Consider the following 121,896-nt stretch of genomic DNA (forward strand, 5'->3'; position numbering starts at 1 on the left):
ATGTGGGAAACAATCTTTCTGTCAGAAAAAATAGCCACTATGCAGTTATGATATGTTAAAGTAAATTGAAAGCATGAAACTGGATTTTTCTGTCTGTTGTCTTCACAGCTCATTATAGCACTTCTAGAGCTGTATGAGCAATCCGTGAAAATGTACTTGAGATGAATGGGAATGAAACAGTGAACACATCACATTCAAAACAAGACCAGATAAGAAAATGTACACAAATACTGAGTGACCCCTACTGGTCATTAATGAAAAATACATGGCAAGTACATTGTCCATCACTGGAGGTGCTTAAATCTTCTTGAAAGAATAATAACAAAAGCACTAGGCCTGTTGTACTTCACATACATATCACTTTACATGCAGTTAAGAAAGTGAAAACTACACATCTTTCCATTGGTCTTGTTCATTAATAAAAAAAATAAATAAAATATAAAACTATCCCATGGTGATGAATTAGAAAATTCACACTTTGTTTCTTGTCTTTTTCATTTCAGATTGTGTTAACTGCATCATGTGGATCAGATCTTCTCTGATCAGCTTTGGCACAAGATGGTGTCATTGCACATGAGTATGGGCAGAATACAGTGCATGTGAATTGGAAATTTAAATCTCTGATTTATCATACTCAGACCAAGAACCTTGCGTCAACAAGTACTACTGAAATGCACAATGACACAGACATCTAACCTCTAATGTAGCCCACATCAAAGTGTGGGTGCTGCAGTCTGATTCTGCACCAAGGTAGCCTACTCAGCACCAACACTGAATACAAATTCAAACTCCGCCCTCTAATGGCGTCATGTGGTACTAAGAATTATTACACTCATTATTATAAGAATTTAAACCCATCGACCCATAAATAAAACAATTTGACATTTTAACTATCCATGGTGTCAAAAAAGTCTAAATCTATTAAAGTTAATCAGAGCCATTATTCAGAAAAATATAAAAACTCTTAAAATTAATAGATCTGAAATTACCATATTTTAAAATAAAAATGACTGCTTGTCTTTTTTCCACTAAATTACCTATAACTTTTGTTTAATGGCTTTTGATCAACTGGTGTTTTGGTGATTTTACTGGAGCATGAAGAAGAATGCATTGCTATTTATTTAAAAATCTGTTTAATAGGCTATCCAGTGAAATGGAAACTTAAGGACATTTTGATGATTAGTTCATTTTAATCAAATTCTGGTGGTGATAAAACGACTTGTGTGTAAAATTCTGGATTGTTTTAAAATGAGCAAAATATGCAATGTTAGGTAATAATTAAGAAATGTGTTTAATTTTTCATATTGGCCTATATTTCTAGGAAATAGAGGCCAAATGGTTGTATATTGTCTGTGGAGTTTGTGGTGTTACCAGGAAAGATAGAAACACCACAGAAAATTGAGCACAAAGTCATAGTCTAAATAGATTTCCCCCTTTTCTTAAAGGGGTCATTTTTTTATTATTATTTTATAATGTTTCCTGAGGTGCACTTATAATGTTAATAAGATTTTAACATAAAAAAATTGTCATAATTTAGAAATAAATGGCCATTTTCTACCCTGAATTTAGCCCTCTGATATGAACAATCTGTTTGAAGGGGCGTGTCTGCTGTGAGACTTGTGAACACCAACTGTTGTGATTGGCTAACATCTTTGCATATGAAATAAGTATTACATGTGGAACCCTCTAGAATACTTTTACTACGTTTTTACTATTACAGCTGTCAAGATTAACGAATCATGAAAAGTGTTGCATTATATATAGATCTATTCCCATCCAGTGTTGGGTAAGTTACTTCAAAAAAGTAATTAATTACTAATTACATCATCAATGTTGTATTTAAAATACTTTTCTAATTACTCTGTCTGAAAAGTAATTTAATTACTCAATAAGTAACTTACTAATTACTTCTTAAAATCCCTATAAACCTTGACCGGATAGACAATAGAAAGGAAACTCTTAATAATTCAGTCAAACATGGAATAGTTTAGCCTTTTATAGCTTTTTAAAACATTTGTAACTTTATTAAAACATACACTATAATACTTTTATTTACTTTATAATACTTGCATTTTTTTTAGTAACAAATAGGGATGTCACTATACCAAAAATCTAGTAGTCGGTACTGATACCACCAAAAGTGCACAATACTCGATACCAAGATAAAAATATATAAAAATACAAATAAAACAATGATATTTTTTTCCAGGTAGGTCTAATAGTAGTAAGTAAAAATACCACAGAAATTGAATAATCAAATATAAAATAACTCTGCATAAACTGTATAAATTAAATATAGATTAATCCTTACTAAAGCTTTTCTTTTGTTGTTTGATTATCATTTAGCCTACAGGCGCTGGTCATATAATTAGAATATCAGTTGATTTATTTCACTAATTCCATTCAAAAAGTGAAACTTGTATATTATATTCATTCATTACACACAGACTGATATATTTCAAATGTTTATTTCTTTTAATTGTGATGATTATAACTGACAACTAAGGAAAATCCCAAATTCAGTATCTCAGAAAATTTGAATATTGTGAAAAGGTTCAATATTGAAGACACCTGGTGCCACACTCTAATCAGCTAATTAACTCAAAACACCTGCAAAGGCCTTTAAATGGTCTCTCAGTCTAGTTCTGTAGGCTACACAATCATGGGGAAGACTGCTGACTTGACAGTTGTCCAAAAGACGACCATTGACACCTTGCACAAGGAGGGCAAGACACAAAAGGTCATTGCAAAAGAGGCTGGCTGTTCACAGAGCTCTGTGTCCAAGCACATTAATAGAGAGGCGAAGGGAGGGAAAAGATGTGGTAGAAAAAAGTGTACAAGCAATAGGGATAACCGCACCCTGGAGAGGATTGTGAAACAAAACCCATTCAAAAATGTGGGGGAAATTCACAAAGAGTGGACTGCAGCTGGAGTCAGTGCTTCAAGAACCACTACGCACAGACGTATGCAAGACATGGGTTTCAGCTGTCGCATTCCTTGTGTCAAGCCACTCTTGAACAACAGACAGCGTCAGAAGCGTCTCGCCTGGGCTAAAGACAAAAAGGACTGGACTGCTGCTGAGTGGTCCAAAGTTATGTTCTCTGATGAAAGTAAATTTTGCATTTCCTTTGGAAGTCAGGGTCCCAGAGTCTGGAGGAAGAGAGGAGAGGCACACAATCCACGTTGCTTGAGGTCCAGTGTAAAGTTTCCACAGTCAGTGATGGTTTGGGGTGCCATGTCATCTGCTGGTGTTGGTCCACTGTGTTTTCTGAGGTCCAAGGTCAACGCAGCCGTATACCAGGAAGTTTTAGAGCACTAAGTAACTTAATTACAGTTACTTAGTAACGCGTTACACCCAACACTGTTCCCATCCCATCACATGAAAGGTTGCATCGATGAGCACTGTAGCCGATGACAGTCTGTTGATCCCGTGAATGCAGTGATCTCGTCATTTCAATGAAGTGAACAAAGGACCAAGTTCTTACTGACGTGGTCTGGAACTGCATTAAAAATAAAGTTCATCCAGTCTTTCCTAATGTTGGGATCAGAAGGAAGGCAATGTAAAAACTGTTTTTCCACAACTTGGCACTGCATAGTGTCTTGTTGTCTTTGGAGCCATCATTATCGTTTAGTTTCTGCGTAAACCTGCATTTACCTCTCTCATTATTTACCTACTACATGCGCAAATTGGTGGGCAGGGCTAAACAGGCAGTGATGTAGAAGCAGGAGTTGATCTTCTACGGAGTCGTTTTTTAGTCACTATTACATCATAAAGTGGCTCATTTCACAACCTGCCGTTTTAGCAGACTGGCTTCAATATAAGCTGATTTAGACTAACAAGAAAGTTTTGAAATTATAGGATGTTTTTATTGTACAATGACCTCTTATATGTCAAAAGATCAAGGGAATTTCGATTTCTCATCCACCTTAGTTCAGTTCTCATCCAATAGTGTCAGTGTAGTCGATTCAATAATATTGCTGAATATTAAGTGTCCCAAACTAAGCAAGCCAGAGCAAACAGTGGCAAGGAACCCAGACTCCATTGGTGAAACAATTTTGAACAATTTAATTATATTGTACAAGTTAAAAAAAAAAAATTATATTCACTGTATAACCACTTGGTAAAAAATGTATATTGTTGTGGTAAATTCGCAAGACATTGTATACAATGTATGGACAGAAAAGATGGCATCGATTTTACCATATCAATTCAAGCCTGAGTCCGACGATGAAATGACTGAAGTAGTCAATCAACCAGAAACTGATTCATTCGCAATCATGACTGGAGCAGGATGATGTTTCTCAGTGGTAAGTGTCACCTTAGTTTGCGTTATTTATAAGACAAGATAGCAGTGTCACTGTTATACTTTATGTAAGTGCATCTGTGGGAACTGTATCAGAATGCTAAGTGAAGCTGAAAACCTCTAACATAAGATAAACATTTAGGCCAGATGTGTACAGACTTTTTCGCCATAACTATTAAAGTAAAAAATGGCTATATCATTGTTTGACATTACAATGGGTGTACTTCAACTAGTTAGCGCGGACTATCATGGACAGTGTGTGCATCTTAACATCCTATTACAATACAGCTAGAGCTCCATACTACTGTAATAAATAAAAACACAGAGGAAAAAAACAGTTTGTTTTAAAGTTATCTGCAGCTGGAGCTGCAACATCTGAATAGCAGAACTACAGAAACGTGAGTTACCCGGTTAGCACGAGACTGACTAGGGTGTACATTACAAAACATAACATACAAAACTATGAATTTTGAGCAATCACTAGAAAATATAAACATCAATTATTAATCATACTTACAGGGTGAGATTCAGAGGAGCAAGCTGGTCCAAATAAACTGGGCAATGATCCATATTTTAAGACCAAGCGTTTTGTGAATTCTGCGTTAAATTCCCCGAGGTTTGAGAAGCAGTCGTAAGTAAAATGACGGGAACACAACAAAAGATTGTACTGCTGTGGTATTGTTGAAAAAATTAATTTTCCCTGAGGATGAATTCTAATGTTTCGTCTTGGCGTCACAACGAAATGGCTTGGGATTTGTTTTACAAACGATTCATTTAATTGACTTAGAGTTGACTCTTACTTTTGAGAGACAATAACTTTATATACGGTGCACTTTCAGATTTAAAACTTTGCAGGATGTTTTCATTCACTTAGAGCTATGTTACAAACTACATGAAAGGTAATTTTCAAAAATCCACAATAGGGGCACTTTAGTTCACCCAAAAATGAAAATAATGTAATTTATTACTCACCTTCATGCCGTTCCACACTCGTAAGACCTTCGTTAATCTTCGGAATACAACTTAAGATATTTTTATTGAAATATGAATGAATCTTTTGTGTCGAATCATGATTCGGATCGCATGTCAAACCGCCAAACTGCTGAAATCACGTGACTTTGGCGCTCCGAACCTCTGATTCGACACAAAAGATTCATAACGCTCCGAAGCTTCATGAAGCCGTGTTTTGAAATCGGCCATCACTATACAAGTCGTTTTTTTTTTTTTTTTGGCGCACCACAATGACTCCACTAATATAAAGACTGTAACTATTTGTAAAATAATAGAGACCCTGTTTATTGCCACTTGCATAGTTATTCTTACATTTTTGTTCAAAAAATTGCAAAAACTATTTATCCCAAACTGAACCAATAAACTATACAGTATGTCTGTGTTATTTAACCTGTAGTTAGACTAACCTGATTTACTCAAGTAGGAAATATTCCTGAATTAGTGGGGGATTTTGAATCTTCCCTGTGACTCAATTATTTTGAATCCAGAGAACAGATTTATTAACTGATACGTCCCTTTGTAATCAATTGTTGACAAGATTGTTGCTCCAGGACCAACAAAGCAATGATCCAGAAACGTGTCTTACGTCAGTAAATCACGTTGCAAAGACTTTGTGGGACTTCGGGGAATGCCTTAAGAAAATCAGCTGACAATGTGTTGGCATTTTGCATCTAGCAAGTGCTATATGTCTGTTGCTATATTAGTCATTATTCTTCACTTATGAAGTCTCTTATGTAAGTATATAAGTCACCCACAGCACAGTGGGCTATACTTGTTGATTCTGCATGTAGCATGCCTGCCTTTTCAATTGGTCTAAACAAGAACACGTGAGAGATATAACTGCAGTTAAGATGAGATAAGTTCTGTCAAAAAGAGACAATTCACACAAAAATCTTTGTTTCCACACCAGTGTACAGGCAAAGGAAGAATGTTTTTCTTGACCATGTGGTGCTATTTTTACCCGTCATGTTTTGTCTCTCCGTTCTGTCTTTAGCTGAGATATATGTCATTAATGAGGTGATGACAAAAGAAGTGTCATGCATAGCTAAAGTCAACGTTTGCTCATATGACAGGTCTTTACACTCCCAATCACAAGGCCTCACAGTCCAATCTGAGATAGGAACATGCAGTCTCAGCTCTTCTAGAGTAAACGGGGTCAGGGGCGGTTCTACACTGTTTTTAGGGGGGCTGTTGTCTCTAAAACTATAATCACCTCTCTCAAAGATCGGGCCAGTAAGTGTTATAAAGTCTTATCTGTTTAAACATTTAAGTGATTTTAAGCTATTCAAGCGCAAGACGCATGAAACTAACTTTATTCGTTACTCGCACATTGTGTGGTAGATTGTTTCTGTGTGCACAGAAAGCCACCTCTCAGAGAGCATGCGAGTACACACAAATTCATCAAAAATTATCAAAATGCCTGTCTTGATGACTATTCACATAAACACAATCGGTTGTGTCTTAAGCGAACAAAACAGTTAGGTCTTAAAGTGAAAGCAGCCTCATACACCTTCTGTTTCCTATGTTAATAATGTTAATCAAACAACAACAAAAAAGAGAGAATCACTCACTGCACTTAACTAAATAACTTCTGTATCTGTATATATTTACTTCATACAGTAATACCTTTTCACAAACACTGTAAAGTACCTGTTTATTTAATTTGTATCTTTGTTCTCTTGTATTTATTTGTGCTATTGCTTGTAATTTGTTTATTTGTTATTACTTTATTATTGACTTTAATGTTTGAACTTTATATTAGTTAGGCTAGTATTAGTTTTTTCTGTGATCTGACCAGGGCAGAAGAAAAAATCTTTAGTGTTGAGCCCATTGAGTGTTGAGTCCATTTTTTTTTTATCTAGTTAACAGTAATACTTGTTAATAATAATGATATAACAATTTTTTGTTAGTCAGACAGCCTAAACATGTACCAATTTGAACTGTACTGCAGAAAGACTGGTATATAATTAAAGTTTTGTATCAAGTTGGTACCAATTTAAGTACCAGTAGGGTACTTTTGACTTACTATAGTAGTGCCAATTTACAAAGAGGCACCACTTAGCGAATGGTCTCTTGCTACACGTTCTCACTGAGGGCTCAGCTTCTCTGAAGATCAAATCCTAGAACCGTCCCTGAACAGGGTTAATATCAGTCATGGACAGTTGCAGTCATAAAGGGATAGTCATTTACTCAAACCATTTACTCAAATGATGATAGTTTGAAGACTGTTTGAATGAACTCAACTTGAATGTCCATACAATGAGGACCAGGGTCAGAAATTAGCATGTGACAAAAAAGCAACTAAAATGAACTAAATGCCCCCCAAATTCAAGATAAGAGGCAAAAATGCCCCTGGAAAGCCAAGCATTCACATAATGCATCTCATAACCTTATACTCCAGTTAGATCAGATGCACATGATTATCTTTTGCTTGAAATGTTATGAACAGCAGCTATGCTAATTATTCTCCATTTCTGTTTCTATTACATTACAGTATTACATTATTTACAAACCAGTTATTTAGGAGTTCACAGTGGTTCATAAGATCATTTAGAAAGTGTAAGTAAATGATTAATAAACTATTTAAATGTACATTTATACATCTTATTATTTAGACATATAGTAATAGTTACTCAGTGTGTTAATAAATGCTTTATTAGCTTATTATGATCTTATGAACCACTGACAACTCCTAATTAGCTGGTTTGTAAATAATGTAATACTTAATTTAGAAATGATAAACTGATCATTAGTAAAGAATAAAAATAAAATTATTAAACACATTATAGATATGCTTATAAATCAAGAATTAAGCATTTACAGCTTATAAACTGCTTACTAATGTCTATTAATGCTTTATAAATGATGAATTAACTATTTACTAATGCTTAACTAATGATTCAAAATGTGAGTTATTATAAAGTGTTACCAACTATAAGTATGATGTTATGTTCACTTAAAGAAAACTTACAAGTATACTTGCAGTATAAAACTACTAAAGTAGTAGTTTACTGAAGTTCACTTGTAGTATGGATGCAGTACAAATGAGAAACGTAGTAGAACTAGCTGTGCACTCACTTAAAGTTCACTACTGTTACACCTATAGTACACTTAAACATATACTTTTATATACTAAAAAGTGGGCCAATTTAGTCCCAAGCAGTATTGAAATAGTACACTTACAAGTTTACTACTAGTACATTGATTATACTTCATAAAGTATACTTAAAAATATACTTCAAAATTACAACTACATTATACAACCCGAATTCCGGAAAAGTTGGGACATTTTTTAAATTTGAATAAAATGAAAACTAAAAGACTTTCAAATCACATGAGCCAATATATTATTCACAATAGAACATAGATAACATAACAAATGTTTAAACAGAGAAATGTTACAATTTTATGCAAAAAATGAGCTCATTTCAAATTTGATGCTTGCTACAGGTCTCAAAAAAGTTGGCACGGGAGCATGTTTACCATGGTGTAGCATCTCCTCTTCTTTTCAAAACAGTTTGAAGACGTCTGGGTATTGAGGTTACGAGTTTCTAGAGTTTTGGTGTTGAAATTTGGTCCCATTCTTGCCTGATATAGGTTTCCAGCTACGTCTTTGACGTATTTTTCTCTATAGGTGAAAGATCTGGACTGCAGACAGGCCAATTCAGCACCCGGACTCTTCTACAACGAAGCCATGCTATTGTAATAGCTGCAGTATGTGGTTTTGCATCGTACTGCTGAAATACACAAGGCCTTTTCTGAAATTGACGTCATCTGGAGGGGAGCATATGTTGCTCTAAAACCTTTATATACCTTTCAGTATTCATAGTGCCTTCCAAAACATGCAAGCTGCCCATACAGTATGCACTTATGCACCCCCATACCATCAGAGATGCTGGCTTTTGAACTGAATGCTGAACTGAAGGTCTCCCTCCTCTTTAGCACGGAGGACATGGCGTCCGTGATTTCCAAGAAGAATGTCAAATTTGGACTCGTCTGACCATAGAACACTTTTCCACTTTGAAACAGACCATTTTAAGTGAGCCTTGGCCCACAGGACACGACGGCACTTCTGGATGTTCACATATGGCACTTCTGGATGTTCACATATGGCTCCCTTTTTGCATGATAGAGTTTTAGTTGGCATCTGCAGATGGCACGGCGGATTGTGTTTACCGACAGTAGTTTCTGGACGTATTCCTGGGCCCATTTAGTAATGTCATTGACACAATCATGCCGATGAGTGATGCAGTGTCGTCTGAGGGCCCGAAGACCACAGGCATCCAATAAAGGTCTTCTGCCTTGTCCCTTACGCACAGAGATTTCTCCAGTTTCTCTGAATCTTTTGATGATGTTATACACTGTAGATGATAAGATATGCAAAGCCTTTGCAATTTGATGTTGAGAAACATTGTTTTTAAAATATTCACAATCTTTTTACGCACTCTTTCACATCTCTGCCCATCTTTTCTTCTGAGAGACTCTGCCTCTCTTAGACATAGCAAATCATGTTACAGACCTGATATCAGTAAACTTAATTAGTTGCTAGATGTTCTCCCAGCTGAATCTTTTCAAAATTTCTTGCTTTTTCAGCCATTTGTTGCCCCCGTGCCAACTTTTTTGAGACCTGTAGCAAGCATCAAATTTGAAATGAGCTCATTTAGTGGATAAAAGTGTAAAATTTCTCAGTTTAAACATCTGTCATGTTATCTATGCTTTATTGTGAATAAAATATTGGATCATGTGATTTGAAAGTCTTTCAGTTTTCATTTTATTCAAATTTAGAAAATGTCTCAACTTTTCCAGAATTCGGGTTGTATTTCATAAAATGAACTTGAAGTATACTTCTTTTTCATAAGGGCACTAACAGACAATAATGCTTTTTGTCATAATAGTGCAGCCCAACCCTCTAAAGTGCTCCTAGTTTTTATTTTAGAATTTATATAGGCTTATTTCATATAGGCTGAGATAAAGTACAAGTACATATCTCATAACATTATGATATTGATCTATCCCACCTTTGAGCAACACTAAGCAGTCTGTGTGAACATGTCATGTCAGACACAGCGACTACAGTATGTCATCTTTGCAATGTAAAGATGACTTTTGTTGATGTTGATAAAAAATTTTTGGTAATAGCCTATAGTATTCTTTCTGACTGGCTGAAGTAAAGCTGCAGTCTGTAACTTTTTTTGTTTTAAAAATTATCCAAAACAAATTTTTGAGCAAGTACTTAACCATCCAGTGTTCAAAACGATCTCTTTACCTTAGCCTGATACAAAATGGTAAGCTTGTAATAATGTTTTATAATTTGGGTGGTACTGGTGGGTTTTCAGTGGGAAATTCGAGCATGTCGCCGTTTGTCTTTGCGTCATTACGTCTGTTTACATAAAGAAGGAGTCTCAGCTAGTAGGCTATATAGCATGTGGAGGATGCTGCTGGCGGCGGATCATTTATAGCCTTTTCTCACAGCAGCTGCAATAGTTAAACTTATCATTTTGATGGTGGATTGTAATCCAGAAAGGTCCAAATGACAATCAATAATGACAACTGGAGATTCAACTGTAGTCAAAAGCAAAAGACTTCGGACTGTGGAGTGGCTACAGAAATTGAAATCTTACAGGTAATGCTAATACACACCAAATACACAGTCACGCAATGCTGATGTTATTAACATTAACAATTTGAGAACAAAGTATAACAATAATAATAATTTGCATGGTTTGACGTGATCCGATTTAATCACCATTGGCAGCAATATTTATTGTAATGCTTTTTTTTCCTCAGTTGGTCAGAACAAAAGTGGCATGTGACATGTTACTTACTTGTTCAGATGACATTTTCCAGTGAAAATTCTTATTTTGGTCATACTTCCAAGACATAGAATCTGTGATTCCGAAGTACAGTATCCACACCGATGTGGTGACTGACAGCAAACATTCATCCACGCAGAGGAGCCGTGCCGATGCACAACCCATGTAAAGATGTTAATTCCGCAAATAACTGCAATTGCAGGTTTCAAACAGAGATGGCGACAAAGAGGCAAAACTTACAGACTGCAACTTTAATTAAATAAATACAAGTATTAGACATAAAGACAACACAGATACATTTAATAAGATAATTACAAAAATTGTCTTTACAAAGGTTAAAAAATGCCCCTGCAATCAATTTCAGGGGGCAAATGTTGCCCCTTAATGAAAAAGTAAATGTTTGACCCTGACCCTTTTTTTCAAAATATCTTTTTTTCTGTTCTGCAGAACAAAGAAATTCATAAAGCTTTTGGCACATCATGGTAGTGAAAAGGATAATAAATGATGATTGAATTTTCATTTTGGTGTCAACTAATCTTTTCATATTCAACTAAGACCTGGAGACAACCAGTGCTTTACACTTTACAGCGCAAGTGGAAGAATTGTGAAGAACTGGGAGAGAACATGAAATGAGACATGATGGCAAGAGAGAGAAGGGAATACTGTGACTCATGATGTTTACGGTGGCCTGCGGTTGTCGCACTCTCTGGAGGATTTTCTCTGCTAAGCTGTGGTGAGATGCTAATATACAGACAAGCTATTCTGAATACCTGAGTTCTCTCAAACTCACTGCTGTTATAAGCCACTGTTATCCATTCACCTGAAGTTTATTTGCATATTTGCTGGTCTTAGCTGGTTTAGCTGGTCTCCCAAACAACTATGAACACACCAAAACAGAACAGCCTAACCCACATGGGAAGGCTGGGAAACCAGCTAACAACAGCTAAACTATATCAAATCAGGTTCATCTCAGTAATATTATAATATTAATTCTTTTTTGTTAAATATCAATAGATTTGAACTTAAAGTTGAACTGTTGATATCACAACAAGGATATTTTTCATAAATGAACAGCAGGGGCAAGCTGATTTTGAATGTTAAACAGTTTTTAAAATGTTTTACATTTATACAGTTTATTAATTACAACATTGTTTGGCCAAATGGGTAGATATTTTGTATGTTACCTTTTACAAGAACGGTTTTGTGTACATTTTGCTAAAACTCTATAATAGGCTGTTTAATGGCAGGTGACAACTAACTCCATATATATATACGATCAGGCATTTTGTTTACTTCCACAATTGGAATTGAGGAAATGGAAAAAGTCATTGCCAAAACAGTTCAGAATTGTGCACAACCTTACTATACACACAATCCCAATGTCATAGTTTATTTCTCAAACACACATAACCTTCACCCCATGTGACATGGTGTTTCTTGCCCTGCTCCAACCTGACAGCAGTGATGTCTGACAGCTTTCTGCCAGCAGCGCTCATCCATCTTTGACTCACACACACACACACTTTAAAAATTAAACAGCATTTTTCCATTTAGAGGTGTTAGTGTGTGAATGAGACCTCGGGCAGTTTGCCCGCTTGCAGCTGAAAAGCGCAGTTTTGATGCTATGTGTGAACAAAGCTGCATGTGAACAAAGTCTTCTGATTTAGCTAGGCTAGCTACACTGTGTAAAAATTTAATTAAGTTAAATCAAATTAAAAAATAAGAAAAGAGTCCAGGGCTGCCAAACTCTAAAAATAGCACAAAAAAAAAAAAAAAAAAAAAATGCATGGTGCATACAATTTATTTACTGAATGGCTTCTTACAGTAAGTCATACAAACAGACCAAAATTTGTCATTATTCATTGAAAATCTTCTCCTGAGCTGTTAACTTGAGAATTGCTGCAGATAATTTATTAAGAGAGTTCAACTCGATAACTGAATTTTGTTCTTTTGAGCCAGTTCTTTTAAATAAACCAGGCGAATCATTCACAAATTGTTGATCCAAAATCCAGTCCCAACGATTCTCAAATATCCTCTTAAATTTCTGTCCCTTAATCAAAGTTATGATATGATTTCAAACCAAGCGTGCCTCACAAGCAGGGTTGCCAGGTTTTGACAACAAAACCCACCCAATTGCTCCTCAAAATTAGCCCAAAACTAGCCCAATCGCATTTCAGGGGGGTCCCACAGTAAAAATCACGTTCCGGGGGGTAAAATCCCCCGTTTTTTGGCGGGGATCCCCTGGTAAAATTCGCATTCCAGGGGCTAAATATCACATTATTTGGGGTTGATTCAACCCGCGGACATGACGGCAACTCACGGCAACAGTGTAAAAGTAGCCCAATTCCGTGGGAAAACCGCGGACTTGGCAACATTGCTCACGAGTCCTGAAATGTGAAGCCAAAGCGTCTCGATCGCTCCCAGGTGGCTGGATGCAGTATACGTCATAAACCCCGCCCTCTCCATGTAATGTATTGGGACATGAGACAAACTAAACAGTAAAATTACACGTCAAATAATTTTTTCTAAAGATTACTGTCAATTTAGGCAGTTATCATGTTGATTTTAAAGTGCTCGTTCTTTAAATAAGTTTGTTTTTAGTTAGTTATTTGATGCTATAAAAACGTGGATTTTGACGTCATGATTGACAGCTGAGATTGACAGCTTCTCTGAGCGAAGTAGTCACTGAAGCACCAACAGACTTTTTTCTGGATGTTCAGGAGATTTAAATTTAATTTCTACATTTCCAGAACTGTTTATTTCACACCGACATAATATGTTGTTCTGCTTTATTAAAAAATTCTGTGTGAGTGGGACCTTGATATCACGACTCTACTTCGCGCTCACTACTGCGCAGACTCGGGACTCAAGATGTCATCGCCATAATGGCACACTGGCGGCTTCACTTACTACAATGGGAGAGAGTGAAGCTGCATCATCCGTCTTTTTTTACAGTCTATGTTTCAAACACAGAACTGTATTTTAGATGCTTTTTGGTGTTTTTTTTTTTTTTTTTTTTTTTTTTTGACAGCTCTAAAGTGGTCAAATTAACCATCTTTGTATGAAAAAGAACTGCAAGAAGATTCTAAACCCAAAAGTTGGGTTTAGAATGATATGAGAATGAGTAAAAAGGAACAGTATTAAAAAATTTTGTCAAGAACTATCCTTTTAAAGCAATATAACAAGAAAAAGGCATCCATACAACTAAATCACTTTATAAGTTTATAAGCACTTTATTTGTAATTTGTGTATTTATATTAAAAACCCTCTATGCCGTCCTTCCATGTACTGTTGATGTACTGTATTGAATCACCATAACGTGGAGTCTTCCTCTGTCAATGTGTGTGAGAAGCATCTGTAGGTACTTGAGGGCAAACACAGTTTTAGCTCTATCCATCTACACTCACTCATTATGTAATGTGCTTTCAATATAGGTCAGGTCTGAAGCAGAGGAATGCAGAGCTGCTAGCTATAGTTTTAGCACTTTTTTGTAATCGTTCACTGTTGCCCATGCAGTTTGCGAGCATGTTTAACTGCAACTATTTAACTATTTATGCAGTTTATAGTATGAACTGAATATTGTGCACAGTATACAAATTTCCAAAATGAAAGCAAGGGGTCAAGGTTTGATTGGTTAGCATGGTAGCCTTTGGTATATGTCAGAATTACACCATTGTGGTGAAAAAAAAGACATTTTGTTTTTGTATTTTGATGAATTCAGCATATACGTTATAAATATTTGGTTGTATTAAAGTTTGCCAGTGAGTTATTGCTTTAAAAGCCTCTTAAAAGCATCAACTGCATGACGTCCTTGTCCTGTTGATCCAGAATTAGTCAAATGCCAATTACATGAATCTCGTTTGTCTCCAAACATCATATTACATATTTTTATATTGTGGTACATTTAAACTTTTTTTCCACATTTGCATTATTAGTTGCATTTTCTCAATTTGACACTGGACATCCCATAAAGCTATGTATATTAGGGCTGTTGATTTAACGTGTTAATTTAATTAATTAGTTATTGGGAAAAAATGCGATTAAAATGATGTAACACATTTAAAAGATTAGTTCACTTTAAAATGAAAATTACCCCAAGCTTTACTCACCCTCAAGCCATCCTAGGTTTATATGACTTTCTTCTTTCAGACATATACAATCGGAGTTATAGTAATAATCACCCTGATGCTCCCAAACTTTATAATGGCAGTGAACGCAAACCACCTGTTTGAAGCTCAAAAAAGTGCATCTATCCATCATAAACGTACACTACACGGCTCCAGGGGGTTAAGAAAGGCCTTCTGAAGCACAACAATGCCTTTGTGTAAGAAAAATATCCATATTTAACAAGTTTTAAAGTAAAATAACTAGCTTCCGGCCAAACGGATTCTACTTACGTCTAAAGGGTAACTTACGCGAAGTACAGGTGCTGGTCATATATTTAGAATATCATCAAAAAGTTGATTTATTTCACTAATTCCATTCAAAAAGTGAAACTTGTATATTATATTCATTCATTACACACAGACTGATATATTTCAAATGTTTATTTCTTTTAATTTTGATGATTATAACTGACAACTAAGGAAAATCAGTATCTCAGAAAATTAGAATATTGTGAAAAGGTTCAATATTGAAGACACCTGGTGCCACACTCTAATCAGCTAATTAACTCAAAACACCTGCAAAGGCCTTTAAATGGTCTCTCAGTCTAGTTCTCTAGGCTACACAATCATGGGGAAGACTGCTGACTTGACAGTTGTCCAAAAGACGACCATTGACACCTTGCACAAGGAGGGCAAGACACAAAAGGTCATTGCAAAAGAGGCTGGCTGTTCACAGAGCTCTGTGTCCAAGCACATTAATAGAGAGGCGAAGGGAAGGAAAAGATGTGGTAGAAAAAAAGTGTACAAGCAATAGGGATTACCGCACCCTGGAGAGGATTGTGAAACAAAACCCATTCAAAAATGTGGGGGAGATTCACAAAGAGTGGACTGCAGCTGGAGTCAGTGCTTCAAGAACCACTACGCACAGACTTATGCAAGACATGGGTTTCAGCTCTCGCATTCCTTGTGTCACGCCACTCTTGAACAACAGACAGCGTCAGAAGCGTCTCGCCTGGGCTAAAGACAAAAAGGACTGGACTACTGCTGAGTGGTCCCAAGTTATGTTCTCTGATGAAAGTAAATTTTGCATTTCCTTTGGAAATCAGGGTCCCAGAGTCTGGAGGAAGAGAGGAGAGGCACACAATCCACGTTGCTTGAGGTCCAGTGTAAAGTTTAGACAGTCAGTGATGGTTTGGGGTGCCATGTCATCTGCTGGTGTTGGTCCACTGTGTTTTCTGAGGTCCAAGGTCAACGCAGCCATATACCAGGAAGTTTTAGAGCACTTCATGCTTCCTGCTGCTGACCAACTTTATGGAGATGCAGATTTCATTGTCCAACAGGACTTGGCACCTGCACACAGTGCCAAAGCTACCAGTACCTGGTTTAAGTACCATGATATCCCGGTTCTTAATTGGCGGGCAAACTCGCCTGACCTTAACCCCATAGATTTTGTGAAGAGGAAGATGCGATATGCCAGACCCAACAATGCAGAAGAGCTGAAGGCCACTATCAGAGCAACCTGGGCTCTTATAACACCTGAGCAGTGCCACAGACTGATCGACTCCATGCCACGCCGCATTGCTGCAGTAATTCAGGCAAAAGGAGCCCCAACTAAGTATTGAGTGCTGTGCATGCTCATACTTTTCATGTTCATACTTTTCAATTGGCCAAGATTTCTAAAAATCCTTTCTTTGTATTGGTCTTAAATAATATTCTAATTTTCTGAGATACTGAATTTGGATTTTCCTTAGTTGTCAGTTATAATCGTCAAAATTAAAAGAAATAAACATTTGAAATATATCAGTCTGTGTGTAATGAATGAATATAATATACAAGTTTCACTTTTTGAATGGAATTAGTGAAATAAATCAACTTTTTGATGATATTCTAATTATATGACCAGCACCTGTATAAAGTAGGAAGTCACGTAGTATGTTATGGCGTAGCGTAATACCAGTAGTACATTATGTAAATTACGTAAGTTTAGATGTAAATAGAATCTGTATGGTCGTTTGATTATCTTCACTGCATGTATAGTATTTATCACAAAACGAAATGTAAAACACAACCCTGCCTCTTTTCGTTTACATTTGTGCATACTCTGATTATCTCCACTGTATGAATGTAAAATGAAATATAATTTAAAACACAATCCTGTCTCTTTTTGTTAAATGTCAGTTTTAATGATCAATAATAGCCATTAGAAGAGTATAAGTAAAAGGTATAAGAAGCTATACAATAAGAAATAAAGCAAACAATTCAGTCAAACATACAAAGTCAGCGCTCTAGTACAACGGTAAAGTTAAAGAGCATAAATGTATAAAGTTTTTAAAATTCACTTTGCCCTTAGCCAAAACAATTTGCCTGGGAACAAATTATAGATTCATGAGACAAAAGATATCTCATGTTAAACCACTCCAGAGACATCAGAGCCAGCGGCAAATGTCAGAAGGAGCAGCTGAGATATGGCTGTTCTCGGCTGGGTACATGAGCGCTGAGCGCCCGGTGATCACCTGGATCTCACAACTCCGAAAACGTCAGATCACATTTTCAAATAGGCGCTATCTTTATTGATAATCCACAGATTTGAACTTTAAACCAGTACATTCTCGCCTGAAAAACTCTTAAAACTACATATCATGACATAGTACTTTGTGGTCGAAATGCACCCTCGATGCGCACATTTGCCAAGCCCACACTGAAGCGAGCTTCGCAGCAGACTTCTTCCCAACAGTCAAAGCGGCATTACGTCCCGAAAGTGTGGACTCATAAGAAGGCCGCGAGTATTTAGGCCACCATTTGGGACAAGGCCATTTACTTAATTCCTGAATGAATCAGCCATTTGAATGAATCAACTGAATATATGACTCAATGACTTATTCATTTAGACATTAACTGCCACCTACTGGCAGTTTTAGTTTCTTTTTTAGTTTATAATTTTATTGATAAAATTCTGTTTATTTAGGCTATATTTACTCACCCTAATGTCGTTTCAAATCTGTATGACCTGTATGTCTTTCTTTTGTGGAACATAAAAGAAGATATTTTGAAGAATGTTGGTAGCCAAACTGTTTTGGTCTGTAAGTATACATGTATCTAAATAACAATTCAGATGCAGCTTATGAAATATTTTTTCTAAAGCTACTTTTTGTAATGTCTATTTGATGCTTTTCTCATTTAGTACAATAATGAGGTGGGGTGATAATGATTTGGGGGTAATTTGTCAGCTAAATTTGATGTGTGATTAATTTGTGATTAATTAGATTAAATTAATTAGATTAAAAGGTTTAATCACTTGACAGCCCTAATATATAGAAATAATACAAAAAAATAACAAAAATTGCTAACAATAATATAAATGTTCAAACCAATATTTTGAATACATTTACTTTATTTCCTTTATTTATCATTTGTATTTATGTTGTGATATTTTTCAGATATATATTTTTAAATATTTAACAATATAAAACTTGAACTAAAAATATCTCTAATATTGATCTTAGATTTTAATATGTGTGTAAAAGATAGATAGATAGATAAATAGATAGATAGATAGATAGATAGATAGATAGATAGATAGATAGTGAGCTTATCAAAACACTATATGGGACTAAAAATAACACCAAGGTTTTTGACACTGTCATGCACATTAGAAGAGAGGGGACCAAGCTGATTGACAATGCCAGTAGTCAGAATTGATGGGCCAAAGGCGATTACTTCAGTTATATTGCTACAGAGCATCCGGAAAGTATTCACAGTGCTTCACTTTTTCCACATTTTGTTATGTTATAGCCGTATTCCAAAATGGATTAAATTCATTATTTTCCTCAAAATTCTACAAACAATACCCCATAATGACAATGTGAAAGAAGTTTGAAATCTTTGCAAATTTATTAAAAAAAAAAAATGAAAAAAAAAAAAAAAAATCACAAATCACAAACTGAGCAATCGGGGGAGAAGGGCCTTAGTCAGGGAGGTGACCAAGAACCCGATGGTCACTCTGACAGAGCTCCAGCATTTCTCTGTGGAGAGAGGAGAACCTTCCAGAAGAACAACCATCTCTGCAGCACTCCACCAATCAGGCCTGTATGGTAGAGTGGCCAGACGGAAGCCACTCTTCAGTAAAAGGCACATGACAGCCCAGCTGGAGTTTGCCAAAAGGCACCTGGAGGACTCTCAGACCATGAGAAACAAAATTCTCTGGTCTGATGAAACAAAGATTGAACTCTTTGGCCTGAATAGCAAGCGTCATGTCTGAAGGAAACCAGGCACCGCTCATCACCTGGCCAATACCATCTCTACAGTGAAGCATGGTGGTGGCAGCATCATGCTGTGGGGATGTTTTTCAGCAGCAGGAACTGGGAGACCAGTCAGGATCGAGGGAAAGATGAATTCAGCAATGTACAGAGACATCCTTGATGAAAACCTGCTCCAGAGTGCTCTGGACCTCAGACTGGGGCGAAGGTTCATCTTCCAACAGGACAACGACCCTATACACACAGCCAAGATAACAAAGGAGTGGCTATGGGACAACTCTGTGAATGTCCTTGAGTGGCCCAGCCAGAGCCCAGACTTGAACCAGATTGAACATCTCTGGAGAGATCTGAAAATGGCTGTGCACCGACGCTCCACATCCAACCTGATGGAGCTTGAGAGGTCCTGCAAAGAAGAATGGGAGAAACTGCCCAAAAATAGATGTGCCAAGCTTGTAGCATCATACTCAAAAAGACTTGAGGCTGTAATTGGTGCCAAAGGTGCTTCAACAAAGTATTAAGCAAAGGCTGTGAATACTTATGTACATGTGATTTTTTTTTTTTTTTCCGTTTTTTATTTTTAATAAATTTGCAAAGACTTCAAACAAACTTCTTTCACGTTGTCATTATGAGGTATTGTTTGTAGAATTTTGAGGAAAATAATGAATTTAATCCATTTTTGACTAAGGCTGTAACATAACAAAATGTGGAAAAAGTGAAGTGCTGTGAATACCTTCCAGATGCACTGTATTTAGCTGTAAAAAATTCATTTTTCGGAATTGGGCTACTTTTACACTGTTGCCGCGGGTTGTTTTTCATGTCTGCAGGTTGAAACGAACCCGAATAACATGATATTTAGCCCCTGAATGGTGAATTTTACCAGAGGAACCCCACCAGAAACGTGGATTTTACCCCCTGGAACTTGATTTTCACCGGGGGACCCCCCGAAACGCCATTGGGCTAGTTTTGGGCTAGTTTCTGAGTAGCAATTGGGCGGGTTTTGTTGTGAAAACCTGGCAACCCTGTCCACCATTTTATGTCATGAAGACATTCAAACAGATTAGACAGAACGTAAAGCTGAGTGTCATCTGCATAGAAATGATATGATATGTAGTGTTTCTGAATAATATGACATAGGGGAGGCATATTTAAAGCAAAAAGGAGAGGACCCAAAATGGAACCCTGTGGAACACCGTAAGAGATTTGAACACGAGATGAGAATCATTTCCCTACTACACTTCAGCACAGGTCCCTGAAACCCAGCTACATAATCAAGTCTTTGTAAAAGGATCTACTGTGTCAAATGCTGCTAGTTAGTCATTCATTTATGTGTAAGAATCATCTGCATTCAACCCAGAGAGGCTGACAATACAGAACTACTGCTCTGAAGAAAGTGACTGCTCAAATCATAAATCCTTTCCTATTATCTCAATAGATGTATGATGACGTTCTGTAACAGTATATAGCTATTCAAATATAAGGTGACTTCCATGTTTTAAACAAGCTAACTAGGCTGATGAGCCAGCTTGACGGTTAAAGTTACCCAAAGCATATCTACAATATAAAGTCTCATGTGTACAGCTTCCTTTGTGAGCACTGGCTCATGTGAGGTCATTTGTGTTGTTGGCCTCTATCTAAACACTTTCATGTGGCCTTCCCACCAGGCTAAAGTTACATCAGTAATTAGTCTCATCTCCTCTACCTGCCTTCAACAAACAGCTCAGTTTCACTTCCAGCAGGTCACGCACAAGTTTGACCTCTGTGTGTGCGAGTACAAGGGCCGCATGCCACTGATCAAAAAGATACAAGTCCCTGTTCACTCTCCATTTAGGTTTCAATTAAAGACATTGGAAGCCATTTGAACATGTAATGAAAGTACAGGTTTGAGAGCGAAAGGGCCTAAGTTTGTTTAAACTGTGATCAAGACTAGACTGCAATGGATGCTGCTATGGATAAAAACTAATGCATCTAGTGGCTGCTAGTCTTTATCATTATGTTCAATTTTGCTTCTAGAAACTGAGTTTATCATCCATATGCAGTGAGTTATTGATATAAAGGTCAGATTCAATGATGCAGTTTGCACAAGGTATATACACAGGGAGCTCATAAGCTAACAAGACAAACCTGGGAACAATGAAGACTAATCAACAAGAAAAGCTACAAAGAACTACATACATACATGGCATTCGGGACAGGAAGCAACATAAAAGTCCAAACACAACACAGGGAATATGTAACAGACTACCAAGGTGGAGCCGGCAGAGTTGGAGACCACCACGGTGGAGTCCCTTGCGGACCAACACAGGAAAGTTGAGTTCTGAATGGCTCATTGTTGAGTCCAGTACGATAAAACATAAAGTGTGAATTGTTTGGAAAGTGGGTTTAAAATGCTAAGTACAAAAACTCACGGGTGTGGTTCTCAAAGGAACCTTCGGAGAAGGATGAACTGAACCCCTGCTAGACTCATTTGCGGTCAGTAGATCAACAAAGCAAAAACTATCAAACAAACAAATAATGGAACTAGCTCACAACACTTTACGATGGGTCCACAAATAGTAATACGATAGTAAAAAATAGTTGTGTGATAAAAAAATATGTTGTGTGAATTACAGCAAGACCACAACAACCATACACTGTTAAATTAAGCAATCTATTACTATTTTAGAAGTCATGTAATTATTTTTTAGTCTTATTCACATTTATTGTGAGACTATCTATAGACAGATTCCTGGGGATAAAACAAGTCTGTCACACCTATATAACAAGCATGACCATCTGCCTGATACCATCCAAGACTAAGATACAACATCCGAATGGAGAAATGCTTGTAGACTGGAAATGTTCCTATGGTGTGTATATCTTATCTTCTCCCAAATACAATTTTCATGGACATTTGAGTGCTCGGAAGAGGTCAAAAAGTCAGAAAACTGAAGGCTTTGAGCCTTGTAGGACAGTTCAATTGCTCTCTGAAAGAATATGAATATTTTATTACCTGATGAATCCAAGTGGAAACAGGACACCAGCTTCACACATCTTCACATGGCTTAGCTAGCAAATGTAAAAGAAAAAAAGTATTGTAATCTCTTAAACACTTTCCCCCGGTTTCATAGACAAGGCTTAAGCTAGTCATAAAAACTAAAGACTAAAATGCATGTTTGAGTTGTTTTAACTGAAATCAACTTGTATTGAAATATCAAGTGCCATTGTTTCGTCTCAAGATGCACCAGTAATGTTTTTTTTTTTTCCAGGGTACGTTTATAAAAGCTACTTAAATGTCCTAATTGAACTAAGGCCTAATCATGGCTTAATCTAAGCCAGGGGTGTCCAAACTAATCCTGGAGTTTAGCTCCATACCCAATTAAACACACCTGATCCAGCTAATCAAGGTCTATTTAGGCATACTAGAAACTTCCAGGCAGGTGTGTTGAAGCAGGTTGGAGCTAAACTCTGCAGGACAGTGGCCCTCCAGGACCGAGTATGGAGACCCCTGATCTAAGCTATGTCTGTGAAACCGAGCCTTTATATATTACACAAAGCTGTATCCTTATTTATTGTATCCAATATCCTTATTCAAAACTTTATAAAGTAAAATAACGAGCTTCCGGCGCGACAGCCATTCAACTTATGTCCAAAAAGTGTTCCACGAAGTACAGTAGTACACAATGCCATGACGTTAAATAAGTATATTTGTCTTACACAAACACATAGATTCGCTTCAGAAGGCCTTTATTAACCCTCCGGAGCCATGTGGAGTACGTTTTATGATTGATGGATGCAGCTTTTTGGACTTCAAAAACTCCCATTATAGTAAAAGTCCCATTATAAAGCTTGGACGAGCCAGGATATTTTTAATATAACTCTGATTGTGTTTGGCTGAAAGAAGAAAGTCATATACACCTAGGATGGCTTGAGGGTGAGTAAATTATGGGGTAATTTTCATTTTTGGGTGAACTAGCCCTTTAAGTTAATGGTGCTTACATCTTGGATAAGATTTCTAAAAGTTTTGCACCTACCGCACACATTACAGACATTGATGCACAAACGTGGATATGTTCTACATGTCTAAAGTATATATTTCTTATAAAGTCCTCGATTTCGCACAATAAACTATAGCAAAATTTATTTACATCTCTCGAAAGAAAGGTTTTTGCAGGTTTTAATAAAATGTTATTTAATAACAATAGTCATAATAAGCATAGTTCCAGTACGTTCCGTTTTTGAGTCATCAGTAATCCTCTGCAAACTTTGACAGTTGGCTGAACTGGCTCATTCAGTTCTTTTTGAGTTGGACGTGCTACTTCCACTTGTGCATCTATGCATTATCAACCTGGAACTGAAGTCCGATTAATTCCAATCAGTGAACCGGCTTGACTGGTTACTTCCTGAGAACCGCCTTACTTTAGACCTCTATGACATACTTGAAGTGTTCATGCTACTTCTGACACAAAGAACAAATGGATTTGCAAAGGTCGCTTTGTCGCGTCCAGTGTAGACCGACATGGTGTAAGGTTACATGAAAATAGTTTTTACCATTATAAAAACAAATTTGTGAGCATCAACTGAGCTGAATGTGTCAGAAAACACACGTGATCATTGTCATCGTGAATATGTCCAATTACGAAACAGCTGTGTCGTCATCAGAGCTTGTGCGGCCAATTTGCATTGCGTTTGTCAGGCACTGACTGGTCTGCGCTGTCGCATTAAGTCGAACTCACCTTTTGTCCTTGCTCATGTCTTTGTTTGTAAAGCTTCAATGACACAAAAGGACTACAAAGGGACCACAAACTATCACAGGAAACTGAAAATACAAGTTACAACATAAAAGTCCAAATAAACAGAGAACATGTAACAAAGTCACAGTGTGAGATATAAATTCAGATTTACTAAAAATAAATTTGAGATTGTGAGATGTGAAATAACAATTGTGAGAACTAAAGTCAAGAATTACAAGAAATAAAATTGCAATTTCTAAAAATTAAAGTCGCAATTGTGATATATAATTGTGATTACAAGAAATAGTTCATTAGTTTTATGTTTTGTAGTTTCAATTCTGAAAAATAAAACTGAAAATTCCCCCTAAAAAAACTCAGAAATGAGATATGAAGTCAGAGATATGAAGTCACATTTACAAGAAAAAGTGTTTTTGATAAATAAAGACATAATTGTGCATGTGAAATAAAATCACAATTCCCTGAAATGAGTTCACAATTATGAGATACAATTCTGATTATGAGAAGCAGCATTTACAAGAAAGTTAACCACAGTTAAGATATAAAATCACAATTACAATTTATTTATTTATTTATTTATTTTTTTACTCTGTGGTGGAAAGAAATTGGATGGAATAAATGTGCATGAGAAGTAATTCTGAGCCCATCTAACTGATCCATGTACAGCAACCATTCTCACAAACCATTGTTGATGTCAGAAATGGCAGACCTACTAACTTTGTGGAACTCTCCAGATCTCCACTCTTCTTCAGGTGACATGAGAATAAGTGTGCTAGTACTCACAGCCTGTCCCTCAGCAGATCCAGCATGATAACATGAGCGTGGACCATGGAAAATGAAACCTGAGGAGTTATTGAAGACTATCCTGTAGAAACAAATCCAGCATTGCTGGTCACCAGGTATGTTTTGTATGCTGGGACCAACATGGGTTGCTGGTTGCTGGTTTGCAGGTGGGAGTGCTGATGGACCGGCTACACCAGCTCAGTTTTGCTTGAGAACAGCATGACTATGCTGGTCCATCAGCTAGACTATACCAACTCTATCTGCAGTTTCCCTCTGTGTAGAGGTCTTTTTGGTGGACTTTATAATTGTCCATGGATTTTATCTGCGCTTAAAGGATTAGTTCACTTCTGAATAAAAATTTCCTGATAATTTACTCACCCCCTTTCCGTATTCTTCAAAAAGCTTACGCTGTATGTCCTACGTCTTCCCTATTCTACTTACGGAAAAAACGGAATTGGCGCCGCGTTCGTTCCATAAGTTGAATAGGGAAGGCGTAGGACATACAGCGTAAGCTTTTTGAAGAATACAGAAAGCGGAAGCACTTGCAGGGCGATCATTTGTGTTTATAAAGCATATACATTTGTATTTTTTTTAGAAAATGACTGATTGTTTCGCTAGATAAGACCCTTATTCCTCATCTGGTATTGTTTAAAGCCCTTTGAAGCTGCACTGAAACTGTAATTCTGACCTTCAACCATTTGGAGACCATTGAAGTCACTATAAGGAGAATAATCCTGGAATGTTTTCATCAAAAACCTTATTTCTTTTCGACTGAAGAAAGAAAGACAAACATCTTGGATGACATGAGGGTGAGTAAATTATCAGGAAAATTTTATTTGAAAGTGGACTAATCCTTTAAAAGTTGTGATTGGAACCATGTGTAAAAACAATGTTTAATGTAATGTTTTATCTTACAAGGTTGTGAACTAACATGTTCATTGTCTGGCCCAGGTGAGCTCTGATAAAAGTATTTGGATACTGTAGGTTGAGACTAGTAGAGTTCTGCTGCTTGAATCAAAGGCACCCCATTGGATCGATCAGTCAATCAATCCAGCAGTAGTTGTCAGGTTAGATTAGGCGAGGGGGAAGCTTGGGGGACAAAGCCCATTCACAAGGGTTTGGTTTCACAAAGATCAGCTCACTGATTTCCACCCGAACAATGGAGAAATGGAAGAGCTCTCAATAATTGAACAGACTGGTAGTGTTACGCAACAGGCCTTACGAGTGGGCTGCCAGAGGGAAGGGCAGCGAAGCGAAAGAGAGGCTGATCCAGGGGATGGGTGCCTGGGAATGTGTGGGAAGAAGGTCTGTGGAAAGATTTCAAATAAAAGTGTAAAATGCTGCTATATGGACACATCATGTCACCAAGGTCATTGTGGTGCTTTCTGTAACCCTGTGATTTCACAAGTGAAGACATCCGTGAATGTGCTCTCCTCCTGCTGTGCTTCCCCATGTGCGAACATATGTCGGCATAAAAGATGCTGTATTTTTAGTCCAGTCTACAATAACTCCCAGAATGCCTGTGGTAACGAGCATGACGGCTTTTAGTCACTGCATTCACGTTAGGTTGTGCATCTCCGGTCGCTCGTTCTCCCCTGTAGGCGTGCAGGCCCCAGTTTCATCGTTCTGTGGCTGAATCACTAGCTCTTCACTCCCTCTCCTCTTTTCTGCCTACCTCTCCTTCTTTTTTCCGCTCTCATTTCTATTCTCTCTCTCTCTCACCCCCTCTCTTCAGGTCTGTATATTTTCCCTGCTTCTCTCCTCCCACGCCAACCTCGCATACACTGAGCTCAAGGCTCTGCCAAACTGTCCTGCTTCTTAAACCATGTACATGCATACACACCTCAATGGAAAATACACACCAGATCGCTTTTGAATACACTATCGGTAGTAAAAAATAATAATAACTTTTGCCCTTTTCATATGATGCTCTGATGTAATGAATAACTATATTATGGTATGATAATGCCAAATATCTGATTGCAGTAAGGTGAAGTAAGGTCTTACAGTATTTTTGTGGACGATTGATCAATCGATCAATCAATCAATCAATCAATCAATCAATATTTGTTGAAAAGTGTAATATACCTGTATTGTGATGTAGAAACATGAAAAGGTGAGTTCATCCAATATCTTCTTCAAAATTAGAGCATTTTTCACATTTTTGTTCCAAACCTCACTTGTTCACCAACTAATATTTCACCATTGACACATTTCTTCAAAGCACTTTAGCACAGCATTTTCAAAAATAAATGTTTACCAATGGGCAATTATGCATAAATTAGATTGAATGTTTTTATGTCTGTTACGTCAGAATTGTAAAGATCTAGATCAAACAATCAAGAAAATCACAAATTTTTGAAAATACAGCATAAGCCATTCATAAGTAATCTGTGTAACTGTGTTCGAAAATGAGACATTGAAGGACATATCATCAAATAATCTAAGAGGGCAGAAGACTTCAAGATGCCTTTCTGGATGGAACTCCAAAAATCCCTGAGACAGCATGGGAAATTCATGGGAAGTTCCTTTCTTGCATTATTTTTCTTTGGGTTGTGGCATTCCTGTATAAATGATATTGGAAACAACAAATATACAACTCATTCCCTCATGATTAATATTTGAATTCCATTATATGAACCAATAACTTGTATGTCTGTCTAATTACAATTTTTTTTTTTTCAGCAGTGAAACGCTTCCTTAATAAAAGTCTCTTTCATGATTTAGGGATGTATGTACGTATTTATGTATGTGGACAGTGGCGTAGCGCAAACTATTATACATTTTTTAATAATTTACTTGATTTTATTATCACAGGAAATGATGTGTGCAAAATGTGAATGTTATCCATAACTTTGTGAGCAATTGTTGATGAAAACAAAAAATGTCACTTTGCAATAGTGGAAATATTTCCATTTTAAGCCATGAAGGCAAGCCAGTGGATACCACACAAGCAATGCGCAAACTTAGTGCTAGAGTTATGAAGAAGTGAAGAAGTCTCAAACCCCAGTCAATTATTCACTGCAGAAATTGACTGAGCTTTTGACATCTGACGCTGCATTAACGGTGCATATTCTTTCAGCGACGATGAGATCTGAATCAGCTTCATTTGAAAACGGTAGGTATATAACTGTCTTAATTTATTTTCATAATATTTCTCTTGTGACGCATATGTAGCCTAGTGAAAAAATGAGAAGTATTTCATATTAAACAAGTTGTTTTTGAAATGAGGAGTAAACTAATCTAACATATTTTATTATCCTCGCAGGGCAGTGATGAAATTATTGCGGGGCAAATTAACTGTAATATTAATTTAATAATAAAAGTAGCCTAATATGAGTAATAATAATAACAACAACAACAGTAATTTAATACATTATTTGGAAATGCCATATCTTGATATGGCCAATATGCTTTTGACAATATCTCTGGCTATCATCAATACAAGAGATCATTGTCTATCGGCGCATTGCGACCCTAAATCCCGCCCTACATTTTTCTCATTCTAGAATCCATTTCACTCAGGTCCCGTTTACACTAGTGCGTTTTCGTTTTAGAACGCCGTTTTAAAATGAAAACAGTCCTCGTCTACGCTGGCATTTCCACAGCGTTTCAGAAACGATCTCCGTCTACCCCTGACAGCAACATAGTGTCGGCCCAGATCCGGCCCACATCTGGTCCGCGTGTAATCCACATGTACCAGATGTGGGCCGGATCTGGGCCACACCATATTGCTGTCTGGGACACTACATAGCCGAAAATGCATGTCGCATGACCGTTCATGCACACTGGGCATGCGCGTACAAGTGTAAACAGTTGCGTCTTGCGCACGTAGGTAGCTGCAGTCTTAAAAAAAATGCTGAGTTTAACTGCACAATGGCTGCTAAAAATGACAACAAAGCCAGCAAAGATTGCAGTTCAGTCTCCATGTTATTGTTTACACGGTCGTCAAGGATACACAGAGCTAACGTAGGCAGCCATGCCATCAAGTCTCCGTTTTGGTCTGTTTATAATGAAATACAACCCGGCGTTTTTAAACTAAAACGGGTTCTGCAGCGTTTTTTAAAGTCTCCGTTTTCGAGTTTCGAAAACGCCGGCGTAGTATAAACGACAGGCGTACTGTAACTGTAGCAAAACTTATGCATTTTAAAACGAAAACGCACTAGTGTAAACATCCACAACATCCATTTCATGCTGTCTTTAAACTTTTGAAATGAAACAGAAATAACAAGTCCTTGTTGAGGCATGATGAGGATTTTAATCATTTTTATTTATCAAAGTGAATCATTGAAGCTTCTCATTTATCCTAAAGTTTGAGTTGAAATGAATTTAGAAAAACATTCTTTAAAAACTGTAAAAAAAAAAAAATAATAAAAAAAAGTGACTTAAAATGGTCATAGTGTCATGTTATAGAATACACCTTATCAGCACATAAATAGTCAAAGTATGCCAATCACCAAAAAACAATGAAATGATCTGATTATTTTATAATAATAAAAAAGACAGAAAGAAAAAGCTTTTCCCAGCATTTGCATGATTCATGTCAGAGCAACGTAAGCCCAGAGCTGCCTGCATGCATAATATCAAAGTGCTTTAGTTTCATTTATGGCATAACACTCATAGGACAAGCTCAACATGGAAACCAGGCCCTGTTTTTAAAAAGAAGCCATTTAATGCAGAAATGCTTTTGAATTCACTCATTTATCTCTGCTGAAAAATAGAAAGTCTCATTGGTCAACAGCGTAATAAAATTTTTGCAATAATAACCAGCTGCAGCACCATCACAGCAGTCTGAGAACAGCAGCGCCAGGCCAAGGGTAGGTTTAGCAGTTGGGTGGGGTTTGCATTCATTAAGGTAGAGCTTATAGTTATACTGAAGTGTAGGGTTCGTGGTTGGGGCGGGATACACGATCGTCAGCACCACCCTAACTTCTGGTCTGATGCTGATGTCCTCAGACTGCTGTTTCGTGTGGTTCTGCAACTGATAGCAACATAGTTTCGGCCCAGATCCGGCCCTCATCTGGTCCGCGTATAATCTACATGTACCAGATGTGGGCCGGATCTGGGCCACACTATGTTGCTGTCTGGGTTGTACCAGCTAGACCAACTCTAACCATCATAAACCAGCCTGGATCAGCATGGAAATCATGCTGGTTTATGCTCTATTTTTCAGCAGGGATATCAAATCCTTCCATCTTAAAAAGAAATCAAAATGATGCTGACAAAGTTGAAAGCCTGGATGATTATGTAAATACACATGATAAAGATTGAGAACCGTGGTTATCTTGTTCCTATTTTTTATCCATTCTGTCTCACATATGGTAAATTAGAATTTGATTTACTGTAACATAATGTATTGACAACTTTCAATCATTGCCATTTTTGTTTCCATATTCATAATCTACATAAATTACATGAAAAACCTTTTTTTGGTCCACTGTTTTGTATTATATTTTATTCTTTAACGTTTCATATAAAAGTGAGTGTTTCTCAAACTGCAGACATCTATATTCACAATAAATAAACCTCACTCTGGCATGTATTTCTTTTATACAGACTTGTATAAACACATCGTCTTTGTAAAAATATAGCTTTCATCGCAGCTATTTAACTTGCTGGCAAAGCATCACAGTTGTGATGTTTAGTATTTAAGTGACTATAATAAATGCCCCAAAGAACGAATTAAAGGGTTGTAAAACACCTATGCTGGTTAAGATGCCTAACACACATCCTTAACGTGGACAAATCAACACATCGTCTTTAGATTCTTTATTTTACCTTTCGTACTTTTATGTCATTCTCGTTACGAAACCATATAAATACATGAATTCTCATTAAAGTGCATTAGATTTTAAAAGACAACATGTACACTCAAATTAAAGGTATTCTTTTTAGACTGCAACTCACATTGATACAGATATTGGCAGTTTCTACCAATTACAGTCCCTGATGCAGACCTGTGCGTATTATACAGCACTATTAGCGCTTGTGCTTAGCATCACTCGGAATCGTCTAATTTCTATTAACAACAACTGTGTACTATTTCTAAACTTTGTTTGTAGCTATAGTTTTATGGAGTCTTATTTTAAATTGAAGTGTTTCACTTCTATTGCATACTCAACTCTCTAAACCCACAGGACAGGATCATTTGACTGGATATGAAGTGCATTCACAAGCTTACTATGCATGGTCACACTGAGGTAGATCCAAAGAAACCAATGAGCAAAACACAGCCGTTACAAAAGAATACATGAAGATGAAAAACACAACATGTTTCACACTTCTTTGAAAAGCAATGCCTGATCCAGCGAGATGTAGCTAATTCTATTTTATGTACAAGGATGTTGAGGGACCATGTCCTGAAATTCAATCCCAGCAGCTCTGGAATATCCCTCGACACATCATGTATGCTTAAGATTTGCAAATGTTTTACAGTAACTATTGCATGTAGAGACACTCTATATGACTGAAGGCACTATTAAATTATTTATTTAAATAATAATTATTAAATATGCAATCATAATGTATTAAATATAATATATATTCAATATAATAATTACAATTATTTAATATAGATAAATATATTGAATGATTAATTAAGTATAGTATTGAATATGTACATTTAAAAAGCTTTAACAAATGAAGTCATACTTTTAAAAATGTAATACTGCCTGGAACAGATTTGAAATAGTTAAATAGTTGTTAAAGATGTTCAAGGAAGTTATGCTTTTAATGGGCAGTGGTTGTAATTTAAGAGAGTCGTACTGTCGACTTGGCTATATGTGATGAAGTTCATGTATTAATTAAAGCAAGATACATAGTACCATATCAAACAGACCTCAACGTTTCAAAAAACATGCCATGATCTGCATAATTAATCAACATTCAGTTTGTAAATGGATTAAAGTAGCCTTAATGAGCAAATAAACAAGTAAATAAATACATGATGAACATATGGTACAAAAAAGTAATTGTTCTACATGCAAATCTAATTTTTGTCACTGAATAACTTATAATATTTTGGGATAAGGTGCATCGTAAAATGTAAAGTCATTTATATATCCAAGTACTCTAACCATCCGATGAATAGTTAAGGCCTGTTCACAGCAAGAACGATAACTATAGCGATAACTATATTTGCGTTCACACCAACGAACGATAACGCTCAGTTTATTCTAAGCTCAGGCGCTGCGGTTTCAAAGTGTGTACGACATGTTATTGCTGTTCTTGTTGCATTTACACTGCTTTAACCAGCAGATGTCCTCAGCATGCTATGTTTCGAGTGAACAGCTAGTGTAATCGATCTAATCTAGCAGTGAATTTAGCTGGCGAAGTCAATATAGTGGAATAAAAACAGCGGCTAGTTTTTTTTACTGCAACTTCAAAGGAAGCAAGTGTTGTCGAAACTAGCACTGGATACCTGAGGTAATTTTATTTTACACTGTTTACTAGCCTGGAATATTTCGTTAATGCTATTCGTCACTATTTATTCCGAGGATATGACCGATTGTTTTCCATATATACATTTTCTTTAAAGTATCCTTGAAAAGGGGGTTTCTGGAACTCAGCGATTAACTTCTCCGCAATGTCCTCTGCCATTTTAAATATGCGAGTCCATAAATTAGAATGGATTCTGATTGGCTGTCAGTGTTTTATCGTTCAACAACTGAAAAAAAAAATTGTTCTGAAAGTGATCACAGCAATATCGTTTCTCTATATCATTATTGTTATAGCTGTGGTTTGGACAGTGCTATTCTTTTATATTTTAGAACGATTTTTAGAACTATATCTTTATCATTATCTTTATAGTTATCATTCTTAGTGTGAACAGGCCTTTATTCTGTCTTTTACTCATATAAAATTTGGTGTCCATAGGCATATTTTAGACTACCAATCTTCAAACAGAATCAACTCTTGTGGACTTAAGATCAAACATATGCAATGAAATAATACATTATCAGAGGTCCAGTTTAAGCATTCTGATATATGACTAGACTACACTATGTACAGTCTTGTAATGGCCTAGAATGACACTGGAAATCTATACATCTGTGAGACGCTTCCCTTTATTTACACAGTTTTGATTTGCAACTGTGCAGTTCCCAGTTCGCAAGTTCGCCTCTCGAAAATTATCAATGCTGTTATTGAGGTCATCGTCAATCTCCATGTATTCTGACTTGCTGACGACCGACGAGCTGCGACGACTGGAGTTGGAGTCTGACGCGATGTTCGGATTGCTCACTGTGAGGAGCTGTGCCTGTTCATCACCTTCGGTTTCTCTGTGATAGAAATAGTTAAAGTTGGACACAATCACAGGCACTGGAAGCGCGATTGTTAGCACTCCAGCAATGGCACATAGAGAGCCTACTATCTTGCCCCCAATCGTAACAGGGTACATGTCTCCATACCCCACGGTTGTCATCGAAACCACCGCCCACCAGAAGGCTTCTGGGATACTTGTGAAGAAGGAATCCTTCTCTTCGGCCTCGGCAAAATACACCGCGCTGGAAAACAAGATGACGCCAATGAAAAGAAAAAAGATGAGGAGTCCTAGCTCTCGCATGCTGGCTTTCAAAGTCTGGCCCAAGATCTGAAGCCCCTTGGAGTGTCTGGACAGCTTAAATATCCGAAACACCCGAACCAAGCGGATAACCCTGAGAATGGCAAGAGACGTGGCCTGCTCTCCTCCACCCTTCACCTCCTTTCCACCCTCAGGGTCCTCTGCCATCTCCGTTCCGAGCGTTATGAAATATGGAATGATGGACACTATGTCAATTGTGTTCATCATGTTTTTGAAGAAGGCAGGTTTACTTGGGCAAGCGAAAAAACGGACAATCAACTCAAAAGAAAACCAGATGATGCAGAGTGTCTCCACAACAAAGAAGGGGTCGGTAAAAATATTTGGTTTGTAGTAGAACGTGCTGTTGCCTATCACCTGGAGCCGTCCATGTGGATCCTCTTTCAACTCTGGTAAAGTCTCCAAACAAAATATGACGATAGAAATGAGAATAACCATGACGGAGACAATCGCGATCCCTCTGGCGGGGCCTGAGCTCTCGGGATGCTCAAAAAGCAGCCAAATCTGTCTCTGAAACTCATTCTCCGGCAGGGGGCGCTCTTCCTCACGAATAAAGCCCTCATCCTCTCTAAATTTTTCCATAGCTTCTTCTCCAAGCTCATAAAACTTAATTTCCTCCGAGAACATATCCAAGGGTACATTGACGGGTCTTCTTAACCTTCCCCCTGACTGATAGTAGTAGAGGATTGCATCAAAGCTGGGACGGTTTCTGTCAAAGAAGTACTCGTTCCTTAAAGGGTCAAAGTAGCGCATCCTTTTTTTGGGGTTGCCTAGTAGAGTGTCGGGGAACTGGGCAAGCGTCTTGAGTTGTGTCTCAAAGCGCAGCCCTGAGATGTTGATGACCACCCGCTCGCAGCACTCGGGGGAATACTGCGAGTCCTGCGGTTGCCCCTGCAGAGTGGAGGACGTCTCGTCTATATTATCTCCAGCAACCACCACAGTCATCCTGGAGATCAAACTCGCAGTACTGGATGGCAGTGGATGTTCAGGTGGGTTGAGTACGCATCCAACGCCCTGCAGTTTGAATAGTCAGTGACCCAACAGGACATCCAGCATCATGTTCCACCAAATGTCGACCATCTCCATGTCCCATGGACCACTGCACCTACTTCATGTCTTCACCTAGTCAGCCAGAAAATTAAGGGGAGTAATGAGATACCTCAGATACCATGACAGAATAGACATATGTCCTATACCTAGATAGAAAATTCACAGGGATGCGATAAGAAATTTCTACTGGAACCAATCTTGAAGGATCTCTAATGTATATTTTGAATCATATTCCTTTTGGAATTCAAACATAAAACCAAGGGTCTTTCAGAACACAAAGTCCCCAACAGGACCATCACGATTTGCCAGTATAAGATAAAAAAAAATATGTCTGTGAATTTCTTCAGTCCGCTAGCAAGATATTCCAGTACAATGCACGTAGCGTTCTGGTAAGACTGCACAATGATATCTAATACGATTCTAAGGATCTGATCTGAATGGGTGAAATGAATTTGAAATGGACTTGCTTGTCAAATAGATTTCCAAGTGTACTGAAAGCAAGTTTAACCCTACAGAACAGTTAGAACATATCTTCTTGTGAGACAGATTTGTCTAGTGAACATATGCTCTTGGTGTCTGTTAAAACATAAATGTCACTGATTGAGGTTTCAATGTTTCTATATATATATATATATATATATATATATATATACACACACACACACACACATTATTTATATATATATATATATATGCTCAAAACATGCAATATGGTTCTTAGGTACTAAACATTATAATTAATAATATATTTATTTTTTACTAGCTCTCAGCAAATATCAGGACACTATTTGCCAATATGAACATTATGCATGTATAATGCAGATTGATGCAGAGAGTGATACCAAATGATGGCAATGGGATGTTATAAAATGACTGTCTTTGTACTTACGTGGGCAGTCAGATTGAGGAACAGTGCAGGAAAGATCTGCGCAAAACCTCCTATGTGTTATTAAAAATAGATCTCACATTACAGCCTCACATTCATACAGCAAGAATATTATACATCCACAATACACATCCTACTGCCGTCAGACAACAGCAAACTTGCAGTGCTCCTCAAACCCGTGCAGCAGAACAGTGGAGACACAAACAGAGAGAGAGAGAGAGAGAAAGAGAGAGAGAGGGAGGGAGGGTGAGAGAGCGAGAGTGAGTGGGTGAGTGAGTGAGTGGATGTGTAATGCGCAATGCAGACAGACTCCAGCATGTTGCCAAATGTCCTTTTCCACACATCTGATGGGACACACTACAGCTGAAGGAGAAATTCCTGTTAAAATGGTATTTGTTTCTATCATTAGTGTGTCTTTTTGTTCACAAATTGCCATAAAAACAGATTAACAAGTATCTACTAATAAATACAAATTTGCATGCAACCTTGAACCAGAATGTTATTCATTTAGAGTAAAAATGTTTTTTTTTGGATCATTTTTTTTTGGAGCACTGAGCAGACTTGTATTTGAAGCATAAAATGTGCTACATGTGGTAACATCTAAATTGAAAAAAAAAAAAAAAAAAAAAAAGATTAAATCAAAATTATTATTTAATATGATTCAAGCAATCTGATGTCATTTGCATTCACCAACAAAGGTACATTTTAAAGGTTGGATGAAGTAAAAACAACTGCATTTCCATTTTCAAACCTGTGACCTTGGCTTTGCTAGCAGCATGATCTACTTATTTTGCTCATACAAATTGATACTTAATACTTAAATCAGACTGCAAATAATACTCCTGAGAGTTTGTGGTGGTTGATTATGTTAGTGTTTTTATGTATTCGATTACATTTAGATGCCTTTTCGTGTGAAAATGGAAAGCATTATCTGTTTGGTCAAAGCATCACTTAGATGTACAATGTGAAGACTGCAGCTCTGTGAATATCATCCAGTCCTCAGCAGACAGCACAATTGCTCTCAGTACGAGAGATCAACACAATTCTCCATGGCAACCAGGAGTTAGTAAAAGAGTGAGGAGAGGAGGAGGGAAAACAGGTTTACACACCACTACAGCACAAACAACAAACCTCACACTCATATACGGCGTAAAATGTTTTGTTCATCATTACTTCCTCTTTTTTTCATGTTTATATCTCACTCTTCATCTTTAAAGTGTACATTAAATAATGTCAAAGTAGAAATCAACAGAAGTAAACAATTTTAAGTAATAAGAAATTTCAATTCAGTTTCAATAGTTGAGTGAGTATAAGAGCAGTTATGTCACATTAAAATCTATAGACATTATTCAGAGCAGCGGCATGACTGGTATGAAAGCGAGGTTGTGAGGAATAGACTTACCGTGTTTTTGTGTATGGTCAATTAAATTATATAGAGAAAAAAATAATAATTACAAAAGAAAAATAATAAAATCTTCAGATGAAAAAGAAATCTCTGTTGGACCACAGTATAGACCTTATTCACAGCAGCACCATCTTTGATTTTTAATGGAATCAATGAAAGCGAGGCTGTGAGGGATAGCATACATATCTTCAGTGGCTTGCACTGTTATTTAATGTGTTTTTGGATTGTCCTGCTGATGAAACACTTTAAAAATATCTTTCCAAGAAACTTCAGTAGACATAAATCTCCAGACAACATGAGCTGTGGAAAATGATACGTGATCTAGGAGCTTTATACATGAAAACTACAATGATTGAAAACTACAATGATTTATAGTACAGTTTAAAGCCTTTAAATGTAAATCTTTTTTTCTTTTTTTTTCAGGAAAATCAATGTAAAATATTTTGTTCAATATTTTTTTATTATTATTATTTAGAACTTTTAGGGGATTTTATGATACCAAGCAATATTTCAAAAATTTTATGAGCAATTTTTCCAATATTTTAAAAAAAATTATTTTTCAATAAATGATTATATATATATATATATATATATATATATATATAGTGTCATAAAATCCCCTCAAAATTCTAAATAAAAAAATTGGACAAAAAGATATTGAACAAAATATATTACACACACACACACACACACACATATATATATGCATGTATGTATGTATCATTATTGAATTTAGGGTTAAAGGGGGGGGATGTGCGTTTTGAAGCCAAAAATAATGCATCCATCCATAAAAAAAAAGTAATTCATATGACTCCAGAGGGTTAATAAAGGCCTTCTGAAGCGAAGCAATGCGTTTTTGTAAGAAAATTATCCATATTTACAACTTTATAAATTCAAGAAACTAGCTTCTGGCAGATGACCGTACACATACTGTGCAAGTCGACTTGCACCACATGAGTAATCCTCTGACGCAATGTATGACGCAGGATGTAGGAGTATTGTAAGTTTAGACGCCTCTCGTGGTTCAAACAAGTAGGGCTGTGCAACAAATTTAAGCTCCTCTTCTCTTATATCGAAATCCTCTGACATTTCTCTTTAAAAATTATCATTTTAGACTCATAATCCGTGACCGGTGATTTGTTTTGCTCCATCCTCTGCGCCTCCGCGTTGTCATTATGTTGTGCGTCAGGTCAAAGGATATTCTTCTGCTGCAAATCGACTTGTGCATTCTGCGTATGGTCATCCGCCGGAACCTAGTTATTTGAATTTATAAAGTTTTAAATATGGATATTTTTCTCACAAAATTGCATTGCTTCACTTCAGAAGACCTTTATTAAAGGGTTAGTTCACCCAAAAATGAAAATAATGTTATTAATTACTCACCCTCATGTCGTTCCACACCCGTAAGACCTTCGTTAATCTTCGGAACACAAATTAAGATATTTTTGTTGAAATCCGATGGCTCAGTGAGGCCTGCATAGGCAGCAATGATATTTCCTCTCTCAAGATCCATAAAGGTACTAAAAACATATTTAAATCAGTTGATGTCAGTACAGTGGTTCAATATTAATATTATAAAGCGACGAGAATATTTTTGGTGCACCAAAAAAAACAAAATAACGACTTATATACTGATGGCCGATTTCAAAACACTGCTTCATTAAGCTTCAGAGTGTTATGAATCAGCGTGTCGAATCATGATTCAGATCACGTGTCAAACCGGCAAACTGCTGAAATCACGAGACTTTGGCGCTCCGAACTGCTGATTCGACACGCTGATTCATAACGCTCCGAAGCTTCCTGAAACAGTGTTTTGAAATCGGCCATCACTATATATGTCGTTTTGTTTTTTTGGCGCACCAAAAATATTCTCGTCGCTTTATAATATTAATATTGAACCACTGTACACTGTACACTGTACATATGTTTTTAGTACATTAATGGATCTTGAGAGAGGAAATGTCATTGCTGGCTATGAAGGCCTCACTGAGCCATCGGATTTCAACAAAAATATCTTTATTTGTGCTCTGAAGATGAAGAAGGACTTACGGGTGTGGAACAGCATCAGGGTGAGTAATAGATGACTTTTTTTTTATTTTTGGGTGAACTAACCCTTTAACCCTCTGGAGTCGTATGGATTACTTTTTTTTTCATGGATGGATGCATTATTTTTGGCTTCAAAATGCGGCCCCCCATTCACAACCATTATAAACCTTGGAGGACTAAGGATATTTTAAAATATATCTCAGATTGTGTTCGTCTGAAAGAAGATAGTCATATACACCTAGGATGGCTTGAGGGTGAGTAAATCATTGGATAATTTTTATTTTTGGGTGAACTATCCCTTTAAATTTGACCTGGTCATGTTCTTGCTGTTGCTTTGGAGCAGTTTGTATTGTGAAAAGCACTACAGAAAAAAGTGCCTTGGATTTAATTCAAGGTCAGACTGCATTAAAGAGCTCCTCACCACAAATCTCATTCCTCTGTTCTCTGGCCATGATGTGCTTTCTTCAAGAATCCCCCCTCCCCCCAAAAAAGAGCAATTACTCCTGCTGCAGCTTTATGTAAAAACCAATGGAACGTAATTAAATGTAGAATCAGGAATACTCTCACGATCGAGTGTTAGCCTGTATGAAACAAATTCCTCTGAGTATTTCTCGTGTGGAAACCTGCTGATGTGGACTCTCTGCTTTTTGCCTAGCAACAGTCACTAGTGTACTACACGTCTCTGACAACCTCGTTCCTCATTTCATTTTAAGGATCCTCCGCAGAGCTCATTTCATTTTCAAAGGGTGATCACATTTACGTGAACGCTCTTGAGGAATCGCGATTATGGGTCCAGTTTGTTAATGCCCACAGATCCCCTCACATGAATAAGATCTGCGAGCAGCATTTAGCTTCTCCGCGTTCATTTCAGCAGAAGGACAGCTGAGGAGAGGTGCAGTCTTACAGTATGAATGTAGCACCCCTCCTCCACTCTCATTCATGAATGCACCGGACCGTTATATAACACTTGTGCTCTATTTAAAAGAGCCGTAGCAATGAAGATGGGCAGGAGACTCACGCGGTGCCCTTCAAGACGAACGCCGGAGCCCTAGGGGCTGTTGGGTCAGACCGTTAGGTGCTATTATTAGCTGCGTGTCACACCACAACCAATGGAAATGGAGTAGAACTGACAGATGTATGTGTGTGTGTTTGTGCATTCATTGGTAATGTGCATTTGTGTGTGTGCGTGTGTGTGTGTGTGTGTGTGATGATTGCATCATGAAGCGCACATCGGCCAGATTTACTGCACTGCACCATTCTGCATTAAACACACAAGACATCATTTATCTCGTTTTCTATAACATATTCAAAATAGTTTGTGTCCCAGAGACTGCTCAGCTGAGCGTACACATTTGACTTTACAAGAGAATGTCATTATGTCGTCATTTGGTTTATTTTTAGTTCCCATGTCTGCTGGGTTCCCATGGGAGTCCTGTTAACACAAAAAAAATCTGTAAAATGTAAATGTAAAATTATCACATTTGATCAGATTTCTTTCTTTTCACATTTTCTTTATTTTATTTTCTCTCTCTCTCTCTCTCTCTCTCTCTCTCTCTCTCTTTTTTTTTTTTTTGAGTAATAAATAGGGGCTTTTGCACCAGAGGAACCTTTTCATAGTTTCTAGAACTATTGGCTGAAGTACCCGGATTTTGCCGTGTTCGCACCGCAGGAACTAGGAACGATTTTAGTTCTAGGAACTCCTTTTGGGGGAACTAAATTAGCTCCTATGTCAGATTAGGGTCTAAATCAGCACTATAGGAACTATCAGTGACGTGAGTGTACGTTGATTGGTCAAGCGCATGTCAAACACCGGCACCCAGCATTTTTAAAAAGCCCTGTAAACATATTTACTTCACAAACATGGAAAACAGTGATAACGGCATTTACCTGTTGTCTGCAGGGTTGTGTTCTTTTCTCCGCCTCGATGATATGTAATACTGAAAGTTGTCATAGGAGATTTCGTCTCTTAGCCCCACTTTTTGCTCTTTCAGTCACGTAAATTATGTGTTTACATTCCATCTCCGTTATCACGAAACCCACGACACACAACAAACACAGCTCTGATCACGGCATCCTCCATCCACCGCTTTTTAGCGTTTGTAAATGCCGCGCTTAAAGACGCTGCTGTCGGCCGCTTCAGAGTTCCTATTCCCGGTGCGAATGCAACCAGGAACATGGCCTGGGGGAGAAATTAGTTCTCGGGGAACTATCCTATTGGCTACTTCCCAGAACTATTCGGTGCGAAAGCCTCTTATGTTTGTTAAATAATACTGACCAGCTGGACATAGTAACTGGCTCAACAATGGCATCAATATGGGGCGAGATTATCTGTTTTTCAACAAATGGCAGATGGGGAGTGATCAGGAAACCTGTTTAAAAACAGTCATTATTGGTTTTGCAGTTCCATTTGGTGATGAAAGTTTCCTTTTTTCTTTTTTTCTTTCAGGAACTGTAGCATTTGTAGGATTCATATAATTCTGGATCCAAGAATTAGAGCACCTTGTGCACCCCTGTGGACCCCTATGCTGCCTTCTGGGTTTCTTCATTGTCATTCTCAAGTGGGAAGGACATTTAAAGTAGATGTTAAAATGTAACAAATATAATCTATAGCCGCGTTTCCACCACAAGAACTCTTCCCAGGAACTAAGAACTTTGGGGTGGTACTCGGTGTGTTTCGACCGCAGGAACCAGGATCTAAATGAAGTTCCGGGTAAAAAAATCCCCCTCGGAAAGTACCTGCTTGCTAGGTAGTACTTTTTCAAAGTTCCGGAACATTTGAGGGTGGGACTTGAACGCTGAACATGCTGATTGGTTGAGTTCACGCAGCATTTTGATTGGTTGACTCCACACAGCATTTTATTTCAACCATTGTCTGTTGCGGTGTGTGCAGTAAGAGTTTGCTATTCGAATCAACAATAAATTTTAAAAAATACGACCGATGGACTGACAACGAGGTTTAGGCTTTATTAAGCTTATATGCGGAAGACGAAATTCAGTGTGAGCTGGAAAGTCAAGCACAGTCCTACGTCACTGGACTATCTTCACGGTACTTTAGACTGTTATGGAAACGCAGCTAGCAATAGGTCTGGGGAGAAAAAAAGTTCCTGGGACAATTTTTCTGGGTAATTTCGGTGGAAACGTGGCTTATCACAGCAAAAATCCAAGCATTTGATTTGTGATCAGCAATGGAGTCATCAAACACCCAAGTGTCAATGAAAGAGTTCTAGAGGAAGCATATTGGTAAAAATATTAGTAATGTTTTTATTGTCAGTAGCTGTGTTTACATGGACCCTAATAAAAGACTCAAATGTTAGAATCACACAAAGATTCTGTATTTGAGTTTCTATCAATCAATTAATCGAATGTATCAAGTCTTTTATAGTCAGTAATTCATGTTGACAGTAACTCTGGGTCTATATTTTGCTGAGTCTGCCGCAACAACCACATTGTGTCCAATTATCAAGATGGATGCATGTTGGAATCTGAAACAAACATTCTACATAATCTAATCAGTATTCATATTTGTACATAAATATCATATTTGTCCAGATCACTAGTAGTTCCTGCAGAGTGACTAGGTAATAAGTAATTAGTTAGTAATTAGTTAGTAATAATTGCGGTAACACTTTAATAAGTATACAGTAATAAAGTACTTACTTAAATAATTTGCAAACTATTAGTTTATAGTTAATTTATAGTTTACATATTGTAGTCTCTACATTGTTAATATATTAATAGGCTATATACAAATAGTGAGTTCTTCATTTATTGTCACTGTAATTAACAAATTATTATTGTTTAATTACCTAGAAATAAATAAGGTTCTAGAATTTTGAATAAACAAGTGAACAAACCAGCAATTAGTCTACATACAGTAGTGGCCAAAAGTGATGTCCAGAGGGGATTTATGTTTTAATGACCCTTGATTAAACCTTCAAAATATAAGGAAAATATTTTAGGCCTATATTTTTTTTGAACATATTTTAAATATGACAGAAAAACAAAACACTTGTCACAGATCTAATAACGCTATAAAGACCGAACAAAGACTAACAGAAAACAGGCTTAATATATACAAACAAAATCCAATGAATGAAACAAGTGACAGGTGCAGCGCATTATCACATGACCTACAGAATCAGTTACTTCACCACCATTCACAAATCCTCTCCCGTGACCTCATGGGATAATAAAGTGTCCATCATATGCACACATCAGAATCTCAGAGAAAGTAGTAGGTCGTCCGGCTACTTTTTGCCTACTCTTTTACACTGTAAAAAGTAATACGCTCTATCGACTCAATAAAATTGTGGCAACAGATTACAAGCAATACTATTAATTACATTCAACATATAAGAATTGAGTTAGAATTAATCAAATGAATTCCTTAAAAGTCAACCATTTAAAATGTGTAAAATTAACACCTTTACAAAAACCACAAACTGACATAAAAAGCAAATAATCAAACTGCCCAACTAAATGAAACACTGATAACCATAATGGTGACCAAACATTTTCAATAAAATCAACATCAACATCTAAACCTCTGTTAATTCTTGTGTTTCTCTTTCCTTCAGTGATTCTGCTTGCTGTCTGATTCTTCAATGCTGTCTGTTATTCAGATATTTTTGTTTAAATTTTACTTAAATTTTACTAGTTTTAAACGGTTGACATTTAAGTAATTAATTTGATTAATTCCAACTCAATTCTATTTGTTAAATTTAATTAATGATATTGCTTGTAATCTGTTGCCAAAATTTTATGTAGTAACATATTACTTTTTACAGTGTATGAGTACTGTGAATTCGGACATACTTCTTGTCACATACTGTTTTTCGCCTACTCTATAGTAGGGAAGTATGCGATTTTTCGGATGCAGCCAAAACACTAACACAGGCAAAACAGCAAAGCAGGAAAGAGGAGGAAACAGTGCAAAATAAATTCAAAGTCCAACTCAAACTAAACTCAAACACAATCCAAAAATGATAACACTAAACTTAGGTAAAGTATTTATCTGACAAAATTATTTGCCAAAAAAAGAATTATTTTACTATACAAATAAATAAATAAGTTTACAGGAAATAGCATACATTGACTACAATATAATAATTTATTCATATTTCGTTGGCCCTTTCTTGTTTTTTGCATATGTTTATAATTTCTTTGTATGACAGCCTGGCAAAAAATTATTTCCGCACAATTTGGCATGTTTCATTGGATTATCACAAATAAAACAACTGACTCCAAGCACAACTACATAACATGCTTTCAAAATCTTTAACAAATTTTTAACACTTGAATAAAGGGTAAAGATGTCAATTTTCATAAGTCAGACATCACTTTTGCCTCCACTGTACATACATACTTACATATATACACAAATCAAAGAAATGTTATGGCATAAACTAAATACGTAAAATTGAATAATTTGAATAATTAGTGGCAAAAAGCATGTGAATATCTAATAAATTCATATTTTTTTAAAATATTTCTCTACAATTGTCACCTACTGCAAAAAGAAGCCATTTAAGTAGTTATTCTTATATTTTATATGCCGTAAGAATTTTTTGTACATGTTTTTGTAATGACAAATTCAAGTCTTAAATGTAGGAGATCAGACAGAAATAGTATTCAAAGGGATTTATTGCATACATTCTGTACGTTTATGATTCAAATATATATATGCTGTATATATATATATATATATATATATATATATATATATATAAAACCTCAGGTATACAACATACTCTCTATAACAACATCTTTAGCAAAATTACTGTATACCATACATTTACATTAACTAGACATTTAATTCATCACCCTGCTGGGTAAGAAGACTAGACAGAAGACACTACTGGACATTTAGCAGACTCCTGATTGAAACTAACTTAAGGTCTCTGATGTATTTTACATGATAAAAAGCCTAATGATTCATTACAGAAGCAGGAAGAACATGACAGCAGACAATAGTTAGTACAGGAACTACTCATACACATCATACTGGACATATCAGCCACATTTGTACAGTGTTAACAGAGTGCTAAGTCTCTTAAGATGGACACAAACACACATGCAGTATGAAAACACACAGGAGTGGATGATCTTTGAAGATTGAAACTCAACATTGTGTCCTAACCAGATGTGACATATCATACATTTGTTATGCATCATGCAGGGAAGCCCCGCCCACAGTGAAATCTCATTGGTTTAAAATCCTGCTTTCACATAAGCATCAACTATGTTCTGATTGGATACGACTGTCGCATCGTGCAGCATTGTTGCTTTCAGAAAATATGAGAACTGAAAATATATTAAGTTGTGACTGGTTTGTTTATCGGGCTTTAATTGAAATAGATCTATTTATTGTCATTTGGGTTTATGCTAATGCATTTCTGTTGCCATTTTAGATTCTAAGCTCCTGAAAACTAAATATACGTCATCAAGTTTATCGATTTAAAGGAAAATTCTGAGTTCAATACAAGAATTTGTGGCATGAAAAAATACACTTGTCCCAAAAATCTAGGTTACATGAGATATTTATAGTGGATGTGAATGGGAACAACTGTTGGAGGATTTATAATAGTAATCAACATTACGCCAACATTAAGCGCTGTCGATTGAGTATAACTTGCACCGAACCCGGAAAATGTCTTTAACTGCAAAAAGAATGAGTTCGTGAAGTCTTTGTACTGGCATTGCTGAAAAGTTGAAACATGGGAATCAATTCTAGAAACACAGGATGTTACATGAGCGTATATGAAGAATATTACAATCCCAGGAAGACTTTGAGTGCAATACATTCATATTACAGAAGGAATCAATGACATCATCTTCTCAATATACATGGTTAGAAATTTCAGTTTTAATCACTGATGATATGATACATGATATAAGGCACTAGTAAAGAAAGATACTTACTTAAACAACCACATAACATCATGTGCAAAGCAACAATATCAGTCATTGTTTCATACGATTTATCATGCATTATTGCTTTCTATGAACAAATAACAGACGAATATGGTACTAAACTGTGCAACACTTTGCCCATATAATTATTTCTCACAATATATATTCAGCTTATGTAATGGAGTGCTAATATGTTTCCCTGCTTTGCATATATACCACTTCATATAGGATGTCGTATAGAAATAAGGTGGTATTAAAGGAACATGTCAGAAATGCATTTCTTGCTTTGCACACTTAATTAGGCAACATGTGTGAGTACATGCAGTCGACAGTCAGCAGAGATATGACGGAACATCTATGTACATCAGTAGCATAGAAATCACATGTGTGGATATCAGAGATGTGTAGGGAATGATGTGAGCTTTATGAACGGAGTGTCACGTTTGAAGAATCATGGCGTGAAGTGATGTGCTGAAGTTTACTAAACCCTGCAGCCTGTGTAAATATGTGACGCTCTGCAAAACTGACAAAACATCAACGTCAACAGCATCCATAACCACAGGATAGAAGACACCGGGGTAATTGTGATATTTTTTACGCTTTCCTTCTGAAAACCACGGCAAATCTGCCTGCTATTTTTTGAGATAAGAAATATCTGATTTAGCACAAGATGTCCATGTTACAGGCAGAAGACATTAAATGGTTACTTCATCCAAAAATGAAAATCCTGTCATTAATTACTCCCCCTCATGTCGTTCCACACCCGTAAGACCTTCATTCATCTTCAGAACACAAATTAAGATATTTTTTATGAAATCCGAGAGCTGTCTGACTCCTCAATAGACAGCAATTTAACCACCACTTTCAAGGTCCAGAAATCTACTAAAGACGTCATTAAAATAGTCCACGTGACTACAGTGGTTCATGTTATGAAGCGACAAGAATACTTTTTGTGTGCAAGAATATCTTCAACAATATCTTCTCTTCTGTGTCATTTCTGTCTGTTTATGTTCAGCGCTTCCAGGTTCTACATCAGAACGCCAAGTCATTATAGAGGATATGCACGTGACGTCACCGCCGACCGTTACGACTGCGGTTACGCCCACCGAGTGGCAAAAGACTGAGTGGCAGCATTGGTTTTCAGCGTGAATGCCGCGAAAAACACACAAAACACATCCAAAACGGGTAAAAGCTTTGCGACTGACTGTACAAATAGCTTTGACACAAAATCTGAGGTATATTTTCACAGACTGCTGAAAGCTACAGAAAAAAAGAATCAAATCGGTCACTGCAATTCACAGAAACAGCTGGACTCCAGACTCCAAGAAACATGTTTTGCAGTTATCATTTTGTGTCAAAATGTTGGATTTTGGGGTAAAATCATACCCTATATATTGTATTGTTATATATTGTGTTGACAACTCATCAATTAAATATTTACCATCTTATATTCTGCATAATTGGGTGTTTTTAAATAAACACTGACAAAAACTATACAAGTTTTAGGGCTGGACGATATGACGAAATATATAACACTGATATAAGTGATCACTTCGATTTAGACCTACCCATATTGTATTTATATAAAGCGTTCACAGGCCGATTTGCTTTGTGTTTCCCCAGCATCGAAATCAGGCACATATAAATGTCAGGAAACATGATTCCTGGCTGCATGTCAATATGGATTAGGTTTCTTTGACATGTTATGAGGAACACTTTCGAGCCCAACCTTTATTGTAACCGTTTGTTTTACTCGCGTTTTCGCATTTTCCCCTATTAAATCCAGTCATGCAGCAGGTTCTTTTGCCACTCAGTCCAGCTGAGGGAGCGCGTTCAGGTGGGAAAGTGACGTCTATGCATACCCTCTGTTGGCCGGCTCCTGCGTTAGCATCACACGCATGCGTCATGCTGCTCACGTGATCAGCATCCGCCAATAATGAGCCGGCAATCTGACGTAGAACCTGGAAGCACTGAACGTAAACAGCGTACATTTTTGTTTTGTTTTTGCGTACAAAAAGTATTCTCGTCGCTTCATAATATTAAGGTTGAACCACTGCAGTCAGGTCGACTATTTTAACAATGTCTTTAGTACCTTTCTGGACCTTGAAAGTGGTGGTTAAATCGCTATCTATGGAGGAGTCAGACAGCTCTTGAATTTCATCAAAAATATCTTAATTTGAGTTCCGAAAATGAACAAAGGTCTGACAGGTTTGAAACGACATGAGGGTGAGTAATTAATGACAGAAATTTCATTTTTGGGCGAACTAACCCTTTAACCCACTTAACCTCACAAGAGAACTCGCTTCAAAAAGTTATCTTTTATTTTATCCACTTTATTTTTCAACGCAGAAGCTATTTCCTGTGAATGTCCAAGACTTACGATTCATTGGCCACAATAGAGTGCTGCAGGGATGATGTATTTTTGTAGGCCAAAACCCAGAAAAGAGTTTTCTGAACTTTAGCATTTTAGCACTTTTGCTTCCATCGTCTTGAAGTCGTTGGGTTTTGCCAAAACATAATATAGTTACGAATTTGTACTAAACTCATCTAAACACAAGCCTCAGTGTGTTTATAATTGCACTCTTGCAAACTATTCTAATCCAAACTTTCAGGGAAAATATTTTTAAATAAAGACTAAAAGAGTTGTTGGAAGTCATGTGACTGTGGTGCAGTTCGTTTATAGCCTACATTTAGTTTTTTTTCCTATTGGCAATTGTATTTAGACTTGTTAATTTGTGAAGATTATCATGATGAGCAAATCATGTAAGAATCATAAACTTTTGTTGGTCACAGGGCGTATTTTCTGCAGTAATCCAAAAGCTAATGAAAAAATCCTATTGAGTTTGTGTCAAGGAAACCAGGCTGATGCTAAAGTACGGGTTGGCCTACAAAAATACGTCATCACTGCAGCGCTCTACAGATAAACCCTAACCCTAACTAGTAGAATAATAAAGTACAGTAAATGGTAAAATCATTTCAGAAACAAACCAGTGTGTTTATGATAACAATGATTAAAATAATATGGTAACAAATACCAGTTTGCAATATCAATCTACCGCTAAAATAACTGAAAGCGACTGACCCTGGAAGCCTCGACACATTCAAGTTAAAAATGGCCGTGCCTGCTCTTATGTTAAAAATAAGGTGGATACTAATTCTGTTATTTGAAAATGAGTTAAATAAATTTTACTAAACAGTATTTATTAGCTGATGTGTTCAAAACTAGTCAACTAGATAATACTGCATGTCCAATACCATTCCATCATTAATAAATATCTCTCTCTCTCTCATTACCGTTTCAGTCATATCCAACTCTTAGTGATTCTATGACTATCTCTCACCATACGCGATAGACTGTCCATGAATTTTCTTGGCAATGTTTTTTCCGGGGTAGGTTGCCAGGTCTTTCCCCAACCCTTCCTATTACATGGCTTGTGACTCACACACACGCATTCACACCTACGGCCAATTTGGCATGTTCAATCCAACTAACTTGCATGTCTTTGGACTGTGTGTGGGAAACCACACTGATACGGGGAGAACTTCACACTGAAAGGACTCCTGGCTTAGACGGGACTCGAATAGGGGACCTTCTTGCTGTGAGGCGACAGTGCTACCCACTGAGCCACTGTGTAATAGTAGTTACTAGAATGTATTGTATATGTATATGTATTCATTAATGACGGAACAGTATTTTAAAATGTTACCGAAATCAGTTAAACAGGCCTACCTCAAAATCTTTTATTTTTTTTCTTACAATGATCGCAGCAGAGAGAGAATGATCCTTTTTTGAGAGAGTATAGAATTAATATCACAGTTGTTTTCTGGTGTCCTCTACCCTGGGGTCTCTTATCATATAGATCATTACAGTAATGATAAAATGAATGTGTTAGTAAGTAAATGTTTGTATCACAGCTCAATATCAGGTCTAGTCACTGGGCGGCAGCCAACATGAGAACCAGCATGTTTAAAACACACGAATAAAGCTGTTTTGCGCATTTTATATCGATATGATTATGTCAATATCAATAGGACCAAACATAATATTGATTTATAATTCACAAATGAATTGCTCAAATTTGGTCAAATTAATTCACAAAGGGGAAAAACTTTTAGTAAAATTATGTGTTGGTGATTTGTTGACACAATTTATGTAATTGAAAATTGCTGTATTGTAAAAATTTATATAAAATGTATTGTACTACAAACATGAAATTCTGAGAACCATTTTGAGTGATTAAATTCATTAAAATAAACTGTTAACAAAAATGAATCAATTCCGGTCATTACTGCTCTGTCCTATTTTTATCCAACAGTAATGCCTAATTTAGATGCAGAGAACAGATGATACATGTTTATTAAAACTAGCTTGTAAATGAAATGAAAGAGTGAAAATAATGGCAGTGTAAAGAAATCATTATGAAGCATCCTGAAGCTTCCACATGGAAATGATGTCCTGGATGCTGGACATTCATTTGACATGATGCAGACATTCATACTGTATGTATGTGAAGTCAGCATTTCAGGAGTTAAAATGGATGCAGTACATTTGTGTTTGTGAACAGACGTGAGTTAAATAATTATTCATTTAAATAGGGACATTATGTTTATATACATTTCGCCTAGGGAAATATAATGTCATACAATCAGTATCATCATCAGCATATACATGTCACATTGCAACTTCCCATATTTTACCTAATAAAATTTATCCAGAGTCCAACTTCATAGTCCTACACATCACTATTATCAGAAAACAGGCTTAATACATTTCAATCACTTAATTCTGTTGTGGGGCATGAATTTTTACTTGCCATCTTTACACTATTATTCAGTGTCATATTTCTACTTGACTTCTAGCATTGAGTAATTGTATAAAATCAGGATGGACAAAGCCAGAAAAACACACCAACAGTAATAAGGGGAAATACAACATACTGTTTGCTCGAGTTGTTTCAAGAAATAAGGCTTGTGATCTGCTTGACGTAACTCAACACAGCGAGGTAAACGCACAGTAAAACAGCCAATCAGGACAGTGAGGTAGATGCTTTCAGTGATGGGTGATTCTGAAACTATATCATTAATCATAAAAGAAATAAAGACACAAACCCTTAGCAATTGTGCTTCAGTGTTTGTACTGCATAAAACACTTGGAGGAGGAAAGGTGCCATAATCATGACAGAATTTCTACATGTCTACACATTTCCTTTTCACTTTTTAATTAAACCGAGTGAAAAAAGAAAGAAAACTGAAAATGATTTAGCAAAATTTTAAAAAGCTAGAAAAATAACCTGTCACCAGTTTAACCGATTCCATTTTTATATAAAACCTATAATACTTTAAAAAAATAGATATTTAACAATGTTAACCTCAACAGTCAAGTAATTTGTTGTCATTTATAGTTGTTCCCACTGACTACTGAGTTTGTTGACCAAAAAAAAAAAAAAAATAAAATAAAATATAAATTAACAAAATAATCAAGATTTATTCCATGCCCAACTTTCTATGCATGCCATAAAATGTTTTGGTATAGCACATGATCTGCGATGTTTAAACATGACATACTGCTGGTCTGAAGACATATATGTATACATGTTCACGTGTACACACTCACACACACCTGTCCCAGTAGCATGTTGTTGTTTCGGGGGCGAATAAACATCAGGAAGCATCTCACAAATTGTTTGTGCATGTAATCTGTGATTTCAAGTAAATCATTTCTACCTCAATGCGCTTCAAAGTATCTTCTTTATCTTCACCACGATATCACGTTTTCCATGTTTCCTCATGGTTAATTTCCACATTACACAACATGATTCCTTTTGAGGCATTGTACATAATTCCTTAGATAGGAACAAATGAATGCTGTTTAAATGCAAACATGTGAAGTTTGTGTTGTCCCATATAGTGCTGCTCTGGTGAAGGTTCATATTGTCTTTGATGATATTGTGCTGCTTATATATGCAGATCTGTAGGATGGAGAGTCCAAATTCATGACTGTACCTGTAAATCAAAAGAGAACAGAACTCTTATCCATAATACAGTATATTGACAGAACCACATTTATTTTACATTTACTAAAGGAATCCATTATTTTATTGTCTTTATGACAGTTGTTTAGGGGGCAAAGTTTAGCTCCCACAGGTCAACCAGCAGTTTATTATTATTATTCTTTTTTTTAAATTAATATAATTATTTAAGTACTATTCTTACATTTAAAAGCTTTTAAAAGATGTTACTTTATTTCAGCATGACTGGGACACCAAGAAGCCAGGACCAGAACTATCAATTTTAGAATAAATTATATAGAAAGTGCTCTTGCGCCATATTGTAGAAGAAAATTAAAACAGTTAATACATTAAGACTGGGTTTTACACGTAGTGTAAAAATACAGGTAACACTTTATTGATTGCGATTGTCGAAATAAAAATGAAACTCATCAATCCTACATTAAATCTAGTTTTATATTATTTGATCTTTTTTATAATTTCATTTAGGATTCACATGAAATAATTGAAATAAAAAAACTAGGCAGTTAAATGGGAAGCAGTAACACTACAGACAGTCATGTCATGACAGTAACATCACACTCAGCAATGGCAGCATTGACAATAAAAACCACTGACAGTAACAGCACCAATAGTAACACCATAAGAGTAATAACACCTACAGTAAAACCTTCAATAGCAACATTACTACTGACTGCAATACCCTTAAGAGTATCACCACCATTAACAGAAATATCACCATCACTAATGGCATCGACAGTAGCCACTGACAGTAACACTATTGACAGTAAAACTACTGACAATAACATTGACAGTAAAACCACAGACAGTACCACCCCACTGACAGTAACATCATCAACAGTAAAAAACCACTGACAGTAACACCACTAACAGTACGACCACTGACAGTAACACCATTGACAGTAAAAACCACTTACAGTAACACCATTGATGGTAAAAACCACTGACAGTAACACCATCAACAGTAAAAACCACTGACAGTAACAGCATTGACAGTACAACAGCTGACAGTAATACCACAGATAGTACCACCACTTACAGTAACACCACTGACAGTAAAACCACTTGCAGTAATATGGAATCCCAAACCTGCCAATATTTAAAAAAAAATAAATAAATAAATACATACATAAATAAATATACAAAGAAATGTAAAAAAGCAAAAATAAATATATAAATATAAATAAATATACACAGAAAAGCAATTAATAAATAAATAATTATTTATACATTTATTTCCTTATTTATGTATATATTTATTTTTTTCCACATTTTTTTTTATTTACACATTTATTCATTTCAATTTTTTTTCCACATTTATTTATGTATTTATTTCCATATTTGTTCATTTCCACATTTATTCATTTCTACATTTCTTTATTTCTACATTTCTTTATTTTTACATTTCTTTGTCCGTAGGGCATAGCAATCGAGCTCAGAGTAGGCGAGGGCGAAGCGTTGAGGCCACAGTGGCACCTTGTGGTGTGGCCGAAATACACGAAGTATAGCCTACTGACAAGCCTGCGATACTGGGATGAATGACTTTGGATGGGCAATATGGCCAAAATCTTATATCACAGGTTAAGTCATATAATATCACTGTAACTGTACTGTGTGACATGGATAGGCTACTCTTTATTCCGGACATGGCCGTAGAACATCGTCTGGTCTGGACTTGTAAAATGTCCTGGGCTGGCAAACATGAACAGCAACATCTTCAACAGATCTGATAACAGGGACTCTAATAATGGAAAATAACAAGCGCTTCCATTTCAATCATTTGAATGAATGGGCTTGCATTTGATTGAGATTCGGACACCGTCAGAGCACGGAAAGGAACCAGCGCACATTTAGGCTACAGCAGGGTTGGGGAGTAAAGGAATACATGTAACATGTAACAACATGTAATCAGGATACAAAAATCCAGTAAATAATTCATTACAGTTACATCAAAAAACATAGTAATAAGATTACAGTTACATTTTGAAAAAAGGGGGAATACTATCAGGTTTAAAATGGTTTCATTTAAAACTAAATAACACTATATAGAGCCATAATAACACTATATTAAGCGCTGCTTGATTTTACAGTATTTCTTGGTTCTGTTGCCAGTGATGACTCACGCGAGCCACCTGCTGGAGCATGCACAAATAACACCCATGTACAATCTCCTCAGATGCATTTTGAATCACTGCTGCTTGCAACGATGCTTCCCGCGGGGAAAACGCTTTCAATTCATGGAAATTTCGCTGATATTTTGTTTTCAGAGAAGAAAATGCAAACAACATGGTTGTACAGTGCAAACTCCGCCTTCTAGCGACGAAAACACTTTCTTTATCTAAAAAATAATCTGTAATACCATACTGTAGCCACTAGATGTCATATAGCCCTTTACATATATATATATATATATATATATATATATATATATATATTCAGGGCTGTGTATTCCCAAGCTGTGGAAATGAGACATGACTGCTTAGTTTTTTTATTATGCAAACAGACAATTACAATATTTACAGAAAAGAAATTAAATGCAAAATACAAATACAAAGACCAACAAAACATACATAACAGCTAGTATGATTTGGGTATGTGTGTGTGTGTGTGTGTGTGTGTGTGTGTGTGTGTGTGTATAACTAAGTGTAACTGGGTGTGGGAGTGGAAATATATGAATAAAGGAGCATGTAGGAAAGTACAACAGACATAACCAGAGTTAAGAAAAAATATATATCAAAGAGGAGGAAAAAAAAAATAATAATAATAAAAATAAAATAAAATAAACAAATAAAAAAAAAATAAATAAATAAAAAAATTGACAATAATAATGATGAAGATAATAATAGTATCACACGCAAAAAATGAGGAAGGTGACAATAGCAACAGTATTAATAAATAATAATAATAATAATAATAATAATAATAATGATAAATCCAATTAATAAGAAATGACAAATAGTAATAATAGTATTAGCAGTAGTAGTAATGATAAATATTAAGAAATATACTCATTTCATCCGGAATGAGGGGGAGGTTAAAGGATCAGGAAGAGGAAAAATAAAGATAACAGTAATAGCAATAATGATAATAATATTAATAATGGTAATATTGATACAGCCATTAATAGTAATGATAATAGTAGTAGTTGCAATGGCAGTGATAATAATAATAATAATAGTATTAATAATGGTAATATTGATACAGCTATTAATAATAAGATATTATAAAGCTGCCTCTATTCCCCTCATGGCCATGGCATAGGATAGACCCCCGTCAGTGTCATGTTGCAACGAGCTATCAAGGTGCGGTGCTGCGGGGCCGAGGGTCCCAAAATCCATCCCCATCCCCAGCCGTCCCACACATGCCACGCTTACCCTGTCTGTGTGTTTTTTTTTTTTTTTAATAAATATGGCTGCTTTCATTGTTATACTCATGATATGTTTATGTCAACTAGTGTATAATGCATTAAAAAAGCATGGCGTGCAGCATGGAACCAGCCCAGTGCAAAGCCCAGGCCGCCACGCCCACGCCACACTTACCCTATGTGTGTGCATTTTTTTTTTTTTTTTTCCCTTCTCTCTCTTTTTTTTTCCTTTTCCCTTTCCTGCTTTAAACTTATTTTATGCTCCAAATGAATGTGTGTGTGCACCTCATCTAATATGTGAAGCATTAAAACAGCGAGACAAGTGCTGAGCCAGCCAGAGACAAGAAATCCCAGGTGAAAGTACAAGCTGGAGGGCGAAAGCCCAAGGCCCCCGGTCCCACATCACACCCACCCACACCTAATCAAAACCGCACATGTCAGGGACTAGTATGCCACAGCCAACCAGGGTCCAGAAACAGCAAAAAAAAAAAAAAAAAAAAAAAGGAGAGAGAGAGAGAGAGAGAGATTTAAATATAACCTTATAAGTATTTTATTTATATTTGATATTAGTCGGTTTCGCTACCTCTTTCTGACCCCCCTCCCCCCAATCATGTGTGAATATTGATGGTGTACCATTGAAGATGGCTTCAGACAAAGAAGGTCAGTGGATTCATGACTGTAGGAAGTTAAAGAGAGATGACCAAGAAGGGTGTAATTCTGATGTATTATTTTGAGTGGAGGTAGACAAGTTTTCCATGGAGATGTACTCTATTAGTAAATTTTTCCAAGTTGTAATGTGTATGGTGTTCCTTGATTTCCAGTTCATGAGGATAGTTTTCTTGGCGATAGTTAGAGCCACTAGGAGTAATTGACTGTTTGTACTGTTTAAATTGATTATGGATATGTCACCTAATATACAGAGGGAGGGAGACAGCGGGATGTGACATCCCATAAGGTTGGATAGTGAGTCAGTAACGTTTTCCCAGAATTTTTTAACTGAGGTGCAATCCCAAATAGCGTGTAAATAGGTGTCTGGAGTGTTTTGTGTGCAATGTGAGCATGTTTCTGAAGAAAAACACATTTTAAATAATTTCCGTCCAGTTACGTGAAATCTATGAAGTACTTTATACTGTATAAGTTGTAAGTTGGCGTTTTTTGTCATGAAGTAGATATTTTTTACAGATTTGTGTCCAGAAAGCTGCATTGGGAGCAATGGATAAGTCTGATTCCCATTTTGCACTGGGTAGGCTTAATGTATTGTCTGATTTGGATATTATTTTATATATTTTGGAGAGTAGTTTTTTTGGGGAGGTTATATTAATTAGCTCTGAGATTGGAGGGGGAAGGTCTAGATTAATTGTCTGAGTGTCGATTTTTGATTGAATAGATGATTTGATTTGTAAATATTCCAAAAAACAATTACTCCCAATGCCGTATTTCTGGACCAAGTGGGAAAATGGTGCCAAGTTGTTATTAAGCAGGATGTGTTGAAGTTCTGTGATGCCCTTATCTACCCATATGCGTAAGTTGAGTGGCTTCTTGTTAACCATAAAATCTGGGTTATTCCAGATTGGGGTGTATTTAGATGGTGCAAGAGGGGTGTTCGTGATTTGATGAAATTTCCACCAGGCTGTCAGAGCTGCGGCTATTGTCTGTGTTTTAAAACAGTGATGCTTTTTGATTGTCTGATTATAGAAAGGTAATTCTGAAATGTTAATGTCTTTACAAATTGACTGTTCAACATCTTGCCATGTGCTTTCTGATGGGTTTGGGTGAATCCATTTGTATATATTTTGGAGCTGATTGGCCAAAAAGTAGTGGTAGAAATGTGGTGCTTCCAGTCCTCCTTGTGTTTTTGGTTTCTGTAGTGTAGTTAATTTAATTCTTGGGGTCTTATTTTTCCAATAGAATTTAGTGACGATTGAATCTAGTGATTTAAACCAGGTGAGGGTGGGTAGTGCTGGAGTCATTGTAAATAAATAGTTTAATTTAGGGAGTATAGTCATTTTAATTACTGATATTCTGCCCATAATGGATAGTGGTAAATTCATCCAGCGATGAAGGTCATCATTTATTGTTTTAAGTAATGGAGTAAAGTTGAGTCCAAATAGCTCTGACAGCCTGGGGGAAACATTAATACCTAAGTATGTGATATAGTTGGTGCACAAAGGAATAGGTGGTGTCTGGGATGTCACATCCAAGCTGTTGGAATGTAATGAGAGTATGGCAGATTTACTCTTTATTTGGTTTAAGAAGGAGTGAAATTGTGGCTGTGTTCATATTATCTGGGAGTTGACTGCTTAGTTTTAATAGGTTTTAAAAGTAACCAAAATGCTAAACATTAAAATTAAAGCAGAACAAACATGAACAGAAATGTTTGATCCGAGCTTGTTCAGTTTGGTTATGATCTGATGTCACTTTTATATTTTTAAGCTATAAACAACAACGATAATAATATTGCAAGAGATAATTTATTCATGCATGGCATGTGTGTTTCTCTAGCTCCGTTTCCATAGGCACATTTTGATTTATCTAATTCTGGATATTTCCAGTTGATAACTTAGCCTAAGACGTGTGATTAATAATAAGACCACACCAAGAGAACCCATTATAATCAATGATGCTGTGACTGTCCACACGGAAAGAGATGCGACAATTTTCTACTGTAACCGACGCCTCGTTCTATTTTGGATCTTTGAAATATGTGTTGTATTTTAAGCGTTTATCACATTTTGCGCATGTAAAAGTAGGAAATATGAATGTGAAGTGAATTTGTGGTCTCGTTTCAAATGCATTGATCAATATGCTTGCGTCGACTTCACTGTAGCCTATAAGTGCGCTGGTTCCTTTCCGTGTTCTGACAGTGTCTGAATCTCAATCAAATGCAATCCCATTCATTCAAATGATTAATAATGGAAAATAATAAGCTCTTCCATTTCAGAGTCCCTGTTATCAGATCTGTTGAAGATGTTGCTGTTCATGTTTGCCAGCCCAGGACATTTTACAAATCCAGACCAGACGATGTTCTACAGCCATGTCCGGAATAAAGAGTAGCCTATCCATGTCACACAGTACAGTTACAGTGATATTATATGACTTAACCTGTGATATAAGATTTTGGCCATATTGCCCATCCAAGTAATTCATCCCAGTATCGCAGGCTCGTCAGTAGGCTATACTTCTTGTATTTCGGCCACACCACAAGGTGTCACTGTGGCCTCAACGCTTCGCCCTCGCCTACTCTGAGCTCGATTGCTTTATCTGAGGTAAACCACACCCTCCTCATTACCCTATGGACAAAAAAAAGTAAAAATACATAAATGTAAAAATAAAGAAATGTAGAAATGAGTAAATGTGGAATGTGAAAATAAATAATAATCGAAATGAATAAATGAAAAAAATAAATAATTGTGGAAAAAAATTAATATATACATAAGGAAATAAATGTACAAATAATTGTTTATTATTATTATTTTTTTTAGTTTTATTTTTTTGCTTTTCTATGTATATTTATTTATATATTTATTTATTTATTTTTGCTTTTTTACATTTCTTTGTATATTTATTTATGTATTTATTTATTTTTAATATTGGCAGGTTTGGGATTCCATACAGTAACACCATCAACTGTAAAACCACTAACAGTTGAACCATAGACAGTAAAAACCACTGACAGTAACACCATTGACGGTAAAAACCACTGACAGTAACACCATCGACAATAAAACCACTAACAGTTGAACCATAGACAGTAAAAACCACTGACAGTAACACCATTGACGGTAAAAACCACTGACAGTAACACCATCGACAATAAAACCACTGACAGTAATACCATCGACAGTAAAAACCACTGACAGTAACACTATTGACAGTAAAATCCACTGACAGTAACACCATCGACAGTAAAAACCACTGACAGTAACACCATCGACAGTAAAAACCATTGACATTAACACCATCGACAGTAAAACCAATGACAGTAACACCATCGACAGTAAAAACCACTGACAGTAACACCATTGACAGTAAAACCAATGACAGTAACACCATCGACAGTAAAAAACACTGACAGTAACACCATCGACAGTAAAACCAATGACAGTAAAACCAATGACAGTAACACTACCGACAGTAAAAAACACTGACAGTAACACCATCGACAGTAAAAACCACTGACAGTAAAACCACTGACAGTAACACCATCGACAATAAAACCACTGACAGTAACACCATCGACAGTAAAAACCAGACAGTAACACCATCGACAGTAAAACCAATGACAGTAACACCATCGACAGTAAAAACCACTGACAGTAACACCATCGACAGTAAAACCACTGACAGTAACACCATCGACAGTAAAAACCACTGACAGTAACACCATCGACAGTAAAACCAATGACAGTAACACCATCGACTGTAAAACCAATGACAGTAACACCATCGACAGTAAAAACCACTGACAGTAACACCATCGACAGTAAAAACCACTGACAGTAACACCATCGACAGTAAAACCAATGACAGTAACACCATCGACAGTAAAAACCACTGACAGTAACACCATCGACAGTAAAACCAATGACAGTAACACCATCGACTGTAAAACCAATGACAGTAACACCATCGACAGTAAAAACCACTGACAGTAACACCATCGACAGTAAAAACCACTGACAGTAACACCATCGACAGTAAAAACCACTGACAGTAACACCATCGACAGTAAAACCAATGACAGTAACACCATCGACAGTAAAAACCACTGACAGTAACACCATCGACAGTAAAACCAATGACAGTAACACCATCGACTGTAAAACCAATGACAGTAACACCATCGACAGTAAAACCACTGACAGTAACACCATCGACAGTAAAACCACTGACAGTAACACCACTGTCAGTAAATCTCACTGACAGTAACACCATCGACAGTAAAAACCACTGACAGTAACACCATCGACAGTAACACTACTGACAGTAAAACCACTGACAGTAACACTACCGACAGTAAAAACCACTGACAGTAACACCATCGACAGTAAAAACCACTGACAGTAACACCATCGACAGTAAATCTCACTGACAGTAACACCATCGACAGTAAAAACCACTGACAGTAACACCATCGACAGTAACACTACTGACAGTAAAACCACTGACAGTAACACCATCGACAGTAAAACCACTGACAGTAACACCACTGTCAGTAAAAACCACTGACAGTAACACTACCGACAGTAAAAACCACTGACAGTAACACCATCGACAGTAAATCTCACTGACAGTAACACCATCGACAGTAAAAACCACTGACAGTAACACCATCGACAGTAACACTACCGACAGTAAAAACCACTGACAGTAACACCATCGACAGTAAAACTCACTGACAGTAACACCATCGACAGTAAAACCACTGACAGTAACACTACCGACAGTAAAAACCACTGACAGTAACACCATCGACAGTAAAAACCACTGACAGTAACACCATCGACAGTAAATCTCACTGACAGTAACACCATCGACAGTAAAAACCACTGACAATAACACCATCGACAGTAACACTACCGACAGTAAAACCACTGACAGTAACACCATCGACAGTAAAACCACTGACAGTAACACCACTGTCAGTAAAAAACACTGACAGTAACACTACCGACAGTAAAAACCACTGACAGTAACACCATCAACAGTAAATCTCACTGACAGTAACACCATCGACAGTAAAAACCACTGACAGTAACACCATCGACAGTAAAAACCACTGACAGTAACACCATCGACAGTAAATCTCACTGACAGTAACACCATCGACAGTAAAAACCACTGACAGTAACACCACCGACAGTAAATCTCACTGACAGTAACACCATTGACAGTAAAAACCACTGACAGTAACACTACCGACAGTAAAAAACACTGACAGTAACACCATCGACAGTAAAACCACTGACAGTAACACCATTGACAGTAAAACCACTGACAGTAACACTACCGACAGTAAACTCACTGACAGTAACACCATCGACAGTAAAAACCACTGACAGTAACACCATCGACAGTAAAACTCACTGACAGTAAGACCACTGACAGTAAAACCAATGACAGTAACACCATCGACAGTAAAAACCACTGACAGTAACACCATCGGCAGTAAAACCACTGACAGTAACACCATCGACAGTAACACCACTGACAGTAAAACCAATGATAGTAACACTACCGACAGTAAAAACCAGACAGTAACACCATCGACAGTAAAACCAATGACAGTAACACCATCGACAGTAAAAAACACTGACAGTAACACCATTGACAGTAAAACCACTGACAGTAACACTACCGACAGTAAACTCACTGACAGTAACACCATCGACAGTAAAAACCACTGACAGTAACACCATCGACAGTAAAACTCACTGACAGTAAGACCACTGACAGTAAAACCAATGACAGTAACATCATCGACAGTAAAAACCACTGACAGTAACACCATCGGCAGTAAAACCACTGACAGTAACACCATCGACAGTAACACCACTGACAGTAAAACCAATGATAGTAACACTACCGACAGTAAAAACCAGACAGTAACACCATCGACAGTAAAACCAATGACAGTAACACCATCGACAGTAAAAAACACTGACAGTAACACCATCGACAGTAAAAACCACTGACAGTAACACCACTGACAGTAAAACCAATGACAGTAACACCATCGACAGTAAAAACCACTGACAGTAACACCACTGACAGTAAAACCAATGACAGTAACACCATCGACAATAAAACCACTGACTGTAACACTACCGACAGTAAAAACCAGACAGTAACACCATCAACATTAAAACCAATGACAGTAACACCATCGACAGTAAAACTCACTGACAGTAACACCATCGACAGTAAAACCACTGACAGTAACACTACCGACAGTAAAAACCACTTACAGTAACATCATCGACAGTAAAACCACTGACAGTAACACCATTGACAGTAAAAACCACAGACAGTAACACCATCGAGAGTAAAACCACTGACAGTAACACCATCGACAGTAAAAACCAGACAGTAACACCATCGACAGTAAAACCAATGACAGTAACACCATCGACAGTAAAAACCACTGACAGTAACACCACTGACAGTAAAACCAATGATAGTAACACTACCGACAGTAAAAACCAGACAGTAACACCATCGACAGTAAAACCAATGACAGTAACACCATCGACAGTAAAAACCACTGACAGTAACACCATCGACAGAAAAACCACTGACAGTAACACCATCGACAGTAAAAACCACTGACAGTAACACCACTGACAGTAAAACCAATGACAGTAACACTACCGACAGTAAAAACCAGACAGTAACACCATCAACAGTAAAACCAATGACAGTAACACCATCGACAGTAAAACTCACTGACAGTAACACCATCGACAGTAAAATCACTGACAGTAACACTACCGACAGTAAAAACCACTGACAGTAACACCATCGACAGTAAAAACCAGAGAGTAACACCATCGACAGTAAAAACCATTGACAGTAAAACTATTGACAGTAACACCATTTACAGTAAAAACCACTTACAGTAACACTGACAATAAAACCATTGGCAGTACAACCACTTACGGTATCAACAGTAAAACCACTGGCAGTAACACCACTGACAGTAAAACCAACAACAGTAATGGCACTGACAGTCCCACTACCACTGCACACTTACCAACAACACCATTCAAAATGGCCATTTAAAAAAATCTAATATTTAAGACCAAAATGTAACATGTAGATGTTACTCAGTGTTTGGTCAGTATCTACCAAAGAGGTCTATAATACCTGAAGAAAGCTACCCACTAGCATTCTCATTCATCTTAACGGCAAGTCTTTTGTGACTAATTGTGACTTGTGGGCGTTAAGTTATGGCTTTTTTAAGCAAATTACCTAAGCCATTAATGCTATGTGGCTAATGGCTCTGAGCCACAGAAATGTCATGACACTGATTGGCTGATGGCATCAAAAGAACATGCAGTCTTAATCATTTCCATCCTTTTGGTGCTTTTATATTGCAATAACATTATTGAATAATTTCTGGCAAAGATACTACATTATATAACAGATCTTTTGGCTATATTTATTGCTTTATTAACTGTGAAAATGTCTGATTATATAGCACTGACATATTTTCATTCTCCTAGAGAATTAAATATTTAAAAGAATATCTATATTATTAAATATTAAATATGTATAGAAATTATTAAATATTAGCATTATTAAATATTCATTATAAGATCATACATATCATAGTCATAATTATTTGTCATAATTAAAAAGTCTTATAAAAAATGTTTTAGCAATTGTACAATGATCCAGCTATATTAGCCTTTCTTCCATGTTCTGTATAAAATCACATGTATCACAAATCTTTCTTAACCTGAGTATCTAGATGGGAAACTCTCAAATACTAGAGTATAGCAGAGTGTTGAGTTTGATAGTGTGTCCTTTCTCATGCCCTTGAGAGTGCAAATCTGAACCCATATGTTCTCTCATCATTTTTGTATCTCAACTCCTGTATCACTAAATTTCTCTCTTATTTTCTTCTTTGATTTCATCAACATACCCATGAGAAATGTACATCTTCTGGAATGTTTTTTTTTTTTTTTATAATGTCCTGTCCACAATAATGGTTCTCAGGAACATCTAATTGTATATTTTCCAAAATGTGACTATTTGAAATGTATGATTAATACAAAAAAAAAAAAAAAAAAAAAATATATATATATATATATATATTATTTTATGTTAAACCGAAGCAAGAAAGTCATATAGGTTTGGAATGACATGAGGGTGAGTAAATGATGACAACATTTTTATTTTTGGGTGAACTAACCCTTTCAGCGTTCAATCGGGAATAGCTTAAGAACTTAGGCCCGGTTTCACAGACAAGGCTTAGATTAAGCCAGTGGCAGGTTGCATAAACTGCTTAGACTAGTCCTACAAGTTAGTCATGTTATTTTTTTCTTCAAAATGGGTCATAATTTTTTAAAGTCAGTTACATAAAATGGCAGATTGGTCTAATTTGAATCCTAAAAGTAACTAATTAGCTCTAATAGCCCTGCTAGTTGGTCAGACTAGTTTTTAAGACACAGGCTGTGTCCGAAATCACCCCTATATCCCTTAAATAGGGCACTATTTGAGGGGACAGCCATTTGAGTGGTGTCTGAAATCATATTGGATGTTATCGAGTGCACTTATTCAATCCCACAATGCATCGCAATAACGAGTATACAACTGATGTATGCTCAATATCAATTGTATACCCATACAATACATCAGTTGAATACCCATAATGCACTGTGAGAGTCAGGTGCCAAATGAATTCCTGTGACTGATCAGAAGATGGCGCCCGCAAGTTGAATCATCCATCCATCCATTTTCCAAACCACTGGTTCAATATGGGTACAGTGTAATATCATACACATACATTCCTTTTTAATTGATTATTAAATTGTTTAATTACGGTTTATACATGCTAGTTTCCATGACAGAGCTCAAGATGAATCTTTTCATCTTACTAGTGGTTAAGTAGCTTTTATAAATGTGCCTTAGAAAAAAACATTACCGACTGTAATCCGAATCACTTGTTCAAAACAAAAGACTCGAAAAGCTCTGAAGCAGTGTTTTGAAATCGGCCATCACTAGATATTGTTGAAAAGTCGTTATTTTGTTATTTTGGCGCACAAAAGTATTCTCGTCACTTTATAATATTAAGGTAGAACCACTGAACTCACATGAACTGTTTTAAATATGTTTTGAGTAGCTTTCTGGATCTTGAGAAGTTCGGTGACATTGCTGGCAATAGAAGCCTCACTAAGCCATCGGATTTCATCCGTGCTCTTTGTGCTCCAAAGATGAACGAAGGTCTTAGGGACTTAGGGAAGATCTTAGAACGAAATGAGGGTGAGTAATAAATTACATTATTTTCATTTTTGGGTGAAATAACCCTTTAACTATGACTTTTCCCTCAATAAACTCCTAATTTTCTGCTTATTAGTTAGTAAGATAGTTGTTAAGTTTAGGTATTGGGTAGGATTAAGAATGTGGAATATGGTCATGCAGAATAAGGCATTAATATGTGCTTAATAAGTACTAATAAATAGCCAATATTTTAGTAATATGCATGCTCATAAGCAACTAGTTAAAAGACCCTTAAAAAAGTGTTACCAAAATATCTAGCTTCCAGCAGACTGCCTTCTGTATTCAAGTTACAAAAAAAAAAGGAACTGGTGTCGCGTCAGTTAAGCTTTTTCCGTAAGTTGAATAGGGAAGGCGTAGGACGTAGCATAAGCTTTTTGAACTGCGAGAGGCGTTGAGCTTTCTTCCCAAGTTGAATACGGAAGGCGGTCTGGCAAAAGCTAGATATTTTACTTCATAACTTGTTAAATATGGATTTTTTTTTTTTTTTTTTTTTTTACACAAATGCATCGCTTTATTAACCTTTATTAACCCCCCGAAGCTGTGTGAAGTATGTTTATGATGGATGGATGTGGATGGAGACACTTTCTTCAGCTCATACTCGTTGGTATCGCTCACTGCCATTATAAAGCTCGGATGCATCAGGATATTTATTAATATATCTCAGATTGTGTTCATCAGAAAGAAGAAAGTCATACACACCTAGGATGGCTTGAGGGTGAGTAAAGCTTGGGGTAATTTTCATTTGAAAGTGAACTAATCCTTTAAGCCTTGTCTGTGAAACTGGGCATAAAAGTTTGAGTTAGAGGTTCAGAGGAAACCCTAACTATAGGCTGTCTTAGAAATATCAACACTGTGCTGCTGTGCAACCATATAAATCTCAGCCGGAGCTAAAGCCATGCTGTTTCATTTGCACTGCAACAACAACTGCAGTGAGCCACAAAGTCACGCTGACCTATTCAACACCTGTGAGCTGTAACACAAGCCAATAGCACAAGTGCCACACATGACAACAGCATTACACAGTCGTTCTTATTGTGTCTTGCTCACCATATTTTCCAGCAGAAAAAAAACCTGTTCCTGTCAGTGTGTATTCAGATCCTTAGAATATTAAGCAGCTGTGCCTCGTCTGTAAGGGCAGGTAATATTCATCCAAAACAAAGACCTCTATATAAACTGAATCAATAATAAATTGTAAATCGTAAGGTGAGCAGGATATATTATATAATTTAGCACACGGCTTCGGCAGGCATGTATAATGATACTAAGAGGGGCAGTGGGTGCCTGTGTCCTCCCTAGCTCTACAGCAGCCCAAAATTTTCCAATGTAAATCCGAGGTGAAAAATGGAACTGCAGCGCTCTAATTGAAAGCCACCCGGGCAGATTTCAGACTAAACCCGCATATTTTAACGTTACCTTACAGTACGTAAACCTCACTCCAGACCAAGATGATATCAGTCCGCTTCAGCTATGTGTATATTAGTCTGCATCAGGTCAGTAACTAGTTGGCATATCTGTTCTTCATATGTGGAGTAACATATCAAATCAATGAAAGTATAAATCCTTTAATTGAATTTAATTGATGTTTGTTTCTTTTTCTCACTGGAATTCTTCCACAACTTATAATACTCTAAAACAACATTCGGTGGCAATAAATACTACATTAAGGCAATTCTAAGATAGCATTCTGTGTCATGTGTACTTGTCAATCAACATTAGAGCGCCACCCTCAGGCTGAATAAAGCGACCTCTGCCAAAAGTGTTTCTGCATGTTCAGCCATTAGAATATAAAGCTTACAAAAAGTTAACCACTAAGACCCAGAATCTACCCTACCTAAATTTACAGTCAGGAGCTACTACTGGTATTAAGGTCCAATATTCCTTGACCACGAGGATGTAAATGAGAGTCACATGATGGCCACTGATCAACTGTAAGTGCCAAAGGTTCCTGGATTATGAAAGTATCCACAGCTTGAAATAACATGACCTTTGCTGAAGTGAATGTGACAGTCAAGAGTGTTTGTGTGTGTAAAATCTATAAGCAGAACACACAATACAAGATGACATGGTGGGTTTCTCTACGTCACTCTTATTTCTGTCTTATTTCCATGCGAGCAGACCAGCATTCCGTCATAAAACATTAAACACATATGAAGAATGCAACACAGCAATGTTAAAGTGGGTCAGGAAATACCCCCACTCTCTCCTCATGTAACCTGACACAGCCGGTTCAACAGCTGCGGTGGAATGACATTACGTTCTTAAAAATATATATATTTTTAAAAAGGTCTATTTTCATTCTGCAAAGGAATTCAAGCACACGTAATCAACATTATTTATGCATTGCATTTCTCTCAGTAACTAAATAATATCTCCATTTAATTTAAAAATGAATTTGCATGTTTAGGAGAAAGACATACAAACTCTTTCACAATATCTGTCTATGAAACTAGTTTTTGAGGGAGTTGGATTGATACATGAGAACACATTTGGTTTTTCCCCAATTAATTTTATCCATGATAACTAGATGCCATATTATGCTTATGTATCAGAAAGATTACAGACGTTTACGCAATATTAGACCTAATATTATATTATAGTAGTTAGAATTTATAGATAATTTTGAAAACATAACTAAAATCCAAAATCCTCCCTGAAATCATTAGACTTTATTGTACACTGACTGTATTGTTTATTTTGGTTTTATTTTTTATATGAGATTATATAAAATATAAACTCTAGCTTCACCAGCAAACACTAAATATCGAATCGTTCCTTGAACTGTATGCTTTAGTTTAAGGTCAATTATTACACAAAAGATATTGACAAAAGATACAAAAACAAGCACATACCGCCCCCAAGTGTGGGCAAAGAACATATACAGAAAGTCTGCAAAATCATTTGTTTTGTAGTTATAGATCTAGAATGAAAAATCTAGCTTTGTAATCTGCACACTGTAAGCCTTTTTTGACAACTAGGCTATATTTATCGACCTGTGTCATATTGATGTGTAATTTGAGTCATATGCTTCTTGCTTCTTACATGAAAACAGGAAATAATAGTTTAGGATGTAATTTTATAGCGTATAATAGTACATAGGTTGTTTTTCTTAATACATAAAATAAAATAAAAAAGACGTCTTTCAGAACTACCCTGCAAACTATTACATGAAAAAGTTTAAAAATAAGTTTTTTTGGTAACACTTTACAATAAGGTCTATTAGTTAACATTAGTTAACTACATTAGTTAACATGCACTAATAATGAACTGCACTTATACAGCATTTATTAATCTTTGTTAATGTTAATTTCAACATTTACTAATACATGATTAAAATCTTGTTAACATTAGTTAATGCACTGTGAACTAACATGAACAATGAACAACTGTATTTTCATTAACTAATGTTAACGAAAATTAGTAAATACAGTAACAAATGTATTACGCATATAGTTAGTTCATGTTTGTTAATACATTAACTAATGTTTAACTAATGAACTTTATTGTTATTAAGTGTTACCAGTTTTTTTTAAGTTGCTTTTTTGCCAAATTCACATTTACACACTGCAAAAAAATGCTTTTCTTACTTAGAGTTTTTGTCTTGTTTCTAGTCCAAATATCTAAAAATTCATATATCATTAGCATTTTCTAGACAAGTAAAAATGATTGTCTTGTTTTCAGAAAAAAAATAAGTCAAAATTAAAGGGATGGTTTTTTATAATTAAGTGAGTTTTTCCTTAAAACAAGCTAAATAATCTTGTTTTCGGTTTGAAATAAGATTATTTTTCTTACCCCATTGGCAGATTATTTTGCTTGTTTTAAGGAAAAACTCACTTAAAAGGAATAGTTTTCCCAAAAATGAAAATTCTGTCATCATTTACTCACCCTAAGGTTGTTCCAAACTGGTATAAATTTCTTTGTACTGCCGAACGCAAAGAAAGTTATTTGCTGAACGCAAAGAAAGTTTGTAACCAGGCTGCTTTGGGCCACCATTGACTTCCATAGTAGGAAAAAAATTACTATAGAAGTCAATGGTGGCCCAAAGCAGCCAGCATACAAAATATCTTCCGTTGTTTTCAACAGAACAAAGAAATTTATACCAGTTTGGAACAACCTTAGGGTGAGTAAATGATGACAGAACTTTCATTTTTGACTTATTTTTCTGAAAACAAGACAATAATTTTTACTTGTCTAGAAAATGCTAATGATATAACAATTTTTAGATATTTGGACTAGAGACAAGACAAAAACTCTAAGTAAGAAAAGCATTTTTTGCAGTGCAGATCCAAATATTCCAATTCTAGACCTCTCTTTATTATGAAAGAAACTGAGCAATATCTCATACTGTATCAATTACATTGTCTAAAAACAAATATTATTTGTTTGCAGTTCTTTTTTTGTTTGTTTTTAGTGACATGTAATTCTCAAAACCTATTAATATTTCCAGTTTATATCATTTATAATCCCCCGTTGCAGGGTTGGTTAAATAATAACAATCGTATATAAGCCTAAAAGTATTGCATTCATATTTATTAGAAATATTATACACTATTATAAATATTTCTCAGAAAAGGCTAATTCTAATATGGACACATACACAAAGTTATGTTTTGATGGATGTGCAGTGTTACATACCTCATCCTGTCTGAACTCTTCTTGTTAATGTAAAAATCCAACTTCACGTGGTGTGTGCGGAAATCTGTGCAGTTATTTCCATTTTCAGTTAGTCCATTATTGACATTGCAAGAGTTGATAATCCAGCCAATAGGCGGACGAGTTTTTCTTCCTCACAGTGACGTCATAATGAATCCCTTTTTGTGCTGAATTCGTGATCCCCTCTTGATGCTGTTGCAGAGCAGAAATGTAGACGTTTCTCCATTTTGTGTGATGTGGTCTATCGGTGTATATTGTTACACTGTATTCACATGATACATTGGATGAGCCTCGTTTCGTCTAACTAGGCCTAATAAGAAGGTAAACTGCCTATCTGAGGGTTGATAATTGATTGAATTAATGATAGAATGTTCCTTTTTTATATATAATAAAAGCACCAGAAACCATCTTTCACGTGAGCAAATTAAGGAAACAATAATAGCACGATAATGTCTCCAGAACCGTCTGGAAAGTTGCTATGGAAACACATTTAGGCTCTTAAAGCCTGCAGTTACCATCTCTGCCCACTAGATAACGCTATTGTATTGTAAAAAAAGAAAAAAAGACCTCGTGTCCAGAATTGAGCGCACATTGTTTGAAATCGAGCTTCTGCTCATTCATTCTATACGCATCTGTTGATAATATGAAGAAATAAAGAAGCTTAAATCAAATGTTGCTAATCATTAGAAATCTATCCCTGCAGTGCTTCTACATAGTGCGAATAAAGTTATCAAGTAATTTTAAGATGCCATAACCTTTCAATGCTAATGAAATATGGCACTGATATTATTATGACACCACCTGAAAAAATGCAGTATGCTCCTTAAAATGCTTAATAATCTCAGATCTGGTTTGCTCTTCTACTGATCATTCTCAATAAAATCACGGAGATATGTATTTCTCAGATTTCAAAATTACGTTACACATTACACAGCAAGTAAAAAAAAAAAAAGTAAAAAATAATAACAATAACAACAGTTGCCATTATTAAATGAGCTGGGGTAAGTCGTTTTCCAAATGACCTTGCAGTTGAACTGTCCTCGTTAGGAAAATAAAATAACAAGATATATATTTTGGTCCTACTGTTTCTCTCCAAATAAGCAAACTGTAGCCTATATGTAAACTTCTTTACTGTCTGTCAGCGAATTTGTTTTGAAAAACTAACCGATCACGCACCAACGAATTTGTGGACTAAGAGTATACTAATAAAGTGCTACACATTTAATTGGGCTTGCTTATATATAATAGCATACGTTATGTATTTTTTATCTATTTATTTATTTTTTAATTTTGCGTCTATAGCTAGCCTACGTCTCGCGCGCGCTTCGATGATCGACGATCACAACAATGGAAGACAGTTTAGAAAACAATCGCACATCACGTCATAGTAAAATCCACTGTCGTAGTTTCCAAATGAAGTGTTCCTCGCAGATTATTAGACATCTACTCAAGCCAGCGCGAGGGATGAGGATGTACTCGCAGAGAAAGGTGCGCTTCTTTGGGTGAATAATTGCTGGCTTTCTACATTCATACATCAGTAAGCTTCCCTGTGTATGCTTTATGGGGGCTGCAGTTGGTGTACTTGACCGAATCTCCATCCTCTGAATCCAAATAGTCTGATTTGGAAAGGGACGCTTTGCTTTCACTCCTTTTAAATTCACCAAACGAGGGTTGCTGTTGGCCACACGTTACGTGCGTGTACTGCATCTGCTCCTCGTGCTCGGTCTCCCTGTGGTAGAAGTAATTGAAATTGGACACGATGACGGGCACTGGAAGAGCAATGGTGAGCACACCAGCAATGGCACACAAAGAGCCCACTATTTTGCCACCAATTGTGACTGGGCACATGTCCCCGTAGCCTACAGTTGTCATGGAAACCACTGCCCACCAGAAGGCATCGGGGATGCTGCTGAACCCCGAGTCGGGGTCGTCCGTCTCGGCGAAATACACGGCGCTGGAGAACAGTATAACTCCAATGAAAAGGAAGAATATGAGGAGACCCAGTTCCCGCATGCTCGCTTGAAGGGTCTTGCCCAGAATCTGAAGCCCCTTTGAGTGTCTGGAAAGCTTGAATATGCGGAACACCCGCACCAAGCGAATGACCCTCAGGATGGCCAGAGACATCGCCTGCTGGCCGTTGCCCTGATGCTCGGCCAACTCCAGACCCAAGGTGATGAAGTAGGGAATAATGGCCACGATGTCGATTGTGTTCATGATATTCTTAAAGAAAGCGGGCTTGCTTGGGCACGCGAGAAACCTCACGAGCAGTTCAAAGGAGAACCATATTATACAAAGGGTCTCCACAATAAAAAATGGGTCTGTGAAGGGATTGGGCTTCTTTAAACTAGCAGTTCCATTGAATGTGAGGTGCTCCTCATACATTTTCCCGTCCTCCCTAAACTCAGGTAAAGTCTCCAAGCAAAATATGACAATGGATATCAAAATGACGAGCACTGAGACTATTGCGATGCCCCTTGCGGGTCCAGAGCTCTCGGGGTACTCGAACAGCAGCCAGACCTGCCTCTGGAACTCGTTTTCTGGCAAAGGTCGCTCTTCCTCCTTGATGAAGCCCTCGTCCTCTTTAAAATTCTCAATGACTTCTTCTCCCAACTCGTAGAATTTGATCTCCTCCATAAAGATGTCCACAGGAACATTGACTGGTCTCCTCAGCCTGCCTCCAGACTGATAGTAGTAGAGGATGGCATCAAAACTCGGTCGGTTCCTGTCAAAAAAGTACTCATTCCTCAGAGGGTCGAAGAAGCGCATTCTTTTCCTGGGGTCACCGAGTAAGGTGGCAGGGAATTGCGCAAGGGTTTTCAATTGGGTTTCGAAGCGCAGTCCGGAGATGTTAATAACCACCCTCTCGCAGCACTCCTGGTCTGCCCTTTCGGGGTCGTAAACATCTTGGGACAGGGCTGCCAATGCCACAGTCTCTTCGAGGTTCTCCCCGGGCACCACAGTCATGTTTGTCCCCTCAAAAGGGCGAGTCGTTTTCGCGCCCCGGTCCTCGCGCTGTTGGTGGAAAACGGTCAGAGCACTTGTAGAGCGGCGCGTGTCGTGTCACTTCGCGCGCATTTTCCTCACAGAGGTTTTTCCTCATTCCCTCCCCAAGCGGAGACTGGCAGTCTGGACGATTGGCTGTCACATTCACAGCATTTTAAGCAGCAATGCCCTCCCTCACTCCCTTGCTCGCTCCGAGCTCTATGGCAAGCCGTAGTAGCATTTATTCCTTTAAACAAATTAGTATACAATGTTACATGTGCTTGCTTTTCATTAGTTTAGTAAGGAGTCCAATAGAGACAACGATAGGCTATGCCAATTTCACTATAGTAACTATTCAAGATGTGTATTAATGAATATTTGTTTGCAATATTTCTACCTGAGTATACCTGTAAATGTTTCTTGACTTTTACTTCACTAAATTAATACTTTAAATTGTTTTGACGAATCTTCCAAACCCTATTGTTACTTTTGCAACTGCATAAGCTGTACACTGGGAAAAAAGTTTGTATTTTTTATAAAATACTGTAAAAATGCCAAAGTAAAAACATGTTAATTGGTATTGGTTAATGTAATTTACCTTACCATATGTGGTGAAAAACTGTAAATTTAACACCACATTATATGTATATAGTCTTACTGCAAAATAATGTTACATTTATGTTTTTGCAAGTAAAAACTATGAATTACCATATAATTTATGGTGAAAAAAACGCAGTAAAAGGACATTCCCAGAAGTCCCTGATTACATTTTTTTATAAATATTTTTGTTTCTTCTTATTTTTGTTATCAGTAATGTACATTGGTGTGTTTTGTGTTACATTTTCTGTTATTTAGGTAATATTTATTGCATTATTTTAGGGCCCTGATGGTGTTTTGTCTTTGTATGTATGACCCTGTGCACGGGTATTGACCATGTTTTCTGAACAGGCCGTTTATGATGAACTCTGATTAATCATGTGGCTTTCTATTGTGCCACCTGTATTATTGTGATAGTTATCAGTACATTTTAAGGTTAAAAGGCAGGTTTTGGTAGCCTATAGTTAAAGTATTAACATTATATCACTTAATGAAATATATGGTTATAAGTTGTAAAATATACAGGCATTCTGTAAAACTAGAAACACTCTCTCTTCATATGTATTTTTACTTAAAGTGTGGTTCTACCACATTTACATTTACTTACATTTGCATAGACAATGAAATGTACAATATTGACTTATGACAGCATCTAAAGCATAAATTATTTACATATGAACAACTTTACAGATGTACAAATGTGTATGAATCCTTATTTATGAAAATTAAAAATGTGGCATTAATATATTTCATTCTGTTGTATTCAATTGTCGTATCAATGACGTTATGTTGCAGTCGCATTTATTAAACGCAGAGTTTATTCATTTATTTTATGAAATTATAACATTTCACTCTGTTCTGTGCGACTTCTCGTTTTGAAGGATTACATAATGTTAGACAATACTACACTACACTTTAAAACCTAACATTTATGTAATATTTTAACCATTATTTATCATGTAATATTTATTTTGTTTGCCGTGGGTCACATAGGCGATTTCTCAGTATATTCCTATGTTGTGTAGGACTGACAATAGAACCATAAAATACACCAAAAATGCAACATAAATTCACAAAAGTAATTAATTTTATTCATGTGCTCAACCTCAAGAAGCTTTATGACACGTTTTACGGCAGTGATATCAAACGCTCATTAGCTCTTGCCTGCTTCATTGCAGATTGCGACATGCCATGTTTTGGGTGATGTGCATTTTGAGTGAGAAATGTGTGCCTTCACAGACTGGATCGGGATGAGATCCACGTTGTAGTCAAAGGCTACGTCCAAATCAGATTCAGAAAGATTATCAAAACATAGAGTAGATAGAGCCCATCAAAGCTTACACAGTCTTATACCTCTTCCTCGGTCGACATTTCATTTTGTAACTTTAGGCAGTTTTGATTTATATGCTGTTAAATATTTTATTATTGTGTTAGCTTATATGTGCGCAAGCAATGCTTTAATTGCGTGTTTCTGCTTGTTTTTGGATCCAGAGATTCTGTATTATTTCAGAAGATGCTGCTTTGTAGCACCCCCTACCATATATCAATGAAGACATGGATAGCCTGAAAATGTCAAATTCTGTCAATGGCGGGGAAACGTTGTGTCATAATTTACAAAAACAATTGAAGGTGGGTAAGTTTCATAATTAAAAAAAAAAAAAATCTAGTTTTTTCAAAGACTACGACGTACATAAGCAATGCTTTTATCGTTTTTATCTGCTCCTTTTTTGTTTGTGTTTTGTGTTCATTAATCAGTTCATAAAGTGCTTGAAATGATTGATTTTGTGAAATGTGTATTCTGAATCTGCATCTAAGTCACAAAAGAGTTGCCTGGCTAATTTTTTTTTTTTTTTTTTTTTTTTTTAAAGGTCATATAAGGTTTGTTCACAGAAGTCAAAGAGTCTTGGAAAACTGTGTTTTGAAGTCTTTTGAAATCACCCATCACTAGATATTGTTGAAAAGTTTGTTTTTTTGGCCCACAAAAAGTATTCTCGTCGCTTCATAACATTAAAGTTGAACCACTGCGGTCACATTAACTGTTTTAAATATGTTTTTAGTACCTTTCGGGACATCTGAAAGTGTTAATTATCTTGCTGTCAATGGAGGCCTCACTGAGCCATCAGATTTTATCAAAAATATCTTAATTTGTGTTCCGAAGATGAATGAAGGTCTTACGGGTGTGGAATGTCAAAGAGTCCTGGAAAACTATATCATATTTTATATATAATGTATCAATAACTTTAGGTACTATGTAAACTTTATGTACTAATATGTATCTTTAAAAAGTTAGTTCAACCAAAATTATTTACTCCCCCTCAAGTTGTTCCAAACCTGTATAAAAAAAAAAAAAATACCATGGAAGTCAATGGAGCCCATCAACTGTCTGGTTACTGACATTCTTCAAAATATCTTCTTTTTTGTTCAGCAGAAGAAAGAAATTCATACAGGTTTGGAACAACTTGAGGGGGAGTAAATGATGACAAAATTTCCATTTTTGGGTGAACTAGCCCTTTAAGCTACTAATATGTACCCTTTAGGGTTAAATTAGTATACAAATATGTACCTTTTGAAAGGTCACTGCCCAAGTGACAGCTTTTGTACCAGTTTTTGTACCAGTTTTTGAAAGTGTATCATTTATATCATTTATCAAAGGTGCAATGTCTTTCTTCTTATTTTTTTTTTACAAGCTGTCAATCAATAATGACAAGATTGTCACATGAAAATAATCTAATAACAGCTGCAACTGAACAGCAGTATGTTTACAGTATGTCTCTTTGGTAAACACAGATATCGTTATTATAAATCAGGTAAATAACCATTTAAAGGGTTAGTTCACCCAAAAATGAAAATTCTGTCATTAATTACTCACCCTCATGTTGTTCCACACCCTTAAGACCTTCGTTCATCTTCAGAACACAAATTAAGATTTTTTTGATAAAATCCGGTGGCTCAGTGAGGCCTGCATTGACAGCAAGTTAATTTACACTTTCAGATGCCCAGAAAGCTACTAAAGACATATTTAAAACAGTTCATGTGACTACAGTGGTTCAACCTTAATGTTATGAAGTGAAAAGAATACTTTTTGTGCACCAAAAAAATAAAATAACGACTTTATTCAACAATATCTAGTGATGGGCGATTTTAAAACACTGTGTCATGAAGCTTTGAAGCTTTACGAATCTTTTGTTTCGAATCAGTGGTTCGGAGCGTGAATCAAACTGCCAAAGTCATGTGATTTCAGTAAAAGAGGCTTTGTTACGTCTTAAGTGTTTCGAAATTTCAATGGTTCACCACTGGGGGCGTGACTTTGGCAGTTTGATACACGCTCCGAACCACTGATTCAAAACAAAAGATTCGTAAAGCTTCGAAGCTTCATTAAGCAGTGTTTTGAAATCGCCCATCACTAGATATTGTTGAAAAGTTGTTATTTTGTTTTTTTGGCCCACAAAAAGTATTCTCGTCGCTTTATAATATTAAAATTAAACCACTGTAGTCACATGAACTGTTTTAAATACGTCTTTAGTACCTTTCTGGGCATCTGAAAGTGTTAATTATCTTGCTGTCAATGGAGGCCTCACTTAGCCATCGGATTTTATCAAAAATATCTTAATTTGTATTCCGAAGATGAATGAAGGTCTTACGGGTGTGGAACGACATGAGGGTGAGTAATTAATGACAGAATTTTCATTTTTAGGTGAACTAACCCTTTAACCAAGAATTTTGATGCAAACACATTATGTACAGAATCACAATGAAACAAAGCAATTTTTGTATTATCTAAAGAAAATGTAAATTGTGCTTGACAATACATGTATATATTAAACTAATGAGATACTGTTAATCAAAAAGTAAAAATAGATAGATTTCATTTTAAGGACTAAATGCAAAGTTGGCTTGCCATAGAGGACTGTCTATGAATGTACACATTTAGAATTAATATGAGAATGCACATCCAAATCCAGCTGATGTTTAGAAATAATATTGTTTGCAACTTCAACAGACGATCCATAATCTTTGGTGCCAACATAAAGTTGGTTTGAAGCTGGTTGTAATTTTATTGGTGTTTTATTGTTACATATATACATTAGTTAATGGAGCACAAATCACAATGTTTCATTGCATCTTAAATTCTTCTCATTCCTAGTTTGTGCTTCATTTTAAATGGTATTTATACCACTCATCTTATGATGTCATTGTTTAAATACTCCAAACTATAAAAATGCTTACAGCTATTATGCAAGTATCAGAAAAGCTCTAAAATGCTTCAACATAACATTCACTGGTGGGTGGAGTTGTGGGCCAAGTTAAAAAGAATGACGTGAAGACCCAAAATAGAAATAGATTTCTTTTCCCATGGAGTAAATCCGGCAGCAGTACAGGGGGAGAAAAAACTACACAAGGGTCATACCCTTTGTTAAAAAGATATTTGCATAGTTCATAGATTTTCAAGACACTTGTGTGGTATACTGTACACAGGTTTATGGTTAAGTGACACTGCAGGTTAACTGGAATTATTTAAAAACAGACAGAAATTGTATTATAAATTATATTTGATCAACTTTTCCATTTTGACATTTTAGGAAAAGGTCAAACTGAAAGAGAATAAAATTGTCCCTCATTTCTCCCTTTCCACATACACAACAGTGTTTCGTCCCCATTCTTGACCTTGTATTATGCTTTCTAATATGTGCTTGGTAAACGGTTTGCTTTACTGCAGATTCCTCCATTTAATCCATGACCTAATGTTTAATTAGACTTATCAAGTGTGTTAATGACCTTCACACTTTTGACTAGTTGATTGGTAATTCACCCTAGAAATATGTTAATAGCTTATAGCATCATTGCGTTCACGTCCTATCCTGAGAAACATCTGCATGTGACGTCTATAAGCTGTTTTCAGTCTATTTATTTTTTTCTTCATTTTTCATAGTTGGAGACTGAAAGATCAGAGGAATGGCAATTCTGTGGTTTAATTGACCCTTTGATATTTTTTGCATATTTTCCCCACCTGTTTTGTTATTTAATGAAATCATTTCCCAGCATATTTATCACCCTGCTGTGAGTCCCGGCAATTATTCCTCAAGAAACACACAGCTCAGGTTTCCAGCATCCTGCGGACTCTATCAAGGTGACTTCCGCTCCATCAGAGAGCAACCGCCGCAGTGATTCATGCGTCTTTGAGAGGACGTGTTTTTGTGCTGCTCTGGAACAGATCAGAAGAAGGTTTTCCTATAGATGCTCTGTCATTTTGTCCAGGGATGCATTAAGGAATTGCACAGGTCACTGCCGGTGTCCTGGAGGAAGATTAAATTTACAGACTCCGCCTACATAACATGAGAGCTGCTGATTGGCTGAAAAATGAGGAAGGGTGTCACTCATTGTGAGTGTGTGGGGAACAAATACAGTATCACTCTATGGCATTCATTATATCTTTATGTGGTTACACTTTATTTTGATGGTCCCCTTTAGACTTTCTTTTGACTATAAGTAATTTTGCACCTACATGTCAACTAACTCTCATTAGAGTATTAGTAGAGTATTAGTAGACTGGTGGGTTAGGGTTTGGGTTAGTGGAATAAGTTGACATAGTTGCAAAGTTAATTATAATCAGTAAAATGTCTGTTGGGGAGCATCACAATAATGTGTTAGTATATATTAAGCAGACAGTCTACTAATACTCTACTGATACTCTAATAAGAGTTATTAGACATGTAGGTGCAATGTTACTTACAGTTAGTACAATGTCTAAATGGGACCATCAAAATAAAATGTTACCCTTTTTATGTTTAGAAACACGGTAAATACCAAATGTAAGTAGATACTTGACAAATTGACATGAAAGAGATTTAAAATGCATTTTCATTGAATTATCTTTTTGCCTTTCGATTATTTTTTTACAGTCTATGGTTTCAGCACCTCAGTTCCAACCACGTCCCGCCTCTTTGCCCATTTTCAGTAATTCGGGAGTGACATGCGGTGACGCGCAGCTGAAATGGCAGCGGCCTCATTTTCGCTTCAAAAATGCTCTTCAGAAATCAACGGGTGACGTCACGGACACTACGTCCATATTTTTTTACAGTCTATGGATGTAACCCATTACATTCACCGTAATAAGAGTCACATGTGCAACAGATCTATACATGACCATCCATATACAGTATGTACAAGACAAGCAATCTGCATTACGGTAGCCTACGTGTCCACTTATTGGCTTTGGAGAAATATACTTAATAGCAGTGAGGTTGTTGTCAGTGATTGCTGTCAGTACACATTCATATACTGTATATGCACAGTCAAATATATTGGTTGGAAAAAATGCTAACTTTATTTCCAAATACCCAAAGTATGCATACAGTGTCAGTGTAATACGCTTTTGTTCATCCAGCAATAGTCTAGCCAAAATACAAAAGCATTTGAAATCTAAGGTTGGAATACACTACATGACTTTTGCCCAGATTTGCAGTCTAGAGGAGTTGTTGCAGAACGTCAGAGCCAGCCTGCAGATTTTGGGCAGTCGGATTTCACAGAAAATTGTGTAGCATATAATGGGCACCGACTCTGATTTTTTATCTTCAGACTATGATTCCATCGAGTCAAAGGATATCAAGCATGTTTAATATTTTGCGCCAAGTTTAGAACACATAGGCCCGGTTTCACAGACAGGGCTTACATTAAGCCAGGATTAGGCCTTAGTCTAGCCAAGTCTTAGTCTAGTTTGTGATCCTCATTCAGAGCATTTAAGTAGCTTTTATAAACGTGCCTTAGAAAAAACATTACTGATGTGCATCTTGAGACAAAACAATGACACTGACATATTTTAAGATATACCAGTGCAAGTTACTTTCAGGTAAAACATGCATTTTAGTCTAGGACTAGCTTAAGCCTTGTCTATGAAACCGGGGGATATTGCTTTCATTTGTCGAGGTGCATGTTTCTGTGTGGGTTTGTTGTGTTTGGAACGACTTGTATGTCTCGTAGTTTGTGATCCTCAGTCGTTTAGTGTACAATGCCCAGTTTTTCTCTGTAACCATTTACAAGTGTATGATGCAGTCTTTTAAAATTTGTTCCGATTTTAAAAGTTGTGTAGTGAATTCCAGCTTTAATTAAAATGTAGTAGGTCTAATATTTAAGCACTAGATACACCAGAATCACTATTGATATATTGTGAAATGCTCATGATAGCTATCACTGTCTGCACCTCCAAGTCACCGGCTGCTGTCTAGTGTTTTTCGGTGCACATTTGCATAAAGTTCAGCATTTCTCAACATTTTGACACATGCTCTGCAGTCAATCTACTTTTCCACATTCCTCTTTTTGCAAATATGATTATTTGACCTAATGAGCTGCTCGTAGCCTCTCTTAATGACTTCCATCCACTCAAAAGTCATTTAATTAGTGTGCAATTATCTTTTGCTACCTCACAGGAATTCGAACGCAACTAACTTTGTCAGCAGTTTGAAGGGTTCTACTTGCTCTGTGGTGAAAGGGACATTTATGGAAAGGCCAAATGAACTTTCTCTGTCTTGTCACTTTTTGATCTGTTTTCCACATCATAAAGAGAAATCCGTACCACTAGCAGTTTAGTTTTGGCAAGATTCGACAAGACTTGGAATCTTTTTCTTTCTTTTTTTTTTCTTTTCTTTTTTTTTTTTGAATATTACATTTTAGGATTCTGTGGAAGTCTATTTCTACATCAGTGAAAAACAATTAGACAGTATTTGCATTGTAGCATTGTTGTCACACTCATTCAGTTGTGTTTACTGTTAGTTTCATTTTCATGGACTTTCAGTTTGTTTTCATCAGTCACGTGTTCCTTTGTTTGAGTTTACCGCCACTCATCAGTTTCCATGGACACTAATCTTCATTACAGCTGTTCATCATTTAGTTAATCACCATGTGTTTTTAAGTTCCTCACTTTCACTCAGTATTTATCCGGTCTTGTTTATGTTAGCATTTGCTTGTATTCATGCCTGTTGGAATGTCATTAAACACTGCATTAGAACTGATCTTCATCATCTGTCTGTCTGAACCTTGCTAACAGAAGACCAGACCAATATGGATTATGCAGCTCTATTTTCTGCTGTGTCATCTTGCCATCACCTGCTCCTACGACGACGAGGCCCTCAAATCGCTGTTCTGGATTGGGGCCAACTACCACCACCCTGTAGACCTCCCAGACACCTCAGGACTTGACTGGAGGGAAGCCATCATCAGGTGCCTGGAGAGCATCTGTCCCCAATCCAGGACACAGTCTGACAGGTGGTGGACAGAGCCCAGCCCACCACCACCTTCGACTGCAGAGAATTCGCGTGAGCCCCCCGCTTAGGCCAGAGCCCGAGGAGAAGAGGACAGAGCTGACCCTCGCCCCCGGAAGTGGAGCTCCATCATGAGTCTGACTAGGGGTATGAGCCCACGACACCAGCGGTACGACACTAGTGAGTATGGACAATGAGGACTGGCTGATAAACTTCAGTGAGGAGCTAGCGACTCCCACCCTATCCCACCCGGTACCTTCATCATCGCTGTGTCTAGACAGCACCATGAACTCTGACTTATTTTCATCGACCTGCATGGACTGTGTAATATTTACCGTTATTCTGTCAAGATTTCTGTTGCCGCAGTCACTCCTAAGCTCAGCCAGTCCTCCAGCCCCGCCGAATGTTTACAGCCCTGTGCTGTTTCCATGGTCGTGTTACCACCAGCAGCGTCAATGCAAGAGGATCCTGCGGCTCCACCTCCGGCCTCGGATCTCTTCGGTCCATCTTGGCCTGTTGACCTGTCGGCTGCGCCTTGGCTCCTCCCACCTTTGGCTCCTCCCACCTTTGGCTCCTCCCACCTTTGGCTCCACCGGAGACCCTCGGACTTGCGGCTCCACCGGGTTCCCTCGTCCTGCCGGCTCCTCCTTGGTCAGTCGTCACACCACTTTTGCCACGGACTAGCGGGCCGTCTGTTGCACTCTGTCCCTCCACACCTATGGCTGCAGCAGGTTCCTCCTTCCCGTCACTCTTGCCTCTGTCCTCCATCCCACCGGCTTTACCTAATCCCTCGGGTACTCTGGCTCCACCTTCGACGGTCGTCGCCACGACATCGCCTTGGTCTCCAGTACCAGTGATGTGGCTCATTTCCATCAGCTCTCTGTCTTTCTATGGACACATTGCCCTATGGATACATTGTGGTCATCTCCCAGCTGTCGTCAGCCTCTGAACCACCTTGGCTCCTCCCTCCTTCGACTCCACCATGGGCTGTTGTCACTGTGCTCTGGGTCTGTGCCAGTGGACATCATCCATCTTCGCCGCCGGGGATTCGTCGTCCTCCTGTCACCATCCCTCTGCCGCCAACTACCACCATCCCTTCACCTGCTCCTGTCACCATCCCTTCATCTGCCTCCTAAGCCTCCTCCTTCTCCTCCCCACTCCATGAGGTCACACCATCCAAGAGGGGGGCGTTCTGTCACACTCGATCAGTTGTGTTTATTCTTAGTTTCATTTCATGGCCTTTCAGTTTGTTGTCATCAGTCGAACACTAATCTTCATCACAGCTGTTCGTCATTTAGTTAATCACCATGTGCATTTAAGTTCCTCACTTTCACTCAGTGTTTGTCTCAACAACGTACTGGTTTACGTTAGCACTTGTTTGTATTCATGCCTGTTAGATTGTCATTAAACGCTGCATTAGAACTTATACTGATCTTTATCATCTGTCTGTCTGAACCTTGCTAACAATTGTAAGATATTATGTCGCAATTATAAGATATAAAGTCACATTGACAGTCACAGTCACAAGAAACAAAATTGTTGGTTTTTTTTTTTTTTTTTTTTACTCTGAGGCAGAAACGGGCCTCCTCAGTGTACTTTTATGAATTTTTTTTTTTTTTTTTTTTTTTTTTTTGTGTGTCCAAAAGAACTATTCTAAAAACTATAAAGATGACAGCGCATATGTTCTTTATTGAAAAATCTGCTGTCTAAAGGTATTGCTAATGCTATGTAATGCTAACTTCTTCAGTTACTGATTTCCACCTGCATTCACTGCAGTGCTATTGTTTACTATTAACCCTCTTGTAGCATGCTTACATCTATTTTAACAACAGACAACGCTTTCAGTCTTTACAAAGCATCACTTGATATTTACTGTGTTCATAGAATTCTGAGCTCTATTTCATGATGCTAGCTCTGGCTCTCAGCGGTGGGTGAGTCCGTAATGCTAAAGCAAACAGTGTCGTGAAAGAGGCACTCATATTTTTAGTGTGTGACTGCCTTTACATAACTCCGAATAATAATAGCGCCATTGATCGTGTCTCTACCACAACAGAATAGACTGGGAGTGCTGGGGAACATAGCATTTTGGAATGAGATTAATTGTTTGCCTTTCACTGTGTAGAAATGCTATCAAACATTTAAATCTAGCTTTACAAGCATTGCATATGACTCAAATAATGGATATTTTGATCTGACTAAAAGGAGTGGTGTAGAGATTGAATATATACATGTTGTAAGAATAATACATAAGAAAAAAGCTTTTCTTGCATATTTTTAGGAAGTTAAAAACACTAATTTCCTTTGGTGACATGCTTGTGGCTTTTTTATGTTCTTAGCAGACACTCTATGCATAAGCATAAGTTTAAATATGTGAATTGGATTGGTTTAAATAATCAGCACTTTGGGAATCTATAGTTATTAACCCATGACCTGATGGCTGATAGAAGGATACATTGTGTCATACATCCGTGTTTTAAGCTTGTCTCCAACCATTCTTTTATGTCCAAAATCTTGGAGAAATTAGTGTCTCACCAACTACAGAGCTTTCTGAATGAAAACAAGTTTTCCAATCAGGTTTTAGAAAATACCACTCCACGGAAACAGCACTGGTTAAAGTTCTAAACGATATAGCCTACTATTGACTGACTGTCGATTCCGGCAAGTCTACTGTGCTAGTGCTGTTAGGTTTGAGTGCAGCATTTGACACAATTGACCACGCTGTTCTCATTTCACGTTTGAAGCACTGTGTGGGCATTCAGGGAGATGCTCTTAAATGGTTTCTATCTTATTTTAATAATAGAAGCTTTTCTGTCAGTATTGGTGAATTCACTTCAGGTGTAGCTTCTCTTACTTGTGGTGTTCCTCAAGGCTCTGTTCTTGCTCTGATTTTATTCTCCTTGTATTTGCTTCCTTTGGGGTAGATTTTTTAAGAAACACGGTACTCTTTTCATTGTTATGCTGACGATACCCAAATCTATCTGCCCTTGGGATCTAACAAGAGGGGTTTGAATACTCTGTTAGCTTGTCTGATGTAGCAGCCTTAATGTCCTTAAATTTACTTCACCTCAAAGAAGGCAAAACTGAAATTATAATTTTTGAATCTTCAGAAGCTGTTAGCGCACCTTGTTTAAACTTTGGCCATTTGTCTCCATTTGTTAAACCATTAGTGAAGAATTTGGGTGTGTGTTTTTTTTTTTTTTTTTTGGATAGCGCTCTTAAATTTGACAAACAGATTAGTTCTGTGTTCAAAATCAGTTTTTTTTCCCCCTTTTGAGTCCTGGCTAAAGTAAAATCATTTTCTTTTAAGGACTGATGCATGCTTTCATTTCGACAAGACTTGATTATTGTAATTCCTTTATATGCGTATTAACCAAGCATCTCTTGCCCGTCTGCAAATGGTACAGAATGCAGCTGCTAGGTGTGTTAAAACGAGAGCACATTACTTTTTGCATTGGTTTCCAGTTTGCTAAAGAATTGAGTGTTGTTTCTGGTTTTTACATCCTCAAACGGATTAGTACCTGCATATATTTCTGATTTACTTTCTGTTCACAATCCAGTAATAACTTCATCTAACCAGAGACTGCTAAAAGTTCCTCGGCTTAAGCTGAAATCGAGAGGTGATCATGTTTTTGCTGTTGCTGCACCGAAACTTTGGAACAGCCTACCTGTTTTTTTTTAAATTGCCCCTACACTACACGATTTTAAAGTAAAACTCAAAACATATCTATTTTCTCTGGCTTTTAATCATAGCGGATTTGTGTAGTTTCTGGTCTTGCTTGTGTTATGTTGTACATGGTTTTCATTTCGATGGTCTTTTGATATATTGTACATTTGCAGGGTACTGCCCCAGTGATACACTGTTGTGCCCGTAAAGGTACGAGTTTTGCACATTGTTTCTGACAGTGTAATGAACGAGGATTCACATGAGCATACCTCCAAAACCACTTACATACAAAACTCTGCCTGTAACCTTGGTAACAGTACTGGTTCCTGTCTCTAAGCATTGAGGTGATTGTCCTGTCAGATTTGATTCAAAAATGAATATTGTGATGAATGTTTTTTGATTTGTGATGACTTCAGTCCAATAAAAGGAATATTTCTCCCAAAATTTAAATCCTGTTATCATTTACTGTCATTCAAAACTTGTTTTTTTTGTTTTGTTTTGTTTTTTTTCTGTGCAGTGCAGCACATGTGACCATGACTGCCAAGCTCTACAGCTGTCAAAGAACAAAAAAGAAAAAAAGTAGTAGCTTTTTCTGTTCATCATTTTGGCATCAATTACTGCTGATGCTACTCGCTAACATGCCATCATTTTTTTCAGTGAATATCAACTTACAACCCAAATTCCGGAAATGTTGGGACGTTTTTTAAATTTGAATAAAATGAAAACTAAAAGACTTTCAAATCACATGAGCCAATATTTTATTCACAATAGAACATAGATAACATAACAAATGTTTTAAAGGGAGAAATTTTACACTTTTATCCACTAAATGAGCTCATTTCAAATTTGATGCCTGCTACAGGTCTCAAAAAAGTTGGCACGGGGGCAACAAATGGCTGAAAAAGCAAGAAATTTTGAAAAGATTCAGCTGGGAGAACGTCTAGCAATTAAGTTAATTGATATCAGGTCTGTAACATGATTAGCTATAAAAGAGATGTCTTAGAGAGGCAGAGTCTCTCAGAAGTAAAGATGGGCAGAGCTGTGAAAGAGTGCGTAAAAAGATTGTGGAATATTTTAAAAACAATGTTCCTCAATGTCAAACTGCGAAGGCTTTGCAAATCTCATCATCTACAGTGCATAACATCATCAAAAGATTCAGAGAAACTGGAGAAATCTCTGTGCGTAAGGGACAAGGCTGAAGACCTTTATTGGATGCCCGTGGTCTTCGGGCCCTCATGATTGTGTCAATGACATTACTAAATGGGGCCCAGGAATACTTCCAGAAACCACTGTCAGTAAACACAATCCGCCGTGCCATCTGCAGATGCCAACTAAAGCTCTATCATGCAAAAAGGAAGCCATATGTGAACATGGTCCAGAAGCGCCATCGTGTCCTGTGGGCCAAGGCTCATTTAAAATGGACTGTTTGAAAGTAGAAAAGTGTTCTATGGTCAGACGAGTCCAAATTTGACATTCTTGTTGGAAATCACGGACGCCGTGTCCTCTGGGCTAAAGAGGAGGGAGACCTTCCAGCTTGTTATCAGCGTTCAGTTCAAAAGCCAGCATCTCTGATGGTATGGGGGTGCATAAGTGCATATGGTATGGGCAGCTTGCATGTTTTGGAAGGCACTATGAATGCTGAAAGGTATATAAAGGTTTTAGAGCAACATATGCTCCCCTCCAGACGACGTCTATTTCAAGGCCTTTTGTATTTCAGCAGGACATGCAAAACCACATACTGCAGCTATTACAACAGCACGTCGTAGAAGAGTCCGGGTGCTGAATTGGCCTACCTGCAGTCCAGATCTTTCACCTATAGAGAAAAATACGTCAAAGACAACCACAAACTCTTCAGCAGCTGGAAACCTATATCAGGCAATAATGGGACCAAATTTCAACACCAAAACTCCAGAAACTCATAACCTCGATGCCCAGACGTTTTGAAAAGAAGAGGAGATGCTTATATGTACTAATAAACAGCCAATATTCTAGTAATATGCATACTAATAAGCAACTAGTTAAAAGACCCTAAAATAAAGTGTTGCCTTATATTTTTATATTTTTTGTTTTCTTTCTTTGTCCATGGTCACTAAAAAATGTCTTTGTATAGAAAATAGCTGCATTAATTATACTTCAAAACAAACTAATAATGACAGACATTTAATTTTTGAGTGAACTATCCCTTTAAATAAAGGAAAACAAGAGCATACAGGACACTGAAGAAATAAAGATCTTATGAAAGTTCTGAGGTAAACAAGGAGTTCCCTGACTTCCTTCCTTCAGTCTATTTTATGATCAACAGATCAGATTGAGGACAGAGCAAAGGTTGAAACATGAGACTGTAGGATCTTTGCGCTAGCATCTTGGGTGTTCAACGCATGCGCACTTCTGCGCACTTCTGTGCAGAGGAGCTGTGGAGCAAATCTACATTAGCCAGACTACATACTGTACCTCACTGTGTAGTCAGCCTTCATGTTCAGAGGAGAGCTAACATATGTTCTATTCAAAGATGCTAATAATACGAACAGTACATTTATAGGTCTCAATGAGACATTCAGTAGTACTTCTTATTATGTTTGTTTGTCAGAAGCAATATAACAAATTTAACATGGAAGCTACACCCTAAAGCAATGCTTTGACTGTACCTTAACTTTAAACAAGCCAACGTAGGAGGAAGCTACACTGTTTGAACATCAGTATGTTCGTCTTCACCTTGCTGCTATGTGTTTATCTGGATGAAGTTAGTTATTCATAAGGCCATTTGAAAACCAGAGTATTGTTCATCATTTATCTTATCTAATTTTATTCGCAAATTTCTTATCAGTAGACCAGGATGTTTCAGGCGTTTGTTCTGTGTAAAGATATTTATTGCTCTGAAGTCATTAAAACCACCTTCATGTTCAGGGGACAGCTAACAAAAATCCTAATTATACGAACCTTGAATAACCTTGCAGGACATATAAAGAAAACGGGGTTAATCTGTTCAGTTAGAGACTTAATTACCCCTGGAAGTCAGAAGAATACATATACACCATATGAACTAGCATTCAGATAATCAATTGAAAATATTATGGCAAATAAATATAAGCTCAGTTTGAGAAGACAAGAATGCATTTCATTCTTCTATGGAACACAAACGAAAAGATGTTCTGAAAAATTTCTCTTTTTTTCTATACAATGAAAGTCCAGTGTTTGGACACCAATATCCCAAATATCTTCTTTTGTGTTCCTCAGAAAAAATAAAATCATACAGGTTTGAAACAATGAATGTGAGTAAATGATGACTGGATTTTTATTTTTTGGTAAACTATCACTAAAAGATGGCAAATTTCGACTTACATTCCACCATTGTTGGGTGTAATGCAGTACCAAGTAATTAATTATTGTAATTTAAAACGTAAAGTAAGGGATTACTTTTATTTTTTCTGTAATGTAATTACAGTTACTTCTGATGTAATCGCATTCAATACTGCATAGACTATAAAACAATAGTGGATTTGACATCAAATTTTTATGTCTAATGTACTTTTGTCAGTTCAAGAATAATTTATGCAATGTTATATTATTTATTAAAAATAAATAAAAGAGCAGTTTCATGTCTATCCTTGCATTGTTCAGTTGGTCAAGGCTGAGATGAGATTTAGGGTATGTTTACACAACAACGATATGCTTAAAACGGAGAAGTTTTTCCTTTGAGTTTTCCGTGTACAGACGACACCATTGTCAAAACAATCCCCATTTATACGAATCCGTGAAAACGACTAAAAACGCTGTATTCTGCTGCCAGGCCATTAGATGGCGATGAAACACTATAGACCAGGGTGGCCAGGTTTTCACAACAAAACCTGCCCAATTGCTCCTCAAAACTAGCCCAAAACTAGCCCACTTGCATTTCAGGGGGGTCCCACGGTAAAAATCGCATTCCGGGGGGTAAAATTTGCGTTTTTGGAGTGGCTCCCCTGTTAAAATTCGCATTCCAGACACTAAATATCACATTATTTTGAGTTGATTCAACCCGCAGACATGAAAAACCACCCGCGGCAACTGTGTAAAAGTAGCCCAGTTCCGCGGGAAAACCGTGGACTTGGCAACACTGCTATAGACTGAGCATGTAATATGCTTGTGCATGACGTCATTGTTATCACAGATACGCGTTTTTGTTGTTTACACGGAGACCGTTTTCAAAAACTGGCACTTTGACACAACACCATTTTCAACTAAAAACGGAAAACCTTTTATTTTTGTTTTATTTTTGTTGGCCGTTCATTTACACGACAACGCCGTTTTGGCGGCCTGAAAACGCAAACTTTTGAAAACGGGTTTCAAAGTGCAAGTTTTGAAAGCGGTCTCCGTGTAAACAAAAAAAATGTGTATCTGTGAAAACAATGACGTCATGCACATGCGTATTACATGTTCAGTCTATAGTGTTTCATCGCCATCTAATGGCCTGGCAGCAGAATACAACGTTTTTAGTCGTTTTCGTGAATCCGTGTGAATGGGGATCATTTTGACAGGTCTTGTCTGTACGCCGAAAACTCAAAGGAAAAACTTCTCCATTTTAAGCATATTGTTGTCGAGTAAACGTACCCTAACAAAATAATTAGTAATAAGTAATGCAATACATTTTAGAGAGAGTAATTACTACACTAATTTAATTACACTGTTGAAGATGTAAATAATAGCTAGTAATTAATTACTTTTTTTCAAGTAATTTACCAAACACTGCACTCAACTTACTAATTTGGCCAACAACATTAAGATCTTAATTGATAAATTCAAGACCTTTAACTTCGTTGTTTTCATAAAATAAGATGAGGTCAACGTAAAACATACAAAACAAAAATTATGAACACTTACTATACTAATTATATTTGTCCAAAGACATCAAAAAATCACAGAAAAAATACATGTGTCAAAGTTTCTTTATTCTTTTTATTTCATTATTGGAGAAAGTTTTGTTTCAGAAATCTGATTTTTACAACCAAACGCAATACTAATATTGTTTATTGTTAATAAGTAAACAATGTTCTTAAATCAAATCAATCATTTGAAATGTATTCATAAATTGTTTATTTATATGTATTACTGTAGTGGTGCCTCTCAGCGCCTCTCATGAGTGTCTGTCAGCTGTGTATTCATGTCCTGCTGTCACAGCAGCAGCTTTCACTGGCCTCATAAAGCATTCATTGAGCTGGTGACATGGGGTCAAGGGTCACACTTTCCCTGCTATCGCTGTATGTATTAAAAGCATCCTCATTCAGGCTAATACATCCCTGTGAACTGATGCTACTGTGTGACGGTTGGTATTGATGAATTTGGGATCCTATAGATGCTATAATAAACACAACATCTATAATCAGAACATTCTAAAAATGTGAATCGGTTTATATTTCTGTCATTCTAAAGAATACAATCTCCGCTACAAGGCTATTAGATGCTTTTCAGAGTATGTATTATATGTCTTGGAGGTTCAGTCTAAAATCTTGAGCAATTCGGTGTTTAGCTGTATGTTTGACTGATTGATTGTTTGTTTTTAAAGAAGTGAACATCACGTTTTTGAGGATGAGGGCATGTTGCACAACCTGTCAATGTTAGCATCTGTCTAGTTTAGCCTCTTCTGAATTTGTGGCAAAATATCATCTTGATTGGAAACAACCTTTGACATCAACAATGACAGAAAAAAGACGTTTTCTCAATCTTGAAAAGCAAAAATATATGGTAAATTACAACAGTTGGGAACTGTTCTTATGCATAAATGGTTCTAATTTTTTAAATGCTCCATTAATGGTTCTTAAAAGTGCATATATGAATTTGCATCTGAATGGCACACAACTCAGCTACAACATTGTGTACTGCTACTACAGTGTACCAGTTACCATACAAATAACTTGTTCAAACCCGTTCTTTTTAGTGAATGAAAAACGTACAGCATGACCTGTGTAGTCTAGTTATCAAACAAATGACTCATATGAACTGGCCTCTTTAGTTAATCAAAAACACTTAAAGGATTAGTTGACTTTCAAATGAAAATTACCCCAAGCTTTACTCACCCTCCAGCCATCCTAGGTGTATATGACTTTCTTCTTTCTGATGAACACAATCAGAGATATTTTAATAAATATCCTGACGCATCCGAGCTTTATAATGCCAGTGAACAGTGGTCACAAGTATGTGCTGAATAAAGTGCATCCATCCATCATAAACATGTCTTCCACATGGCTCCGGGGGGTTATTAAAGGTCTTCTGAAGCGAAGCAATGCCTTTGTGTAAAAAAAAAATATATATATATATATAACAAGTTATGAAGTAAAATATCTAGCTTACACCAGACCGTCTTCCGTATTCAACGTACGAAGAATAAAGAAAGAAACAGTAACAAAAAAGTCATATACACCTAGGATGGCTTGAGGGTGAGTAAAGCTTGGGATAATTTTTATTTGAAAGTGAACTAATCCTTAAACATCTATTTACCTGTTAATATGAATGATATTAAAGTTTTAAACATGCAATACAGACAGATTTAACTGTGACATACAAGATGTCTTTATCTTAAAATTAAATAAAACCACTGCTCATAAAAAAACAAGAACATGGTCTTTTCAATAAATGATATATGCATTCTTCCTAACAACTTCCTAACTTTGTGTACATATGTATATATTAAATATACATTAATCCTTTTGAAAGTTATTCAGTCAAGAACACTGAGTGATTTTCTCTTTGTCTTTTGTTGTTTGATTAACATTAATGACGGACATCAGCAGGTTCATTAGACTCACTTTATGGCCGAATGCGAGTATCCAATACACTAATACACATCCGATATTCTCCCAACTGTTTACTTTCACTTAAGACATAACTGACTGTGTTTACATGAACACTCACCAAAATGGACATTTTGACATAATTTTGTGTGTATTTGTCCGTTCAAGCGTGAAAATTCCCAGGCAGTAACATAGTGTGGCCCAGATCCGGCCCACATCTGCTACATGTGAATTACACGCGGACCAGATGTGGGCCGGATCTGGGCCGACACTATATTGCTGTCAGGGAACACACAAAAGAGAGCTCAGTTCAGTACTCATGCACTGACACCTGAGAGGTGGCTTTCTGTGTGTGCACAGAAAACTGGTGTCATGACAAATTGGGACTGAATTGAGCTCTCTTTTGCGTCGTCACGCTTTTCCAGATTTATCCATATGTCTACTCTTCTCTTTCTCTCAGACGTTTAAATTTTTTAATGTTTTATGAGACATGCAGCAAGTGTATGTCAAATTATGTCCCACCGGGAAGATCACTTAGCATGTTACAATTCAAATGTGAGCATCTACCATGCAGAAGTCAGGACATCAGTTCTGACTGGATCTCTTCCCAAATTGTCCCTCCCTAACATTTTTGTCTCATTTTTATTCATTGGTGAAAATACATTTTCGTCATAGTTTTTGTCATTCAAAACTGGTTTTTATTTTTAGTTAGTTATCTCATTTCGTCAGTAAAAAAATGTCATTGATGAAAATTATTCGTCAATGAAATTACCTACCATACACATGTACATTGTATGCTTACTTTTTCCCCAAGGCTGTTTGCATAAACCATCTTCTAAAAGTTAATATTTGTATATACTCTCAATATACCTACTTGTTTTGCTGCTTCAGAAGTCCTATTGTCATTTAACATCCCCTGTAAATGCTTTCCATGTTGTCTTGTGAGCGATTCTTTGTGACTGATGCATTATCAATTCTATCATTCTACCGTTCCTTGCCTCTGACAACATGGAGACATGGAGTGGAGACACTCTCAAGCTGAAGCAACATCAAGAGAAATAAATAAAAGGACAAAAAAAATCTGAAAAATGACTGGGGAAAAAAAAAAACGTGTTGGTAATGCAGCCACATGGGGTTGGATTCAAGAGACAGGGTAATAATAAACTACTTTTTTTTCTTTAAGACCACACCACTGGCTAAGAGAAATCAAAAACAAGATTTTTACAATTCCTTATAATTCCAACTCTATTAGTTTCTTTATATTGTTTCTTCTCTGGTGTCCATGACCCCAACAGAACAGAGCAGAAGACAGAAGTCTCCACAAAGACTCTTCGTTAACTAAGTCAAATGAACGGGTGATTATTAACCCAAGGAACACGGATGTTTTTGCTAGTGCAAACTTTGTGGGACTGCTTCAAAAGACGGTCATTGTTTTATGGCTTAGTTTGACTTCCTGGACAACACAGCTAGGGACCTTGATCTTCACAAATATTTCCACACCTCTTTGAATTTATGGTGGAAATGGAAATTACATTGGCCTTTAAGTCTTTGACAGGATATGTGCAGGACTTTGCCAGTCAGACTGAGGTGAACATTGACAAGTCTTGATTACAGAATATCGACTGAAGCTCAGCGTGGGCAAAAGATAATGCGATAATTTGAGTCTGTCTCTGCTGCACACAGGTGCCTGTAGAGGAGACATCTCCTTTGGCTTTTATCTCTCACTTTGGTTCTCCTCGGTTTTCGCTTGTCCTTGGTTTGTCATCTCCATCAGGATGCTAACTGAAACTTGAACCCACTTTCCTAGCCACAGAGAGAGAAAGTTTGTCACAGGATATCTAATATTTGTGTGTTGGCAGGTCGGTAAGTGGGTCTTTATTAGCGCTGATATTATTACTTGTGTTTCTGTATAAAGGAGATTATGACAGTAGTGTTAATATGCAGTACTTACATGGCAAGACACTAGTATTGGGTGATATTGTGATCCTTTCTTTGGTGCAAGTGTTAACATATTTAATGTATCAATTGGACAAACCAACAATAATGGCCAACAACGGTCAATCAACATCCAGCGTAATCCCTTACCCAGGTCCTACTCACCCCGCTTTGCACAGGCCTCAAACCCGGGTCTCTGGCATGGGAGTCGGACGCTCTAACAAGGAGGCTAAAGGCTGCAACCTCTAACGTCAGTCGCTAGAGCATCTCTTGCTCGCAAGGCGACTACTAGCTGGCCTCCGTTACACCAGCACCCAATAAATTCATTTGTAAATCTCTGCAGCAAGACCTGGCCAAAAGATTGTGCTTGTAGTGAATGAATTTACACTTTTGCTTATATTTTTTTTTTCATGAAATCAGACATCCCAAGAGTATTCATGCATCAAAAGTGAAATTGATATAGAGTGTGATAAAATAAGAGGGGAGGGTCTCAACAAAATCCGAACAGTGGTCAAAGGAGATACCAGGTGTAAATGGTAATACGTCTTGTCTGGCCACTTGTGATTGGATCACCGAAAACACATCTCCATTTATGGGTTATTGTTTATAATTTGAGAGCATCAGGGAGCCCCTATCAATAATGAAGGAGACTCCCAGAACTTATGGGAGAGGTGGGATATCTGTGAGATTGTTTTGGCTATTGCTAACTCCAAAATAGTGATGGTTGTTTGTATGATTTGCATAAAATTTATTTGAAATGTCATCGACAGATTAAAAGATATTCCATTTGTTAAATCATTTGGATGATATAAGCCATATGTTTTTGGGGCATGGCCTGTAATAATCAATTGGTCTGTATTTTCTAAGGGCATTACCAAAATTGGGTACACTTGGATGGAAAATAAACAAAACAAAACAATTTTATCAATTTAAATTGATAAATGCAGTAGGGAGCTGTAACTCAAGAAATAACTGTTTCTTTTTTGATGTGAAAAACAGTGTGGAAAACATGCCTTGATAACAATTTTACTGTATTTTATTTTTGGCTTTAATTGTTTCGAATCTCCTTGGCAAAATGGCTGTTTGATGGATTCTCATGTTAAAACTAAAATCATAAGCCATTTCAGAGCAAATACACATTTCTCATTTTGGATGGCAGCTAATTTAAGTGAATTTTGGACTGTCTAATGGCTGACGTCTCTTGCCTTTGTCTCAGAGTTTGTCACTGGTTGCCCTTCACTTCTCTCTTTTAGGCAAGCTGCCATTCCCTTCATTAGCTTGAGTAACCCAGTCGCACTGCTGAAGCCTCTACCTATTTATCCTTGATGCCTATTACAAACACATATCTGCAAGTTTAGGCACGATTGTGTCCATAAGGCCAGATACACTAATGTATAGGTCCTTCTGCCATAATCATATTTTACATCCATGAGCATTGAGCCATTTTACCTTAACTTTAAACAGAGAGTGAAAATGATGGCTATGAGGGAAAACCAGTAAGTGAGTAAAGCCACTGCTCACTGCATACTGCCTTCTAGTTTTTAATAGTGTATGAAATAGTATACAAAACAAATAATGTTTCAGAGTAGTGTGCTTTTTTCATATGACAAACGTTGATGTGCTAACCATTCTTTTTTATGTGGAAACTTGAGTGAAAATGTCATAACTTGCACCTGCCTTCACCTAACCCATAAAAATTCTGTTTGTTGGTGTAAAGTCAAGTTGACTCAGTTAAATTAAATAATGTTTTTCACTTAAAATCAGATGATTAGGTTTTATTTTGCTAGACAAAAAAAGTACACTGAAAAAATGTTGACATAAAATGTGATCAAGGGCAAAAAACAAATAGGTTGTTTAGTACAAAAAGTATTTTGTGAGGTTTGTAAGGTTTTATTTTGATTACTTTTTTTGTGTTTTTGTATTAAAATATATATATTGTTTTATTTAAAATCTTTAAATTATTGTCACAACATATCTTTGGTTATCATTGACAAAATCAACAAAACATTTTCATCAGAAATTTTGTAGACTACACTTTAGAATACTTTTTAGCATTCTAAAGATTTTTATTGTGCTTCATGTGATTTCCTTAAAGTATTAGTTCACTTCAGAATAAATTAAGCATTCCAGGATTTTTCTCCATATAGTGGATTTCACCAGGATACAATGGGTTGAAGGTCCAAATTGCTGTTTCAATGCAGCTTGAAAGGGCTCTACACGATCCCAGCCGAGGAATAAGGGTCTTGTCTAGCAAAATGATCGGTCATTTTCTAAAAAATAAATTTTAAATTTTAACCACAAATGCTAATCTTGAACTGCTCTGCGATGTGCCACGCATTACGTAATCACGTTGGAAAGGTCATGTGTGACGTAGGCAGAAGTATTGCGGTAGGGTGAAAAACATCTAATTTTCTCCTCCAGCTTCAAAATCGTCCGACATCATTGTTTTACCTTTTTTTTTTTTTGTAAAGGGCCTTTGACTTAGTCTTTGAATGTTTGCTTTGTAGACACTGGATCGGTACTTCTGCCTACGTCACACGTGACCTTTCCAACATGATTACACAATGCATGGCGCATCGCAGAGCAGTGCAAGATGAGCATTTGTGGTTAAAAAGTATATAATTTTTTTTTTTTTTTTTTAGATGATGACAGATCGTTTTGCTAGATAAGACCCTCAACCCTCGGCTGGGATCGTGTAGAGCCCTTTGAAGCTGCATTGAAACTGCAATTTGGACCTTCAACCCATTGTACCCTGTTGAAGTCCACTATATGGAGAAAAATCATGGAATGTTTTCCTCAAAAACCTTAATTTCTTTTCAACTGAAGAAAGAAAGACATAAACATCTCGGATGACATGGGGGTGAGTATTCTGAAGTGAATTAATCCTTTAAGTGTGTTTCTGGATTGCTGGTCTTGGAACAACATTCCTATAGACCAGGGGTGTCCAAACTCGGTCCTGGAAGGCCACTGTCCTGCAGAGTTTAGCTCCAACTTGCCTCAACACACCTGCCAGGAAGTTTCTAGTATGCCAAGTAAGACCTTAATTAGCTGGTTCAGGTGTGTTTAATTGCAACTGGAGCTAAATTTTGCAGGACAATGGCCTTCCAGGAGCAGGATTGGACAACCCTGCTATAAACCAATCACTGTCTTCCAATTGTAAGGTAAGTGTTTTGGCTAAGATTGGTAAATAGGAATGGGATGGCGACCCAGGAACATTTTATTATAAATAGGCTGGAGTGATGTATTTTCATTGGTTTCTATGAAGATTTCACCACCTCCCATTGTACACCATGAATCAAAAGTCCAAACATACCAAATGAACATTCAAGTAACATTTAAGGTCATGTCTGGTTACTTTCGGGTCTTCACTCCATTTGCTGACATGTTTCCACTTTACATTCTCTTTACCTATTTCTCCACACTAAGCAAGAGGGACAAGCTATGTACACTGTGCATACTTATGCATAGGGGTGCCATTATCCATTACAGTCTCACTTTAAACAAGATTTGTTGCCCCATGAATCAACAGAAAGCTCCCAGCAGCCGCCTCAGAGGTTTGCAGTTGCAGTTTAGCTGGAGAGATGCATGTGTTGACAGTGCAGTGACAGGTGCACATGCAGTCACTCTTCTAAGTATAGCTGGTGGCGTACTAGCATTCTGCATACGCCTTCTTCTGTGTGGGATTAAAATACAAAGCCGTTTGAGTGACTGACTCTCATGAGCTGTTGCATGCTGTGGTGCCCAATTCTCAGACAACAAAACAAAAGCACTGGAAGGATTAGAAAAGTTTAAAATGAAATGAAGGTTAAGAGAACTGCCTGTAGAGCTCAGAGACGGGATTGTGTTAAGACAAAGATCTGGGGACAAACAAGATTCTCTGATCTGACGAATCTCAGTTCCAAGCATCATGTATGGAGGACCCCATCCCAACAGTAAAGTGTGGTGGTAGCAGCATCATGCTGTGGGAGTGTTTTTCAGTGGCAGGGACTGGTGGATTGGTCAGGGTAGAAGAAAAGCTCAATGCAGCAAAATATAGAGATAGCCTTAATGAAAATCTGATCCAGAGCATTCAGAACCTCGGACTGGGCAGAAGGTTCACCTTCCAATAGGACAATGACCCTAAGCACACAGCTACAATGCAAGAGTCGCTTACGGACAACTCTGTGAATGTCATTGAGTGGCCCAGCCAGAGCCTAGGCTTGAACCCAATCGAACATCTCTGGAGAAACCTGAAAATGTCTGTCCACCGACGGTCCCCATCCAACCTGACAGAGCTTGAGAGGATCTGAGGAGAAGAATGGCAGAAAATCTCCAAATGCAGATGTGCAAAGCTTGTCGCATCATACCCAAAAAGACTTGAGGCTCTAAAGATGATTCAACTAAGTACTGAATTAAAGGGTTAGTTCACCCCAAAATGAAAATTCTGTCATTGATTACTCACCCTCATGTCGTTCCACACCCGTAAGACTTTTGTTCATCTTCAGAACACAAATGAAGATCTTTTTGACGACAGAATGCTGTCAGATTTCCTTCCATTGACTGCCTTTGCAACTACCACTTTGATGCTTCAAAAACTTCATAAAGAGATCAGAAAACTAATCCAAATAAATCGAGTGGTTTAGTCCAAATTTTCTAAAGAGAATCAATCGCTTGTTATGATGAACAGATTTAATTTATGCTTTTACTCACATGTAAACATTGATCAGCGAACATAAGCAGATGCTCAACCCAACTTGAATAACGCACAAAAACAAACCTCTTGTGAAAGCTCAAACGTGCTGCGTAACCATGAACAAGTGATTGATTCTCTTCAGAAAATTTTGACTAACCACCTCAATTCATATGGATTAGTTTTCCGATCTCTTTATGGAGTTTTTGAAGCGTCAAAGTGGTAGTTGCCAAGGCAATCAATGGAAGGAAATCTGACAGCATTCTGTCATCAAAAAGATCTTCATTTTTGTTCTGAAGATGAACGAAAGTCTTACGGGTTTGGAACGACATGAGGGTGAGTAATTAATGACAGAATTTTCATTTTGGGGTAAACTAACCCTTTAGTAGTACAAATACTTATGCAATGTTATTATTTCAGCGTTTCCTTTTTAAGTTATAATATCTGTTTTTGCTTTGTCATTGTGGGGTGAGGAGTGTAGACTGATGTGAAAAAAGGTCATTTAAAGCCGCTTAGCATAAGACTGCAACCAAACAAAATGTGAAAAAATTAAATACTTTTGCAAGGCACTGTATAATAAATACAAGCTTTAGAATATATTCATTCATTTGTTGATCCTGATACGACCTTCTAGGGTCATAGGGTTGGAGCCTATCCCAGTTTCTTAGGCCAGAGGCAGGGGAAAGCACCCTGGACAGATGGCCAGTCCATCACAGCGCTCTCCCACACAAACCAAACCTGCATGTCTTTGGACTGTGGGGGAAACCCATGTTAAAATGCAAACTCCACATAGAAAGGACTTCTGCTCAGCTGGGGTGCTTCTTGCTGTAAGGCAACAGTGCTAACCACTGGGCCACCGTGCAGCACCTTAGAATATAAAAAGCTTTTAACAAAGGTTTTCTTTTAATCTCTTTGTGAATTATTATTAATTATAAAACGATTTGTTCAAGTCCTTGATTCTGATTGGTCAGTAGCTGTGTTTTATTCACGATAAAGCACAACTACGACCGTTTCACCCAACGGTTCTGTGTATCACTGTGCAACACCATTAGCAACATAAACATTTATTTGTTCTTATTTGAAGAAAAACTTAAGAATTTGTAGCAAGGTTAGTTGTTCAGGGAAGAAGGAGATTCAAAGATTTTAATCATATAAACTAAACAAAGACAAAACGAAAGTAAAAGCGGCAGCCCCTCACAGACGACTGCTGCATACACATAAACAAAACACAACAAAACATAAATCCTTCATCCTTCACTGTCGTCGCTCCTCTTTTTATCTTTCCGAGCACCTCGGTGAGATACGAGACCGGTGTGGCGTGCAGGTGACACTTACTAACACTTGCGCCACCAGCCTCGCCCCGCTCTCATGGCTCAACCTCGTCCTACCCGCCACAGAATAAAAATGCTAAAATGTTTAAAGTAAATTAGCAAGTAGCTAGTATCATACGCTGAATTTGAAACCATACTAGTATACTACTTACTATTTTTAGCATAACTTTCTATAGCAGAAATAGTATGTGTAGTATGCTACTATGCGGTTCCGCATACAGCAATAGTGTTGTGATTTTGCCAGCTGTTGTGAGGAACACTAGACTGACAAGCCCTCAGAAATGAGACTACATAGTTCCAGCCCTACCACTCAACCCAGTGGCTCATAACAGTGACTGTCCTAGACCTCTGTTTGTTCACAGCCATGGCAACCTGAAGCTATAGCCTCTAGTATATACTTCCACAGCTGTCCCTTCAACATTCAATACCTCCACTGCTGTACATAGAGCAGTGCTTAGAGATTAGTCAAGCATTTCATCTGGTCTCTGGATCCACAGATGACGCCACTGACCATGAGTTGTACACCCTTACAAAAAATATACAAAAAGTACACTTCAAGTTCATTTTATTAAGTATACTTAAGTAAAGTTCAAGTATATTTTAAAGTATACTTTATGTAGTAAGTACAGTAATATCAGTGGAATAGTAGTATACATGTAAGTGGCCCACTTTTTAGTGTTTAAAAGCATACTTTTAAGTAACAGTAGTAAACTTTGAGTACACAAATAGTTAACAACTATGTTTTTCATTTGTACTGCAACTATACTACAAGTGAACTTGTGATAGTTTACTAGTTAAATACTTGTAGCACTTTTTTTAGTTTATGAAGTACACTTTGAAGTATACTCTCAGTAAACTACTTTAGTATTTTATACTGCAAGTATACTTATAAGTTTACTTTGTTTACTTGAAATATACCTTTACCTGTACTTTAAGTTTGAAGTAAGTACTTAAAGTATTTAAAGTTTGAAGTAAAGACCTATGTACACTACCAGTAGACTGCACAAAAATTCACATACTTAGAATTAGGAACATATCTGTTTTCTTTATGAATCAATATTTTTGCTTCAGTATCTGTAACTCGCTGTTTTTTTTTTTGAGCTAGAGTGCTCAAACTTTTATACAAAGTAACCACATTTGTTTACTACAAAAGGCACCAATTCAAGCCTCTACAAGAATATCACAGCCCTTATGAGTTGATATCACATACATGGTGTGCATTTGTTACAATCCACCCCACTACAGAGGTAGGTTATAACACATGCTGGGGTAAGTTGTAATAATTATACAAAAGAAAAAAACAGGAGCCACACCATGCAATATGCTTCAAAAACTGGTTTATTGAAACAATCCAAAAGAACAATACAAAACAATGTCTCTCTTTCTGTGACTGACCATAACTCAAATCCACTTTCTGTTTGACTCAGGAGTGTGTGTAAATTAGTCTACTAGAACAAACTTCCTTAATGGTATATATGTTTAATGAACACGCAACTCCAGTGTACCAGTGTAAAGAACATGTAGGTCTAACAAGAAACACTGTCAATGTGTGTGAGTTTGTGTTATTGTGTGAATATAGAGTTACAATGGTGACAAATGAATGTTGTTAACCATGACAACAATGGTGTGCCCAGAGACTGCATAGGGCACTGAGTTGCCAAATAGCTCCATACAGACAAGACAACATAAAAGTTTTCATTGTCTGAGGTCTCAGAATCCTAACCACTGACTTTCAGCATTTTTTTCGCAACTGATCTGACTGACCTGCCCTTCTTTGAAACCTCATTAGTACCTTTAAAAAATAAAAAAAAATAAAAAAAAATACTGGCAGGCATAACTTTATCTATCTTTATTTTCCGCTGTCTAGGCATTTTGTAAAAATATTAAAAAGAAACTATAGCTGTATGTAAGGGGATGGTTGTAACATTTTTTAAAGATGTGTTACAACCGTACCCACCCCTGTCAGCCATTGTTTAGCTAGCCATATTAGCATAATAGTTTGAAATCGGCAGGTTAAAAATGCATCGCATTTTGCCTGAGAAACTACAATTTAATCTAATATAAGTTAAATAATTTTATCAGCAAAAGTTTAATTACTAAACAAAATATTTTGGACAAAAAAATTATTAAAATATGCATGTGTCTATCGCCAGCCTTGACATCCATTCATATGGGATCTGAGAGAAAGTGAGTAAAAACTGAAATGATCATATGACTCCTTGCCACTGATTGGTGGAGTTGGTGGTGTTGCAACTCTTCCCATGTTACAACCATACCCAGTCCCACATTTCTGAGTATGTCCCGTAAAGTCAATTAAACTGTATCACTCAAACCTGGGCAAACTAAGTGCCAGCACAGAGCCGGTCACAATTAACAAAACTTATTGCTGTAAAACTCCTCTATAAGACTGACTTCCAAGTAATTGATTTTCATAGTAATTTTTTTCTATACTATAGAAGTCAGTGGGGCCCATCAACTGTTTGGTTACTTATATTCTTCAAAATATCTTCTTTTGTGTTCAGCAGAAGAAAGAAATTCATACAAGTTTGGAACAACTTGAGGGTGAGTAAATGATGACAGAATTTTCATTTTTACACTTTAAAAAATTATTTTCATGATTTGTTATCACAACATTTTTTTCTTTTGTCAAATCAACTTCAATAATTAATGTGGTTCAGATAACATAATTTGAGATTCTGTTGATTAAACCAATCACCTTCATTGTATTAACTCAAATTTTTAATTTCAGTGAACTCAAAATTTTAAGGTAACTTACTTTTTTTAAGTTAAACCAACAATTCTTTATTTACAGTGTGGGTGAACTAACTCTTTAAGCTCCTCTCTGTTCTTCACATAAAGTATTCGTATTGCTTCAGAAGACTTGGAATGCAACATAAGTTGTTTGTAAAACGTTTTTGCAATAAATACCAATGGCAGTACATTTATTTGCTAGTTACGTGTTTTACATTGTTGAGAAGGGGTTAGGTTTAGGGTGGGGGTGGGGGTGGGGTTAGGTGCTCTAAAATATCTATGAAAGTATAAATATTTATGAAATCATTCCTACTTTTACAAGTGCATGCAAAGAATTAAATGTCTTGATCTGACATGCAACCTGTATGTCGAAAAATTACGCTAAAGGGGTACCCTGTGCTTCAAAAGGTAACGCCAAGGGGTCCTTACCAAGCGTCCATATGAGACTAGTTTGGAGTGAGAATGTATTGCATTAAATATTAGAACTTTGCAGGTATGCATTTAATTATAGTGAAGTTCAGTCCTGGAACTGGTGTGATTGGTGTGGTATTGACGCTGGGCAGGTTTGTCTTGAGTTCAGGCATGTTGCTGATGGAATAATGGCTCTGTAACATTCCCTCCACCATAAGTCTCTGATCTATCATCAGACTCAAACTCAACTATTAATAAAGATTTAGTTCTTGTTGTTGTGGTTGAGAGTCTTTAGCATTAGCGGCATGCCACAGGATGCCAGCTGCCTGGATGTTGGCTTCTTCACCTCATTCATTTATTAACGCTAGTCACACTACAAAACCCTTATTGTCAATCAAATACTGATTGATAACCCAGATTTAATTGCCCAGAGGTTGCTCTTTCATCGCGTAGAAGACTTCATGGAGATCTAATCTGATCTAATTTTTCATTCAACTACAGTATCAACAATGTTTTGGACCAAGTTTCTCCTAAAATTCCCTGAAAAACAGACACAAATGAGTCAATAGTTGACATATAGTAAGAGTATAGAGCAGAGGTGGCGAACGTCGGTCCTGGAGAGCCACAGTCCTGCAGAGATTTGCTCTAACCCTGATTAAAATTCGTCTGCCTGTAGCTTTCTAGCAACCCTTCAGACCTTGATTAGCTTGTGCAGGTGTGTTTGATGAGGATGGAGCAAAACTCTGCAGGACTGTGGCTCTCCAGGACTGAAATTTGCCACGCCCCTGGTATAGAGCTTTAAAATGAATGTGGATAACAGCTCAGACCATTTGAGCTTACAAGAAACAAGGATTTGATGAGAAATGTTTAAGTTCATATTGAGATAACTTTCCATTACAAATTTTGGTATCTCAATGAGTCTGGGCAAGTTTGAGACTGTCAGCGAGTGATTGCAAATGAAACAAAATAAAGAGCTGGTAACCAAATGCATACAGTAAATTATGACAAAATTTTCATTTTTTGAGTGAACTCAAAAATGTGTGTCAAAAATGTGTGTTTAATGTGTGAGGTGCCATAAAACCTTGAAGTTGAGTTAATGGACAACTTCACTTTGCTTTATATCACATTGTGAACTGCACTATGTGTGAGACGCCTTTGATCTTCATGACTCAAAATTTTAATTTGGATATAAACTAGCAGTAAAGTTTTACCCCTTTTCTCAATCTTTATTATGGTCGTTTCCCACATGTTAGAATAATAGTGAAGACACAAATAACAAAATGATGAAGTGACGAAATGTCACGAGGTCAAGCGTGTGGGACACCTGATGATGCTTTTCCTTCACTATCCGCTCCAACTCAAACATCAAAAAACAAAAAAACAAAATGGTAACACTTTAGTATGGGGAACACATATTCACAATTAATTATGACTTTTCCCTCAATAAACTCCTTATTTACTGCTACTGCTTACTGATGTTTTTAACATAATGAGAAAAATAAATTCAGTCAAGTGTGGACAATCTTTTGAATGGTAGTGTATATCTTTTTTATTATTATTTGCTCAGTGTACCCAAACACTCAGATGAACCTGATGAAATAACTAGCGGTATGGGCACTATATTCTCTAGTACATTAGAAACTGTTGCACCCATCAGATTAAAAAAGGTTAGAGAGAAAAATACTCTGCCATGGTACAACAGTATTACTCACGCTCTCAAGAGAGAAACTCATAACCTAGTGCGCAAATGGAAACAAACTCATTTAGAGGTCTTTAGAATCACGTGGAAAGACAGTTTGTCCCGCTATAAAAAGGCTCTAAAAGCAGGGGGCCGAGCATCTCCGCAAACTCCAAAACAATCCAAGGTTTTTATTTAGTACAGTGGCTAGATTAACAAATAAACAGACATCACCTAAAACTGAATATTCCATTACTGTTTAGTAGTAATGACTTTATAAATTTCTTCACTGAGATCGAAATCGAAAGCATCAGAAACACAATTGTAAATGTACAACCTTTGACAGCATTTTATGATTTTCATTTATCGCTCCTCAAGCACAACTTCAGTGCTTTACAAATATATGACAGGAAGAGTTAAATAAACTTATCATTACATTTAAACCAACAAACATGTTTATTAGATCCAATAACCACTAAATTACTGAAAGAGTTGTTACCTGTAGCTCTTCTCAATATTATTAACTCATCTCAGTCTCTAGATCATGTACCAAGACTGTTCAAGCTTGCAGTTATTAGGCCTCTCATTAAGGAACCACAACTAGATCCAAATGAATTGGCAAATTACAGAGCTATTTCAAATTTTCCATTTATGTCTAAAATACTTGAAAAGGCTGTTTTCTCTCACTGAGGTATTACCTTTTGGACCAAAAACCTGTAAACAGAATCTCTTAGAATACAATTTGCATCTAGAAGGACTTAATCCTCTACAGATGAAGATCTGGGTGTTATATTAGACAGCAACTTGTCCTTCAAAAATCATATTACATTACAAAAACAGCCTTCTTCCACCTCAGAAACATCGCTAAGCTATGGAACATGTTATCTGTTTCTGATGCAGAAGAGTCAGTTCATGCATTCATGACCACTAGACTGGATTACTCTAATCCATTACTAGGTGGTTGTCCTGCATCCTCAATAAACAAGCTACAGTTAGTCCAAAATGCAGCTGCTAAGTTCTTACCAGGACAAGAAAATATGAACATATAGTAACACTAATTTTATGGTTACCTATTAAGTTCTGTATCGATTACAAAGTATTGGTAATGACTAGGGATGCACCAATACCATTTTTTAAGGACCGAGCACGAGTACCGATACTTTTTTTCTAGTACTCGCCGATACCGATACCGATGCCTATACATTTATTAATCTCTCTCTCTTTTTTATTTTTTATTTTTGGTGATGTTGCAGTTTTCCAAGCACAACACAGTGAGTCTAATGAATGTAGAACAGCTTCTTTATTATTACTCTAATGAAAAAAGTAATAATTTTTATGTGCTTGTCACAAACTTAAAGAACAAATATTTCACAGTGTCCAATAACCTTCAAAGGGCATAAATATGATGTGCATCCCTAGTAATGACCTACATATAAGGCCCTAAATGGTTTAGCTCCTGTATATTTAACCAATCTTCAATTGCCCTACAATCCATCATGCTCTTTAAGGATAAAAACTCTTTCGGACTTTTGGTAATACCTAGGATATCAAAGTCCACTAAAGGAGGGAGAGCATTTTCACATTTGGCTCCTAAACTCTCAAATAGCCTTCCTGATAATGTTCAGGACTCAAGACACACTGTTTAAATCTAGATAAAAAGCATATTACTTTAGCCAAGCATTCACATAATACATCTAATAACCTTGCACTTCAGATATATCAGATGAAATTATCTTTTGCTACAGCAGCTATCCTAATTATTTTCCATTGGCTTTTCTGTTTTCTAGCTCAGGATGCCCGTTCCATGGTAACTAAAGAATACGCCAGCTCCAGTTTGGATCCAGCCTCTTAGGAAGACTTCAGATGCCCCAACACCTGTGAAGAGATGACTCCTAACTTCTGCGAGGACTTCAGATGACGCAAAATCTAAATCAACATGCACCACTACCAAAATTTCTATGTATTGTAATCATTATGATCACAACTTGTAATAAATGCTTTAATGAAATCATTGTTTCTGCCTAAATTAATACATAAAAGTGAGAAAGATACATGTTTCAGCCACATGCTAGATAATGCAGTTTATTAGAGTTGAGATGATTAGGAAAGAAATATAGCATGCTAATTTATCTCATTTCCATGTGATCAAAGTAAAAAAGGAAGAAATGACCAATAGTTATCTAAAGCCAGAAACTGAACTTCGGGGTGAATGATTGATTATTTCCTACTTAACCTTTAACATGTCAATACCAATAAACATTGTTGCGATGATGGGGCCATGCCACATTTTGCTTAAAGTTGTAAAGAATTTATTGAGGAAGTAACCCTTAATACTGCTGCCATGTCAATTGGGAAAAAGCAATCTAATCAACATAGTGGTGCAGGTCATGGCTGTAAAAACAGTGGGGTCAGAGACCATCAGTCAAGGTCAGAGACCAACAATGCATTAATGAAGCCTCCAAACAAAGGTACCACTCAAAAGTAACAAAGTAAATCCTGATTTAAAAAAATACTCTAAATTACTTGACAATGCTTTATGATTTTGTTAAGGAGACCTCTGTGAGCTTGACCCATGGAAATTTCCATGAGACTGAGACCAAAATATATTGCGTCTCAGTATCTGGAGTCTACACAGAAATCTAGACCTCTGAGACAGACTCTCATGAAATGTTCCAGTCTGTATGCACATCTAACACCGCATGCAGTGACATATCCTGTTTTGTGTCCAGACAGCCACCAGGGTTGTTGTTAGATTTTTGGATGTGTACTACTTTCTAATCTTTCACTTATGTGGCCTTACAGCATGTTGATTTTTCATCACATCCACTTGAGCTATTGCATTTCTAAATCACTTTATTTAGCCGGCATAGATGGTGATGATATGAACCTTCCCATCTGAAGATCAACATGGGTGACATCTGAGGCTAAACCTATTCAGCGTGTAATGGGGGGAGGGTTGTGGAGAAGAGGCGAAGAGCCAGTGGCACATGGGAAGAGCAATATTACCAGACAGCTGAACTGGCAACATTTGAAAATGCTAAATGTCAGAGGCAGACTCATTTGAGATGAGGAGGGTGGGGGTGGACAGAGGGAATATTTTGATTACTATGTCTTGTTCGCTTAGATTCATGATCATCCTGGTTCAGAAACATGAGGAAAGCAGTAATGGCTACTGACCAAAACAAACAGGGTTGGATTGCTGTCTAAAATGATTCTTAACCTCTCTGAAAGAGATCCCTGTGGACTTTCTTTGTCTGTGGCTTGACTATTAATGGATCGACTGTTTACCAGCAGTTTTATGTTTTTGATTTTATTTGTAAACTAAATTAATCAGCTCTCTGTCGGTTTCTTTATTATAAACCCGCTAAGAGCACTTCCACACTATGAAGCAGTCACGGAAGCGTTTGAATGAAAGATATGTGTTTTGAAATTCTGGAAAGAGTAATTCTCATTGGTCAATAGATGCCTAGATCAGATAGTATGGCAAGTTAAAATTTTATATTAAGTAACATGACAACGCATGGTCTTTAGTGTGTAGGAACTTTAATGCTGGTGTAGCCCCTCTACACGCATAGCTTTTACCGGCCTACGTCCGTTACACTCACCCCACCTAAACCTCATAGGCACCAGTGTAACCCCTCCTGTTCAAACCACCCTTTCTAAGCGGGACTTGAACCCTGGTACGCCGGCATGGGAGTCGGGCACTCTAACAAGGAGGCTAAAGACTGCAGTCTCTAGTGTCAGTCGCTAGAGCGCCTCTTGAGATCAGGGGAGTGAGGTTTACACGTACCAGCCTGGTCTCATTGTTAATACGTAGGTATTAATACGTAACTTTCAAAGACACAAAACGTACATTTTTGTATGTTTAGAAAGGTGCTGAAACATACAATATTGACGTATTTATAGCACTAAAACGAAACGTTTTTTCAGCGAAAAAGCGTAAAATATTTACGAATCTTTCATGTCATAAAGATATATGTATAATTTCCCTTTTATTGTTTTGTAGATAAATGTAAGATCCCTAAACCCCATCTCGAACCTAAACATGCCCATTTTATACAGAATATTAAAAGAATAAAACATAATGGACAGAAATGTGTAGGAAAATGACAATGTTAGTAAAAATATGACATTAAAACAATATTTTGAGCCGATAATCCTACACTTACCCCTAAACCTACCCATAACCATTTCTTAAAACTACGTACTGTTATAAACAAAAGAATAACAGATAAACAAGCGTAATCACAATAATTTATTTATTGCGAAAATGTCAAAAGTAGTTCAAATGATGAGTTGCAGTCGCAGTCCTCTCTGGCGGTAATAGTTTTTATAGGGTACAGAGCAGAATTTATGCTATTAATCCATGAAAATATGAATCCGGCTTCTCTCCGTGAAGGCGCGACACTCATTTCAAATGTCAATCCACTAAAACACGTTTAGCGAATTAGCTCAAAAGAAATATGAATAATTAATCGTAACTCATTATAATTAATTATAAATATTTAAATCAGTTAATCAAATTAACTTAATGTAGCTGAATTAATATTACAATCAATTAATCTGTTCGGCCAGCGAACACTCAGTATTGATCATCTATAAACTTTTCAAAAAGGATATTTTTCCATGGCCACAGAAAAATATCGATTTCTTAGCATGTAGCTGTGATTGTAATCATTATCAGGGACATTGGTTTTATAAGCAGATCGGAATCAACTCGCAAGAGTCTGCACACAAGTTTTATTTAACTAAATCACATAACTAAACAGTCCCACTTTATATTAAGTGGCCTTAACTACTATGTACTTACATTTAAATTAATCATTTGATACAATGCACTTATTGTGTACATACATGTTATTACATTGTACTTATATTTTAAAAACACCTGCATGTAATTACATCTGTAATTACATTCATAATTACACTGTTGACCCATCCCTTATACCATACCCCTACCTTTAAACCACCAAAGCTTTCCCTAACCTTACCCATATCCCACCTCAATAGCAGCAAAAGTGTTTTGCAATTCAATATGAACCCAATAAGTACATTGTACTTATTTTTTGATGTAAGTACATAGCAGTGGGACCAACTAAACTAACAAACACAAACATACAATTCACGCAAACATAGGAAATAAGAGAGTGAAAATGAATTTGAGCCATATCACAACAGGGGAATGAAGTATTGTGTGTATTGTCAGTCGCTGCATAGGAGAAAACGACTTCTGTGTCGCACAGCAAACAAACTAAATATTACAAAATGGTTAAACAATTACAGAAATGTTATTCATTTTAAGGTTTCAAAGTGTAGTCTTAACATTATGTAATCCTCCAAAACGAGTTTGCAGCACAAGTATGTTAATTCATAATAAGTAGATGAGTAAACTGCATTCAATAAATTCGACTAAAAACATGTATTGATATGACAATTGAATACAACAGATTTAAAACATTAATGCCACGATTTTAATATTAATACATGGGAATTCATACATATTCACACTTGGAGATGTAAATGATTTACATTTTTACATTTTAGTGCTATAAATACGTCAATATTGTACGTTTTTGTGTGTATGAAAACGTAAGTAAATGTGCATATGGTAGAACCACACTTTATGTAAAAATACACACGTATTCTCATGAGATCACGTTGCATGCGCAGCTCTTACCGGCCTACATCCGTTACACTGGAGCTTCTGGGTTATTATGAATTGGCCGTGAAGTTTTAACAAGTTTGACAAGTTATCTGTGTAAAAAATGTGTGATTATTTGATCAGCAGATAATTCAGAAAAGACTGCAGCGATGCAAAAGGAATGGGTCCAGTACAGAGCCTTGGGGAACTCACATTATATTCAGAATGCACTGTAACACATGAGAAGCCACACATATTGCAGCCTCTAGATTAGATACATTTGAAAATAAAATGTCAAATGTGCTGCCCGCCATTTACTGGATATCTCAGCATTGGGACCTGTATGGTTTTTAAAGAAGAACACTCCTGTTACTCTATACTCTTAAAAATAAAGGTTCTTGGCTATATAAAGCTCTTGGGTTAGTATATGTTTCTTTGAAGACTGAAAACATTATTAATGGTATATTATAGTTTCATCAATCAGAGAATTGTTTTCTGGGGTCTTTACAGCACCGGAATATAGACTATAAGACCATTTTGGTATTCATTGTAACCCTAAGAGTGTGTTCACTACCATTGAAAAGTTTGGAGTCAGTAAGGTTTTTTTGTAAGAAATTAGCATAGTAGTTATTAGTAGTTATTAGCATGCATATTACTAGGATATTTGCTGTTTATTAGTACTTAAAAAGCACATATTAATACCTTATTCTGCATGACCATATTCTACAACCCTTAATCCTACCCAATACATAAACTACCTTACTAACTATTAATAAGCATTAATTAAGAGTTTATTGAGGCAAAAGTTGTAGTTAATAGTTAATTGTGAGAATTTGATCCTCATCTAAAGTGTGACTAAGATTTCAACATTGATAATAATGAGATGTTTCTTAATCAACAAATCAGCATATTAGAATGATTTCTGAAAGATCATTTGACAGGGAAGATTAGAATGACGACAAATTTCTGAACTGTAGCGTACCCTCAATATATTTTTCTTCTGCACTCTAACATCCATTTTCTTACTGTGGCCAACCTTAACCTCACTGACTCTCGGCGACATTCAGCATTCACTGCATTTGCTTATCGCTTATCTTATTGACATTTTGAATGCAAAGGCCAAAAATTGATGTTGAAAATGATTCAGACAAGCACTTGCCCTACTCATAGTCTTATCTCTCCAGTTTGGTTCTGGTTCCTGGTTCCGTTTCTTATCACTGTAGTTCCAAACACATTATCATTTAATCATGTGATTTACACTAAAAGAGCCACTCCTTAAGCCAATATATCTGCACCCATCACTGGATGGTCAGCCTGGTATTAAGATTACTGTTTATGAACAAAGACCAATAAAATCAGCATTAGGATAATGAGTTACTCATGTCGCGTTCCAGGCAACCAGTAACCCGTGCTTTTCCAACCTTCTACCCGTGAAAGTGCACTGGAACGGCAGTCAAACCCGTGACTTCCCACCCGTGAACTCGTACTAGATCGATGTACTCCCAGTTCCGCGGTCTGACGTCACATAGCCCGCGAAAGAACAATGGCAGCCCCTACGGATGCGGTGTTTATGCAAGTGCACGGTAAAATAACGTAAAATAAAAGGTATAACAGCTTCTCTTGCCTAATGCGCCATTTTTCCTCCTCCATTTCCCTCAAATAAGCAAGGAGTAAGCACCTTTGTCGATAGAAATAATTGTAAATGAGCATAAGCCCCGTATGGTCCGCCATGCTGGTTTGTTTAAACTCAGGCAGTTTGACGTGACTTGCCTGGAACGCTACAAAGTCACTGCAGTTGTACACCATCGTATTACTCTATTCTTTATCATAACTCCAAGTAATCACAAAGACAAAAATTTGAACACATTTATAGACAATTGCAAGCAAACACATATTGCTGTTAGCTGGTTAGCGTACACAACACACGCAACTAAATACGTATTGTGCATGCTACAGAGAACATAACAGCAACAATTATTAATCATACTTACAGGCTGTAATTCGGAGGAGGAAGAAGCTGGTCCAAATAAACTGGGTACTGACCTATCCTTCAATAACAACCGGCTTGCGAATCCCTCGTTGAACGCATTTAGGTTGAAGAAGCAGTCGTCATTAAAATGACGGGAACACGGCACAAGGATCAGGCTATACTGCTGTAGTATCATTGCAGAGATGAACTTTAACCACTGATTCTTCGCGTATTGGCAGTGTTTGAGAGGTTTCAAGTTTTCCCTGGCGTCTGCGCGCACAATAAGTGGGCGGGCAATATGCTAATGTTTCGTTTTGACATCACAACGAAACGGCTTAAGATTCGTTTTACAAATCACTCATTTAATTGACTCAGAGTTGACTCTTACTTTTGAGAGACAATAACTTTATATACGGTGCACTTTCAGATTTAAAACGTTGCAGGATTTTTCTATTCACTTAGAGCTATGTTAGACACTACATGAAAGGTAATTTTCAAAAATCCATAATTGGGGCAATTTAATAGTAGTTGCTCTAATGTTAATATTGCCTTACTCATTTGTTCATGTTGGTTATTCATTAATGACGGCATAAACACATTTTGGTATGCTTTGAAATGTTGCCTTGTGAAAGTGAACCAAACCAAGAAGAAAATGCAATATTGTAACAAATTTAGTCCCTGTTTCGGAACAAAACAAACGATCCATCGGTGTGAAAATGCCTCATCAGTGTTTCTGGTCTTCATAATTTGCTTTTTGGCCACTTAGCCTCCTTTTTTCTAGGGTACTGCCACAATGTTTAAAAAAAAAAAAAAAAAGTATTATAAAAGTACATTACTACAGTTACATTCTCAGAAATAAATTGTATACAAATTGTACCTTTAGTGGTACAACAGTTTATCACTGGGGCAGTATTATTTGGGACATCTTCGTACCTTATTTACCTATAAAGGTTCATAACAGTACCTTAAAGGGTTAGTTCACCCAAAAATGAAAATAATGTCATTAATTACTCACCCTCATGTCGTTCCACCCCCGTAAGGCCTTCATTCATCTTCTGAACACAAATTAAGATATTTTGATTAAATCCAATTGCTCAGTGAGGCCTGCATTCACAGCAATGACATTTCCTCTCTCAAGATCCATAAAGGTACTAAAAACATATTTAAAACAGTTCATGCAAGTTCAGTAGTTCTACCTTAATATTATAAAGCGACGAGAATATTTTTGTGCCCCAAAAAAACAAAATAATGACTTTTCACCAATATCTATATGGACCGATTTCAAAACACTGCTTCGGAGCTTTGCGAATCTAATCAGTGACTCGGAGCGCCAAAGTCACGTGATTTCAGCAGTTTAGTCATTTGATAGGAGATCCGAGTCACTGATTCGATTCCTAAAGCTCCGAAGCAGTGTTTTGAAATCGGCCCATCACTATATTGTTGAAAAGTCGTTATTTTGTTTTTTGGGAGCACAAAAAGCATTCTTGTCGCTTTATAATATTAAGGTAGAACTACAGAACTCGTATGAACTGTTTTAAATATGTTTTTAGTACCTTTATGGATCTTGAGAGAGGAAGTGTCATTGTGTCAGAGGAAGTGTCATTGCTTTGAATGCAGGCCTCAAATTAAGATATTTAATCAAAATATCTTAATTTGTGTTCAGAAGATGAATGAAGGTCTTACGGGTGTGGAACGACATGAGGGTGAGTAATAAATGACATTATTTTCATTTTTGGGTGAACTAACCCTTTAAGGCTACTACTAAAATTAACCTTTTAGGGGTAGATAAGGTACAAAGTTGTCATTTTTAGGGTGCTTCCCCAATGACAAGCTGTTGTACCACTAAAGGTCAATTTTTTTTTCTGACAGTGTATAACACATTTTAGATATTTTTCAAAGTGATCATATTTCAAAGTATATGAGGGCCTCTCTTACTTACAAAAGTCTCTTACTTACCTCTCTTATTTTTTTTTTTCTTAGTGAAAGCTTTAAGTTAATCTCAAGTAAAATAATAAAATGATTCATTATGGGTCATTATATCCTTTCATGCTGTTTGACAATAAGGATCTAATGAGCCTGGGTCCGTCCACCACCTAAACTGTACTGAGATATATAGCTCTTATCCACCTTCATGAAACAAACAGTATAAAGTAACACATGGTTAATGTATAGGCTACACACAATATAGGCTACAGTTCCATTCAGTTTCATTGATTGTTTTGGTTATCAGTGCTGGCCATATAGGAATTCCTGAATGTGATGTCACCCATGAATGACCTTGCAGTTTTATTCCTGTCCCACGGCGATCAGTTTTATTGAATGTGTTGTCCCGCGTGCACTGGCGATGGTGTAACCGTTCGGTTTCCCAGCACACATCACTGTCAGTACAGCATAGCTGAGGGGTGGCATTAGAAATGGATTCACTTGTGCAAAGAAACCTATTTATATCATGGAATCTCTCATGAGCAGTAAAACTGCTGTGTGGGAAACACACATTAAGCAGAGCACCCACACAACTTAAAACTCATTTTGATGGTCCCCGCTTCCATCATATTTGAGGTGTTTAATGGGCACTATCATCCTGCAAAAAGACAGACAAAATGCATTAGACTCTGTAGCTGAAGTAAAATTGATATATTTGTGTTGAGTAATTTTATAAAAGAGTTTATCAGACTCTCAAAAATCATATTTTTTTATATCTTTTGAAATAAGGATATGATAAAACCTGGTAATTTGATCAAACAGGATGCATGCTTTAGATAGATAAAAACTAATACCACAACAAACAAACAAAAAAATCAAAATTTGTCAAAAAAAATCTTATCTAATACTTCTGTGCTGTTGATTTCCCTTCAAAATTATATCATTTTCTTAGTAGATTGAATCAGTGACATTTCAAAAAGGAAAAAAAATAGGGTTTCTAGATTTTATTGCTTGATCACTGTATTTAGCTGGCCAACTTCTTCACTCTCAGATCTGACCTGCATTTAGCTTGGATGTCATTTGAGGTGGGTGGAACGTTCATTAGCATGAAAGAGTAACTCAAGCCTGCTGGTTTCCGGAAAACACGTCTCCCAAGTAATATATAGAATGCCTGTCCAGCCTGCAGTCCTTTTTTATGTCTCAAGACTAACAAGCATTTAATGACAGTTACAAATTGACTCATACAAATTCAAAGTGCACATGTGCTTCTCTTTAAAATGGCAGAGGAATATTTATTTATTTGAAATATATTTTGAAAGGAAATCAAATAAGAATGGTGTAGTTACAGTTTGGTAACTGGGCCATGCTGGGCTATCCAACCACAACAACCAAGAAGTCAGAGACTTTTCTGTTTATTCCGAGGTTTACCGTAGTCAGCCGGATCCGGGCCATATCCAGGACCTGCGCCTTGACACGACCACAACACAGCCCTGAAGTGTCAGCAGAGAATGAGTCAACTAGATCATCCACTGTGAAGGCCCCATCGACACGACAGCCAGTGGCACAGTTCCTCAACAAACCGTCCATACCGGCATGATGAATACGATCCTCAACTGGATGGAACTGGAATAAATACTTTGACTGTTGCGATCCCATCGGACTTATGATAGCTGCCTGAATCATAATAAAGTTATTCCATTGTTATTTGAATGGCTGGTTTGGCTTCCTGGTTCTATGATACCACTCCCTCCGAAATACGCAATAGGCTCAGATTGGTTAGCGGGCCCATTGTATTGTGATTCACTGAAGCGTCCGGAAACGCCACTCCGCTTACCATTATATGTTACATGTGCTTCAGTGGAAATGCAAATAATGGCGTCTATGTTGCCGTATCAAATTGAGCCCGAATCAGACCCAAATAGCAGTAATGATGAAGAGGGTCAAGCAGATCCTCTACAAGCACTGCTTTTAAAGGACATTCATGAATGGTAAGTATTTCCGTTTGTATTTGTGTCAAAGTGTTTAGATATGCTGTCACTTGTAAATGTTACTGCTCTTTGTTAGATTTCAATATACGGTTTTATCCTGATTAAAGCTTTACTGTAGCCGAATACATTACTGAGTAGTAGTATTTTTGTAAAGGTATCATTTAATTTATTGCATGAACAACTGTTTGTCTATGAACATAGAAGTTTGTTGGCGTTTGTTGGAGAAGTATGCGATAGAATTTAGCTAACTGGCTAGCGAAGCGAAACCTAGCGAAATGTGTTGGTCTTTGTTTACGTCCTTGATGCAACCAAAAAATAGCAACATAATACATTTAAAAGACATGTACAAACAATAAAACATACTTACAGTTAGGGGCCCATAAACAGCAGCTTCTGCTTTTAAAGTGGAACTGCTTCATCTTTCAGTAATAGCCTTTGTGCAAATCCAGCATTAAACTTGTGTAGATTCTGGAAGGTGTCTTCTGCACTGCATCCAGTGTAGACAATATCACTGATTATGACGGGTTCTATTATCCATTGACGCGTCGCGCGCGTCCGGTGTAGACAACTCTTCTACTTCCATAATGCCGCGCGACATGGCCTCGCCCACTTTGTTGCGTGTTCCTGTGGGCAGGACTTATGTTAATTGCAGGGTTTATGATGTCATCAACCCGGGAAGAAGCTCGTTGTAGTCCAAACCGGTCGTTTTTGTAGGGGGACTACAACAAGCTTCTTTCCCGGATTAGTGACATCACTAACCCTAAAATTTACATAAACTCTGCACCCAGGAACACACAACAAATGGGGTAAGGCCATGTAGGGCTGCTTTAGAGAAGAGGAAGAGTTGTTGTAGTAGAGTGTTGTTGCCATGCCGTCATTTTACGCCGGACATTTTCACAAACGAGGCTCAATTCAACGCTGAATTTGCACAAAGGATTAACATGACGTCACGTAGTCGATGAATTGAATCAACTCCACAGCAACTACATAAATTTATCCACTAACCATTCAGAAATGTCCAGCTGCATTCTAAAAGTTGTAACTTCTTTCTGAGTCTCTCCATCAGTGTCCGACTCCGGTTTGAACAATGTAAGGCTGAACACCATTACTGACAATCGTCATTTTGGCTGCGTGAGATTCTCCAGCTTTGTTGTTGTTGAGCAACCGAAGCGCTGTGACACTGTCACATAAAAGACATGTTTTACCGCTCTATTTATTACTATGATTTATGTATAATAGAGTTTTAATTGGCTTACATGTTTTTTAGTCCATTTTATTCCTCTTAACATTTTAAGTGTGTATGTCTTTAATAAATGAATGGTTGGCCTGTCATGTGACCAGTCACATGACAGGAAGAAGGAAATACATCTGTATAAAGAGAGCAGCATGGCAAACAAACGAGGACTCACTAACAGTCAACAACTTACCTGAATTGTGGAGTTTCCATTTTGCGGACTTACCTCTCCAGTCACAACCTTACAAACCTTTGGATTATCACTACTGTGGACATTTGTACATACACTGGTGGATACTCACATTGGGACTTTATCAGCACACTAGGATTCTTGGACTGTTTTAGGGTATGGTACTTTGGACTGTATGCTTTTAACAGACTGAGTTTTCCTGGTTTTATTGTGTTGTTTTAAAGTTTCCTGTGAATATTGTAAATACACAATTCTTATTTAAACTTATCACTGTTTTATGTCTCATTCTTTTAACCACTAACAAACTCACACAGTAAAATCTGACCCCATTTTAAATCTTGTGACTCAACCGATTTGGCTGATCGTTACAGCGTGAGCTGTTAAAGCTCCGCCCTCTTCTGGAAAGGGGGCTGGGAGCAGCAGCTCATTTGCATTTAAAGGGACACACACAAAAACGCGTGTTTTTGGTCACACCCAAATAGGGGCAAATTTGACAAGCTATAATAAATGATCTGCGGGGTATTCTGAGCTGAAACTTCACAGACACATTCTGGGGACACCAGAGACTTATATTACATCTTGTAAAAAGGGCATTATAGGTCCCCTTTAAGGTGTTTGAAGGCCAAAACAAACAAAAAAAAACTGGATAACAATAGCTTTAAAACCATGTCAGTGAGCAGTAGATTATTTGTCAATACCTGCTCTATCCTCATCTCCATCACTCTTTCTCTCAGTCTCCTTATCTTGCCATGTCTCTTCCCTTCCTAAAGCTGAGCTTTGACTGATAGTCTTTTCATTTTCATCTGTGTCAGTGAAGAAAGTATACATAGGGTCAACTGATGTGTTTTATGAATAATTTCCTTAGAAGTTAATTTACTGAAGGCTTCCAGGAAATATATTAAATTCATTCACAATATGTAAACATTTGTTATTAATCTTATGCCTAATATGATGAAAATGGTTTCATTAATGTTTCTTGTCCCCTCACATTGACAGTTATATAATTATTATAATTATGATACTATAATTATTACATTACATGAATCACTTAAATTATATTGGCCTATTTTCAATTCAAAAAGTTTGTTAGTTTGCCTGATTATTTTTGTCAGTCTTTTAACATTTCTATCCTAAAACATTTAAACCCCTTAATGTTTAGTTTAGCTATACATCTTATCTCACACAAAGTGCCTCTAACAAAAATCTTGATTTGGTGCCACTAACTTGGCACGTTTCTAAATCCAGTGACCAGTTCCTCCTCATATGTGCTGAGTTTGGTCAGCATTGTGCATCATATGGTCTGTGAACGGACTGTGGGCGGTCTGTAGGTGTGCCATCTGATGCTGAGACTATGAAAAGAGTAATGAGTGTGGAGGATAGCTCTAAATTACAGGCATTAAGATGAACTCAGCTGACTCAAGAGGAATCCATCTGATAAACTCTCACAAGGCCAAATGTGTTTGTTGAGATGACTAATGTACATGATTAGATGGAAATTACAAATGCATTTCTGTGTTTGGAAGAAGAAATGACTGCAAACTGAACTCTATGACCTGTGAAAAATTTTACTTCTTCAAGTGAGGGACAAAACTGTTTCTCATGAAGTGGTGAAAGCTCAAATTTGAGTCTGAATTTGTTTTTGTTTAACAGTTATGGTCCACTGCGCCTGTCATGGTTTGGCTTTATGCTTTGTGAATACATATAAAACACTGTCTTCAGGAAATATTACTATATTTACCCATTAGATGCCACATTACAGCCTGAGTGAATGAAATTAAACCTGACTACCAGTGTGTCGCTCTGAAGTCGAAACATTTTTTTTTTTTTTTTTTTGTGAATAAAACCCAGAGGCATATCAATATACATCATACTATGATATGACACCCCAACAAGCACAAATCAATACGGTGATGGATACGTCTGAAATGAAATGAAACCCATACGCCTGTTGATACAGCCTGAATACTTTTAGAGAAAGCTCACCAAAATCTCTATTAACAATAAATAAAATTTAACTTCAAAGCAAGAAGTTTCACAGGGTTCTTTTTAAAAAGATCTATTAACTGTTGTTTATTCAGACTCTTGGGATATCTGCATTTTGCACCTGATTTACAGAGGAAGAAAGGGATGGGTATTCAGGATATCTGCGAATAAGGTTTATGATGTGCTTATTTGACACAGAAATGGGACTTTCCATGAAATAGGGTACAGAATAGGCCATGAAATGCATTTTGCTTTCTTTTTGAGGAATTTTTCAGGAGCTGTTTAGTTTATTTGATGAGGTTTGATGACTTTTTTTTCATCCCTGTTAACAAAATACATAATGCGGGACTTAATACAGTCTGTTTTAGTATTTTTTCTTACAAACTTGGTAAGATGGTTGAATGTTTGAGCTTGATAAATTCAGTCAACACTACAATTTGTGTAAAAATTTAGAAAATAAGTTTATTTACTTTCCTTCTCATCATGCTTTGTGTAACTGTGAAATTATGTGGTAACAGGCGTGTGCCCAAAATGTGGGATGTAGCTAAATATCACAGTCACACAAACAAGGACTTGCTAACAAAAGATCAAATACTCACTGAAATTCAGCTATGAACAGAATTACAGAAAAATAGCATATTTACAGAACAAAACAAACTAAAATATTAATGCAAATACGACGTATGTACAGCACAGAGAGGAAATGTGCGAGAGGTATGTGTCTTTACAGGTAGTTTAAATATGAAAAACATGAATATACAAATTAAATAAGATATGAAAAATAGTGGATTGAATATTGTACACATCGGGTTGTAAAGGTATAAATATGAATTTACATATTGTACAGAAGTTTTATTTTGCACTGCAGTATAACCTGGCTGCTCTGGCCGGAGGGAAAAAGTTCATAGAGTTTGGGCCTCGGGTGTGTGGGGTCTGAAATGATTTTGCCTGCTCATCTCTTTACTCTGGAGGTCCTGAAGGGCAGACAGGGGTGAACCAGTGATCCTCTCAGCAGTCTTAACAGTCTGCTGTAGCCTATTTTTGTCCAATTTGGTAGCCAAGCCAGACCAGACAGTTTTAGAAGTGCTGAGTTAAACCAGGCAGTTCTAATTTAGACAGTTTATGTTTAATTTAGACAGTTTATATAAATTAAATACAATGAGATGAATATTAAGTTAATAGATTATGTTATGACAAATTAATATTGTTGTATGCTTAACATTTCAAGGGGGTAGTTCACCCAGAAATGAAAATTATGTCATTTATTACTCACCCTCATGTCATTCCACACTTGTAAGACCTTCGTTCACCTCAGAACACAAGATATTTTTGATGACATCCGATGGCTCAGTGAGGCCTCTATTGCCAGCAATGTCACTGAACCTATCAAGATCCAGAAAGGTACTAAAGACATATTTAAAACAGTTCATGTGATTACAGTGGTTCAACCTTAATATGAAGAGTTTGGTTCCAAAACGCGCTAAACGCCATTTAAAAAAAAAAAAAAAATGAGTTTCCGCCAAAATCAGTATTGTATCTGTTCGGTACTGAAAAGTCATTTATTAATTTTGCGCAAAATGCGATATCCGTCGTGTTATTCTGTCATGTTTTCTCCCTTTCTTTCCAAAACGCGACAAACGCCAGTCTCCTTTCTCTGCAGAATGCGATATATCCGCTCAACCAATCACAGCACACCATTCCACGCACTGTAAACAGTAATGGCGGCGCTCTACACCCACCATCCTAGTTTTCCTTATCTGCTTTGTACTTTGTGATCAACAAAAACAGAAAAATGAATAATTATGACGGCACTGATGAACTGTGGTGGTTTCTGCGGTGGGGAAGAAACGTAAGTCATCGAAATGTAATCATTTACGTGAGGAGATTAAGAAGATGAGGCACTCGAGTCAGGAGGAGGAAAAATGCCGGCTGTTGCTTGTTCCACGACAGCATCAAACTTCTGTCACGGTCCCCAAAACTGAATCATGGACAGTTTTTAAAAGCCG

The 121,896-nt window shown here is 36.9% G+C and overlaps 2 protein-coding genes and 1 long non-coding RNA gene across 3 annotated transcripts; 1 reads left to right on the forward strand and 2 right to left on the reverse strand.

Moving 5' to 3' along the window:
• Positions 1–29,249: 29,249 nt before the first annotated feature.
• On the reverse strand, positions 29,250–35,838 carry kcna1b (potassium voltage-gated channel, shaker-related subfamily, member 1b). Its single transcript, XM_051891033.1, has 2 exons — positions 35,518–35,838; positions 29,250–34,700 (listed from the first exon to the last, which is right to left on the reverse strand). Exon 2 carries the CDS (start codon positions 34,521–34,523, stop codon positions 33,042–33,044), a length of 1,482 nt encoding a protein of 493 aa, XP_051746993.1. The 5' UTR covers positions 34,524–34,700; positions 35,518–35,838; the 3' UTR covers positions 29,250–33,041.
• A 12,248-nt stretch (positions 35,839–48,086) lies between these two features.
• On the reverse strand, positions 48,087–74,234 carry LOC127510893 (shaker-related potassium channel tsha2). Its single transcript, XM_051891039.1, has 2 exons — positions 69,908–74,234; positions 48,087–51,880 (listed from the first exon to the last, which is right to left on the reverse strand). Exon 1 carries the CDS (start codon positions 72,887–72,889, stop codon positions 71,453–71,455), a length of 1,437 nt encoding a protein of 478 aa, XP_051746999.1. The 5' UTR covers positions 72,890–74,234; the 3' UTR covers positions 48,087–51,880; positions 69,908–71,452.
• Positions 74,235–93,739: 19,505 nt separating this feature from the next.
• On the forward strand, positions 93,740–106,952 carry LOC127510899 (uncharacterized). Its single transcript, XR_007929777.1, has 4 exons — positions 93,740–94,050; positions 96,765–96,982; positions 102,645–102,684; positions 106,750–106,952. It is a non-coding gene; the product is annotated as an uncharacterized LOC127510899 (long non-coding RNA).
• The last annotated feature ends 14,944 nt before the right edge of the window (positions 106,953–121,896 follow it).

The sequence above is a fragment of the Ctenopharyngodon idella genome, chromosome 4 (assembly GCF_019924925.1).
Source record: "Ctenopharyngodon idella isolate HZGC_01 chromosome 4, HZGC01, whole genome shotgun sequence".
In the NCBI taxonomy this organism is placed as follows: domain Eukaryota; kingdom Metazoa; phylum Chordata; class Actinopteri; order Cypriniformes; family Xenocyprididae; genus Ctenopharyngodon; species Ctenopharyngodon idella.

Excerpts from the sequence above, each read along its gene's own strand:
- LOC127510893 (XM_051891039.1), bottom strand. The coding sequence starts at position 72,889 with ATGACTGTGGTGCCCGGGGAGAACCTCGAAGAGACTGTGGCATTGGCA.
- kcna1b (XM_051891033.1), bottom strand. The coding sequence starts at position 34,523 with ATGACTGTGGTGGTTGCTGGAGATAATATAGACGAGACGTCCTCCACT.